Source organism: Gopherus flavomarginatus, chromosome 3 (genome assembly GCF_025201925.1).
Source record: "Gopherus flavomarginatus isolate rGopFla2 chromosome 3, rGopFla2.mat.asm, whole genome shotgun sequence".
NCBI lineage: Eukaryota > Metazoa > Chordata > Testudines > Testudinidae > Gopherus > Gopherus flavomarginatus.
This window is the reverse complement of record NC_066619.1, coordinates 63,516,904-63,661,082: the sequence shown is the minus strand read 5'-3', so window position 1 is coordinate 63,661,082 and position 144,179 is coordinate 63,516,904.

Genomic DNA, 144,179 nt, shown 5'->3' with positions numbered 1-144,179 from the left:
TAAAAGCAAATAATGTGTGTGTTTCATTACAGCCAAATGTAGCATCCTACAGCTAGGAACAAAGAATCCTGGACATACTACAGGACAAGGGGAATGGGGGGAATCCTGAGAAGCAGTGTCTCTGAAGAGGACTTGGGGGAACCCAGGGTTGTGTGGTACCTCGCTACCACCTGCCCTTAGCCTGAGGAAGTTTTGTCTATGCCTGCTGGGGGTCCTCTCTCCTACTCCACCAGCTGTGGGCAACACAAGCATTCCCTGTCTAGGCCTTATAGGCTCTGCTGTTGCTCAACAGCTTAGCAACAGATACAGTCTAACCCCCAAGCCCTGTGAGAATCTCCCTGAAGTCCACTGGACACTTGCTGTATTCACAGATTTCCTGCTTCCAAAGAAATGGTACACCTCAATTTACCAGTTACACTGCAGATCTCCATGCTACTTGACACAGAATTTAGATATGTTTGTAGTAGGAAAAACACACTAAATTTATGTAATAATGCATTGATATTCAAGTAGTCAAGTAGAAATACTGAAAAAAGGGTTACATATAAAACAGAATAATACTTCTTCTAGAGCCTTAAAAGGATAGTCTCATGTTTAGTAGAGCATTGCTCCCCCAAAACCCTTGCAGCACTTCACAGCCAATTTGGCTGTGACCCTTCTTTCATGAGATAACCACACTATTTGTTCCTTACATGAAGGATTCTATGTGTTTCCTTGTACGCCAAGATAGACCAATCCCACCCTTTGTCTTTATTCATAAACAGGACACCCCCTGCTGTTTGTTTCATACTGTATATTTTCTCTTGTAGATTTTGCTTTCGTTCATTCTGCCTCTGGCTTAATATGCAGATGGAATACAATACATGAGTGACCAGACAAGGGGATAGGTGTCTGTTGGCTTGGAAGTGTTCCTTTCAGACAGGATATATGTCACCTCCTGGTGAACTGCCTTAACTCCATGACCTTAAAACATAATTTTAAGATACAGACACAACTCCTTAAATATTATCCATTCATCCATTTCACAATGATTTATGACCATTGGGCTATTGGATCTTGGTAGAGACCTCACATACCATCCTTTGGTAAACTATTATGCAAGTCCAGTAAAACCCCGTGTACTCCTTGTGTCCTCCATAGTTGGCACCAAGTGGTCCCTGGGTCACAACAGATAATCAGCTCAGCATCAGTGAAACAATGGGAGCACAGCTCAGCGTTCACACCACACTCCCCATCAGTACCCAGCCCAAGCTGGAGAAGCTAATGATCCAACCAGCAGGCCAAATTCAGTGATGGATCCTAGTCACATGCCAGCTGAGACATATTGTGCATATGCTAAGAAGAAGTTCAACAATGGGGCCAAAATGGCTAATGAGATCCTTCGAAGTATAAACCAGGGAATAGTGAGTGTGAGTAGGGAGGTTATATATTTCCTCTGTTTTTGGCATTGGTGTGACTGCTGCTAGAATACTGTGTCCAGTTCTGGTGCCCATATGTCAAGAAGGATGTTGAAAAATCAGAGAGGACTCAGAGCAGAGCCATGAGAATGATAAAAGGATTTGAAGACATGCACTGTAGGGGGACACTCAAGGAGCTCAATCTATTTAACTTAGCAGTGAGAAGGTTAGGGGGTGACTAGATTACTGTCTGTAAGTACCTACATGGGAACAGAAATTTCATTAACTAAACCGTACTTCTAGCCTGCAAAGGTATAGCTAGATTAAACGACTAGAAGTTGAAGCTAAACAAATTCAGACTAGAAATAGAGACACACATTTTAACAGTAAGAGTAATTATCTATAGGAACTTGGAGCAAAGATAGTGGTAGATTCTCCATTACTTGACATTTTTAAAGCAAAATTGAATTTCCCCCACAAGATATGATCCAGTTTTAACAGGAATTAGAATTGAAAATCCTATGGTTTGTGTTATTCAAGAGGTCAAACTAAAATGATCACAACAGTCCCCTTTGGATTAACAGTTTATGAAGTCACGGGACCAAGTATTATAAGAGTCGTACTTGAGATCTGCGGGGACTTGCCCAGATCCATTTATGCATGTACCTAGTTGCAGGCACTATTGCAGTAGTTATTATTGGAAGGAAAGCAGTGAGAGAAAAGGAGGAGCAGAGGGGGTGTGACTGCAAACTGATGACATACATTGGAGTTTTACAATAGTTTGGACAGCTGCCAATCTCTCAGACATATCCCCATTTCCAAACCTGTAGGGGTACATTCTCCAATGTGATTGCCAGAACATCTGCTACTAACCACAAGGACAATGGTTGGCTGCTTGCAGCACATAGACAGCAATCCCTAGTGAAAATTTAGTATATATATCAAATACAGTGCTTTTAGTGCACTGAAAAGTACTGCATAATACTAGTTTCTAGTTTGGTCTTTGAAAATGTAAGAGTGTGGTAAAGAGGAGTTAGGCTATATAAGTATATATAGATTAGTACTATCATGAGGGTTCTATTGAAATCAGTTGTTTATATTGCTGACATAGGAGTGCAGAGTGCCAGTTATCAGTTTTTATCTTGGATCAGCTAGATAACAATCCAGTTAACTATGAATGCAGACTGATTTATCTGGGCACACTGTTGCTTATAAAAGCTTTCACAGATATGGTGCAAGGTCTTCCTTTGGCATCAAAATTTAATTAAATGCCATCAATTCGCCTTTGCCTTGACTTTGATTATTTGAATTTCAACTGCCTTTAGGGAGAATAATATAAATGTTTATTGCTCACTATTCCACATCTGTTGTAGTTTAAAAGACTCAGTGGCCAAGAATTTTATGAAGTATCACTTAGTAATTATTCAGGAAATGGTTAGTCAATACATTATATGCCGAGTGTAAGCACACCCTCTGTTGTCCATATCATCATAATATATGTCTTCTGAGAGTTAGATTAATATACAAATTTACACTGTTACCTACCAAAAGGGATGTAGGGGTTTGTCTCTCCAGTGTCTGTTTTTGTGGGAAAAAGCATTCATCAGATATAGCAGAGTATGGAAGAACCTTGGTTCTGTGCTGAAAAACAACAGCTATAAAACCCTTTGAAGAACTTTTTTAGAAACCACAATTAAGGCTTTGACAAAAAAAAAAATAAAAAAAAAGTCATACTCCACCAATCAGTTTGCATTCCATGAAATAGGTATGTGCTATAATAAGACAAGGGAGGGCAGATTTGCTGCCATTCACACAGCTGTAAGTGGCATGCTGTTTTACAAGTATTCTGAAACCAAGTTTAGAAGGATTCCAGTGCTAATCTTGGCATCATAGCCAAATCAATATTTGTGGAATTATATTTCTCCTGTCAAGAAAATCCCCATGTTGTTTCAGTTGTTTCCCATTCTTGTTGTGTTTCTGGGTTTTGCCATGTATCTGCTCTACTCAAAGACTTTAAAGGTCAGAAGGGACCAATATGATCATCTAGTCTGACCTCCTGCACAACACAGCCACAGACTCTCTACCCATCCACTCCCGCAACAACTCCCTAACCCATGTCTGAGCTATTGAAGTCCTCAAATCATGGTTTAAAGACTTCAAGATGCAGAGAATCTTCCAGCAAGTGACCTATGCCCCACGCTGCAGAGGAAAGCTAAAAACCTCCAGGGCCTCTGCCAATCTGCCCTGAAGGAAAATTCCTTCCCAACCCCAAATACGATGATCAGCTAAACCCTGAGCATGTGGACAAGACTCAACAGCCAGACACCTAGGAAATAATTATTTGTAGTAACTCAGTTCCACCCCATCTAACATTCCATCACAGGCCATTGGGCATATTTACTGCGAATAGACAAAAAGATCAATTAATTGCCAAAATTAGGCTATTCCATCATACCATCCCCTCCATAAACTTATCAAGCTTAGTCTTGAAGACAGAGATGTCTTTGCCCCAACTGCTCCCCTTGGAAGGCTGTTCCAGAACTTCACTCCTCTGATGGTTAGAAACCTCCATCTAATTTCAAGTCTAAACTTCCTGATGGACAGTTTATATCCATTTGTTCTTGTGTCCACAATGGTACTGAGCTTAAATAATTCCTCTCCCTCCCTGGTATTTATTTTTGATATATTTATAGAGAGCAATTATATCTCCCCTCAGCCTTTTTTGGTTAGGCTAAACAAGTCAAGCTCTTTGAGTCTCCTTTCATAAGACAGGTTTTTCATTCTTTGGATCATCCTAGTAGCCCTTCTCTGTACCTGTTCCAGTTTGAATTCATCCTTCTTAAACATGGGAGACCAGAAATGCACACAATATTCCAGATGAGATCTCACCAGTGCCTTGTATAACGGTACTAACATCTCCTTATCTCTACTGGAAATACCTTGCCTAATGCATCCCAAGACTGAATTAGGTTTTTTCATGGACATATCACATTGGCGGCTCATAGTCAATCTGTAATCAACCAATACTCCAAGGTCCTTCTCCCCCTCCGTTACTTCCAACTGATGCGTCCCCGGCTTATAACAATAATTCTTGTTATTAATCCCTAACTGTATGACCTTATACTTTTCACTATTAAATTTCATCCTATTACTATTACTCCAGTTTACAAGGTCATGCACATCTTCCTGTATAATATCCCAGTCCTTCTCTGTATTGGCAATACCTCCCAGCTTTGTGTCATCCGCAAACTTTTTTAGCACACTCCCACTTCTTGTGCCAAGGTCAGTAATAAAAAGATCAAATAAGATTGGTCCCAAAACCGATCCCTGAGGAACTGCGCTAGTAACCTCCCTCCAGCCTGACAGTTCACCTTTCAGTATGACCCACTGTAGTCTCCCCTTTAACCAGTTCCTTATCCACCTTTCAATTTTCATATTGATCCCCATCTTTTCCAATTTAACTAATAATTCCCCGTGTGGAACTGTATCAAATGCCTTACTGAAATCGAGATAAATTAGATCCACTGTGTTTCCTTTATCTAAAAAAATCTGTTACCTTCTCAAAGAAGGAAATCAGGTTGGTTTGGCATGATCTACCTTTTGTAAAACCATGTTGTATTTTGTCCCAATTACCATTGACCTTAATGTCCTTAACTATTTTCTCCTTCAAATTTTTTTCCAAGACCTTGCATACTACAGATGTCAAACTGACAGGCATATAGTTACCCGGATCACCTTTTTTCCCTTTCTTAAAAATAGGAACTATGTTAGCAATTCTTCAGTCATACGATACAACCCCTGAGTTTACAAATTCATTAAAAATTCTTGCTAATGGTCTTGCAATTTCATGTGCCAGTTCCTTTAATATTCTTGGATGAAGATTATCTGAGCTCCCCGATTTAGTCCCATTAAGCTGTTCGAGTTTGGTTTCTATCTCGGATGTGGTAGATGTCTACTTCCACATCCTCATTCCCATTTGTCATTCTACCATTATCTCTAAGCTCCTCATTAGCCTAATTAAAGACTGAGACAAAGTATTCGTTTAGATATTGGGCTATACCTAGATTATCCTTAACCTCCACCCCATCCTCCGTGTTTAGCAGTCTCATTTCTTCTTTCTTTGTTTTCTTCTTATTTAACTATTGGTTTAACTAACCTTTAACTATTGGTTTTAATTCCCTTTGCAAGGTCCAACACTACATGGCTTTTGGCCTTTCTCACTTTATCCCTACATGTTCTGACCTCAATAAGGTAGCTTTCCTTGCTGATCCTTCCCATCTTCCACTCCTTGTAGGCTTTCTGCTTTTTCTTAATCACCTCTCTGAGATGCTTGCTCATCCAGATTGGTCTACAACTCCTGCCTATGAATTTTTTCCCCTTTCCTGGGATGCAGGCTTCTGATAATTTCTGCAAATTTGATTTGAACTAATTCTAGGCCTCCTACACCTTTAGATCCACAAGTTCTTCGTCCAATCCACTTCCCTAACTAATCTCCTTAATTTTTTTAAGTTATCCCTTTTGAAATAAAAAACCCTAGTCTCAGATCTATTTTTGTTTATCCTTCCATTTAGTTTGAACTGCATTAGCTCACGATCACTCGAAGCAAAGTTGTCCCCCTACAACCATTTCTTCTATGAGGTCCTCAGTACTCACCAAAACCAAATCTAAAATGACATCTCCTCTTGTTGGTTCAGCATCTACTTGGTGAAGGAATTCATCAGCTATCGCATCTAGGAAAATTTAAGCCTTATTATTATTACTAGTACTTGTCCTCCAGTCTATATCTGGGAAATTAAAGTCTCCCATGATCACACAATTCCCATTAATATTTATTTCATTAAAAACATTAAAGAGATCTCTATCCATATCCAGATCAGATCTCAGTGGTCTATAGCACACCTCAAGAACTATCCCAGCAGAGGCTCAAGCAGCTTTCTTCCCCAATGCATTTCCTTGATGGATGAACCAATTCCAGTCTATAGACTGTGAAGCACATTGGGCTCTTTCTTGAAAGACATCAATCACTACTGTATGTATTCACTGAAGAGCATAATCAAATGTTATCCATTAAGTCAAGGGAGAGAGCTTAATAAAGAGATTTTTAGGAATAGTGATTCACTTTGACAGTAGTTTCCCTTGTTTTTCTCTACAGCTAATACTTCTTGAAAGAAAATCTCTTCCTTATGACCCAGCTTCTCCCCCTGCTTGATCCTACCCTGTGCTTGTTTAGAACATGAGTCTGTTGTTGTACACATGGCTACTATATCCAGACATCAGCATTAGAACTTCACTGCAGGATGAAGCAGGAAGCAACAGTGGGTGAGCAACCTCTCAGCTGCGGTTTAATAGGAGAGTACACTGATTTGTACATATATAGCTGTACATACACCACGTTTACATATTTTTATGTTTTGTAACATATTGCAATTAAAATTAACTTTAAAAAATGGCTTCTCGATCCTTTTTCCATTCCTTCACTCGAGCTCTCTCGAATTATACTCTTATTTTCCACGCTCCCTCCTCCTCCATTTCTTTCCCTATATTGTTCTCTTCCTCCACAGTATTTTAGTATTGCTTTCTCCAGCACTCTTTTGTTCTTCTCCATCCTTAATCTCTCTTCCCAGTCTCCCTTCCTTTGCCTCCACTCTCCCAAATCTCTTGCTTCATATCCATGACCTGTTCCTGGCACCCACACCCACCTTCTTCTTTCCAGGCAACACTTGTCACTCATTGCTCCTGAATAAACTCCCTCCCAAAACAGCCATCATCCAGGCCCCCCAAAATTAATCAGTATTTATCCCACATGGGAATTTGGTCTCTTCTCACTTTTTACTTAGGCTACAGGAAAAGAGCTACAATCCCTCCTCTACCTCTTTCCCCAAGTCACAGGAATAGTAGGGACAGTTTTCTACTCACCTCAGATCATAGAAAAGGAGCCGCTTCTTTCTTTAAGGAAACAGAACTAAAGGAGTCTTTCCATTTCCAAACATTTCTCACATATTCATCTATACATAAGTGGAGGTACCTTTTTTACAGCTTGAAAGCTCAGTCTTAAAGCCTACTAAACTCTTTTCTCCTCATTCTTTTATATTGGAGTGGGCATGGTTAGAGAAGCACAAGAGATTTGGACACATAATTCCCATTCAAATTAAAAAGGGAATTAGCGTTCACATCCCTTAGGCAGCTTTGAAACACACGTACACCGGGGTCCCCACAGAAACAAGCCTACTTTGGGCTACACTTAATGTCCGTTCCTGCTCCCAGTGAACTCAATGGCAGAACACCTGATGACTTCAGTAGGAACAGGACTGGGTTCTATATTTGTAGGATCTAAAAAAAATACCCTATTGATTTAACACAGCCATTTTTGTTCTTAGTATTTTGAGAGGGGCCTGCTAAAGTGCTTTTGCCCATCTACCCCCATCCACTGTGATTAGAGTCCTATGCAAAGGTCTTGTTTAAGGATCTTAGGCTGCCGCAGGAAGCGGATTTTGGGGGCATACACAAACACAAGTGACTCATTTTTTTATATTAGTAGGAGGGAATTGGATAATTTCCAGAAGCCTACTATAGCTGCTCATGATGGGATCAATGCAGAGCAGGCAAGATTTAGAAAATGTATGTATGGGAGAATGGTCTAAAGAACTAGGGAGTCTGAAGAGACACTATTCTTCATTGGCAGATGGGGAGAGGCAGAGGGCTTTGCATGCATTCTTGCAGACTTAAGCACTAGCATTTATATAGCACTTTACAATCATAAGCAAATAATGAAACAATGACAAAACCCCTGAGAGGTAGGTAGCTGTCTCTAGAGGAGAAACTTAAGATAGTGAAAAGTCACTAAACTAAGGACACATGGAGTCATGTCGTCCACTGGTAGCTGATGAGATTTATCGTTCAGTACACTAGAACTCCAATTTGTCAGCCACTGGCGGAAAGGATACTGCAGAACAATTCACCAGTGACTGGGATTCAAAAATGTGGGTCAGTTAGCGCCTGGACAAGGCAAGATCTTCCAAATGAGATTTAATTTTATTTGGGTCTGGGTCTAAGAAAAACTCTGCCTGGTATTTCCCTCTGAAGTGTTACAATATTCACTTTCATAAAGTTTCACACAAGTCAGCATTTTCAACATGAAAAGCTAAGAAAGTAAAAGTGAGTTTTGTACAAGACTAATAATTGGTTTTAACATTTTCGCTTCATTCTATTGACTCCTCTTCACTTTTTATAGCTAGTATAAGTCTTTTTAAAAAGCCAATATTTCTTCACATTCTGTTTTCCTTTCAGTGCCTGCTTCTCAGCTTGGTCCTCCTATAACACAGGATGACCTACAGTGCTGACACTATCATGCTGCTCATAGTTCACAATTTTCTGAAGTGATGAGCACTCAACTCTAAATGGAGTCAATAGGAGCTGCCAACTTCACAGTAGGTGACAACAGTGGCCTACTTTGTCTCCTGTGGTAGAAGCTGTTTGGTAAACATTACTGAGGCGGCCTTCTCACTGCTTTGGCACTTGTAAAGTGGTTCATTAGACCCCCACCTTGAAATCCAAGTGTCCATCTCAGGTACTTCTATATCTCCACACCCCACCTACTGCTGTAGTATGTAAGTGCCTCACAATCATTAGTGCATTTATCGTCACAACACCCCTATGAAGTAGGAAAGTGCTGTCACTCCCAATTTCAGGTGGGAAATTTATGCACAGAAGTTGAGTGATTTGTCCAGAGTCACAAAGAAAATCTGTAACAGAGCAGAGAATTGAACCCAGGTCTCCCAAGTTCTAGGCTAATGCCCTAACACTGGACCATCCTCTTTCTCACAGGTGTGACTGTGATTTAATATGTGCTAATATTCTCAGTGCTGTACATCAAACAGAAGGAAAGACTATGCTCACTCCTTCTCGTGGTCAATGTGGACAAAGATTCTTTCAGAAGGATCTGAATGAAGAAAGGGTAGTGGCTTAGTAAAGATGATGGAAGGCAGTTGAATGGAATATAGATGTCATTCTTTTAATTAAAAAAGGACTCACTGCATGATCAGAACGTTACAAATATAACTTTTAGCTCCCTTCCTTGCTTCTGAGAAGTAATAATTTGAGACGAGAGGACAACTTTGCCATAGGTTTGGAGTTCCAATTTAGTGTTTTGTCAAAGGTGTTTCTGCCCCTCCTGTCTTCTGCCTGCTCTCTCCTCCCCACATAGGCATTGCTAGGTTTTCTCCAACCCTGAAATGTGGGGGAGCTTCCTAAATTTGGTTTTACACACATGAATTAGGAACAGTTGTCCAGGAGAAGGTGAGCTTTTCTTTAAAAAAATAAAGACAAACATGACAGCCTTTACTTCACTGTTCTCTGTTTAGTACTAACCTTCATATAGTACTTAGGAAGATTCTTGCCTATGTTTCTGCTTTTTCTATGTGAAGATATTACTCAAATGTGAGCATGCTGTAAATAAAAGCTCCTTTACACTGGACTTTCCAATGGGTTTTATGGCACTAACTGTATAGACATTCTTGGAAATATGCATCTAGTTTATCTCTTCACTAAGTCAGTGGAGTTTCACCAGGGATGAATTAGTCCTATTAACACTTATCTCTGGTTATACATTTGTTGTGGAAAGTTAGTCAACTTTTTTCTCCTCGCCTCACTCTCTTTTAAATACCCATCTGCCTCTTGGAGTATACATTTATAGTTGAGAATATATTTTTAAAGGGGAAAAAAACTAAAAAGAACAGATATTTTTTCAAACCACTGAAAATGTTCTTTGTATTGTTTGTGAGAGTGCTCTAGGACAGCATAAAAAGAATCTCTATTCTGCTTCAGATGCTGTTTTCTTGGAACTAAAGAAAAATTATATTTCACCTTTTGACACAACTTTTTCCATCTAAAGCCCTAACCCATGCACGCACGGAGACATGAGTAGTCCCGCTGACATTGATGAGAATGCTCATGTACATGAAATTAAACATGTGCCTAAGTGTTTCCTGGATTGGAGCCCCTGAAAATCTTTTCCTTTTGGAAGAGAAGGAAGAAATAGGGTGACATGGATACTAATGTTTCCATTATAGTAACATTCGGGTGTGGCAGAACTGATTTTCCTCTCCTTTGGACTTCTAGGAGCTCACTCCTGCACCTCTTATTCATATGGGTAGTTGCATGATTATGGGGCTGATTATACCTCTGACCCTTTTCCAACCACAGCTCCTCAGGAGTTAGGCCTTGTGTCCTTACCTGACTCAAGGCGGAGCTTTACAATTCTCCCCATCTAAGAATGGGACCAACTCACTCCCTCACCACCAGTTCTATGCCAACTACTTAATTCTCTGCAGATCCAACATTTGTGTTTATTTCCTTCAGGAATAAATGATCAAACAGTAGCAGCAGGAACAAAGCAGTAGATGAAAGGGATTTTAAAGACAGTCTGTATGCATGTCTTTCTTACCTAGAGTTCTACCCATCATCCCATGATGGCAACTCTTTCTCCAGACACCCCACCCCTACCTGGGTCCCTGTCTCAATCCAATTCCTCCTGTGCTCTTAAGACCCTGCCAGAGTTCTTTGTTTTTCTGTATTTGGCAAGTTTTGCCTTTACTGCTCAATAAATATCATAGGCTGGCTAGAGACATAAACAAAGCCAATAGTTTTGATATTGTCCCTCGTCAAGGCTGAATCCCCACTCTGGCACTTTGAGGGAGCCCGCAAGGATTTTAAAAATTAATACCGGCCACTCCAGGCTTGTATTATACTCCCAAGGTTACAACTTCTCTTTGACCTTGGATTGGTAAATGCTGCCACCACCCAAATGTTTCATCCTCCTTCCGAGGAAGGATTCAGAAAGAAAACAAAGGAAATTAGCTGTTGCCACCAGCTAATTAAATAACATATGCACAAACCTCTTCGGACACCAAAAATCCAATCCTGTTCTTAAAAAAGGTAAATTTTATTAAAAACAAAAAAAAGAAAATACATCTGGAACTCAGGCTATTGCTAGATTTTAAAAGAGCAATTCCAAAAATCAAGCACCCAAAATAGCTTTCTTGGGGGTTCAGCTTAAAGGTTACAAGCAAACAAAAGCATCTGGGGTTAGAACAGAGGAGTTCACAAGCCAATAAGAAATAAAAGAAATAACCCTAATCATGTCTTTCTAGGTATTCCCTAATTGACTTACGTATCTGAGGCTTCAGATAAGTAGGTTTGAGGTATGAATTGATAATCTATAATCATACCTGGCTTAAAGCTGCTAAGAGCATTGCTGATCCATGTTCCTGCAGCCCAGAGAAAGCAACACACAAAGGGAAAGTTTCCCAATTTTAAAAAGTTCTACCTTCCCATTGGCTCATTTGGTCGGGTGTCCACTTTCTTTTCTTTAACTGGGGGACTTATAACCCTTTATAGGTAAAGCAAGCAGAGAACAGCAACCACGAGGGATTTTACGCTAACTGTCCATATCATGGGTGTCCATACGACCCTCCAGGGTGACCAGATGTCCCGATTTTATAGGGACAGTCCTGCTTTTGGGTTTTTTTTTCTTATATAGGCACCTATTATCTCCCACCCCCATCCCAATTTTTCACACTTGCTATCTTGTCACCCTACCATTTACCCCTTCATTTATTACATCCCTTAACATGTCTTAAGTGTTTGTCAATTGGCTCAAGATAGCCACTTTTCTCCTCCATCCTGCCCATATTCCAGACATACCTCCCTTGAGTGAGCTAATACAGTCATACAGAAAACATCCTCCCAATTGCCAGGCCAACATACAGTAATTCACACATTATTACAGGGAATCTCCATATCACAGAAGTCCTGTTGAAGTCAGTGGAACCATCCGTAGGAAGGTGAAATTCACTCCTGTGCAGTGGGTTAGTGCAAGGCATATATATCATAAACCTTCAAAATAAGTAGTCTATAGGTCTTGCACTGGCCCCTCCCCAAAGGGGTGAATTTCACATGTGACAGGACTACAAGACAGGATCCTAATCTTATCCTTTTAGGAGTGTACAAAAGATACATTTATAATGTTGTTCATGAAGCAAATCAAGAGTGCTTCAAACAGGATGCAGTGTGGATTTTAGTTTTTAAATCCTTTTTAAATTGAAATTTTTCCCTTTGAAACTGAGGAGTTGGTGGAAGACTCAATGGTGTTTAATGGAAGAGAGTTCATTTAGCCAAGCCAGCTCACTCATTCTCCCAAATATAGCAGTGATTCCCTGATCTGGGTCCTCAGGAGAGAGTTAAGAAGATGGTTCTTTGGACCAGTCAATGCTTTGCTCATTTTATATAAAAAGAGAGGGAAGTCATTGGCTCACTGACGGGGAGGGGCAAAATGCATTTTTTGAAAGTCCTGAAATCACAATGCTTATTTTGATGTAGGTCAAGAGTAAACTGCCTTTTCCCCTAGTGATGCATTGCATTATGAGAGTTATTATCTGGGAGGCTGACGGTCCTATTTTCTCCTATGAGCCAGGCTCCCTGTCTGGACTGTTTCTCACATGTGACTCCCATGATGCAGCATGCAGCTCAGTCAGAGGAAGATCCACACTGATTTATAAGAGATGAAATCTGGGCCCAGGCAATTTACGGAGGCAGTGACTGGGAGCCCCAGGTCCTTTTAAATCACTGGGCAGGCCACAAGACTCCTAGGCATGTGTGGGGTGGTACCAGCAGCGGTAAAGGCAGACAGGCAGGCATGTGGAAGCCCTGGCCATGCCAGAAGACTGTGCCTAGCAGCACAGCTGGCAGCTCGCTGGACACTAGCCATGCAGCCTGCAGCAGCTCACTGAGCACCAGCCATCACAGGCACAGCACTACCCAAATGTCAGTCGAACTGTGTCCACGGCTTGTGTGCGCACGCACCAGCTGCCTCATGTGGTCCAGCTCCGGGCCCATGTGGTGACACAATGCTGGGCCTGGAGGCCCATTGACTGTTCTGCCCAGGGGCCTGGAATTGCTGTTGGTGGGCCTGGCCCCAGTCTCCCACAGCAGGCAGAGAACTTAGGTGCTTGTGCTAGGGGCCAACATTTAGAAACATTTCAGAATAGTCAGCTGTCCACATAAGCAGAGCCTGGATAAAGGTTTTGGGTCAGCTTCAAGCTGCAGGAGAAGTGAAGTCTGGGCACTTGTGCTATGTACCTAGCTGTTGACACTTCTAAAAATGTCCTTTTCTAGTATCCATTTTCTCAATAAGCTAGGGATATTTGACATATGAGGTCCCTGAAACCAGAGTTGTGTGTGCATTCTAGTAACTTTTAGCAGTAGTATTAGTCAAGTGCTTAAATCATCATCAGGACAACACTGACGAGATGCAAGTATTGTCATCCTCTTTCACAGATAGAAACAGTAAGGCAGATATGCTAGGTTAGTGGTTCACAGCCAGGGGTACATGTACCCCTGGAGTATGTAGAAATCTTCCAGGAGGTACATCAACTCATCTAGATATTTACCTAGTTTTACAACAGGCTACATAAAAAGCACTAGCAAAGTCAGTACGAACTAAAATTTCATACAGACAATGACTTGTTTATACTGCTCTCTATATATTATACACTGAAATGTAAATATAATATTTATATTTCAGTTGATTTATTTTATAATTATATGGGGAAAATGAGAAAGTAAGCAATTTTCAGTAACAGTGTGCTGTGACACTTTGGTATTTTTATGTCTGATTTTGTAAGCAAATTGTTTTTAAGTGAGGTGAAACTGGTGGGTACACAAGACAAAAATCAGACTCCTGAATGGGGTACAGTAGTCTGGAAAGGTTGAGATCCATTGTGCTAGGTGACTGGACTAAAGCCCTTGGAGAGTTCAGTGCCAAAGCCAGCCTAGGAAAACATCTGTCCCTCGCTTGCTCTCATTCCCACAATTAATCCACCAGAGCAAGCTGCCTCTGCTATTGAGCTTCCCCCTTATGACCAGATGTTAAAAGAGCAGCCCAATCAATGGCAGGCAACAACCTGGGAAGGACCCTGCAGCTACCCTAGCACCATCAGCAGCAACCTAGATAACATTATCCCTACGCATGTAAACTGATGTGGTATCCGAATGGACAATATTTGGCCTGTGAAACCCAATTCTCAAAGATAAGCCTGGGGTGCTGCAAGGGGCAGGAAACCATGAATAACTAGGAGATCTACAAGAAAAGATATAGTTGTAAACTTTCCCCCCTTGGCATCAATTTACAATGTCATCTTCACACATAAAAAGAACCACAGATTTCATTAGTTAAATATCTAAAAAGGAAAGTGGAGGTTCGCTTTGACATTTGAAATTCCACATCAGTTAGGAAATATCTGGATACAGGTCACAGAGGTCAGTTTTTTGCATGGGGCAATTCTTCTAATATAGAATGTAATTTCTTAGGGTGTTCTTTTACAGCTGCAAGAATTCTATGGGAAGTTCTGACTCTTCAATATTTGTTTTCATGCCAAACAGACAAAAAAGTGAAAATTTTGAGGTTTTTTGCATGCACAGAATGGACATTCCAATAATTTTGATCAAAATGCATTTTTTGAAAGTCCTGAAATCACAATGCTTATTTTGATGTAGGTCAAGAGTAAACTGCCTTTTCCCCTAGTGATGCATTGCATTATGAGAGTTATTATCTGGGAGGCTGACGGTCCTATTTTCTCCTATGAGCCAGGCTCCCTGTCTGGACTGTTTCTCACATGTGACTCCCATGATGCAGCATGCAGCTCAGTCAGAGGAAGATCCACACTGATTTATAAGAGATGAAATCTGGGCCCTTATTCTCTAATATGTGAAAGCTCTCTGGAGGACTACATCTTCCATAATGCAATGCACCATAAGGGAAATGCAGTTCAATTTATTTTGAATTCATTTGAAACAAAATGTTTCAGGGTCAATTCTAACAAAAGAAATTCCAATTTCAGTCAAATAAACCTGAAAGCAAAATAAAATATTTCGTTTTCCTGACGAAAGTTAATAAAAAGAAATTCCCACAGAAAATTTGATTTTGCAAAACCACATTTTTCATCAGAAGGTGATTCTGGTGGAAGATTTCCAAACAGCTCCATTCAGCGGTGATTCTAGCAATAAGACTACACAAAATTTTTCTTCCTGAATGTTGCATTGCAAGGAATATTAGCATGAAAACAGGACCTTGTATTTAAACTGTAGTAACAGGGAACTGTTTATGCTCTACCTGAAGCCAAAGCTGTAGACACTCCAGTACACTTTTCCTTTTCCACGGCAACATTCATAGGAGGCTCTTTTTGTCCTAAATGGGTCAATAGTCTCCTTGTGACTCATTATGAGAGTTCTGTGGCTCTGGCTGCTAGTTGCTTGCTCTCCACCATCCTCACTCACTTTCACTCAGCTGGGGCAGGGGTTCGAGTGTGGGAGGATATGAGGGCTCCAGCTAGGGGTGCAGGTTCCAGGGTAGGGCCATAAATGAGGGGTTCAAGGTGCAGGAGGGGGATCCAGGCTGGGGCAGGGAGTTGGGGTGTGGAAGGAGATAAGGGCTCTGTCTGGGGGTGTGGGCTCTGGGATTGGACTCTGGATGAGGGAGTTGGCATGCAGGAGGGAGCTCAAGGCTGGGGAAGGGAGGAGGTTTGGGGTCCCGGCTCAGAGAGAGTTTGGGTATGGGAGGGGCCTCAGGGCTGGGGCAGGGAGGTGCATGCAGGCTCTGGGAGGGAGTTTGGGTGCAGAAAGGGGTTCCAAACTGGGGCAGGAGGTTGTGGTGCTGGTGGGGGTGCAGGGTCTGTCTGGGAGTTATCATGCAGGAGGGGTATCTGGGTGCAGGCTCTGGGTGGGTGGCATTTACCTCAGGCAGCTCCTGTTTGGTGGTGCAGTGGGACTATGGCAGGCTCCCTGCCTGCTCTGGCTCTGTGCTGCTCCCGGAAGTGGCCACCATGTCAATCACCAATGGGAGCTGCGGGGACGGCACTTGTGGGCGCAGGCAGCATGTGAAGCTTCCCTGATCACCCCTGAACCTAGGACCCAGATTTGATGCGGCTTCTGGGAGCAGTGCTAAGTCAGGGCAGGCAGAGAACATGGCTTAGCCCCGCTGTGCCACCGACCAGAGTTTTAATGGGCCAGTCAGCAGTGCTGACCAGAGCTGCTAGAGTCCCTTTTCGACCAGACATTCAGCTCAAAAACCAGATGCCTGGCAACCCTACTGTTATCTGTTCTCATATATTGTATCTGCAATCATCATCTGGTTTCCACACTAGGAAAATATTCTGTCTGATATATTGGCAACAGAACTGGATACAAGGATTCATATGGAAGATATTAGCAACAATATTAAGCACAATGTTTCCTAACTTCATGATACCTTTCCATGTGTTAGCTGTATCAGAACTGGATTCAAATATTCATTGTATCATGGCCTAGAACTCTCATGAAATATTGACAACATGATTGTCATGACAACATATAAGTGAGGGAGTCTAGGTTTTAGTTTCTATTTTTATCCATTTGATTATTTTTGGCTATGTTAGTGCTCCATAGAGTTAGTAGAAGCTTTGGAATTTTTGTACAGTCACCGTTCTCTTTCCTTTCCATAGAGGGACATGGACCCTAGTCAGAGAGTAAATTATATTTTCAGTTGCTTTTGATCTGAAGCTGAATACCAAATGTTTTCACATTTGGCTGGGAAATTAAAAGAAAAAAATCATCTTCTTTGAATTATAAGGTAAAGTCCTTGACAGCACAAATTACAGAGTAAACAGGCAGAATTTTCATTCTTCCCATGTCTGGCCACTCTTGGCAGTAGGGAATGAGCATAATTGTACCTGAAGCTGCAATTAAGCTTTGAAAAAGAATTAGACAGTACCAGGTCCCAGTGGAGAGAACTCTAAACACAGCAGGATGATCCCGCTTTCTTCAGCTCTAATAAATGCAAAGCAAAACAAAGACACACTCATACTTTTAATGTGTTTCAGCCGGCCCAAGTTCAGCATTGTTTTGTCAAGTGTAATTTTATACTCATGGTCCAAATTCCACTCATGGATATGCACACATGACTTCCCTTGAAGTCAATGGGAAAGTATGGAGCCACGATGACCCAGCAGCAGCTTCAGGAGGCACCATACCATAGGAGTGCACAATGTCATCCAGAGCAACCCTCCATGCAGAAGGGATGTACCCACTGCTACACCCAGTAAGGAGCTGTAGAACCTGTTCTGCTCTATACTAGGCCAGTTCTAGGGGCCTGCATGAAGAAGCGGTGCAGCTATGGCCCCACTCCCTTCCTTTCCCTTTTCGGGAGTAGCCTGGCACACTTCAGTGAGTTCAAGGACTGAACCTTGAAGGGAGGCACAAAGGGTCTTTTCTCCCTCCTCTCCTTGTGAAATTTTACAGAGGTTAGCCACAATCTGACTCAATTATTATGCATATATTTATATCATGAAATTGCTCAGGTGCTCCAGACAGATTGGACCCCTGTGCATTTAGTGCTGTATATAAACATTTGGAGATTGGTCTTCTTTAGGCCGAAATCACTGAGGGGAAAATTAGAAGTGGAAGCTGAGAGAGGGAAGAGGAAATGGAGAGCTACTTTGTATTGTATTCAGGGCCGGCACTTCCATTTAGGCGACCTAGGCAGTCGCCTAGGGTGCCAGGATTTGGGAGGGCGGCAGACTGCTCCGGTGGACCTCCTGCAGGTGTGTCTGCGGACAGTCCGCTGGTCCCGCGGCTCCGGTGGAGCATCCGCAGGGACGCCTGCGGCAGGTCCACCGGAGCCGCAGGACCGGCGAGCTGGCCCTGTGCCTAGGGCGCCAAAAACCCTTGCACCGCTTCTGATTGTATTGTATAATTAAATTAGTGTGAGGGGCTGTATTTTTCCTTGGTGGTAAAGTAAAAAGCAAACAAATTTGCCATCATGACTTATATTATTCAAGGATTTTCTATGACAATATAAGACGTTACTATAATCTCTTTAGGTGGGAACTGTGCTTGGAAAATTCGTTGAATATTTGGGACACTGCAGTAATAACAGTATAGTTTCCCCACCCCCCCTTCTCTCTCTCCCCCCTCTTATGCCAGTTTCTTACAGTTGCCAGAGTGATATTTTCTATGTGAGAGATGCACAGCCACTGGAGTGGACTTTTGCAATTAACAGAGTATTTCATCCAGAGGCCGGGCTGTCTGTGTTTGAACCGAACATAACTACAGCTGAGATTCAAACCAAGATATTTATGGATGATTGGCAGAAGCTCTCTCTAGCTGATCATTTGAGAGTTGTGCTAAGCTTATCTCGGCTGGTCATGTTCTGCATTACTACTAATCCATCATTACAGATAAAACTAGCCAGAATTCTGTTTTCATAAGCACAACAACAAAGTTACAGCATTATTAGTCTTAGCCCACAAGGAAATCAGAGAACTACAAGAGAAGCAATGTAAAGCCCAGTAGGGAGTGGAGGAATACCACTTTGTGTACACAAAATCCTTGCAAAGAAGGTTTTAAGAAAAATATCACTGGGCCCCAAACCTACAAGATCTATATAAACTTGGCCCCATATAATTTTTTCATCAGGTCAAAAGGGCTAGTCATAATTGGGGAAAGCAATTTTGATTTTCATCTACAAAATTGCTGTTGGCTTCTGCAAAATAAGGTGAAAAATGAAACTGGCAGAGAGCCAAACATTTTCTTGGTTTTGCTTTAAGTAAAGTACATTGCCTGATGTTAAGGTCATGTAAGGACATAATGTATTATTACAAGACAAAGTCACACTTAGGATTTCCATTTTACAAAGGGATTTATAGTTCTACAGCAATGATAGCTCAGCTACCCTGGCACATTTGCTATTCTACCTGTGGACTACAGACAAATCCATGGAAGCTCAAACAAAAAACCAAACAAAACAAAAAGCAAAATATGCACCTACAGAGGCAACATGAGATAAAAGAATTTTAAATTGATATTGTGTATCAGTGTTTGTGCGAGTACTTTGCTCTCACATGGAGAAAAATTTTCAAATTGTCTCAACCCAGACCCCAAATTTGATATCACAGTCAATTCCAGGCACAGATGATATTATTTAGATGTTTCAGAACCTGATTTATGGGTACATTAAAATGCATTATTTTTGCTTTGGTGGCACCTAGCTGCCCCAATCAGGATAGGGACCCTATTATACAAGTCGATGTGCAAAAGAATAGAACCAACCAGTCTTTTCTCTAAAGAGCTTGCAATCCAAATAGACTAAATGGTATGAGAAAGGAAGTATTATCAACCCCACTTTATAGCTGGAATAGAGGAAGAGAGAGATTAAATTTGCCCAAAGTGATTGAACTCAAATCTTCTGACTCACAGTCCAGTGCATAAGACTAGGTCTGGAAGGATTAGATTTTTATCAGTAAACATCAATTTCACTGTTCACATACTGAAAAAAGATATTTCCATCATTAATAATTGAAATTTACAGATCAGCAAAGTAAGAAAAAGGCTGTTAGAGAATTCATTAGAGTTTGATTTCAGGATATTTACTTTGTATATTTTGACGTGATATCGACAGTTTGGGTTTTAACAGTTATATCTTTTGAATCTCAACATTTCATGACATTAAATAATTACTGTCTGGCCTAGACTCATAGACTTCCATGTTCTCCTCAGAATTTCTCACAACTGGGAATATTTAGATAAATTGTTATGCTTAAATTAAATGCTTAAATAAATGTATGCTTAGTTGCATGTTTGAAACCTATAATTTTGTGCAACTGTGAAAACTTAAATGTATGCAAGTTTCAAAAATGCTTAAAACATTAACATGATTCATAAAAAAATTATATATATAATCAAATTCTGCCAAGTCTACATAAGGCCATCCTTCTTCTTGTGCTTTTAGCAGTTGGACATCTAATTGCTACCAGTTATGCATGCAATTTTGCAGGCACAAAACTAGAAACATTTCAAAATTTGTCCCTATATATGCTATTTAGTCTCTCTCTCTCTCTCTTGAGAGAGAGAGAGAGTTTTGAACAGCTCTGAGACTACTAGGAGCTAAGAGTAATATATTTCATTTGAAAGGTAATTTCCTTTAGTTTCACCACAGAGGCTCAGATGTGAGCCACAACCCTATCATCACAAGCCCAAATCCTGAGCCTCATGCACTAGCTGAGTTCCACTGGGGTTGATGGAGGATGGAACCCTCCCTCCCTCTAAGGCCTGGTATACACTGGGGGTGGAGGGGGGAAATTGATCTAAGATATGCAACTTCAGCTATGAGAATAATGTAGCTGAAGTTGACATATCTTAGATCGATTTAGATTGATTTACTTCATCTCCTGAGGGCGCAGGATCAATGGCCACCGCTTCCCCGTCGACTCTGCTTCCACCTCTAGCCCTCGTGGAGTTCTGGAGTTGACGGGGAGCATGTTCGGGGATTGATGTATCGCATCTAGACGACACGCGATACATTGAGCACTACCTGCTGATCCGGCGGGTAATGTAGACATACCTTAAGTCACAGATCAGTAAAGGAACTCTCCTGTGAGCATTGCTGCTGCATGAGGGCTACATTAGTCTTCAGAAAGGTGGATCCCCCTCTAGGAAGAAGGGTTTGGTTTATAGGTCATACATGATAGATTTTAAGAGCAGAAGAGATTACTATGCTCACCTAATCTGATCTCCTGCATAATATAAGCCATGGGGTTTTACCCAGTAAATCCTCCAGTGGAGAGAATCATTCTTCCCCATTACATAAGTGAACAATTGGTTGAACTACCATGTATCATTTAGTAATTAACCAGGAATCAAGCAACCACATTTCCATCCCTCCTCTTGTTTGTCCAATCTTCACCCCCAAAACCGCTCTCAGTGGACCAAACCCTCAGAGAGCAGTGTCCTCTGGTGTGCCTTGCCATGTCTGCATCTTGCTCCCTACTCCTCACCTATTGTCTGTAGGTCCCTGCTTAAACATCGTAGGGGAAGGGGGATTGGGTTCACAAACCATTACAGACCTCCATGCAGGTAAAATACAGATTTTTTTTTTAAAGATTTCCTGGAATTTGATTAATAACTCATGAATTTTTACAGTATAATTTATTTACACTGAATATATCCCTTTCTCGGACATGTAATTCTACTGATGATAATTAGTAAACTAGATCAAAACTGTTCTTCTAGCCTAGATCTGCCTCAACTCTTCCTTTAGGAGCCCTGGGCAGCTAAACTTTGAGCTTGAGACTATTATTGCTAGGAATTATTAATGTCTTCCTTCATGAGGGCCCATGGAAAGATGCAGTGATTAGGTCAAAAACAACAAGGAGTCCAGTGGCACCTTAAAGACTAACAGATTTTTTTTGGCATAAGCTTTCATGGGTAAAAAACAAACAAACAAACAAAAAAAAAAAACCAACCCACCAACCTCACTTCTTCAGATGCATGATTAGGTCATTACTCAAGACGACTTCTCTCCATACGAATAGTCTTGCCAGTTTCTGCACAGTTTCAGAATTTTCCGTATTTGGGGAGCGTTATTGAGAAGGAGGTGGAAGAGCAGCTCTAGCAATGGGGAGATACCTCTAACTCCTTGGATCCCTTTCAATCTGGTTTTGGACCCAAGCATCAGATGATGGCTGTATTTTTTTATCTAGGGGACTGTGTCAGATTTTTGAGTTGCAGTATTATCAGTATACTGGTAATACCACATCTCTGTGCCCTCTTTCTGTGGTCTCCTTGCTTTTAACATATTTGGCAGAATTAGTGTCCTGACTGAAACCTACAAAGCTAAGGCTCAACATAGGAAAGATGCTATTGGACAAGGGAAAGTAGTTTTGAGCAGTGATGTGTTGCTAAAAATTTATCCCGAGCCCTACATATGACTTTCCTTGCAAAAATCCCCTCTCTTCTGCCCTCCCCAATTTTTTAATCAGTTCCAAAATCTCTCCTTCCCTGCAAAATCAAACAAAAAATGAATTAATTGCAAATGGTTTCTTTTCTAAATTCATCAACCTTTCCTACCTCTTTGCTGAGGTCTCTCAAAAACGTATATCCCCCTGCCAAGTAACTCACTGGAGTTCTACTCTAAGTGGCTCGCTTACCTGTTGGCTATTCAGATGATCTGGGAAGTCATTTGGGCAATGGGTTCTTTAAGTGAGCAGGTCTCTTCTGAATACAGAGTGAATTTCAAAGGTTCTGTCCTGATATTCAAATGCTACCATGATCTAGTTCGGCGGGAGATTTCCTCCTTCCACAACTACAACAGCTATGGTCAACTGAAACAAGGAAATTGTCAACTAGTAGGAAAGGCTAATGATGAAGTCAGAACTTTCACAGCTGCTGGACCTAGATGTAGAGCTGATTGGAAATTATTTGTGAAAACAGTTTTCCATCTGAAAATGACATTTGGACCATTTTTTGTGTGTGAAATCATATCGATTTTGATAAAATTTCATTTTGGAATAAAAATTGATTTCCCCCCCCTCCCCAAGATATCTAATCTTCCCATTTTAAACAGAAGTTTAGATTAGATTTTATATCAAATTACTTTTCATTTCAAAATTAATTTAATTTATGGATAGATAGTCTAAAAAGGAGTGAAATGACGTTTCAAATTTAGCCAAACCAAATGTTTAGATTGACAACATTTTATTTTCCAGATTGTTTGTTTGAAGAAAATCATTTGAAATTTTGGCTTTTCAAGCTGATTTGGAATGGAAAAAAAAATCAAGTGTTCAAAGTTTTTTGCAGAATTGAAACCCATTTACAAACCAGCTCTAATTAGATGTACCTCACTCCCTCAAGAGACTGAACTATTGCTAACTGTAACACTATCAGAACTAAATCCAAGTCATTTCTTTGACTCCATTTTCCTGCAATTACTTTGTAAACAAACTCACACTCAGTCTCACCTACAATATAAACCAAAATAATCTACAAAAACCAATCAAGCTATTTCTCCTACATGCGATGATGGAAGAGAAGATGGAGGGATTCTTATTGTTATGTCTATTTCGAATTACATGGGAGGGGCTCAGATTCACTTGTGATGAGAGTCATATCAAAACCTGAACTGGCAGAGCTAACTAGTTTCTATTTTACGATTAGTGCGCCACTATATGGAGGTCTGTCCTCAGAATTGTGGGAAGGGTAAGTATGAAGATGCTTTGGGTTGTGCACCAAGCTTAACTGATATAAATATTACATTAGGGGGAGAGAGATGCACCCCCCCCATCAGATGGGAGCTAGCTCAGGTATGTCTCCATGGGCTGCAATCTCACCCTGTGATTGAAGTGTAGACTGAAAACAAAAATCATTCTATCCTGTCATCTCTCAGAACCAAAATGTGGATGTTTTGGGGATGCATTGCAAGACACTGTCAGTACTTGGATTTTGGCTATTGGCCTTTACAAAGGGGTATTATCAATGGGAAGAGCTTATAGAGAGAGAGAGGGGTATTTGATTTAGGCCAGTTATTGACAACAGGTGTTCATCTCTGTAATGCCCCCAGATATCACAGTGATGACTGCAGTATATATAACATACACTAGCAGATTTTATTTGTACTTTAATAATAATGAGTAATAATTGCAATTAAGTGTGACAGTGTGCTCATAGTTCTTGCCATATGTGCACACATCTGACTGACACCTTCAATGTCTACATTTTCATGAGAATCTTTGGATTATTTTTAAATTCTCTTATATTGTACAGTTTGGGGTTGCTTAATGCAGAAAGGCATTTAAATTTCTCTATGTATTTGCTGACAGGGAAATCAAAATACCTTGTTCCCCAAAGTGGTAAATTGATAACAGGAGCTTGAGACGGAATCACATCTCACCTGAGATACCCATGTGAAACAGTCTTGCTCCATTTTATTTAGTTTGGAGTTCTCCAGTTATTACTATTCTCCAGCAGCCTGACAGACTTGTCAAACTTACCTGGAAAGGCTCATTGAGGCAAATGGTCTTTGAGGGTGAGGTACTATTCCAGCTAGAGTTCTAAAGCCACACACAGAAATACAGGAAACTCAGGATCTAGACACTTGTGCTGGGAGATTACTCTGTACGGATTTAGCAACTGACAGGAAAGCAGATGCTCCTTTGGTGGCAAGCTCTATATTTTAAATACCACATTTTTCCAGGAGTGACTAATGATTTTGGTTGCCTCAGTTTTGCTCTGTACAATTTGAGACACCTTAACGGGAACTGATTTTGTCCAACTTGATTCATTTTAAAGGAATCCAATTTTCAAAGAGTGGGTTAGTTATACTTTGTCAAGGTGAACACCCCAGAAATGAGGTACCTCTTATCTCCACTCATATTTTAAAACTTTGGCCAAAATGTTGTAAGCTGCATTTGAAGAAAAGGAAAAGAGCAGGTGTATGGCCACAGCTGGTTGAAAAATGGAGGGAAGGACTTGCCATAAAATGTTTTGATTTTTCCTCAAAACCGAAAACACAAAACCTGATCTTTTCTTTCAGTTTCAGCAGTTTTTTGCACAACAAATATTTTGTTTGTTGGTTGCCAAAAGAAATTTGCATTTGAAGCAATGGAAAAAGAGAGCAGACCTATAGCGCCTTTCAATCAAGAAGACAGGAAAATTAGCTGACAGGTTAGCTTAACAGCAGTCTTTTTAGGCTGACTGTAGCTAAGGAAGAAACCTTTAAATAACTGATAGTAAACTTGAAATGTGACTTATTTTGGCACTATAAATCTGGAAAAGTTTGGTTATTATTTTGGGCATTCCTTAAAAATTCAGAGCAATACAAGAAATGACGAACAAAATGTGTGCATCACACAGAAAACACTTCTTGCTAGAATGATATACACGTTAACAGCTTCTGCTTAGATATTTGAAATTTTTATGAACACTGTGCTCTACGGAAGAGTGTATTTTCCAAATAAAAGTATTATTAGGCATTTTGGTCACATGTTGCAGTTTAAAGAAAGCCCAAAAGCAGAATTTTGATTTACAGTCAACAATTTCAACAAGTGACCCTTGGTGGAAAAGTCTGCTTTTTCAGCTGGCTCTGTTGCTGAAGTTGAGAGAAACAGCTCATCTGTCTCTATTTCAGGCATCTGGCAGATGGAGAACTGCTTCAGCATTCTCCATTCCACTAAATGCTTACAGATGACTTCCATATTCAGGAGCATCTGCCGGTTATCTCATTTGGGGCGATTCCCCCCCCCCCAATTGTGTTTTTTTGTTTATTTTCTTGACACATCCCTTTCTTTGTGAGGTTTCTCCTCTGATTGGGGAAGACACAGGCATATATCAAAACCTTCAAGAAGCAGGCAAAACTTGTGAATGCCTATGAGATTCAGGCGAACTGAAAAGGGTCTTTCATGTGCAAAGGTTGAGTTAAAAGATTGGACAAAAATCACAGCTGTAATGTAACTCAGGAAATTAACCATGAATAGAAGGTGACCATTGTCCCCACAGCATTTTCAAAAAGATTTCTTATGCATGTTTTTTTGCACACACAGTACTGTGTATAATACATTCTCTCTCTCTTTCATCCCCCTCAAACCTCCTCAGATGAGGTTGAGAGGTGTTGTAGCTTTGAAAATTGACATTCTGTGATTGTCATAACAATTTCTCTTAACTGATCACATCTCATTCTAAGGCAATGATTAGCACTGTATGCTAATTTGAGAGTGTCTTACAAAAAGGGAATTATTTCTTTTTGGTAATTTAATAGTATCTGCTGGCATTTCAGGAATTAACATTTACACAGTGCATACACATAGAGCTAAACTGTAGAAAGTGCAGCATGAGTTTGCAAAGGAGGGAGAAGGGTCTCTTGCCCTCTGAGAGGCCAACCATATTCCCAGTCCTATCTGTCTTTAGTGGAGTGGCGAGGGAAGACTGAAACTAGCTTTCCAGAAACTCCAAAGTGAATGAGGAAGGGGGCCATCACCCATACCCCTTCTTCACTGGCCAGCCAGGACACCTGAGTCAACAGGTACATGCTACAAAGCTGCTAAAAAAGTGTAACAGTAGCCACTATTGTGGGTGCTCCTAGAGATACTGTGCTACACAGATACACAATAAGAAATCTTAAGGTTAGTAACAAGGATACTTTTCACTTCTATAGCTTTTCAAATATTACAGTGATTAGTGGATATACAGACAGAGAGCCTATCACTGAAGAATCTCAAAGTATTTTAACATATACTCATGAACTCGACCTCAAAAGTATCACTGCCATTTTAAAAATGGAGCTGGCAAGGCATAGGGAGAGTATGTGACTTTCTCAAAATCACACAGGAAGCTTGCAGTAAAGTTGGGTATAGAACCAAAGTTTCCTAATACCAAGACCTCTGCTTTTGCTGTAAGGGCATCCAGCCAACGTGATGCAGCAATTAGGAACACTCAAATCCTTTTTTGAGGTAGGGTCTTTTTTTTTTTTTTTAATACTGTTTGAATATTAGTACTCTAATCCCTGTAAAGCATCTATTTGCAGTACTATATAAATAATGGTAAGAGTATGATATTGTTTAGATACAGGGTAAAGGACAAGGGGAAGTTGAAGGCCAAAACACACGGATATGTTTTGTCAGGGAAGCTAACACAGCCCTTTTTGTATGCTTGTCAGCTTTAAAAATGAGGAAAAGTGGTTGCCAGTATCAGCCACAGATAAACTTGTACATGTTTTGTTTTCATCAGGGAAACAAGTAGTAATAATTTGGAAAGTGCAGATTTTTGTTAATAAAGATGTCACATTAATCAGAAAAAAAAAGAAGAAGTAGTGATGGAAAAAAGATGGGCTAGAACTGAAACAGATGTATTATCTGACCACTAACAAAATAAACTGATGATTCATTAATGCACCAGGCTATTTCCGCCCCCCCCCCCCTCCATTCTCTCTCTTACAAATTCAGGCCATTTTTGAAGGCCTCTCAGGAATATCACTTATGTTGCCTGATTTTGCAGACTGAATCTACTGAACTGAAAGCAAATGTGTAGCCAATATACCACAGGTGGATGCCCCTCAAGCAGTGGAAAATATCATCAAGAGGGATGTGCTGACACTTGTGTGTCCAGAGTCCATTCATTCAATCTGAAGAAATGTTTCTTATAAAATATAGGTATTTTGTTTTACTATCAGCTGGAAAATTATTTAAGCAGGTGATGATCTACTGATAATACCAAAAAGATCAGGCTAGTTACCAGTATGATGGAAGTGGTGAGGTGTGTATAGCATTATGGTGATTGATTATTGTATTTTTGAAATGATATAAACACACACACACACAGTAATTACCAGTGCATGTAACTAATCACTCACTGACTATTTATTTCAGTGTACCTGTTGAGTTAAAAATCTTAACTTTTGGTCTACTCATTCATAAAACTATCCCAGATATGAAATCTGACTTTACCAAGAGATGTCACTAATAGTTCTCTTTTTTAATTGGATTTCAACCCTTCAAGTGCCCTTACATGTGTGTAAGTGGCATCAATTTACAAATTAATATTTACATATTTATTTCAAGAGCCATTCATATTGGAAACAGTCAGTTTGGGAAAATTAAGTTAATCAGAAGTCACTAGTTTTTTTTAAAAAAAATAAGATCTTAGCCAAGAAAATGTTCATAAATGTAATATTTTAAAAGCACAAGGTGGGTAGAAGTTTTTAATGACATTAATTTCAATGTTACATTATGCTGTCTAAGAGCCTAGTGCTGCAAACATTTCTACCCTCATGGCGCTCCATGTAGAAAGTTCACGGCTCGCTTGCTGACCCACCCCTGACTTCAGTGGGGCTTTCCACAAGTGCAGCAGGCAGATCTTATTGCAGGATCAGGGTGGGACACAGTACTCTTACCTGCTATACAATTCAATAGGATGGTGCAAAAGACATACTGCCAGGCTGACTGTTAAATAATTGTATCTTGAATTATTTCTAAAGGCAAATGCACAATTTGTGTAGCACTACTTTCCCACACAGAAAACTGAGGACTTGAACTTGCACCATTTTAAATTAGGGATTTTAGAAATCTAACACACACATTTCCAGTCTTCTGTCTTCCATACCTGGCCCTTGTGATCCCTAGGAAACAAATAGGTCTTAATGTGTTTTCCCAGCCAGCCGAATGGCCACCCACTCTTATCGACTTATTTACTTTTACATAAAGTGCAGCTGTCTTGGTTTGTGATGCTCTTGGATCATTCCAACATCAAAAATATTTTCTGTTCTATAATATAAACTTTACTGAATCATCATGTTGGCTCAAGGTCTTATAGAGCCTCAAGGATGGCAGTAGAATTAAATGGAAGGATGGCCCATTGACTGATTGAAAGGGCAAAATATAACCTAACAGACAAGGATTACAAGATACTGTGGAAACCATAAGGTGGGGAAAAAAATCATGTTACTGATTTTTTTAAAATATATATTTTTTTTCATTTCATATTTGTTTCCAAATCCTTAAAACTTTGGGTCTTGGAAACAGGATATTATAGCGATACACATTTCAGCGTGGGAACACTGTAATGCTAGGACACATTGGTCTATTTGTTTCCATCTATATTTAGCCTTTCATTTGCTTGGTTCAGCAATTTTTAGCTTTTCACCTGACCTGTAAACTGTGACCTCTCACTTGACCTGTGATCTCATAAATTTTGGAAGCTCATACACAAATAAATAAATCTGCAATAAGTTCTTCTGAATGAAGTTGAGTGGAGCAGTTGTTGAGGAAGAAATACTCAGACTATTTGCCTGTGACAAAATGTCAGCAAACAACTTCATGCTCCATGGACCTATTCTTTCCTCTCGTCATAGAAAAAGAAAAAACAAACAAAAAAAAATTAAGCTGAAATAATTGCAATAATATTTGTTCTTCACCAACAATAAATTCCCTCGTTAATGCCTCTGATAAATTATCACTGTGTCAAAAAATTATGCCCACTGATATATTCTAATATTCAAATGTCCCCAAATAGAGTGTCATGGTATCTGGGTTCTCAGCTGTCATTTGCTTGAGAAAAGCAAGGGGTATTTAAAAATATCTATTTATTACATTGAAAACATAATATTTTCCCCCAGGAAAGTAGGTCACACTACCTATTCAAACACACATATCTCTGGATTGGGTATAGGGAAGTAGGCTGAAAAAAATTCTCTCAGCTATAGTGGGTAAAGTTTTGTACAGATCTTATCCCTCTTCTGAATGCCTATGATTCATTTGTTGAAATTGGAACTTTTTATGGTTTTGGAAAAGAGCACAACCCCCTACCTAGTATCTGCAACTTGTTCCATGATTTGAAATAATACTCACAGCATCACCGAATAACCCCTTTTCAATTCAAGGGACAATAGTTTCCCCTACAACGTAAGTTTACAGGTAGCTATAGAGTTTATTTTACTCTTTAGAAATATCTGCTGGAATATAGTTTACTTAGTGGGAAACTTCCATTTCATCAGGATGTTTTCATCAAATTCCTGGACTTGCACTGTCCAGTTTTGATTATAAAGTCCTCTGATTGCCCAGATGATTCAGGAGAAAATGATCAAGAAATAAACAGTGTATAATGCCACAAGAAAAGAAAAGTTCCAGCATGAAGTATTCTGACTGGAAATCTGTCAAGAGGATTATACTTTTATGGGTTTTCTTTTAATTTTAATAATTTTCAGTGAGGTAATGTAATATTCATTCAGGTCTGAAAGTATTTTTTTTAGTGATTCTCTTTAACTCTTTTGATTCATCTTCCAGGTTGCAAACAAAAGCTGCACTGATATAAGTTGCCACTTACCTTGGCCAGCAGTGTGCACATTTTCTCAAGGCTACCTTGCCATCAGAAACAAATGGGAAATCTGGACTGACAACTTGAGTTGTACTAATAACAGATTAATCATCACAAAGAAAGATCTAACAGATTTCATAATGACAATAAAATCTGTCAAAAGCACATACAAAACATATGCATGTGAGACTCTCTCTCTCTCAAAGGGACTCAGGAAACTGTTGGAATTGGCTTTAGTGCCATTAGATGTCTAAGGAGTGAGTCAGCAGTCTGTAGATAGTCATATGGACAAATTTAGAGATGAACACCGTCCAACTTTTGGAAAAGTTTGGATCTGCATATAAATTTTGAGGTTCAGGTCCATCTCTAGGAGTGGGAGTAAAAACACTGTTCAAAGCTAGTTTTTGATTCAGCCTGCTGACTGGAAACATGGATATAGATCTACAAAAGGTTTACTATTTTATTTAACCCAACATTTGCTTGTATAAATCTCGGCTTCTATAGAAACCAACTTGATCAAATCTATAAATGTAGAATCAAACACAATGACACTAACTGTTTTATCTTTTCCATGAACAAATATTTTTCCAAAGTAACCGTGGAGATAATCATTTTCATTACCAAAGCTTGGGCACATTTATATAGGTCTAGATATGCAACAACATTACTTAGGTGAAACATCCAATTTACTATTTTGGATTCACAGTCAAGTGTAGGCAGGGGTCAGCACCACCATGTTCTGTGACAGACACTTGACAAAATTACTGGACTTAGTAACATACATTGGTGGGGGATGGGAGGGGGTTCCAGGCTGAGGCAGGGGTGTGGGAGGGGGTATGGTCTCTGGGCTGGGGGAGTGGGTTGGAATACAGTGGGTATGAGGGCTCTGGCTGGGGATGCAGACTCTGGGGTGGGGCTTGGGATGACGGGGTTCGGGGTGTAGTAGGGTGCTCTGGGCTGGGACCCAGAGATTTGGAGGGGGACCAGGGCTGGGGCAGCAGGGTGGAGTGTGGTGGAGTGTGTGTGTAGGCTCCATGCAACGCTTACCTCAAACAGCTCCCAGAAGCAGTGGCACATCCACCCTGTGCCTCCTACACAGAGGCGCAGCCAGGCATCTCTGCACACTGCCCTGTCCACCAGCACCACCCCTGCAGCTTTCATTGGCCGCAGTTCCCAGCCAATGGGCTGGGAGCCATGGAGGCAGTGCTCAGGGAAGGGGGATGGAGGCACCATGCAAAGCCACCTGGCTGTATCTCCGTCAGCAACAGCAGGGACAGGGAGCCACTTGCGGGAAGGTTCATCTTGGGAGGCTCACCGCAAGCAGTTCCCCATCCCTGCTGTTGCTGTTGGAGGTGTGTGCGGCCAGGCAGCTCTGCAGGCTGCCTCTGTCCCCCCTCCTGCAGTTCCCAGCCAATGGGCTGGGAGCTGCGGAGTTAGCACTCGGGGAGGGGAGATGGAGGCAGCTTGCCTGCAGAGCTGCCTGGCACCTGGCTGCACCTCCACCAGCAATAGCAGGGATGGGGAGCTGCTTGTGGGGAGCCACCCAAGGTGAGCGCCCCCACAGACCCCAAAATTTACCACAAACACTTGTGTCAGTGTATGGACACGTCGCACCAACACTCAGGGGTTGGCAATGAGTTGTACCAAGTGGCGAGAGTCTTTTGTGCCTATATTGTTGGGATACACATCCATTGATTAGCACACAGAGTGGCATATGTGGTTTAAGCAGTACTCTGACACTGGACAGGTTTCCTATCTGCATAATCTTGCATATTTGAAAATAATGTACTCCATGAAGTTGATTGCCAGCCAATCCCTCGATTTAAGGATGCTCACTCCCATAGATTTACATATGGGTCCTTAGATGACTCAGGAGTCCAACCTGGAAACTGCAAATCTGCCCTTGGTTGGTACAGACATTTTGTGGCAGGACAGCTGCTCGTGGGGAGAAAGTTCTTTTTCCTCCTTCTTTCTCTTTCCAACTTCAAAGGCAAGGCCCTTCTCCTAGAAGCAGGACACTGCTTAATGGAGTATATGGCACCATTTTTTGGGGTGGGGGGGTCAACTGGTGACTTGCTTCTCTCAGCTCATGATGTCCACATCAGTTTTCTTAAGATATATGCTTTCAGTGTGCCTTTGTAGCATTTCTTCTGACCACCATGGGATCTCTGACCATGGGTGAGCTGAGGGCAGAGGATTTGTCTTGGGAGGTGAGAGTCTGGCATCCACACACAATGTCCAGCCCAGCAAAGTTGGTACACGAGGATCATTGCTTCCATGCTTGCAACATTGGCTCCAGTCAAGATGGCGATCTTGCCACTTGATGCAAAGGGTCTTCCAGAGGCATTGTTTGTAGTACCTCTCTAAACTCTTGAGGTGCTGTTGATAGGTCACCCAGGTTTTGAATCCATAAAGGAGTGTAACAACAACAATTGTCTTATAGCCCTGGATCTTGGTGTCCTGCCGTAGGTAATGGTATGTGAAAATGCATCGGAGCAATTTCCCAAAGGAAGCACTTGCACACTGGATCCTGTGTTGGATCTCTCTGTTGATTTTTGCATTTTCAGAAAGTTGGCTACTGAGGTGGCGAAAGTGCTCAACTGTCTCCAAAGTCTGAGCCTTGATGGTGATTTGTGATGGGTCACGTGCAAGGTCTGAAGCAGATTGATAGAGCACTTTAATCTTCTCAATATTGAGTGAGAGTCCTTGACTTCAGTAAGCTTGTGCAAGAAAATCCAGTATGGACTAAAGGTAATTCTCAGTGTGTGTGAGGATTACTGATCATCAGCATACTGATGATCAGTAATGGACGCCATGAAGACTTCAAGCAGAGATGTCAAAGATTAAAGTGCTGTCCATTGATTCTGTACTGAATGTCAACTCCATTGGGGAGGTGATCTTTAACAAGGACCAAAATGACTGCTAAATAGATGGGGAACAGGGTTGGGGCAATAACATATCTTTGCTTAACCCATTTTGATGAAAGGCTCTGTCTCAAGGCCATTACAGAAAACTGTGGCAGTCATCTGATCATGGTGCAGTCTTAGGATCGTAATAAATTTTGGAGGACAGCCAAATCTGGCCAGCACCTTTCCACATGGCTTTGCAATTGGCAGTTCTTTCCGGCCATACATATCTTTGCTGTCTATCAGGATGTGAACATATGTCCACAGGAATGCAATTTGGCAGCTACTATCGTGACTGAGCAGTCCTTCCTCTGTAGGATCCCCTCTGCACACCCTGTAGAGGGAGAGGGCTAGAAAAGGTGCCCTAAACCTAGGTTCTCACATACACTCCTGGCTGGATTACTGTGTCCAGTGGGATCACTCTGCCTGTGGTCAAAGCTATAAAGAGACAGTGACTTTTACTCCTTGAAGAAAAGCCAGTATCTGGGCTTTAGGAAGGAAACTGCTTCCAATCCATAAATTCGAAAAACTTCATGGAGTTCTGCTATATACTTCAATGAGGCCAGGATTTCACCCTTAGTGTTTATGTTGGAACTCTTCTGCTTCACAAATTTCAGCAACAAAGATGGATTTATCCACTCACCCTCTGTTCAGTTCCTTTCCTTTCAGTGTAAGATTTAGAATTTCTTTTCCAACTAATCGTTGAGGAGACAGACAAGAACACCAAGTACTGGCTCTTGAAGCAGCTGTCAGCATTAGTAAAATAGAGTGCCATAGTTCACTTCTGCTTGCTCAGATTTCCACATAGCAATCTAGCAGAGCAAGAGTCAAGGTAACAGATCATAATATTAATTGCACAAGCTGGTACAAGAGGGGAAGTTCATCCTAGCTTAGGGCAAAGTGGTCTTTGTGTGTAGATTTGTTGTCAGGTTCACAGTTACTGAAATCCCCTTTAACTTCAGTTTCAGGGTGAAAAGTGTCTCAAATTAGTTCAGGGCAGCAATAAGCCTTGACTGTCCATCATCAGACATTTTCAATTTAGTAGTAGTTCTTTTGCATTCCAAAGGATCCTCTCTTGAGACCCTTGGGATTCAGTCCTGCATTATGCAGAGGGGGATGTGGAGCAGAGATGCATCTGCTGAAACCTACATATTGCTTGTGGTTGGTGGAGACTCACTACGGTGCATTTGCCATCTTCACTTGTACCCTTTTCCATATGGGTGCTCAGCACCTAAAAGGAGCGTGTTAGTGACTGGTGACTAGGTGTTCCTAGAGCAAGGGTGCTCAGCTCTAATCCATAGCCTACTCTATTCAGCAGCCAGGGAAAGGGCAAAACCAGAACCCTTGCTCTTAGCAGTACAACCTGACTGTGTCTTCTCACCAGTGACTTTCCAGGGTGGTAAGTAAAGTAGCACTGAACAGAGCAGCCTTTTCTTTTCCTGTTGCAAAGCAGGACTGAGCCTCTGGAGAGGAAATTTCAGTACAAACATTGTGCCGCAAGTTTGTTACATTATATTTCTTTAAAAAGCTTAAAGAAACCAGCCATGTAGAACTTTTAAAACACTTGGATTTGATAGAAGTAAAATGGAATTAAATTCTGTTTTGAGACAGTTTTTTTTTTTAAAACTCTGCTCGTTAACAGGCTTTTACAATCGTGACTGTAAGCAGTTTATCAAACATTTGGTTTTAAGCATCCAATTACTGTGGATTTTTGTTGTTTTACTATTCAGTGATAACAATGAGTTCATTTGACTGTCATGTGCATCCCCTTAAGAGTTTCATTTTAGTTCAGCATTCATTACGATTAGCTAATAGACACTTAAAATGAAGTCTTACCCTGAAATAATGCTGAACTACAATGACTACCCACAGAAATGAATACAACTACATGAATTTTAAATTTGCTGTGATCAGTGTTTGCACCCTAAATAGCAATGGATGGGAGTGGGGAGGGAGGAATCAGACACATTTGACATGGACACATATTTGAATGCTTAATTCTGTGACTTTGGCAAAATATGAATAATTAGCCCAGTTTCTGAATTCTCTAAACACAAAGCCAGATACCTTACATTTATGGGACTATTCGATTCCTAGAGCTCCACTTGAACAGCATCTATTGATGGTAGTAAGGCAATTATGATGCATTTTTAGATGTACTTTTCTACAGGCAGTGAGAGGATCTATGCCAGAATGGGAGGCAACATTTAGTTTAAAGACAGATTTGCTTATGTCTCAATTCAAAAAATGATTTTTATCTTTATATTGTTTGGGGACTAATGCATAGAAAAACAACAAGCCCATTAGAATTTGCAGCTTTCAAACCATGCACAAGGATCCACATGTCCTGTGGAACAAAAAATAACATTTCCAAATATTGTGTTTTCCAGAAGAGGCATTGTTACAATATACAGCAAAAATATAATTAAATAGTACAAAATGTTTTTTTCCCCTGCTCCAGTGGCAGTATATCACAAGCCTTGCTCTTATTGGTCTAGTAGTCCTGTGTTTCCTTTCCTTCCTATTTGTTCAATATAATTTATTCAGTCATAAAATGCACCTGGGACAGACTGGAGTGAGGAATGTTCACTGTGAGTAAAACAGTGAAGCCATTCAACTATATTGAAACAATCTTAGAAAGTTCTGCCTTAGTCTCTTACAAATACTAATGTGTGAGAAAAATGCATGTGAAACCACAATGTTGTATATGCAAATCAGGTTCAATAGCACCAAAGGGTCTCCTTTATTAATAATTGTCTGTTTGAACACACACTGATTCAATTTGCATGGAGCAAACAAGGTAACTTCACACACAATTGTAGAAAACATCCAGCTCAAAACATCAAGCTCAAGAAATGGGATTTAAGATTCAATAAAACATTTCTGCTATTTACAGAAGGAAATGACATGGCAGATTGTATTATATCTAGTGAGCATCAAGCTCACTTACAGATCAAAAACTATGAACAATTTTGTATGTAGACGTTTTTACATTTGTGTGTGTGTTACAAGACACATACAGACACCTTCCCTGAGAATGAATTACCTGAAGACAAAAAAGGCTACAACAATTCTCATTTTTAAATACTCATTTAGAAAACAGGTGGTAGTATGCAGCAGGTGGATTAGAAAAAGGTGTTAATCAAATTCACAGAAGCATGCTTTTGTGAAAAAAACAAACAAACAAACAGGGAAATGCTAGTAAGTGTCTGGGATGCTGTGTGTTGTTAGGGGATTTTTAGCTTTAATTATATTTCCAGGGAACATTTTTTAAATCCCATCCAGTAGATCAGAGCTGCAGATCTTGGTGCAGTAGTTTTTAGTTAAGAATGAAACCTGCTTCAGTACCCTGTGTTTAGTGGCAGCTACTATCTAAATTTTTCATGTTTTCCTCTAGTTTTTCCAATACCCACTATGTTCAATAGAACTATTTTTTTTTAACAGCATCCTAATATAGGAATATATTGAAGTGTGACAAAGTTCCTCCTCTACCTTGGTGGGTCCTGTGCTTATTAGCAGATTTGCTCACCTCAGTGATCTTCCCCTCTGGTAGAACTCACAGTCTGGGTCAACTCCTGTTGTGTTGGATCAGGAGTTGGGAGGTTTGTGGGGGAACCTAGGCCTACCCTCTACTCTGGGTTCTAGCCCAGGGCCCTGTGGATCACAGCTGTCTGTAGTGCCTCCTGTAACAGCTGCATGACAGCCACAACTCCCTGGGCTACTTCCCCATGGCCACCTCCAAACACCTTCTTTATCCTCACCACAGGACCTTCCTCCTGGTGTCTGATAATGCTTGTAGTCCTCCAGCAGCTCACTTACACCTCTTGCTCCCAGCTCCTCACATACACACCTCACTGACTAACTGGGAGGCTTTTAAATAGTTCCAGCCAGCCCTTGATTGGCTTCAGGTGTCCTAATCAATGTAGCTATCTCCACTGCCTTCTAGAAAGATCTTAATTGGCCCCAAGTGTCTTGATTAACCTGGAGCAACTGCTATTTGGTTACCATGGTACCAGGGATTTGTTTAGCCTGGGGCTAACATACCTGTTCCTCACTACTTTACTGTAGCCATCTGGCCTTGCCCCATCACAGAAGATTAATATGGGGATTTAAAACCTGAAAATGCCAGTCCCCATCCCATTGCTTTAGTAGCTGTCCCCTATGAAAAGGCATATCTACTGAGATCTGCAGGTTCCCTTAGTAATTACACTATTTGGTTACTGGGCTCACAAACATATTCAAAGGATTAAGTATGTGGCTGCCTTCCTTCTCTTCTTATGTCCCCATTGTGACAGCTGTTTTCTGGTAGAAGGGATAGTACTAATAGTTTTCATTCTTGCTATCCCTGAAGATGAAAAGCATAGTACAGTTAGCCTCACAGATCCTCCTTCAAACACCTGGCTTGAGTTTTCATAGCAAGGGAAAGGAAGACAGAAAGGCTGATCCCATTCTGTTTTCCCAGCAAGGCCTCCAGAACATCAAACTCACAAGCTACATTTCCCATCCCATTACTTCTCCTGACACATTTAATCAGTGACTGACAGAAGATTCTGCCCCTGTCAGCATTAATTCACAACAGCAGGAGACTTGAGAGTTGATGGCTTATAAATCCAGTTGTTTGTCTCCTGAACAAATACAAGATGTGTGTATTCATGTTTGGAGTTCAGGATGTAAGAGGAAAATCAGGGTAGATTGCCTTGTGAATATGAAATACTTGACAGGCTGAAATAAGGTGGAGGCAGGGAAGAAAAGGTGAATGGAAAACAGGTGATCAGAACTTGGCAATGAAAAATAATAATATCAATACTTTGCACTTAAATAGCATACTCAATAAACCTAAAACCTCTTTCCTGCAAGGAGGAGAATAAATATTATTTTTCTCATTTTGCAGATGAGAAAAATGAAGCACAGGAAGTTACTGGTCTAGGATCACACAGTAAAGCAGTAGCTGTATCAGGAATAAAAAACAGAAGCCTTGGTTCCCAGTCCTCTGCTCTAATGACTATACAGCACAGCCTTCCTGGAGTGGTCTAAAGAGAGATGAAAAATGTATGCTTTTCTCTCAGTGCTAGCTGCTCACATATGTTGAGAATCTGTTAACAACTATTCACTGCCTTCCCTTCTTCCTTTCCACCCCCGGTGTGTTCAACAGCCTGTGTCTGATTTTAAAACAACATCAGGGAATTTTCTGTGTTAAGAAAAATGCACATCTTACTCCTATTAAAAACAATGGAACCCAGGAGAGACCAGAACCTAAGTCAGTAAGAGTTTGAACATCACAAATGGTTTGAATAATTAAAATTTGGGTAGGATGACTTTTAGCAGTATATTGACCTAACTGTCATAAATATTTCAAGCCTCTTTTCTCTTCTTCTCTTCCCTTGCCCCCCAGGAAAAGGAAGCACAAATGAAATTATATGACATGTTTATAAGACTAATATTGTAATTTTGTGGGCATGCGTATTTTTACGATGGAAATAACTCTAATAGTGACCATAAATTTAGTTGGTTGTCAATTATCTGTATATAAAGTTGTTTAAAAAAAGCTCATGATATAGTCTCAGTCCAAAAAGCAAAAAACAATAAAAAGTAAAAGTCAAGTCAAAAGGCAAACTAATCACAAATGTATAAAAGGCCTCTCCATTAAAACCAATGCCTATAAAGCAAGGCGAGGTGTTCCTTTCAAGATCTGAATTCCTGCTCTCTGTACAGTGTGCATTATCTTTCTGAGGTTAGCCGAGGAAGCTACTTCTGAAATTTGTCTCCTACCTTATGATTTAAAAGGCATTAAATCCTTGTCCTGAAGCATTTCGCTTAGTTGCTTTTTCTTGACACACATTAATAATCCATCCTCTATTATTTAAATGTGCACACAGGGTACATCTGTACTGGCTTTGTATGTTACCCTGCCCCACCCCCATTATGTGTAAGCTATTGCTACAGCCTCAACTTTTTCAGTTAAGGGAGACTCAAAAAAAAAAAGTCTTCCTCACATTTTTATGAAAATCCAATAAATGCCAGCCTAATAGCATATACACATAAAACCTTTGTATGCAGATCCATTCCATACAGCAGTAAGTTTAGACTTGACTCTTATCTTGGCACCAGATGGAGCAGAGGTGCTTATTATAATTGGCACAGGGTACAATAGTATCACAGTTTAGAAAAGGATCAGGGGGAGGGGGGAATAAGTGGAAGACAAACAATGGTCCCTTCCTAGAAAAATCCATTTCTTTTTTAAGTGATGTTATTGTGGCAGTTCTCCTTTTCTTTAAGGCAGAGATCAGCTTGATGCACCTTCCTATACTCTTCCCTCCCACATCCCCTTGTTTTTCTTACCTTTCTGCCTCCTGCAGTGAAAAGAGCAGTATGGAGCTTTCCTCCAGAGACCTTCCACCTCAAGCTGCCATATGGGTTTAATGTATAATGCATGAGAAGCAGCATGAGCTGCAGCTGATTCAAAGGAGGAGACACAGAGTTTGGGCTCAGGAGGCATTCTTCAATAATAATTAGAAAACCAAACAGCATTTTACGGTTGTTCTAGTCATTTTGTTGCAGTTTAAAAATCCAGCCTCAAACCCTTCCAGGGAGCAATGTATATTTTTTTTATTTTATAACCTTCTCAGTCCAATTCCTGACCAAGTACATTTATTTCTGGCTGTTGTCTACACGTGCATTGTCTTTGCATTCCTCAGTTATATTTTGCCTTTACATTTCTAAGAACAGAGAGTGTTGTAGTCATCTTGTGACAGAAACATCTGTGCAGACTTCAATACACTGAAGCTCAACCCACCCTAGCCCTGTAAGTTTTCAGACAATACAGGATGATTTAGGGCTCAGCTTTTGATACAATTTTTCATGTTCTCCATTATGTATAATGCTATCAATCACTGTAACAAAAGCTACTATTATCCCTGAAGAAATGACATGATATATTCTTCTGTTCCTCATTGTCTTTTCCCATTGCAGTGAAAACAGAAACCTGCAATTAATTAAGATTTCTTTGGACTTGTGTCACCAGTAGGAGTTCACAGTCAGATTCTAAGCTCCCAAGCATGGAATCTCCTACGGCTACCCAAATGTCATGCACTAAAGAGAGTTCACTGCAAGCAATCCTTGGAGGCACTCCTGTTGAGCCGTAGTCCTCATGTAAAGCTCAAGATGGGATTTGTCATTTATTTGCAAATGAAGATGGAGAATTATAGGGCAGTGAGGCTGGGGTGCATACTGACATTCAGGATAACAGTCACAGTAATCCTTTGGCATGACAACATAGCAATGTGTAGTGGCCCCATATGGTTCTGGAGGACTTTGAAGCTTAGCTACTCATAGCTGTTCAGATATTCTCCGACGAGAAATGACACACACACATCAGATTACTGGGAGTGGTTAGGTAACTAAAAATAAAGAACTTGGAGGAAATTAGGGGCTTTACAGAGAAATACTGCGTAAAATTCTGGCTCCTTGAATGGGAAATTTTGCCATAGAATTCAGTGGAGCCAGGATTTCACCCACTAAGAGCTAGTACACAGCTTCATAGCATTGTTGCAAAAAAGAAGAATTCTGTTGTGATGACACTGAGGTTTACTTACCTGATAAGTCTTGGTGATGTTTGGTTCAGCTTATACATAGCAGGAAATGGAAACTACATATTAGGTTGGTAGCTCTTTGGACAGGACCTGTCATTTATTTTATGCTTATAAGGTGCCCAGTCCAGGCTAGCTGAGGCCTCTAGGAACTAGGGCAGTATGAATGAGAAATAATAAACAACAATAACAAGATCCCACTGCTAAAATACGAGCAGGGAAAAGCACCAACAATCAGCAGCAGTTTAGTGATATATTTAGGGAATTTTATGTAAATGCAAAATAAAATAAAATAAAATAAAATAAATGTTCAGAGACTGTAGTGAGTTTTCCATGGGCAATTAGACCATCCTGTTTTAGGCAAAATCTAAGTGGTTCTCAATAGACTGCAGCCTTAGGATCAGTTCTGTCTCAACATTTTGGCAGACTCTTCTTCCCATAGGAACTATCAGTTTATCTTCTGATGGTACTCTCTGTGATACTATTGTACCGTGTGCCAATTATATGTTGCTCATAAGCTTGACTTAATGGAAAATGTTTGCAACAGGGATTTGAACAGTAGGAACTCCTAGTGTAGAGCACCAGAAGGGAGAAACGCATTAGGGGCAGCAATAAAAAAAAAGAGAAAAGGAAATACTTTACAAAACAAACAGAGGAGCAACCCTCATATCCCTGGCATCTCTCCCCCAAATTCTCTGAGTTATTAGAATAGCTATTGTCCTGTTATGGTTTGAACTTACTGCCCTTTCTAGAATATGCTTATATAACCAAAAGCTCTGAGAGCTCTGCCTTACTCCAGATCCTGTGCTGACTCATGGGTGTGGCTGAAAGGTGCAGGCAGTGAACAAGAGGCAGACTCCATTGCTGTAACAGTAAGCTGAGTGCTTCTTACGGAGCTGCAGCACAACACAGAAATCCTACACTTAAATTCAGGGCATGTGAGTCTGGTCTGCTGTAAAAGCCAGCACTCAGGCTGTCCTTCCTCGTGGGGATTCTCTGGACATAACTAAAGAGACTAGTGAAGCAGCATTCCCTGGGGTATCCATATAAAGCTGCCACAATATAGATGTGGATCAATAATACATTTGTCACCTTTTCAAAAACAGGCTTTTCAGAAACAGGCATCCCAAGAACAGGAAGACTGGCAGACCACAAAAGGAGTTCACTTCAATTGCCCACAAAAATAAAAACTGTGCTCTGTGTCTTAGCAGTGAGTCCACCTTTCTCAGCAGAAAGGTAAAGCTGTCATGGACTGAAACAGACTCAAGGCACAGCAGGCAGTTTGTGTTGGGGAACCCACCATACGTTTTGTCTTCTCCTTTGTGCCCTGGCAGGAGACAGAGTGTTGGCTGGAGCTAACTGGATAAGTGCAAGGCAGGGAAAGGGGACAGCGAGAGCTCCCTATGAGTGCTGCCTCTCTGTATTCCCTCCAAAAAACATTCTGTGATGGCCTTCCTTTCATTTGCTGTCTTTTGTCCTGACCCACTCTCCCTTCGGAGTACTTAAGGGGGAGAAGCAACTGGCTACAAGAGTAAAGGTTTCCACTTTAAGGAACACTTTGTTCCAGTGCAGAACCCAACATCCTAGAAGCCTTAGCTATGCAATGCCTTTAACACAAATAAGAGGCCAATGGTCAGTTACCTTCTGCTGCCACCTGCCTCTCTGTTGTGACCTCTGCAGGTCAATCTTACTGATTGTCAGCTCTTAGTATTTTTTGGCTTTTAGCAGGCTAAGCAGAAATGCTGTCTCACCACACATAATTTCAGCTCTCATCTAAGCACACAAAATAACAAAGGCTCCTAATGGAGTCTATTTACTTCTATCTTTGAACACGGGGGAGGAACAGGTTAAACAAGACTGGGGACCCTTAGGAAGAATCTATACCTCTTAGCTAGAACACCTATTCCCCATCTCTCTTACTTTTACAGGGGTCTGGCATTCAAGCCCCTGGCTTAACAAGAGGCTTTCAGCTGAGGGTGACCTCCTCATTTGAGACAGGTTAAGCATAGTTATGCTCCCCTTTATTCATACAATAAAGTCAACAGTACTGATAACATTTCATTACCCCTGCATTCAGTCCTAAAGTGATTTGTAAGCCAGTACCAGCCAAAGTTGATGACTGTAAGCAACACTGCTCTATCTGCTGGATATCTTAGCAGAGTAGGTGTGTTCCTGTAAATACAGTTTGCTCCTGAAGTCTCTCTCCCTCCCAGCTAGCTGTCAGGGAAGAACTCATTCAGACCCTGTTTACATGTAGTTGGAAGTAAATGTGTTCACTGTAAAGTTTTAGTTTAGAACATTTAAGACAGTTCTGTTACATAACACCATTTGGTATGAAAATCTCTATAGGCTGCAGATTCACAACTGATGTTGAGCTCTTTCAATGCAAACAGTATAACATTAAAATAACCAAGAGAAAAGTGTGCAACTCTGAATTTTTCCTGCTTCCCTGTAGTTCTCCTTAAAGGGCAAAAAGAAAGTGGGGCTAGAAGTAGGGTGACCAAACAACAAATACGAAAAATTGGGACAGGGGGTGGGGGTGATAGAAGCCTATATAAGAAAAATACCCCAAAATTGGGACTGTCTCTATAAAATCAGGACATGTGGTCACCCTAGCTAGAAGGGTAAGAGGTGCTTGGAATTTCCACTTTGGACATTGTTTTTGCAGATATTTCTGAAGGGTGAGGGATCCCATAGGTCCTTGTTACAGGTTGAACTAACTGCACTGGTATTCCCCCTCTGTGGTCCCTTTAGAGCACCAATTTAAGGTTTCCAGATCCCAGCTATCACCTGTCTCTGGACAAGGGCCCTTATCTTACTCTCTTCTGACCGGTAAGTTTTAAGGCTGCACAGCTCCCTGCTTTACACTCTGATATCCCCAGCAAGCCAGAACCTGTGCTTTGCTTTCTCTTTGAAGGCTATGAATATTGCATTGCCAGCAGCTACATGTTATAGCACATCTCTTTCTAAGCAAGCTCATTTATTCTTAAAATTAAAGCATTACAGAGAAAACATATAAAACACATACTAAACATACCAGGAGTCAACATTCAGTCTTATGGAGCCCTAGTAGGCCAAAGTCTTTCCAATTGTTCCACAAAGGTTAGGGCCCCCAGTGGATAGAAAATCCTGTCCATTTGCTGGATCAGAAAAAGGGCCACAAGTCAGTTCAAGCTCTATGTTTCACAGGCTTTGGAAATCTTAACTTGAACCAATATATGCAAACCTCTCCAGAGGGTGGATCTTCTCTGGAGTTGCTAACCTTCAGTGACTCACCTAAATCACTCACCACTGTTTTTCATTCCTGGAGGCGCTGTGTGTGATGCTACACCCCATAATCGTCATAGAAATATTGTTATGATATGAATATGGAATAACTAATATATTTTATGCAAGATGGATCATGTAAAGTATCATTGGAAAGGTTATGATTTGCTGAATGTGATTATCCAATTTGTATAAATGTATCTTTTCTATATCTGAAGTTAGAAATATTGACTATGTAACAATTACAACTGTGTGTTTACTTGAGGGAATGGCCACCAGACAATAGGCAATCAGCCTGAATGAGCCATTTAAGAAGGACAATAGAACTTCGAAGATACTAATCTCCCACCTTCCTGAGAGCTTCCTGGGATGTTGCTTTGACACTGAAGGGTCATCTGATGATGGCACCTGGTACCGAGTACCACCTTGGACAGTGCTCGTATTTTTCCACTGGAAACAAAGAATTCCCACCTTATGTAAATCCTACTTAAGGCTGGGGAAGTGAGTCAATCAGGGCACTTCTCCATTGCCTCCCCACCCAAGAAGGAAGACTGATGAAAGCACATGAAGAGATGAAGGAACTAAGCTGGGGAAGGGCAAGAGTTGAGTCCAGGCTGAGACAGAAGGTCTAATCTGTAAAGAGAAATAACTGGAACTCTAAGTTGCAGAAACTCTGCAACCTGCCAAAAACAACATTTAGGGTGAGAAAATACATTTTGTAACCAGTTTCTTTAGTGAATTAAGCTTAGGTTGCGTGTTTTGTTTTATTTGCTCACTAATCTTCTTTGCTCTGTTTGCTATCCCTTATAATCACTTACAATTTACCTTTTGTAGTTAATAAACTTATTTCTTGTTTATTTCAAAACACAGTTTGTGCAATTCATATCGGGGATGGTGGGGGAGAAGCTGTGCATATCTCCCTGCACACTGAAGGATGGTGCAATTTTTATGAGCTTATGCAGTACAGATCTCTCTATACAGTGCAAGACAATATAATTTCAGGTTTATAACCCCAAAGGAGGTGTGCACATGAGTGCTGGGTAAAGTCCTGAGCTGAATCCTCACACACAGATTTCAGTCTGTGTCTGCAGCTGGGTGTGGCCTTACCTGTGTGTGCTAGAGAAGGCTTGAAGGCTTGGCATAGCAAAGACAGGGTAAGGAAGCCCAGGCTGGTGGAACAGGTAGGCTCTGTGGAAGACCCAGCACATCAAGTGGCACCTCAGACGGGGGGGGCTCACACTGTGGTAACCTTTCCATGGAGTAGAACACAATCATACATAAACCATTCATAACTGCAATACAACAGGGTCCCCAAAGATAGGGTATGGGATAGCAATATTGGTCACAGTCCTTATTTTGTAGATTAGGAAGCAGTCTGTCTAGCTCTGGAGAAGTAACTTAAGATAGCACTGGTCAGAATATTTATGACAAAATATAATTTGGTCAAAATATGTTGTTTCATCAAGCTGAAACTTTGTGCAGAGATGTTTCAGTTTCAACTAAGAGGTCACTGAAACATTTGGGACTGAATGAGCAATAATGCGATGTGATGCAGCTAGACCAGGTTCAAATCTCTGCTCTGGCTGAATCAGATGAAAAACTTGGCTCTGAATCAGGCAGACCAGGGACTTACATGTGGGTTTCCTGAATCCCAGGCTACAAAGAGACACCTGTGCTCTGTCTCAGACATTTCAACACCTCTTTCCAAACCAAAATCTTGATGTATTTGTTTAGAAAATGAACATTTCAATATAAATCTGTTTTTTGCGAAAATGTTCAAAAGGTTTTGTTTTTGTTCCAACAGAATGAAAACAAATTTCAAAACCTTGAAAGTTGCCATGAAATGGAATTACCATCTTTCAGTCAGCTCTGCTGTAGAGCCCATCACAGGAAACCATCTAATACATAAACTACAGCAAAGTTTGTGTTAATGCAAAATTAACTGAACATCTTTCCAATCCTGGTTTATATGCTTGATTTTCATTTACTCTAATTTATTTCATAGCTTTTGTCTCTATTTCCTCATCTTTTCTCTTATTACTTATGTACTTATGTAGGCCAGATCTCCAGATGATATTAAAAAGGCAAATTTTCTTTGAAGTGAAATGGAAATTACACTAATTTACACCAGCTGACAATTTGGTCCACTATAGGTGTAACACAAACACACATGTATACAATATATAGTAAATCATATTGTGAAGGTGGGAGTCACCAGTTGGCAATACTACACATCGTTTTACCTTAATGTACAAACACTGTTCATTCTTGGGAGCAATAATGTGTTTTAATTTTGTGATGCTAGTTCTTTGACGGGAAGCTGTTGAAAGCAGCAGGAGAGTTTCTTCTCTACCTTTATCTCTCTAACTAAAGTCAATTCTTGAGGCAGAGTTGCTCACTAGGAACCAGGTACAGTGTTTTAGCAGAGATTCTTGAAAGAGGGGACTTCCCAAGTGCTGTCTGCCCACCTCTGTTCTAGGACTGGTGTTTAAAGTTCTAATAAAATAAGTTACATTAAGAAAGTACCCAGACTCTGCATCCCTGATTTCTTCTCCAATGGGAAACTGATCTGCAAGGCCCCAGTCTCTAATACCACTGGGTAGAGAGATGTCACAATTTTGCCAATAACTTCAGATGTCTAGGCCCAAGAAGCACAGGAATTCTGATTTTGACTATGGGCAAAAGATGCTGAAAACTACAACAGTTCTTTCAAATAAGTTACGCTAATTGCTACCTTATTCCTGCTATCTTTGAATAGGAGAAGATACATTTTCTTGGACACCACTAGTACATAGCACATACTGTAAAAAAGTTTCACTTGAATCATGATTTAATATCACTGTAGTGCCCTAGAAATACAGTTGCATGGTCATTTTGCCTGCTATAGAGTGAGTTTGGGATAGTGATGGTCTGAGGAGTCTGTGCTCATGTCCTGTTTCACCTTGTGTTAGGGTTTGGGGTGGGGTTCAAGGCCAGAATGTGGTTAGGATTCAGGTTCTGACCCTATTGTGCTGAATTCCTGACACCTGTTCTCATGAGATGTTACCCTCAAATAGTAGAGGTATATGAGATCAGTTGAGCTCTGATATTTTTGCTATCTTGAATGGTATAATTATATTTAGATCAGCCATTGTCCTAAATGAAAACTATTCACTGAAAATGTTTAAATTTGTGTCTGAAGTGTAAGTGTTCACTATTCATTACAGTCTAATACCTGTTTTAAAAGTGTAAGTCAGCCAATCAGAGGGCTGAAAAATACCATGTGAGTTAGGTGGTCAACCACATATCATGAATTATGAAGCTCAAAGTGAACAGGTTGTGAAAAAGCAAAAGTGAAATTCATTTGTACAAACTAAAGGTGTCGAATTTGTTCAGCCTGAGAGCCAAACATATTATTGAAAAAACACAACCAATATTTGGAGGGAAATTCTTTTTTCTATTCTAGTCCCTTTGCCTCACTCAAGCAGTGTAAAGGAAGTAGCAACTGGCCACTGTTGAGGAGTTCCTTCAGCATTGAGAGGGAACCAGTGGGTATACACATAGCACAGCTGGCTTTTGAGTCTCCCTTCTTGTAGCCCTTGGAACACCAGTTTTATGCCCATGCAACTTTTTTGACTTCAGTGGAGTTATATTGCCATAAAAACCGGTGTAACATAGTGGAAAATTAGTGATGACTCAGGTATTAGTCCTTTCTCAGGAAAAAAAAACCCTTATTGGAGACAGAAGAATTCAGATTTTGGGTCTTATTTCTGATTTACTCCCATGCAGCTGAGAATAGAATTTGTCTTAATATTTAAAAATGTCACTGTGGTCTCCTCAACCATATATTATTTCAAAAGCTTTGTTTTTAGTGTCTTAAATTAGTTTGATGAAATTTACATCTGTGATGGAAACATCATAAAATGGTAAAGTGAAGTAAGGCACTGCACTAGAGAAACTATAAAATGATAAATCATTGATAGTGCTTTCTACCAAACTAAACCTATAAAGGAAAATTCAGAGCTGAAAGTGCTCAAACTATAGTGTTCCAGCTTTTTCTTCCTTTTCATTATTTATAAAAATCCACTCCTGGCCAAGTCTAAATGGCTTCTTTATCTGTCCACATGCTTCCAGATCTATCTGCTGCCTTTAACATGGTTAATTATTCCATATTCCACACCCTCTTCTTTTTGGTCATCCTTGGCTTTGTGCTCTCTTGGTTCATCTCCTAGTTTCCTGATATTCCTTCTACATTTTTCGCCATGTAATCTACCTCCTCCCCTCTCTTCTGAATTCCTCCAGAGCTCTGCCTTCAGTCCTATTTTTCTTTCATGTTCTCTGCCTGACAATCACATTTATACTCCCATGGGCTCAGCTACCATCTCTACATTGATGAATCAGAAATATACCTCTCCATTCCTACCTTTCACCCTTGATCCAGTCCAGTATTTCCACCTTTCTCTCTAATATTTCTTCTTGAATGTCTTGCCACCACCCCAAACGATATAACAAGACTATACATAAGTTATATAAAACCAAGGCCATCTGAAATTAGGGTGAGATTGAGTTCTGTTAAGATCCACAAACAGCAGGTTTGGTCCATTGATATTTCGTCCACTGCAGCTTTTCTCCAAGACACCCCACCTTCCTTTTCTGCAGTTGGTTGTGAAGAAACAGCAACTGAACTGAATGGCGGATTACGAAGTGTCCAGCAGAGAGACATAGGAGAGGTTTTTTGGATATTTGAGCTCATGTAGAACCTAAAACTCCAAGTGGACCAGCAAGTGTTGGCCCACATGAACTGAAACCTGAGAACTTCATAAGGCCTTTTCAATAGGAGAAATTCTTGCCCCATTAAATGTTTAAAATTGAACTTATTGCTTTTATTCCTAAATTCTCTCTCTTTCACCATTCACAACATCACTGTCCTTTTGATTATCAAAATTTAGAGAATCCTTGACCATTACTGCCTGATTTCATTCAGGAAGTCTCCAAATTATGTCACTTCTTGCTCTAGAGCATCTCCAAAATTTCATCCCTTCCTCTAAATCCATCTTGCTAAGAAAAAATATCTATGCTCTGATCATGCTTATCTGCCTTGCTCTCATCTTTCTTCCTTCCAATAAATCCTAATGGAAAAAAAATACTCATCTACTATAATATTTGTATCTAAATAAGTTTTCTGTAGTACATATAAATGGTAACCATAGAATGAATAGCTCCTTGGTTGCTGCAAATAAATAGTACTATTCATAAATTATTGCAGCTTCATACAGGACTAAATAAACCCCTCAAGGAAGTGCCCATTTTTCTATTTGCCTTTGGACCCACAATAGAGCTGGTGAGAAAAAAAGGGGGAAATGTTTTCAACTTTTTCCTTTCTTAATTTAAAAAAAAAATCACCAATTCTATAGCTGTTCAAAAATGGGAACAAAATAATGAAAATGTTGTTACATTTGTAATGTTTTCTTCCCAAATTTCAATATATTTTTGAGATCAGTTTCAACAAGCTCTACCTCAGTTTATATGTCGAACACTGCCCCATCTCCTTTCACTTTCTAGTCACCATCTCATCCTGTAGCCCTAAATGATGCTGAAGTAACGTTTCTCCTGTCCTCGTCTAGCCTTCCCTCTTGTTCTTTCTCTGATTTCAACCTTACTATTACAGTTGAACTTGGTGAGCTATTTGCAGAAAACTATGCATTCCATAAATGTAAAGACTTTTTTCTAGTTATGGACTATTTGTGAAGACTGATTTTTTACAAATGAGTAATTTTAAATTATTCAGAAAATCTCAAGGAAACACATTTATGAATCCCTATTCCTATAGAGTCTTTGTGTACTATTAACTGAGACTGCTTCTTTTGAATGTTCACTGATTTGGAATTTGCAATTCACGCTGAGTGATTGGTCATATAAGTCACATGATATTGCTTCTACTCCCTGATTGGATGGCTGGAATTTTTTATAAACACAATAACAGTCTGAATAAGTCACTTTTGGTGCAAACATTTGTTTGCATGAGTGTTCACGATACGTTCCCTTTCCATAGGGGTAGACAAAGGGTGACAAGGTTGACAAATGGTTTATTGGGTCACCTGTCTGCAGCCTGTCCTATGATCAAAGGGTGTGCACAGTTCCTTTGATATGGGAGAACTTTTCTTAGCTCCCCTCTGCTAAGGCATTGAGGGACATGTAGCCTGCAGAAGAGCCTAAAGAGGCACTGTTGCTTCTCATCCTGCCTAGCACAAGCCAAGAGAACATGTATTTAATGAACTGAGGGAGCTGTTAAGGGTGAAGAGCCCTGCCACTGTAATGGGGCTGCACTGGTGGGCAGGGGTGAGACTGGAATGGTTGGAAGCTCTGCCTGAATGAGGGGGTGAGAGGATGAAGTCTCTGCTTGGGAATGACAAAGGGAGGAGGAGAGTCCCTGTTACTTAGGGGAAGCAAAAAGGGGAGAAGGTTGAAAAGCTTGATTGATGATGGGCAGGGGAAAATACCCCTCCTGGGGCGGAAGATTGGTAAGGAAAGTGGGGGGCTTAAGGCTATCCCAGAAGGTGGTTTTCCCTGCTACCAGGGTAGGGGGAGGAATTAGAAAGAGATGGGGTCTGCTGAGTGGAGGGGAAAGAGAAGGAACCCAATGCTGTTAGGCTACTGTTGCCGACTCTTGTGATTTTATAATGAACATTGAAATATTTGGTGTTTTTGTCTTAAAGTGCCAGCTCCTGGAATCCTGTGATTACATGAGAATCCCAATGTTTATTTTTAAAAAGTAAAGTTTCTACACCTCATAGTTGTGGAGAAGTTTTTTAAAAAATGAACTATAAAGCCTTTAAAAGCAGGAGGCAAATTAAAAGATCACACATCTGTTATTTTTAAATTTTCATGATTTTCAAGCCAGTGAATAACAAATAAATAGTTCCCAGTAATCAAAGAAGGTGAGGATGGAATAGAAGCCCCTATAGGAAGACAGATGGAAGTGGAAGCCCTGTCACTCCTGAGAGGGGGAGTGGGGAGAAGAGAAAATAAAAAGTAGCCCCCAAATCTCTGAAGAAATAGAGGAAGTGGAAACTGCCATAGACCCCAAGGATAAGAGGGAGGCAGAGGGGTTGAAACTATGCTAACTCCCCAAGGGGAAGACAGAAAAGAAGTTTCAGGCAGTGGAGGTTACAGCAGAGGAGAATAGTCAGAATGACTGCAGAAGTGACAATCAATATGGGAAGAACTGGGGAAAGGAAAGGCAAAAAAATTGATTTTCCACACCCCAGATTGATATTTTCACCTTGGATCCCTGAGCCAATGAAATGGCAGGTTTCAAAATGTTTGATGATATTCCAGAGATGTGCTTCATTGTTCACAAAAACCAGTGAACTCCAGATCGAAGCAACTTCATCCACTTATCACATTATTGCTGGAAATGAGCCAGCAGTGTGCTAGCTGCCATATTCCATTTGTTTGCAAATACCACAACAACAGCTGGTTCTCCAGATTATCCAGCAACACTGCTAAAATTTAGGCCAGGTGTTTGTTACATGAAATGACAACTAGCAGACAGGAAAATGTGAAGAAGGCTTTTACTGCTCAGTAGTTGAGGGGCTTTCCCCTCTATGTACTGGGCTTGGATCAAAACACTGGCTCCCTTCACCCTCTGAAGGAATTTGAACCAGAATTTTACAGCTTTCCTCCATGTCTATAATAGATCCAAACAAACTCCCATATTAGAATGCTTCCAGATTGGGGGGAGTGGGGTTGTAGATCTGGATTTAAATTTTGTGTCTCAGGAGTCTCACTACTGCTTTCAATGGGAGCAGGATCAGACTCTAAGTCCTGTTAAGGAATTTTCAGTGAAGTTCGCCCTGGGTAATCTGCAATCATTATGTAATATCTCTGTGCCAAACTACTGGAGAGAGATAACAAAAAGACACAGCAAGGAAACAATATGATTAGTGGAGCTGGAACAATTTTTATATTGTGAGTGCTGATGGCGGAAACCATGCCTATGGGTTCTTTTTACTACTTGAAGCCGAGGGTGCTGCAGCACCCTTAGTTCCAGCACGTATGCAACTGGTGAGTGTGAATAATGCACTGGAGTCTAGCACACATTTGTTAAGGCAACTGATTTTAGCTTCAAGCTTCTAAAGAAGTACTGCACACAGGGAGACAATATAACATCATGAATGATGAAAAATATTTTAGCAGTGCTGTTATTTTCTCAAATAAATATCACTAGATAGAATTCTGGGATGGAATCAGCCAACCCAGAATGAGCAGCTTTTAAGGGAGCTGTAGAAATACGGTGGAAATCCCAACTCAATTACATCAATGTATATGAAGAAGTCTATCAGACTGGAGGGTTCAGCTAAGAAGTCTTTGAAGGAAATCACATCAGATACAGAAATGGGGACTTCAAAGGATAGACAATTACTTATAAAAACATTCAGCATGAAAGATGACCTAAAGATCTGGATTAAACTTATTCTGAAGAGAGCAATAAGGCTCAGCAATAATTCACAGCTTTATAATCGAAGTGGACTCATCTGGTCTTAGTAATAATATATAATGTCACAGTCTATCTGGATTCATAATTTCTTTTTCAATGTTATTATCTGGAAATAACAAATATAAAGGTAGAAAAGAAAACAACATTAATTGTATTTCACTGTACAGACAAGTCCAGAGAGTAATCAAATCTGGACGTTTACATGAAATTGAGAAGCAATATAAAAGAGTAGGCGTGTCTAGGTTACAAGAGACAATGGATTCAATTTCCTAAACTGTAGGCAAAGAGTAGAAAGATAATACCTCCAATTACATTTTGTTTAAAGAAGGTGACTACCTTAGCTCCTGGAACAAACCAAGGGCCCAATCCTTCACACATGTGTCCTGCCTACACAAGTAGTCCCACCGAATTACACTGATACATACAGATGGAAGATTAACTACAGGACTGAGTGTTTTTATTGCCTACACCACTGTGAAATCCAGTGTTTGCAGGGTTGTGCTTAAAAATAAACCCCAAGCTGTAAAGCAGGTAAGTAAAGCAGTATTAATTCATGAGTCCCGTGCAATATGGCAAATGTTCCTGGTATCCAAAGTTCTGGCACTCAGTTTTGAGGGAGAGAGGGTTCGTCTTCTGAAAAAATACATTTTCATAGCATTAGTAAAATTATCTGCATTTGAAGTTTTCATGCAGTTTTTCACCTAGGCTGTGAAGTTCCTATTTCTGTACTTATTGACACCAGATAAAGACTTACCATTTGCAAGTCTATTCAAGAGATAAAGAAAAATATGACCTAACTTTCCATCATTTGTGATTTTAGCAGATTCTTTTCAAACTCAACAGATATTCTGTTGTTGAAATGTAGAGTTAATAAAACTAATGATCTAAGCCCACGTCCAGACTAACCCGCGGCATCGGCGGGTTAAAATCGATTGCTCAGGGATCGATATATCGCGTCTAGTCTGGACGCGATGTATCGATCCCCGAGCGCGCTTACATCGATTCCAGAATTCCATCAACCCGAACGGAGTTCCAGAATCGACACGGAGAGCCGCAGACATCGATGCCGCGCCGTCTAGATGGGTGAGTACCTCGATTTTAGAAATTCGACTTCAGCTACGTTATTCACGTAGCTGAAGTTGCGTATCTAAAATCGATTTTAATACCCTAGCCTGGACGTGGCCTAAGGTTATTCTTGTTCATCATTCCAGTTTCTCTCTGTCATGAAGTATGTTCTATACAGCCAATCTGTTTGTCAGCTTGCCAAAGTACACCAGGAAAAATTTGAGAAAATATCTTTTTATGGAGCACAACATATACACACACCAAGTATTTTTCTCTGAACTGCCCTCATCCAAACGTTTAGTGAGTCAATTTATTCTGCCACTATGAAATGCAGAGGTAATGAAATCATAGGGATACTTATTTTTTTGATCAATATACTAAGATAGTCTTTGGGCCAAATTCTGAGAGGTACTGAACACCAGAGGCCCTATGTTTATCTCAGTGGGAATCTTACCATGGACATCAGTGGATGAAATTCTTTCTTTGCATCTGCAACTCCCATTGAAGCCAAAGGAAGTTGCAGATGCTCAGCACATTACAGGATTTGGCCCACAAATTCTATCTTGTATAAAAGAACCTCATTAAAAGACTCTCTCAACCATAGTTCCTTCAGCTCCTGAAGAAGTCAGGTCAGTCTAACTACTCTTGAAGGGCATCATTACTTTGATAAGACACTTATTGATTAATGCCTCCCAACACATATAATTATTATAATAGACTCATAGACTCAGACTCTAGGACTGGAAGGGACCTCAAGAGGTCATTGAGTCCAGTCCCCTGCCCTCATGGCAGGACCAAATACTGTCTAGACCATCCCTGATAGACATTTATCTAACCTACTCTTAAATATCTCCAGAGATGGAGATTCCACAACTTCCCTAGGCAGTCTATTCCAGTGTTTAACTACCCTGACAGTTAGGAACTTTTTCCTAATGTCCAACCTAAATCTCCCTTGCTGCAGTTTAAGCCCATTGCTTCTTGTTCTATCATTGGAGGCTAAGGTGAACAAGTTTTCTCACTCCTCCTGATGACACCCTTTTAGATACCTGAAAACTGCTATCATGTCCCCTCTCAGTCTTCTCTTTTCCAAACTAAACAAACCCAATTCCTTCAGCCTTCCTTCATAGGTCATGTTCTCAAGACCTTTAATCATTCTTGTTGCTCTTCTCTGGACCCTCTCCAATTTCTCCACATCTTTCTTGAAATGCGGTGCCCAGAACTGGACACAATACTCCAGCTGAGGTCTGACCAGCGCAGAGTAAAGCGGAAGAATGACTTCTCGTGTCTTGTTTACAACACACCTGTTAATGCATCCCAGAATCATGTTTGCTTTTTTTGCAACAGTATCACACTGTTGACTCATATTAAGCTTGTGGTCCACTATGACCCCTAGATCTCTTTCTGCCATACTCCTTCCTAGACAGTCTCTTCCCATTCTATATGTGTGAAACTGATTGTTCCTTCCTAAGTGGAACACTTTGGATTTATCTTTATTGAACTTCATCCTGTTTACCTCAGACCATATCTCCAACTTGTCCAGATCATTTTGAATTTTGACCCTTTCCTCCAAAGCAGTTGCAATCCCTCCCAGTTTGGTATCATCCGCAAACTTAATAAGCGTACTTTCTATGCCAACATCTAAATCGTTGATGAAGATATTGAACAGAACCGGTCCCAAAACAGACCCCTGCGGAACCCCACTTGTTATACCTTTCCAGCAGGATTGGGAGCCATTAACAACTACTCTCTGAGTACGGTTATCCAGCCAGTTATGCACCCACCTTATAGTAGCCCCATCTAAATTGTACTTTCCTAGTTTATCTATAAGAATATCATGCGACACCGTATCAAATGCCTTACTAAAGTCTAGGTATATCACATCCACCGCTTCTCCCTTATCCACAAGGCTCGTTATCCTATCAAAGAACGCTATCAGATTAGTTTGACATGATTTGTTCTTTACAAATCCATGCTGGCTATTCCCTATCACCTTACCACCTTCCAAGTGTTTGCAGATGATTTCTTTGATCTTTTTAATAGATACTTGCAAACGCATTACAGGCAACTGCTGTGCACGCTTCTTCAAAGAGCTTTGCTACTGCATTTCATTCTTAGCATACTTTAATTGTTCCTTCAGCAGAGAATGTCAATTGTGACAAAATATCTGATGGCTTGTGATGAGCATAAATGGAGACTAAAATAAGGCCCATTATTTAAAAAATAAAACATACAAATAAAAAAAGAAAATCCTTTTTAAATCTCACTCTCACACACACACGGAAGATTTTCTGTTTATGCACAGTGAATACTGTTGCCCAGATTTTGCTTGCACATAATATGATGTCTAAACTGCTTATTTGATGCCCTGCTGCTTAGTTATTACTAGCTTTTCAGCACACCACTTGTGGTGATACAAAGTCACCTATGGACAAACTCGTGCCTACTCTTAGTAGGTGCAAATACCTTGGTATGTATGCAGTAACTCTTCTGTATTTGGTCTCTGGGCTGCCTAAAATTTTCAGCAAGGCCCCAGGAACTTTGACCAACAGATCTGGGTAAATGTCATTACCACAGGACCATCACTTTCCACACAGAACAGATACAGCCTCGATTGTTTAGGTCATCTCTCTTCTAATAGTTGCTCTGTTTTTCCTCTACCACACTTGGTTTTGTACTCATTTATTATAACGCTATTCTTCAAAGAGCACTCAGCTTTGTGTACATCAGAACCATACACTCCATTAATCTTCTTAAAGCTCTTTTCTTCTACAAATGATTCTTGTCCTGGTGTCCCTCTGGGTATGCTTACACTGGAGCTGGAAGGTGTATTTTTCAGCTCAGGTAGCCAGACCCACACTAGCTCTAAATGAGCTAGCGTGCTAAAAATAAAAACATAGCAGTGATGACACAAGTGATGGAAAGGGCTAGGTGCCCTGAGTATGATCCCGTCCAAAACCCTAGGTACATACCTGGGCATCCTTGCCCTTCCTGATACTCACACCACCACAGCTACGCTTCTTTTTTACCATGCCTGCAATGCAGTATCTCTACTAGAACTGGAAATTACTCCTTCCAACTCGAGCGTAAACCTACCCTTTGCTGTCTAACCCTCTTGCATTTTGACTGTTTTTCAATGTTGTTTATTTCTCTGAACAAGCTTCTTACAGCAGGGCATTTGCCTTCCTGTAGAGTGTCATGTACACATTATAGCAGAGTGTAAAGAAAGAAAGAAAGAAAGACATAAAGTAGTATAACACAGCCTCTGGTGGCATAGGGCTCTCAATCACATTTGGAGAGGTTTTTAAAAGCAGGACACTACCACTCCTTTTCTTCTACACTCTTTAAACTTGCTCCAGAATAAGACCACCTATAAATCTGGACAAAAATGTTGTCCATGAGTAAGCTAATTTCAATTGATAAGACTTGAATGTTATCACCAATTGCACACATTCCATGTAGGCCAATTTCCCATATACTCTCGGCATAAAATGGAGGACACAATACCTGTCTTCCTGAATCGAACACAAAGCAGAGAAGAATATTTTAAAATAATACAGTATTATAATATCAACATTTCCCTCCATAATAAGTAGGTTCTCTTGTGGATTTGTATTGATATTATCTCTTAAATAAAAGGACACAGTCAGATTTACCAGTACATTTTGTCTGCTGTTCCAATGATTATATAAATGCCATAAACTCAACCATATAGTTAAGCTGGGTCTAGGGATGCTTTGCACGCCAGAGCAACAAATGCACTTGACGCATACCAGTGTATCTAGCCTGGAGACCATAGTCCCTAGCTCCACCATACTGGCCAACATACAAAGCCAATAAAAAGGGATTTTTGGAAAGAAAAGAAAAAACTTATATGGTCTGAAATTCTGGCTCCATTGAAGTCAATAGAAGTTTTCCCATTGACTTCAATGGGGCCAACATCTCACAGATGATGTTCCAAAGTTTTTTGCTGGGGCAGAGGTGAAAAATGGCAAATATTTTGCTCAAAAAATAGGCCTAACACCCTAAGTAGAGACAGTTAGCCTGGATGTGTATTTGGATGAATTATGGAAACCGGGGGGTGATTTTACTTTTTTACCTAGAGGTGTTTGGGGTAGAAGGCAGGTGTTAGAAACATGCAGTTTGCAGGAAATAACTTTTATAGCCTATAAACTCCCAGGGGAGTTTCAGAGTAATAGCATTTATTGCGCAAAGGAATAAGAAACTTTTACAGCCCCAGAAACATCCCTATTTTTCTCTCCTTTCCCAGTGGCATATAAGCCTTCTTTGTAGCACCAGAAAACTGATACTTCTTTTCCTCGCAGATAACAGAAATTTATGTTTTAAGTCCTTGTGTACACAAGTAAAATTAAAGTAAAATTTGGTGCGGCAAGAAACTTTCTAGGAACTGCAAAACATGACAAGGTATCTCCTTCTCAGAATTGTGGATATATATTTATTTCTTACACTCCACAGTCCATAGATGAGTTTGCAAGGTGGCAGAGAAGGGTCAAAGAGTTGTATATGTCTACAGTAATTTAAAGGTTATCCTTTTTTGTCACAACCACTGTTTAATACTTCTGGTGCTTTATTTCCCATAAAACTTAGATGGTTTTACAAGTATACTAGAAAACAGAAATGGAAATGACCTATGAGATCATCTTGTGAAGGCTTGTTCTCTTCAGAACATTTGGAAGTGCTTTGCCCAATCTAGTTTTAAATGTCCAAGGCAATGTGACTTCTGCCACCTCCCCTGGGAGACTATTCCAAAAATCAAAGCAATCTTACAGTCAAGATTTCTTCTGATATTCATCTTAAATTCTCTGTTTCTTAATTTAACCCCGTTTACTCAAAAAACATCCTACTCCCTGTACTACCTTAAATAATAATTCTCTACTCTTTGCATTTATAGATTCATGTACTTGTAGATGGTTATCATGTCTCCTCATGAATTGTCACTTAGCTAAGCTGTACACATTTAGTGGTGTTAATTTATTGTTATAAGACAGTCTCTCCTGCCCCTTAATCGTTTTTGCTGCTCTTCTCCCTCCCTTCTAAGTCCTATCATTAAAGACTAATGAAATCCATATTTTAACAAGAGATTGTGAATTAATGCAGTTCCCTCTTCTGCAAGCAGTATAGCTACAGTCAATGGAAAAGACTTGCTGAGATTTTCCAAGTAAGTAGTCTTTATGAACTGTCTTGAGTGTTAACATAGAAACATTTGTGCTAAATAAAAAGGGGATTTTGTTAAAATTCAAACATGAAAGGGAAGAAAATGGTCTATAGAAAAGGAGAAGAATGACAGACGTAAGATGGAGGTTCTATTCCTAGCTCTGCAACAGACTCTCCCTGTGATCTCGTGCAAGTCACTGAGCCAAAATTTTAAACTTGGCTACTGATAGGTATGCAGCTTGATTAAAGTGACCTGATGCTCAGAAATGTGGAGCACACATGGCCCTTCTTTGCTCACATTCATCTTCAGACTAATTCATTCTTTTCTTAGGATAATATTATTTTCAGATAGTGGAGATCATTTGAGCAAAAAAGAGTTAAAGGACAGATTTTCAAAGGTATTTAGGTGTGTCAAACTGCAAATAGGTGTGTAGTAGGATTTTTTAAAGTACCTAAAAATTAGGCATCTAACACCCTTTGATTTCAGTGGGAGTTAGGCACCTAACCTGCTTAGTTGCTTTTGAGTATTCCACTAAGTGCCTATTTGTATGTTTGGCACTAAATACCTTTGAAAATCTGGTCATAAATCCCTTGTCAAAGTCTGTCTGCATTCAATTTAGCTCATTTTAGGCCTGTCTACACAGGCATTTTATAGCACTGCAACTTTTTCGCTCAGGGGTGTGAAAAAACACCCCCCTGAGTGCTGCAAGTTTCAGCGCTGTAAAGTGGCAGTGTAGACAAGGTCTAAGGGTATGTCTACATTGCCCCACAGTTTGGGCTATGGGGTGCTGAATAACAATGCATACCAAAGTGCTGTGCTGTAATTCCTCTGTGTGGATGCTGCAGGCGTGAACCTAAAGGTTCCTAGATGTAGTCATCTTCAAACAGGACTACATTAATGTGAACTAGGAACCTTTTTTAGTTCACTCCCACAGTGTCCTCACCCCCGTAGTCTGAACTCTGGGGAAGTGTAGATATGCCTAGCGCTTAATACTACAATTTGCTAAGCCCTCTGGCCATTGAGCAAAGAACTGAAGCATGCAGTTCTGGTAAAGTTAAGCACACTGACTTTAAAGGGGCTTGGGCTAGGCACAAGGGCTTTTTCGGATGGAGTCTATTGCAGAGTTAGGGGTTAATTAATTATCCTGCTCCTCCACTAGTCCTGTGTTTTAAATGTCTTTGATTAATATGGCTGCAACATGAGAGGCAAGATCATTCACTTTGTGTTGTAACAGGATTTGTAAAATTGTATTTGTCATGGCTTTTTTTATTGAAGGTGAGAATGAGAGAGTTGCCCTGGCTTGAAGGCTGAATCTGAGAGGACATCAGCAGGTGTTCAGCTGTAAGCCACTGAGAGCTCATACTGTTCCATGAATGCAAGAGACACACTGAGAATGACAAAGGAAAATAATTGTTGTTAAAATAATTGAATATGAGGCAACAGGGTTCAAACAAAAGTTTATTGCCTAATTCAAAAACCCATTGGACCATGAGTAAATACCCTAGATATACACTGGGGTAACAGCAGAATTTGGTTCCCTAGAAAAAAGGAAGGGGGAAATCATGACACTACAAGCAGCACTAGACACCCCAAAGAAGGCATGATACAGCATAGACTTTTTCCTTCAGCTTGTCCACACTTGCAGTCTGTCTTAGGGCATTACTGGGTGAAGTGCTGGGAAAACCATGTTATGGGTTAAGTTAAACCCTCATTGAAATTGACAGATGTGAACATACCTTTCAACTAGCATAACTAAGGATAAGTTAACCACAATCCCCCACCTAAAACAAAAGGGTTATGGGAACTCACCCAGGAGTTTTGGCCTGTGTGGATGAAGGAGTTTCTTTTGTTTTGCTGAGTATTGTTTTGAGCAAGGGCACCAGTGTGTGGGGAAAGGCAAAACAGGGATCCAACAGTTCTGAGTTTTGCAGGACTGTCCTGCTTTGACCCACAAATCCCCTGTCCTGGCTGAAGTGGCTCTTGACCCATGGGACTATCTGGGCTCAGCTCCCCGCGGCAGGCATTGTGACCTGGCCTCTGGCACACAGGACTGTAGTGCCACTCAGGTTAGGCCTTGCCACCCTGATAGGCGGTTGGTCAGATCGAATATGAATGATCTTACAATCTAAATATAATACAAGAGACAACAGATGGATACAGACTGAATTAACATGCTGTTTGCTGCCATCCAGTTGCTCACTTTGCTTGTGTGTTATTCCCCTTTCCTCCACCATGTGACTGTCTTGTCTAGTCAGATAAGATATTCAGGCTAGAGACTGTCTGCTACTCTATGTTTATACAATACCTAGAGCAATGGGTCACCATTCTATCATCATAAATATGATTAATAATAATAATAATAATCCATATAATTAAAATAGATAGTTTGAGGATCTCATTGGTTGCTAAAGCTTGTTGACTGCCATGCCATTCAAATATTTCTTAACTGTACAGGATTCATTTTTTATTAGTCACAGAAAAACCGACAAATAATACTTCCACGGATAATTGAAATTTACTGATGGTGAACTTATTAAAATTTGATTTAAGGATATTTACTTTGTATATTTTGACATGACATGTTAACAGTTTTAATGGTTAAAAATCTTAACTTTTTGAATCTCAACATCTGCTGTTATATAATTAATTATTGTCTGACCCCACTCCCATAATTTCCTGCAACTATGAAAATTTAAATTGATAAAAATTGGGGAAAATGCTTAAAATAAGCATTTATATTATCTATCAAAATTATAAAACAATTAAAATTCTGCCAAGCGTAAGTATGAGGAAAATGTCATACACCTAAATGTAAGTAGAATGCTTAAGAAACAAGCAATTTGGGTGTTCTTTTGTTCAGACTGGCTGTTTACATCAGGTGATTTCACACAGCACTTAAGGAAACAATTGTATAATCTGATACAAATCAAACTGCCTGCAAGTGTTCATTTGCAGACAAAATTATAGACTTCTCATCTATTACTGCTCAATGGTGATGAATGTGAAAGCAGACTGAATCCTGATGTGTCACAGCCAACAACACTGATTCATTTCCAGTTAAGGGAAAAGAAGAAAAGGCAACACATTTCCTTTCAGTGGACTGGGCTGGTAACCATCAGCAGGATTATCTGTTTTACATTTAGATTAAATGATGTTTGTCTTGCAGAGTAATACTCTTGTGATTAAAATGGATGGAATTTAGATCAGTTCAGTATGTACTGTGATCCCATTTCCTCTTCCTTTTTTTTCTTTCTATTCCTGCCTCCTTTTCCAGATATACAAAGAGCAACTTCCAGCTGAGACAAACTTCCTTCTAACGGGCTCAGCCAGAGGCAATCTCCTTTTTCACAGTAGAGTTGAAGCTTTCGGGCTCTGCAGGTGCTATTTTGAGTGTCAGTTGTGGTAAAATGTAGGTCCTAAACAGCAAACCCTGCCTTGTTCTGGTTACCACTATCACCTATAGGGTGACCAGACAGCAAATATGAAAAATCAGGACGGGGGTGGGGGACAATAGGAGCCTATATAAGAAAAGGACCCAAAAATCAGGACTGTCCCTATAAAATCAGGACATCTGGTCATCCTAATCACCTAGCACATCCAACAGTGGTGCCAGAATCGGGGGGCGGGAGGGCCATAGCCCTCCCACTTTTTGAAAGTGGACAGGCCTGTCCTGTCCACTTTTCTCGGGAGTGGACCCTGCCCCCGAGACCCCACCCCCCACCAGGCCAGCATGAAGCCTGGCCAGGGAGCCTGGGCAGTTGAGGGAGCCACATGGACCCTCTACCTGCCTGCAGGGCGAGGGGGCTGAGAGCAGCCTCCAGCCCATGACCCTGTACCTCCCACCCAGCCCAGGGCAGGTGGAGGTTGAGGAACTGTGACTTCGCACCAGCTCACCACAGCTGCCCGCGTCTCTCTCCTTGACCCAGCTCTGTCCATGGGGTGAGGAGGTCAGGGCCACAGCCTAGCCATGGTAAGTGCTACATGGGCAGCTGTGGGGAACCATGAACCCTCCATCTACCCTGGGCTGCGGGTTCAGGATCCCTGAGCCAGGATCAGCTTCTAGTCCCGGCTGGGCTGGAGGCAGGAGAGGATGGGACTTCCTCGTCCCATGCAATGAGTGTTTGGGGCTGTGTCAAACCCACCCCCAGAAACCTCCCCCAGCTGCAGGAAGCTCAGCATCCTCCCCTGTTTCCTGCCCCCATCACTCCCGAGCTGCAGGGGGAAGGGGTCACTGTATGGGGAGATGCTTCCCCATTCTCCCAAGACCCACACATCCAGACCTTCCATACCCAGACACCCTTGTCAAGCCTCACCCTGTACACTCATAAGCTCCCTAGCACTCCATACCCAACCCTCACGCCACTGAACCTCAACTCCTGCAACTGAGTCCTCCTGCACCAGACCCTCTGCCTCCAGACCCCCACCCCTGCACCCCACTTATTGTGCTGTGCCAGTTTGTATCCAAGGTTCTGACTCTATTTATAATATGGAAATGGGGAACTAAAAGGCCAAGCCTACCTATCCATGAGAAGATGACTTTTACATATGAAGGAGCAGTCAAATGCAGTTATTATCCAGCCACATATGATCTTAAATAACAGATGTAAATGGGTAGGTCAGGCTAAACCATAGCCACCATATTTTAGCTCTGGGCTTTGTTATTGGTTGGGGATTCATGGTCCAGAGGAATATGGTTCATTTTGTATTTTCCACATTTTCCCTTTGCATTTGTGATTCCCAAACAAAAATATTCTCATTTCCTCTTTTAGTAAATCTTATCCTTCTCATAGAATTATAAGAAAAATAAAACAAAACAGAAATGCTAACCTCAGCCTTAATATAGCAAAACTACATATAAAAATGCAGTAAATTTGATTCATCATAGAAAAACTTCTCATAAAATTCCACAGCAAGCCACCTTCACCCTTGTGAAACTATATATAAATCATAAAAATAATCAGCCTCACCAGTGAAAAGATAAATATAAAATTAATGATGGGGAAGCCACAAAGGATTTGTTCCCATATGCATCTTATGTCAGAAGCCCAGCATCCTCCTATGAGGCCTCTTTGTCATATGTCAGAGCTAGTGTATTTTCAGGGGTTATATCTGATCATATCCTATCCCATCCCTGCCTCTCCTCTCAGGACCATCTCTCCCTCCCAGGCCTGAGATAAATCAAAATACTGCTGATGTAAATAGACCCATAGACTTTAAGGTCAGAAGGGACCATTATGATCATTTAGTCTGACCTCCTGCACAATGCAGGCCACAGAATCTCACCCACTCACTCCTGTAACAAACCCCACATGACTTACCTCCATCCCACAGTGACCAACTTAGCTTGAAACTTGAAGCCAACTGGGAAGTCTACCTTGATGTTTTTTGCAGATATCAAGTAGTGCAATGAAATTTTGGCCCAATCTTGCAATTTGTCATTCAAGCTTTGCACAAGCAGAGGGGTCTGCTCTTAAGGAACAGCATACAGAATCAAGCCTGTGTCCCCAGCTTCAATACTCAATGCATAACATTTTATATGAAGCAATACCTGCTTCTTGGACGTGCTATAAACTTGAAAACAGTGTTTTTCACTTGTCTTTCAAATGTTTTGTACAGATCTGGGCCACTAGCTTTTCAATAATATTCTACTCTGCTCTTTCTACTTCTTCTCTGGTATCTGACTATATCTGCAAACATAGATAGCGGTTGATATTTGTACGAGTGTGCATGATTATAGTTGAGTATTGCGCTGAACAGACAAATAAAGGACATGGTCTAGGTAAGACTGAGAACTCCACTGAGGACTATCATGAACATAGTAGAAAGGGAAGGGAATACAGCTATCTGAAGAGCATCACTTCACAAGCACTTGACGTGGCTTTGGTGATTGTTTTTTTTTAAAACAGTTCTTGTTTGTTGCAATGGCTTTTGTTTACTTTTTTATAAACAGATTGTTTGGCTCACAAAATCAAGGTGGCCTCTTGGGGATGAAACTAGCATCTTCCATTATGTGCAACAGATTACATGCTTCCTGTGGTGGGTTGGATCACAGAACTCCACCTTGGGGACTGCCGCTTGATGTGCCGAGACTACCCCAAGCCTGTTTTCCTTGGCAGCTTGGGATTCCAGAAACTTACCTTGGTTGAGCCAGACACGTTAGCCTGCTGCAAACCCAGGTCCAAGTCTGAACCACGTCCCCCAAAAGCTGAAGGCTTAACTGAAAACAGCTTAAGAAGTGTTCCTGTCTCTAACACTCAGATACCCAGATCCCAATGGGGTCCAAACCCAGATAAATCTGTTTACTCTGAATAAAGCTTATTCAGGGTAAACTCATAAATTGTTTGCCATTTATAACACTGATAGAGAGATATGCACAGCTATTTGCCCCCCCCCCATATTAATACATACTCTGGATTAATTAATAAGTGAAAAGTGATTTTATTAAATACAAAAAGTAGGATTTAAGTGGTTCCAAGTAATAACAGACAGAACAAATTGAATTACCAAGCAAAATAAAATAGAACACTCAAGTCTAAGTCTAGTACAGTGAGAAAACTGAATACAGATAAACGCTCACCCTCAGATGTTTCAATAAGCATCTATCAAAGACTGGACACCTTCCAGTCTGGGCCCAATCCTTTCCCATGGTACAGCCCTTGTTCCAGCTCAGGTGGTAGCTAGGGGACTTCTCATGATTTCAGCCCCGTATATATCCTTTGCACAAGGCAGGAATCCTTTGTCCCGCTCTGTGTTCCCACCCCTCCTTCTAATGGTTAGGTTAAAGCCTAATTCCAGTTCAGATGACACATGTCACTGTAAGACTTCACTACCCACTTGCCAGCACACAGGTATACAGGAAGCTTACAAGTAAACAAAGCCATCTACAGACAATTGTCCTGGTTAATGAGAGTCATCAAGATTCCAAACCACCATTAATGGTCCATACTTTGCATAATTACAATAGACCCTTAGAGTTATATTTCTAGTTTCTGATACAAGAGTGATATATTTATACAAATAGGATGACCACACTCAGAAGATTATAAACTTTGTAATTATACCTTACAAGAGACCTCTTGTAGGAAGCATATTGCAGTTACATTATATTCACACTCATTAGCATATTTTCATAAATGATATCAAGTGCAACGTCACACTTCCCATAAACTTTTTCTTGTGGAGGCCTCTGTCCAAGCAATGATCAGGCCTGTCACATTTTAGGGTATTATACCTGACAAGATCATTCCTATAGGGATATGGCTGCAGGCAAATTTTTGTTGAAGATAGAGATTGAAATACCAGGTGAAGGACTCAAAACTCATGATGGGTCCCTTCTGACTGTAAAGTCTATGAGTATCCCACACATCATTTCAGAGCGCTTTCACCAGGTCACCAGAGAAGAGATCAAAAATGTAAAAGCTTTTCACATAAAATGTAATCATACCCAAACTCAGATTACTTTGTAATCTAGTCAAGAACAACACTAATTCTGACCAGTAGATAATCTGCAACCTATTCAATTACCTCTTCCTATGACTCCTGTAATTTCTTCATCACAAAAAGCATTTATACATTTGCAACATTATTTGTTACTTGAGATGAAATATTAAGCACTATTAATGTGGAGAAAAGAGCATCAGCTGAGCCATGGTCCCCCAGGTCAGCCTATAATCACCATAGATATCACAGTAAGAAGTGCTGAGACACAGTAGTATCCTGGATGTGACTTCACCAAAGAAAATCTAGCTGCTGCAGAAAGGAGTAGTGAATGTGATTCAGTAGCTAGCATGCTTCCTTTGAGTCAGCACTACACGCATGAGAAATTTAAAGTTTTAAAAGAAAACTAATTAAAATTATCTGAGTGCAAAAATAGCCTCAGCAAATTTTTTTGGCCAAGTCAAACACATTTATTTCACTTTCAGATTAATCAGCAATGGCTGAATGGCTCTTTCCCCAATCATCATATTGTTGCATAATTGCTCTAATAGAGTTAGGAGGGAGGGGAACACATTTCTCTGGAGGCTCTGGCATTAGCCACAGTGCGAGACAAGAAATCAGACTAGCTGCATCATTGGTCTGACTCAGAACATCACTTGCTGTATTACAAAACTTTCCAACAAATTCACACCTGATTGAGACCATGAATGAGAAGATTCAGCTCAAGAGTGCTGGTGTTGATGTGTGCTGTGGGTTTTTTTGTGCCCAGAAAAGTTAGTTGTGGTTCAATACAAAATATACTTATGCGTACATACCTCCATACATGTCACTTCTCTGGGAGGATTTACTCTTCTCACTCTCTGTGGAATCATGTCCAAACCCTCTGTAGGTCACACCTGCTACTTAAAGTTTGGAGAAAAAAGTGGCAATTTCATAGTCCCCATCAAACTCCTCTTAAGTTTTTGCAGCATCAGTCTGCAACAAATTCTAGTCCTCTTCTTCTTTCCAATGGGGTGAGCAAGCCTGCAGCTTAACTCCAACAACTGAATTCTTCAGGCTGGCTGGCTTCCACTCATTCTATTTCTAAACTCCTCCCCATCCTCTTGAGCTCCCATTGGTTCCACTCTCATGGACTGACTCTGTGTGTGTCCTTCCAGACTGCTTGTTCACAATGGAAATCACCTAAATATTTTCAAACAGCTAATAACAGGCCTAGTGCTGCTCCACCTCCCTCCCTCACATCACCCTCCCTTTTCCCTCACAATATCCAGGTGATTCTGACCCAGCCACTGGAATCTCCCCATCTGGCTGCAGGCACACAAAGTACTCCAGAAAGAAAAACTGGAGCTATGTATCTTACCCACTGTTTCTTCCCTTATTAACACCACTAAATGGCGTAATGCAAGCATCTTGGTTATGCTGTGTGAAAATAGGCTTAGAACTGGGAGCAAAAAAAACCCCAAAACAAGAAACTGTCTCCTGCTGTTTTCTTCCTATTGTTGTCAGGAAAACAGGAATTCATATATAATCTTTTATTTAAAAGATACTGCATCAAAGAAACACCCAACTCCATCAATTTCTCCTCCTAATGGAAACAACTTGCAAGACCTCAAATATTGACTAACTGGTAGGGTCAAAAGGGGTAATACTTGATTAATATTGAGTTCAGACAATGGCTAGTTAGCTGAGTCATACTCAATAGGCTTCTCTAATGCTAAAGGGAGATGGGTGGTTTCTACTGTGGACATGACTCAAATCATTTAGTGCTTCACAGGTCAAAACCAACATCTTAAATTTCATTCCCAAATCATCTAACCCAGTATTCTTCCATCCTAAATAGACCTTACAGAGGCTTTCTTGGAAAAAACCTGATAAGTTCTTTCTCAGTAACACTCTTAAGTGTATCTACTGATCAAGTAGCAAGACATTGAAAGCACAGCACTTGTGAAACATAAGGGTTTATCTCGATTGCTCTTTCTCAAGATGGAACCAGTTCAAATGAATATGAATGTCTGTCTTAGAAAATTGCACATGCACAAAATACCCACCGACACTTTAAATTCAGGAGTTGTTGCATACAAATCTCAAGCCATGCTGAGATGAATGCTCACAGAAATTAAATGCACAAGGTCAATGAATTAGAACATTTGCTACATCTGCTGAGTGGCAGGCTGCAGGGAAATGGAGAGCCTTTTCACATTTTTCTGTACCCAGTACCGCCATAATCCTTTTAAAGCAAAAAATACAGAAAGTAAGAATTTAAGAACTTAAGAACTGCCGTACCGGGTCAGACCAAAGGTCCATCTAGCCCAGTATCTGTCTACCGACAGTGGCCAATGCCAGGTGCCCCAGAGGGAGTGAACCTAACAGGCAATGATCAAGTGATCTCTCTCCTGCCATCCATCTCCATCCTCTGATGAACAGAGGCTAGGGACACCTTTCTTTACCCTTCCTGGCTAATAGCCATTTATGGACTTAGCCACTATGAATTTATCCAGTTCCCTTTTAAACATTGTTATAGTCCCAGCCTTCACAACCTCCTCAGGTAAGGAGTTCCACAAGTTGACTGTGCGCTGTGTGAAGAAAAACTTCCTTTTATTTGTTTTAAACCTGCTACCTATTAATTTCATTTGGTGACCCTTACTTCTTGTATTATGGGAATTAGTAAATAACTTCTCCTTATCCACTTTCTCCACATCACTCATGATTTTATATACTGCTATCATATCTCCTCTTAGTCTCCTCTTTTCCAAGCTGAAGAGGCCTAGCCTCTTTAATCTTTCCTCATATGGGACCCTCTCCAAACCCCTAATCATTTTAGTTGCCTTTTTCTGAACCTTTTCTAGTGCTAGAATATCTTTTTTGAGGTGAGGAGACCACACTTGTACACAGTATTCAAGATGTAGGCGTTCCATAGATTTATATAAGGGCAATAATATATTCTCAGTCTTATTCTCTATCCCCTTTTTAATGATTCCTAACATCCTGTTTGCTTTTTTGACTGCCTCTGCGCACTGTGTGGACATCTTCAGAGAACTATCCACAATGACGCCAAGATCTTTTTCCTGACTTGTTGTAGCTAAATTAGCCCCCATCATATTGTATATATAGTTGGGGTTATTTTTTCGAATGTGCATTACTTTACATTTATCCACATAAAATTTCATTTGCTATTTTGTTGTCCAATCACTTAATTTTGTGAGATCTTTTTGAAGTTCTTCACAATCTGCTTTTGTCTTAACTATCTTGTGTAGTTTAGTATCATCTGCAGACTTTGCCACCTCACTGTTTACCCCTTTCTCCAGATCATTTATGAATAAATTGAATAGGATCGGTCCTAGGACTGACCCTTGGGGGAACACCACTAGTTACCCCTCTCCATTCTGAGAATTTACCATTAATTCCTACCCCTTGTTCCCTGTCTTTTAACCAGTTCTCAATCCATGAAAGGACCTTCCCTTTTATCCCATGACAGCTTAATTTACATAAGAGCCTTTGGTGAGGGACCTCGTCCAAGGCTTTCTGGAAATCTAAGTACACTATGTCCACTGGATCCCCCTTGTCTACATGTTTGTTGACCCCTTCAAAGAATTCTAATAGATTAGTAAGACACGATTTCCCTTTACAGAAACCATGTTGACTATTGCTCAATCATCTATGTTTTTCTATGTGTCTGATAATTTTATTCTTAACTATTGTTTCGACTAATTTGCCCGGTACTGACGTTAGACTTACCGGTTTGTAATTGCCGGGATCACCTCTAGAGCCTTTTTTAAATATTGGCGTTACATTAGCTAACTTCCAGTCATTGGGTACCGAAGCCGATTTAAAGGACAGATTACAAATCTTAGTTAATAGTTCCGCAACTTCACATTTGAGTTCTTTCAGAACTCTTGGGTGAATGCCATCTGGTCCCGGTGACTTGTTAATGCTGAGTTTATCAATTAATTCCAAAACCTCCTCTAGTGACATTTCAGTCTGTGACAGTTCCTCAGATTTGTCACCTACAAAAGCTGGCTCAGGTTTGGGAATCTCCCTAACATCCTCAGCCATGGAGACTGAAGCAAAGAATCCATTTAGTTTCTCCGCAATGACTTTATCGTCTTTAAGTGCTCCTTTTGTATTTCAATCGTCAAGGGGCCCCACTGGTTGTTTAGCAGGCTTCCTGCTTCTGATGTACTTAAAAAACATTTTGTTATTACCTTTGGAGTTTTTGGCTAGCCATTCTTCAAACTCCTCTTTGGCTTTTCTTATTACACTCTTGCACTTAAACTGGCAGTGTTTGTGCTCTTTTCTATTTGCCTCACTAGGATTTGACTAATTTAAATTTTAAAGGAACATAACTGATCTCAGAAAGGCATGGGGATTGAGGTCTTGGCAAACACAAGCATTATAGCGTACTTTGTTCTAATGAATACATTTTAGAGCTGATACAGCAGCTGCTTGATGTGCAGTTGAAGTCAATGGGAAGTCCATACACTGAGAAACTATTCTACTAAGCAGGTCTCAGTGTTAGCAATGTTCAATTACAAGTAACAAACTATTGTTGATTTCAAGTGATGTATAGGTCACATGAGATTAGATGTGCTTAACCATCTTAGTTCAGCTAACCAGCTGGCATAAAGCTATAAGGGAGGATGGTCCAGTGGTTAGGGCACTAGCCTGGAATTCAATACACTGAGATTCAATTCCCGGTTCCTTCACAGACTTCCTGTGTGACCTTGGGCAAGTCACTTAGGACCAGGTATTCAGGTGCCTAAAGATGCGTAAAGGTGCTTAGTAGGATTTAAAAAAGCATCTAGGTGCCTAACGCATACTGATTTCAATGGATGTTAGGCACTTCTGATACATCTCACTAGGGTCCCTACCTGCATCTCTAGGCACCTTTACAAATCTGGCTCTTAGGAAACTGACACCCCAAGAGACTATCTGTAAAGTGGGGATGATACTACTTCCCCACCTCACAGAAGTGTTTTAAGGATAAATACATTAAAGACTGTGAGACGCTCACAAGCCATATAAGTACCACAGAGAGTAAAACGTTATGATTGAGTTTGTACTCAGTTCCCAAACAGGTCAAACTCATGGAAGTCTCTAGGACTTCGCTTTTGTAAGGACTGTATCTAAACTGAAAGCTAGTTTGTGCCTAGCATTGGGGTGATCCAAATCTAGACATTGTTCCTAATGTGGGCTCTGCTTTCAAGGCACAATTTGACTGTGAATTAGAAACTCAGGATTTGGTTCTGGGATATTGAAATATAATAAATGATGTCAGACATGTTGTGCCTTCTCCTCCTATCAGCACAACTTAAAGTTGGGGCTTTCAATTCTGTGTTTATGTTGCATCATTTCTTAACCTTAAGTTTATTTAAGCAGATTTAGGCATTCAATTAAGCAATAAGGATATTTGGCAGTAAATACATTGAATTTTTATGCCTTGGAAAAGGTTTGGTAAAAGGGGCTGGATTTATGCTCCTGAATACTGAAATCCTGTTTGGGCCTGATCCAGTGAATTTAATGAGATATTTCCACCTGAGTTCAATAGTTCAGGATCACAGCATATATACACAAAATAAAAGCAACATGGGTAGCTTCCATGTGCAAGCTTCCTTGTGCTGCCCCTTCCATGTGTCTCAGACCACTCTGGGCAATCATTCCTAAAAGTCAGAAGGCAGTTCTTTCCCCACTCCAGTTCAGTCTTTAGCCTACAGGTCCCACAGGGCAAAAATAACTTTAGTGGCTTTTGAGACATGGTAACATATCCATCAGAAATTAGACTGAGACCACCAACTCATTTTACAAGTTCCACCAAACAGCCAGAAGATGGTAACTACTTTTAAGCTTCTAAAGATGTAGAAAACACCATGAAATAACACAATTCATGTTAAGAACAGTCCTAGATCACAAGTATACTTCCTCTCTAGAAATAGGCTCTGGTTCAGCAAAGCAGGTGAGCACATAATTAGCTCTGAGCATCTAACTCCATCTCTATTCAGCAAAGCAGTTAAGTAAATGAGACCATCCTTGTGCTTAAAATTAAGCACAAACTTGTTGATGATGCATGAAAATATTCTTGTTGTCTTAAAACTCCAGGATAAAGAATTGCAGGCACTACACATATGTGTTATTGTTGAACACTGAAATTAGCTCATCTTCAGCATCACTGAAGAAACCATGAACCAGATTGCCAGACAATGCTTTAATTTATTACCATCACTCTTCAAAGATCTCAGGCTTGATTCAGAACAAATCAAGTCCTAGACAATGTTATGATAAGCTGTCTTTGCAATACCAGAAAAATGTATAAAGCATAAGCATTTTCTGGATTAATTTCCTATATTACTTGCAGGGTTCATTTGTCTAATGGTAAATAAACAAAATCCTACTTGAAAAATTATGGCTGCCTTACTGAATGTAAAACAAATACAGTAGGATCAGTTATGTGACTATGAATACCAATTGAAATCATGAGAGAAAGTTATTCAAAGAGGCTATTTTAATATATTCATTTCTATAGTCTTGTCACAGAAGTATCTGTGATGAGTGATAGGAACTAACCCCTCTTGAGGTATTAGGCAACACACACCATGTAGCTGGGGGAAGGATCTGAAATTAGGGCTCACTCCTGGCCTTCTCCTAGTTTTAACTTAGTCAATTTATGGTGAATGGGTCAAATAAAGTAGCTTAGTGACACCTTTCTGCTTCCCTGATCCGGACCAATGGAAACAGTTCCCAATGTCTCAGAGAAAAGTTGCAAGGCTGATCTGAGTTGTGCTGCTTACAACCAGAGGGTCTGGTGGTGGAAGATCTGGCAAAAAGCAATGCACATCCTAACTCCTGGCATGCCTCCTTCCCTGCAAAACACCAAGGGTGCAGGAGCCTCTAAGGATTGCCTAGGTCAGAGGTGAAGGAATCCTCTTTCTGGCTACTTTTGTGCAGCCTTAGCTCTGCAAAGCAGCCTGAGCCGAGGTGTAGGCTCAAATCTTAGACCTTTAAGGTCAGATTTCTTACAGGGTCGTGTGGGTATTGGCAGGGGGATGGAAAAAGATAAGTTGAACTCTTATTTTTCACCTCCAACTCCAGACATTCTATTCAGCAGAGCAATCACTGAGAAGTATGTTATTTGAGGGATTTGGGAAATTTTAAAGAGTTATCAGAAAGAAGGGGAGACCAATTCTATTTAGAGGTGAAAGGTTCTAGCACATTTTAAAAGAGAATGAATCACTTGTGAGATGAGAGACAAAGGGCTTGGCTACACTGGAGAGTTGCAGTGCTGGTGGTGGCTTTACAGCGCTGCAATTCACACACTGTCCACACTTGCAAGGCACATCCAGCTCTGTATCTCCTTGGATACAGCGCTGGCTGTACTCTACCTCTGCCTGGGGAATAACGACTGCAGCGCTGGTGATGCAGCTGTGCTCTGCCAATGTGGCCACCAAAAGTGCTGTTATTAGCCTCCAGAGGTATTCAGAAGTATCCCAGAGTGCCTGTTCAGCCACTCTGCTCATCAGTTCAAACTCTACTGCCCTTTAAATGCCCCGGGAATTTTAAAAATCCCCTTCCTGTTTGCTCAGCCAGGTGTGGAGTGCAATCAGTGAATCTTTCCAGATGACCATGCCTCCACGCGCCAAACGAGCCCCAGCGTGGAGCAATGGTGAGTTGCTGGACCTCATCAGTGTTCAGGGGGAGGAATCTGTGCAGTCCCAGCTGCGCTCCAGCCATAGGAATTACAATACTTATGGGCAGATATCAAGGGCCATGCTGGAAAGGGGCCATGACCGGGACGCTCTGCAGTGCAGGGTTAAAGTGAAGGAGCTGCAGAGTGCCTATTGCAAAGCCCATGAGGGAAACCGCCACTCTGGTTCTGCCCCCATGACCTGCCGTTTTTACAAAGAGCTGGACGTGATACTTGGGGGTGACCCTACAGCCAATCCGAGGACCACGATGGACACTTCAGAGCGGAGGAGAAGAAGGAAGTGGGGGAGGAGGAAACAGAAAATGAGGGTACTGGAGTTGGGGGAGACACCCCGGAGTCCCAGGAAGCATGCAGCCAGGAGCTCTTCTCAAGCCAGGAGGAAGGTAGCCAGTCGCAGCAGCTGGTACTTGGTGAAGGACAAGCAGAGGAGCGAGTTCCCGGTAAGCGGCTTGTATTTTCAGGATGGAAATGTTTCGAAAGAGGAGGGAGGGTTAGGGCTGCATGCATGCATGCCTAGATGTGGAATAGCCCATTGATGTTCCGGTAATTGGCCTCGGTAATCTCTTCAAAAGTTTCAGCCAGAGCGTGGGCAATGCACTTGCGCAAGTTTATTGGGAGAGCTACTGTGGTCCTTGTCCCAGGCAGGCTAACACGTCCATGCCACTGTGCCGCAAGGGGTGGGGGGAACCATTGCAAGACTCAGGCAAGCTGCATAGGGGCCAGGGTGGAACCTGCATTGCTGTAGAAGGCCCTCCCGCTCTTCCCAGGTGACCCGCAGCAGCGAGATATCTTGCAGGATCAACTCCTGTGGAAAATGTTGGGAGACTGTTCAATGTAGGTGCCAGTGATTTCCCTAGACCCACCCCTGGGGGGGTATACACCCCCCCCTGAATTTCCCCAACACCCCCCCCCCTAGTTTTGTGAGCTAATTGCATACCAATTTAGTGACTGTTTGGAAATCTGAATTTAAACTGAAACATTAATACACACTTAAAAGCTTATACAGTGTATGATAAAATATGTGTATCTGAAAAAGTATACTAGATTTGAAAAATACGAACGTAGACTAGCTTCCTTGCTTCCTTATACAGCTGTTGTTTTGTTTTTGATGTCAGTGCATTCATGATGTTGACCAACCTAATAGTATCAAATGATGATTTGTAAGCAAAGTCTAAATGAGCTCTCCCTGACAGCTAGTGATGAGCTGGGGCTGTGGGGCCAGATTATATTTACATTCACACCTAATCTACCTAGGTATCCAGCAAACAGAGCTGTGTTGTCCAAGTGATAGATTTCGGCTGGGGTTGGGTTACAAACCACTTTGTAATGTGGGGGCGGGGGGGGGGATGAAATGTTGTTCTTATTGTATGAGTAAAGGGCAGTAGAACTGTACTTAGCCTGTGATGATTTGAAGGCATCAAGAGAGAGGGTGGGGACCTGTCCCTCTCCACTGTTTAAAAACAGAGCTGATTAGGCTCCATAGATAGTCTTTTGTTCTGATAAGTGACCACTGCAGCTGAAATCACTGACAAGCAGGTCTAAGTGCTTAGTCCTGTTGTGGGGACAGTGTTCCTGTGGGGCAGTGTTTTTGTGAAAGAGACAACCCAGACTGCACTAGCAGTGAGCGAGGTTCCCCCACTGAGAGCTCAGCTGAAATGACTGAGAGCTGGTGGAACCTCAAGAGACCAACTCGCAGAGGTCACAGGGGCAGGTGGCAGCAGAAGGTGACTGCGCAGGGCCATTGGCAATAGAGCAGTGGAGTGAACAGTGGCACAAGGAACAGCCGTGGCCAGAGCAAACAGTGAGCAGCTGGAGGAATGAGCAAGGTGCCTTCTTGTCCCTCACCTGGAAGGTGTACTCACGTGAAAGCACCTCTGAACCCTGAGTGTACTCTCCACTGACCAAGGACAACACCAGTGAGTGGGGTGCGGGGGAGGGAAAAGTTAAATAAACATTTGTTTGTTGGACTATATTTTAGCCACTTTGCTCCAGAATGCTAGATTTGTGACTGGGAATGGAAAAACTTATATAAATATGTTTCCTAGTAGGCCAAGATTTTTAAAATGCATTATTTGCCAAGGTTGTTATCTCACATTGTTGCTATCTTGGGAGATCATTATGTTGAGGAGTTTCTGTACTAAACATTTTTATTATTATAAATAATTTTTACATAAGAATGGTCATACTGGATCAGACCAATGGTCCATATAGCCCAGTACCCTGTCTTACAACAGTGGTCAAGGCCAGGTGCCGCAGAGGGAATGAACAGAACAGGTAATCAAGTGACCATCTCCTGTTGCCCATTCCCAGCTTCTGGCAAACAGGGTAGGGACACTCAGAGCATGGTGTTGCATCTGTCCCCATCTTGGCTAATAGCCACAGATGGACCTATTCTCCAGGAATTTATCTAGTTCTTTTTATAATCCTGTTATAGTTTTGGTCTTCACAGCATCCTCTGGCAAAGAGTTCCCTGGGTTGACTTTATATTGTGTGAAGAAGTACTTCCTTTTGTTTTTAAAAAACCTGCTGCCTATTAATTTCATTGGGTGACTGCTAGTTCTTGTGTTATGTGAAAGATTAAATAAAATTTCCTTATTCACTTTCTTTGCACCAGTCAAGATTTTGTAGACCTCTATCATCTCCCCATTAGTCATCTCTTCTCTAAGATGAAAATTCCCAGTCATTTTAATCTCTCCTCCTGTTTCATACCCCTGATCATTTTAGTTGCCCATCTCTGTACCTTTTCCAATTCCAATACATATTTTTTAGGATGGGTGACCAGATCTGCACACACTATTCAAGGTGTGGGCGTATCATGGATTTATATAAAGGCAATATGATAGTTTCTGTCTTATTATCTATCCCTTTCTTAATGATTCCCAACATTGTTTGCTTTTGTGACTGCTGCTGCACATTGAGTGGATGTTCTTAGAGAACTATCCACAATGACTCCAAGATCTCTTTCATGAGTGTTAACAGCTAATTCAGATGCCATCATTTTGTACGTATAGTTGAGATTGCTTTCCAATGTGCATTACTTTGCATTTATCAACATTGAATTTCATTTGCCATTTTGTTGCCCAATCACCCAGTTTTGTGAGATCCCTTTGTAGCTCTTCGCAGTCTGCCTGGGACTTAACTATTTTGAATAGTTCTGTATCATGTGCAAATTTTGCCACCTCACTGTTTACCCATTTTTCCAGATGAATATGTTGAACAGTACTGGTCCCAGTACTGACCCCTCAAGGATACCACTATTTATCTCTCTCCATTCTGAACACCTATAATTTATTCCTAACCTTTGTTTCCCATCTTTTAACCAGTTACTGATCCATGAGAGGACTGCCCTCTTACCCCATGATGGCTTACTTTTCAAATTCAATTTAAATTAAATACTTTTTTTTAAAATGTATGTTTATATGTATATGCCAGGAACCAGAGTAATTACCTTACCAGATTTTCTGCACTGAACATCAAGAGATGAAAAGATTACAGATGCCAACTGAGCTGTAGACTCCCTGAAGAGGTTATGCAGCATCTATTAGTCTTTAAACCAGGCAATCTGGTTTAATGTCTGTATTATAAATGGAGCAGTGCTTATGCCAGCAAGCAGATCACAGAGCTGAAAGCATTGAAACAAGAAATATTATTAACTCAGCCCAGTGGTGTTAAATTATGTGGCTACAGAATTCTTCACAGGAGTTCCTACTCTGATCCCTTTCTCCCCATTCCTTTTTCCTTTTCCAGTCAGATAGTCTAGAACAGAAATGTAGATGACTTTAACCTTCGCTTTTTAAATTCCACAGGTTTTATTCTTAGGGAAAGACAGAAGAAGAGACTGTATGAAGGGCCCTTTAACATGCAGCCAAGAAGACTTTGCACAAAAATACGTATTTAATTGTACAGCTCTGAAATTTACTACGCATTCATTAAACATCAGTGATCCATGTGTTTTAGGAATGTCTGGGTGGTCGTCTGTTGGACACTGGAAACTACTACTTTTTAACCATCAAAGTGCGCAGTGCACTATATCGTTTGGAAGGAACCTGCCTGACCTTATTTTCAAACAGTGAACACTCTTGAGAGCTCAGGGTGAGGGTGAGCCAAAGCACACAAATATACTGCACGCTATGCTTCCTCAACAGCAACACTTGGAAAATGAAATTAGGCTAAATTAATCCAAAGTGTAAAAAAAACTGATTGTGTACAGGGAGTTAACTGCATCCCTTTCCCAGGTAAACACTAACTCCCTTTATTAGGTCTATAGAGCAAAAATAAATAAAATTGAGTTATAATTATAGTTATATAAGCTGAAGAGAGCCATTGGCTAAAAACAATTCCCAGAAGTAGACTAATTTTCCAGCCAACAGCCTGCTGATGCACTACTCAGCACCCTATGACTAAAAACCAGACTAGATGATCAACTCAACATTCCCTGCTCAGCTGTGTCTGCAACCAGCTGTCCAGACACTAATATGGCTTTAATCAGTTTGCAGAGTTCCTGTATCCCTACAGCACTAAGCACCCTGAAGAAATAGTAAATCATCATCACCACCCAACAGCAGGACTCATAGCATGCATCCAGCCCATTACTGAAGACAAGGCTTGAATCAGGCTCTTCATACTCCACTGGGAGCATCTCCTGCAGGCAAGCCAAAAGGACATCTCCCTGCTGACTTAAATTGGTGCTAAACTGATTTCAGGGAGAAATTATCTTTACAAACTTCACATGTGCTTTGTCCTCTTACCCAGTGGAAATATAGGATGTATTTTGCCCTAATTTCATTTTTATCATATATTTAGGATTAAAAAAAATAAAGCTATTCTAACAAAATCAATGTTGTATGATTGATATCTGGACTGTGCTTCTCTGTCTCTCAACAAAACAGACCTCATGGGAGCATCTGAATGAACTGGATATGATCATATCAGCTGTATTTTCATGGGTGATGTGTATGTTCCTTTTCTTCAAGAGCTGGCATATGACAGCAGGCTTTAGCTAGTCTGTGCTTATCATAGAACCCCTTGTGGACAATCTGATGAAAACGTAAAAAGGACAACAGCAGCCAAGCATAGAGCTGTATTGGTGACACACGCTGTGAAGCTCTCACCCAGGGGAATACTGCACCTCCATGTTTATTACAGACACCTCTGTGGTGGGTCTATGCAATGCACAGCAGAAAGAAGAAATGTGGGCATGCCAGGAATGTGGTCAGCAGGCCCACACACAGTGAGGATCTGTATGGCCTCAGTTCAGCATAGGAGGGGAATAGCGGGCCATGCCATATCTAACAGCAGCCAGTGTCTTGGTGTTTCCTTTCACTTTGACCCAAAGGGCTTTGGATTCTAGCTCTCAGAACTCCATCAGCACTGAATTCTGGCACAGCTCTCTGACTTGGGATGTGCTCATTTTCTCAGAACTGGGACTATTGAAAGCATTTTTCTGTGAGGGCTGAGGGAGAGGTGGAACTGTCAATCAGAATACAGCACAGCAACGACTTGAACAGCATACCTATGTCAAAAGCACATAAATGAAAATACCTGAGAATACATTTGATGTGGCCATTGATATTGATGTTTTTACATGTGATAGTTTGTGCTTAGACAGGTCTGCACAAGATACTGTTACAATTTGCATATTGATGTTCCACAGCACAACGTAACAATGTCTTGTGCTAGTTCCCTTCCTTCCCTTTCTTTCATGCTATGAGAACAGGAGTACTTGTGGCACCTTAGAGACTAACAAATTTATTTCAGCATAAGCTTTTGTGAGCTACAGCTCACTTCTTCGGATGCATAGAATGGAACACACAGACAGAACCTTTCATGCTATGGTGTCACTTCTCAGTAAGTCTCAGAGCAGCACCTATGACTTGGGCCAAGACATGTCAAACATGCCATTGGATGGAGGTTTAAGAGGTGTAGCCTGTCTCCTTTCCCACTGCTTTCTTTCTTCCAGCCACTCCTTTTGCATCTTTTGAATTTTTCAGCCCCCTTTTGAATTTTCTGCATATTCTAAGCAGTTGTGGCACAGAGGGTGTGGCTGACAGACAGAAGCCAAAGGATCTTTTCTTCTTCTGAGGAAAACAATAGGCTTCCTGACACAAGCAGTAATTTAGCACTGATGCGTCATTTCTCACCACCACTGGCTGACTTAGCCCTCCTTTCTTGCTTGTACTTACATCTAGGTTCCCTGCTGCTTTTTTCCTGTGTGTTGAAAAGCAGCAGCAGGCAGTCAAGCCTGAGCCTTGAACAAGTAATAACTTTCTCTTCTGGTGGAGGCCCATTATTATCTGTCTAGTTTAACGCCCAGTCCTATTAGGTACTGAACACCCTCACCTCCCATTAATGTCAAAGAGAGCTGAAGGTGTTCAAGAAATTGGTCATTTAGGACCTCTAGGTTGCGAACTCCTCAGGTAAGGGATTTTCCTGTAAAATACAGTTCACATCTATACCTATGGTATAAACAACACAGATTTTTTCTCTTTACTTTTATTCTTACTTTTTACCTTATTATAAAGCCATGCAAAGATCAAGAGCCAAATCCATGCCAGGTAGAACTCTACTTAAAGAAAACACAAGTTTAAACTTCAGGGAAAAGTCTTCTGAATGCAAATTACACTGGTCTACAATTTTTGAGAAGTCATCTGCTTCAGAGATAAAATGTGATATTTATTATGTATTTTGATGTGCTGAATTCAAATATGACAATTAAAACAACTGATTGGCTACTGTTTCTAAGATATTTAAGTTTTTACATTTTATGTATATGTATATTGTGTAGATAGCGTTTTAATCAAAAATTGTAAACCTAGGTCTTTTCATGTGTTTATGGTTGCTTTACATGATAATATTTCACTTGTTCTGTTTATGTAACACTTTTAAAATCAGCAAAAGGGTTATATAAATAAAATTTATTATGAAACAAAAGGCAAAAAACTATTATGTACATAGTTTAGTCCTATTCAGTGTCTACTCAGCGCTTCTTGGCTTGTCTCTTGTATTCATGAAATGGAGCATCTCTTGTCACTGTCCAGCAATAGTCTGCAAGCATTGATGGGCTCCATTTGCCCTGATAGCCTGCCAGGAGATTCCACTGCTGTAGTCTGGAGCCCAAACAGCTCTGCCTTACTTTTGAGTAGTTCCAAATCCCTGACAAGGTCATTCAGTTCACCTTGTGTTAGGAGGTGTGGTTCAGAGGAGGAGGATGGGAGAAAATGTGGGTCCTGTGACACTGATGGTTCAGGACCAGAAGTTTCATCCTCTTCCTCTTCCTCGTCTGACTCAAGTGAGAACGATTCTGGTGCATCAGGAACCGGCAGTCCTTCTCCATGGAGTACTGGGCGTATAGCTGATGGAATGTTTGGATAATGCACAGTCCACTTTTTCTTCTTTGACACACCTTTACCGACTGGAGGCACCATGCAGAAGTAACAATTGCTGGTATGATCTGTTGGCTCTCTCCAAATCATTGGCACTGCAAAAGGCATAGATTTCCTTTTCCTATTAAACCACTGGCGAAGATTTGTTGCAAAAGTGTTGCAGCATATGTGTGGGGCCCACCTCTTGTCCTGATCTCCAATTTTGCAGCCAAAAGAAAGGTGATAGGCTTTCTTAACCATAGTGGTTATACTGCGCTTTTGTGATGCAAAAGTCACTTCACCACAAACATAGCAGAAGTTATCTGCACTGTTCACACAAATACGAGGCATCTCTGCTCACTTTAGCTAAACAGAAATGGGTCCCTTTGCAAAATCAAACACTGACAAATAAGAGAGCACCACACTGTATGATTTCTAGAGCTGATATAGGGCAATTTGTTCAGCAGAGTGATGTAAGCTTCCTTATGATTGCATCATCCATGACTTCTAGGAATAACATGATGCAATTCATATCATGTATGACGCAATACCAGCTTCAGATTGCATCATTCATTGTTTTGCCTAAAAAGCAAATACTGTCCAAACCCAGTCATAGATTTATTCATAGATCCAGTCAAAGATGTATTTTAGTCATTTCTGGTTTAAATTGAGATCCCTTCCCTTTATAACTCACTTATCCTCCGCCATTCCCAAGTCAAGAGTCGTATATACTGACCCAATAGCATATCTTGAAAACTAGAGTCAATCAACAATTTTAAGCATCATTTTCATTCTCAGTGACCCAGAATTAGTAAAGTTGGACTACATTTATTTCAGAAGCATTTTGGCTGTAGAGCAGTGTTATTTTTAACTAGTATTATCTGTTGGCAAGACCTCTGAGTGTGCATAGAGATTACAGACAAGTAAAAGACCGTAGGCAAGATCCTCAGCTAGAGTAAATGGGTGTAGCTCCATGGATACCAATGGAAGTACAGCAGTATACACCAACTGTGGAGGCTGAGGAGCTGACCTAATGGCCTGGACTACGCTTAAAAGTTTTGCTAGTATAGTGATACTGGCAAAATCCTTCTAGCACAGAAGCAGCTTCTTCTGGTGAGGAAAATAAGCTTTACCAGCAACACCTCTTTTGTCTTGATATAACTGCATCTGCACCAGGACTTTTGCCAGCCTAGAGATGTGCCAAAAATCACATCCTTAACCAACATTGCTATGTCTGCAAAACTTTCTACCATTCACCTGGCCAAAGTGTCTGCCCCAAAGAGTTTACAATCAAAGTATCCTGCAAACTGTCTGGGGGAAATCTCCCTTACCCATCATGAGAGTTCCACTCAGTCCAGCAGGTCTAAGTAGTTCCCACTAACACATCATTTTGCAGGATCAGGGCCTAAGTATTAAAACAAGACAGAGGGCCGGCTCCATAGCCCATTGGAGTCAATGGAAAGATGAATTTGTAATAAAGGATGGTGAAAAACACTGGGAGGTGAGAAGATGAGAGGACATAAGCTACAAGCAATAAGATTACCTGGTGGCTGAATTTAGCCATGCACTTTTGTTTTTTTAGATTTATACAATTTAATTTGGATTTTTTTCCTTTTCTTTTTGCAAACTAGTTTTGAGAACCACATGAGCCTCTCAAAATAAATAATGCAAAACATCTAACCTAAGGAGGTTCAAACTGGGAATGATGTGCTGTGTAGATAAATTTGCATAGTACCTTACCAGCATTTTGCCTGATTCTAGCCTCATGTTCCCTCATGAAGATTCCCGCCTATACTCCCCAAAATGTAAATAGAAAAGTCATTAGATCCTTATCAGATATAAAAATGTTCATAGGTGCTTTCTTAGGGGAAACTGAATGTGTTTCAGTCAGAATTTTCTGCTCCAATCCTTGCTGTGAATTGTAGGAAGATGCTTGCTCTCAGAGCCGGCTCCAGGCACCAGCTTATTAAGCAGCTGCTTGGGGCAGCCACTCCAGAGGGGCGGCACTTTTAGGTATTCAGCAGCAATTTGGTGGAGGGTCCCTCACTCCCACTCTGCGTGAAGGACCTCCCGCTGAATTGCCACAGATTGCGATAGCGTCTTTTTTTTTTTTGGCTGCTTGGGGAGGCAAAACCCCTGAAGCCAGCCCCGCTTGCTCTCCACAGTAGCCAATACAAAGAAAAGGCTAATGACAACGCTCATTTTGAAGGAGTAGGAATTTAGTACATCCCTGCAATTTCCTGTATTTTTTGTTTGCTTGTTTATTTCTTTGTTCAGTATTTTTACAGGGGAGGTAGTGTTAACATCAGTAGTTCTTTTTGGCATAAAAGTGCTTGCACTACTTCTGTTTGTTTGTTTAAGATGCAAAGTCACATTTTAGGATTCAGCAAATGCTTTCCCCCCATGCTTGCTGGTTTATGCACCTACTTGTGTGGGAGAAGTGATTTCTAAGTGGTTATATTTTTACCATCTTGCCTAACTTTTGACTTACACATTTCACAAGCATATTGAAAGCTGAAGAACAACCTACACATATACAGAATGGGAAGAGACTGTCTAGGAAAGAGTATGGCAGAAAGAGATCTAGGGGTCATAGTGGACCACAAGCTAAATATGAGTCAACAGTGTGATACTGTTGCAAAAAAAGCAAACGTGATTCTGGGATGCATTAACAGGTGTGTTGTAAACAAGACACGAGAAGTCATTCTTCTGCTCTACTCTGCGCTGGTTAGGCCTCAACTGGAGTATTGTGTCCAGTTCTGGGCACCGCATTTCAAGAAAGATGTGGAGAAATTGGAGAGGGTCCAGAGAAGAGCAACAAGAATGATTAAAGGTCTTGAGAACATGACCTATGAAGGAAGGCTGTAGGAATTGGGTTTGTTTAGTTTGGAAAAGAGAAGACTGAGAGGGGACATGATAGCAGTTTTCAGGTATCTAAAAGGGTGTCATCAGGAGGAGTGAGAAAACTTGTTCACCTTAGCCTCTAATGATAGAACAAGAATCAATGGGCTTAAACTGCAGCAAGGGAGATTTAGGTTGGACATGAGGAAAATGTTCCTAACTGTCAGGGTGGTTAAACACTGGAATAAATTGCCTAGGGAGGTTGTGGAATCTCCATCTCTGGAGGTATTTAAGAGTAGGTTAGATAAAGGTCTATCAGGGATGGTCTAGACAGTATTTGGTCCTGCCATGAGGGCAGGGGACTGGACTCGATGACCTCTCAATGTCCCTTCCAGTCCTAGAGTCTATGAATCCATCAAGGGAAGTTTTCCATTTTGTAACTTTATATACTGACAGAATTTAGAACACATTATTTCTTAGTCATTTAATATTGTTATTAAAGCACTGAACTTGGAAACACACACATGATTATTTTTACTCTACATGAGTAGAACCATTGACTACACATATGAGTAAAACTGAGCATGTGTATGTATTCAGGATTGGTGCCTTTTATTAGAAGTATTATTAGTAATAATTATTTGCAGTAGTAGCTAGAGGGCCCAGTGGATATTGCTATGCTAGGTATTGTTCAGACACACTGTAGAGAGACAAATCCATATCATTCAGAAAGGTTTGAAAGAAAGAAAACATTAGTATCCCTATTTCACAGATGGGGAAATGAGGCACAGAGAGTTTAAGACCTAGTCTTAAAGGGAAGGGAAAGAGATATTTTAACATGTTAGCTAATATGTCAAAATCCTAGTATAGACAAGGCAATTGTGTTATTTGGTCAAACTAAATTCAAAGGTTTTCTTCAGTTAGCTAGTACATTTAAACTACAGCTTACTTTGTCTACACTAGGATTTTATACCTTTTTTCCTAGTGTGTATAATGGCCTGTTTGACTTAGCCAAGGTCACACAGGAAATTTGTGGTAGCAGCAGGAATTGAACCAACAGCTCTCAAGTCCCACTCCAGTGTATTAACCACAAGAATATCCTTCCTTTTCCTCTTATTAAAAGTAAGATGACAGTCAGCAGTACAATATTGGCTGCTGCCTTCTGTCAAAAGCAATAAAAGAGAATTCTGATTTGAATTTAAACATTTGAATGTTATGTTAATTCATTTAACATAAAAGAAAGCTCTCAATACCAAAAATGTTTACAGATCAGTTTAGGAAACAGTTCATTTAAACCTATTATTCCATGAGCATTTTATTCAACAGGCTTTAGATGTTTCTCTTTCCCTGTTCATAAGTTTTTGGCTGATCCAGGGAAAAATTGTTTTATTAGCCACCCTCAACTCTTTGTGGAAAGTCTTTTAAGATGGTTAAATTAAGAGCTAATTTAACAAACAATAACTCTAGTCCTATGTCATTCTCCCCAACAATGAATAACAGCATGGTTCATTGCCCGCTAAATGTTTAATTCATCCTTGGAATAAAAGCATCTGATTAAAGAATGTGCAAGAAAAAGTAAGTGAATAGTTAACATAAAGTGTCTTCGGGTCCTCTTCTTGCTCATCAGAGGTCAAGGATTTGCAACAACTACCCTTACCTTGAATTAAGTGAGTCCTTCTACAACAAAAGCTGTCTGAAATAACTGTATTTCCTTAGGGTTTCTTTACATGTTGTAGTAGCATACTAAAATGTGCAAAATCTCAAAGTTGCAAATACAAAAGGTACTAGCTGTTGGATCTTTATAGTTTCATTATATATTTGACCGGAACTGATGAGCAGCAGATGACAAACAATTCATAAAAACATCTTCCACAATAATGTTTAATAGAAAAACAAGATGATTAATTCCCATTTTTAACTCCTGTTTTCATTTGCATTGCAGCTTCCTCACCTATGGCTTAATCTCTTACCAAGAGTGTAGTAGTTCCATAAAAGAATATCAAGATCCTTTATAGATCAGAAACAACCCAGTTATATTGCTGCAAGGCTTGTGTGCATCACAGGATTTCACCTTTTCATTTGTCTTGACTCATCAGCTTATGAATGTTATGATTTAAAAAACTGATGTTGACCTTCAAACGTGCTCATTTGTTTTAGTATTGTTCTTATTTAGTTCAGATAAGCAACAATGACAGAAAGTGAACTTTAGCATAATTTCTTGATCAGAAAATTGGATTCTTAATAAATGGAGAATCAACATGGCTATGAAATTTTGACTCGAGTACCCAGTACTGTAACTTAGAGGAACCAGTTCTGTCAAGCTCCCATTTGCTTCAATAGAGCTATGCATGGGTAATCAAATGGTATGCTGGTGTAATCTGATTGTTCACAGGGATATATCAGGAAGGAATTTTTCAGAACAGATTGAACACTGCACAACTGATTAGAGGCATTATGGGGTTTGTGTTACTCTCTGAAGTATCAAGTAACTGGCCACTACTAGAAATAAGACCCTTAGTGAAATGAACAAAATGATTTGGCTAGAATAGCAGGGATTTTTATTATTAATTACAGATTATTATGAGCTTGATTGTGAGCAGCCCTTGCATAGGCCCATAGGGGTTGGGCACCATGTAATAAGTCTGACCCTTTATGTGACGTTTGAACAGAGGCTGCTGCCACTGAAGAATATAATCTCCCTCCCTCCTCAGAGAAAACTGCAAGAAAGGGAACAGGAAGGAGGTGGGGTTCTGACAGAGCAGAGTCAGTATATCAGCAGGAGCAGAAACAACACCACCTAGCATTTATATTAGTGTTTTTCATCAGCAGTTCTCAATGCAGTTCACAATCTTTAATGTATTTCGCCTCACAACACGCCCCTCCCCCAGCCCCAAACCCGAGAGGTAGGGAAATATGGTTATCCCCATTTTACAGATGGAGAACTAAGGCACAGAGTGGCTGAGTGAATTGCCCAAGGTCACACAGTAAGTCTGTGGTGAAACAACCTGCATAAATCCAAAAGATGGTGCAAAGTGCGCCTCGCCTGTGCACTCTGGTGAGGTTTGAGAGAGAGATTGTGCTGCTTAAGGTACAGCTCTTTCCCAGTGTTCTCCCTGATGGTCACATGGCCCCACACTACCCTCCTGCACCTGAATCTGTGCCAGATGCACAATCCAGCCCCAATTGCAGTATCTGTACAGTCAATTCTGTCATTTTAATGATGATGAGATAGTCTTGGGAAATTCTGGGTCAGATACCCTGGTGCGGTCAAACTGCACAGAACACAAATCAGGGAGGAGTGTGCAAATGTAAGCCACCTCACCTCTGTGCTGCCCATGAGCCTGTTCTGTGCTGGCCATTCCCTCTGCTCCAAGTTACAGCAGCCCTAAGGCTTTCACTGGGTTGCAACTCTTCTACCCTGGGATCTGCCCCCCTGCTGTCCCATTCACATTCCTCTGGCTTAGAAATGTGACACTTAGATCAACTTCTGATTTTGGACTTAGTATAATGTAGTATTTAAAAAAGATCACAAGTTGGAAAAAAGAAACAAATGAGTATTCAAAGAATATAGATATCAAACAAAAGACAGTAAATTCCAGCAAGCATCAATATTCCCACATAGAGTTCATTTTCTGCTGCATCCCTTATCAGATTTGATGTGTGGAAATGGTGTATGGGGTATTAATAGAATTAGCTCTATGGCCAGAAGCTCCAGAAGGGAAAGGATCTCTAGTCAGTCTGTTGGTGAAAAAGGAAAAGTGATGCCATAGGGAGCCTCATTTGTATAGACTACCTACCAACAATTCTCATAGTGATGCTTGAGGAGTCACCACAATTAGGCATGAACTTGGATGGGGGGGGGGGAACGGGCTCCTCAAGAAGTTTGGAGAGTGAGAAGAGCTCTTCCCTTGTGGCAGAGGGCTCAATTCCAAGAAGCCAGGACCCTGCCCAAAGGTCTTCCCCTCTTGCTAGGATTTTGTGGCCAGACACAGCTCAAACTGAGGATTTCATGGCGAGAGCTTTTATGGAGGAGTCTGTTGTGATGCAGGGGACCAGAGCAGAGCTGAGTGGACTCTGGTGAAGCCTCACTTATGCAGCACCCTAATAAAGCAGAATCACTAAACTGGGGACACCTCCAGGCAGGATCAGGAAGCAGCTCCCTTGCTGTAATACTGGAGACAGTCCTGTGAGGAGACACATGGATTTTGAGGACCCATGTCCTACCCTTAGAACCTATCAATACCTCTCCTTGTCTGACAAGACTTTTACAGATTCTCTTTTGTAGAAAATTGAATATAGGCCCAAGAAATAAAAATCAGGTGGATTTGTACTTTCTTAAAGCATAGGGAAGTTCAGATTTTGAGTTTTTGTTTTGTAGCATACAAGGAATGGGTAGTATCCTTTTAAAGAGTTTTTGAGCCCTCTAGTGACCTTCTCTCTCTTCTGTGTTTCAAAAGCCATCAGAATCCTATCAAAGCAGCCTGAGAGAGAGAGAGAGACACCTTTTATGTCATGTACAGCTAATGAACAGAGTTATTCAGACCTCACTGAGCCTAGGTGATCCCTTCATATTATGTTTGTTATCCAAAAAGCAAAAGACACAACAATACATTGAACTACTAATAATACGTTAGAGTGCCAGTGGCATTAAAGTAATCATTTCAGCCAGGCAGATCCACTGAAATATCTTTACACGCTTAACCATTGTGGAAAGCATACCCTAACCCCTCTCCAAAAACCCTACAAAAAAGATGTTTTCCAGTGTGCCACCAAACTTGAATTATTCTGGACTCAGGTGAGGAGCAAGTTCCAGCAGCTTATTCATGCTTGACGTTGCACAGAGCAACATTTATACATTATAGCAAGGTCTGCAAGGCAGGAATTATCTCTGTTATGTTTGTACAGTGTCATCCACAATGGGGCTCTGTCCTTTAGGTGATGTCTTATTATAAATAAATAAAAATACACTGGGACACTTCACCACTGCTTTAATCTGCTGGATTATTTTAAGTGGGAACCAAGGGCATGATTAAATGCTATGGGTTGGTCCTCTGTAAACATCAAACTGGTACATAAAAAGGCAGGGAATGTGGTGGAGGAATCATTTTCCTTCTTTTTTCAAATTTTGAAAATGTTTTCCCCTTTCAAAGCTTAATATTTGAAACATTTCTGTACAGCTGATGGAAAACAGAAAAAAAGTGGGAAATTCACAAATTTTGTCACCTTTTTCCCCATTAGTTTTTCAAATTTTGATATTTGAAATTTAATCAAAATGTCAAAATTCACAAAACTTTGACTAGCTCTGCATGCATTACCTAGTCCTACAAAAGCCCCACATGTGAAACTTCCATTTGTTTTAAAGGAGCTTAGTACTTGGAGTGTTTATAAAGTTGGGCCTTGCCAAAGGCCATTATTGTTGGATCTAGCCTATTGAAAATTTGAAAAACAGAGTGTAAATTACTTCCACTCCTTGAAGGAAAAAAAAAAAGAAAAGAAAAGCATGGAAGGTGTATCACAAGAGGAGTTTATCCTATTGTCCACTGGGGCAGAATCCTGCAGCTCTTACTCCTGTGAGTAATCCCACTGATTTCAGTGAATGTCCCAAGACCTCACTACTCCAAAAAATTTCACACAAATATTTGGTGAAATAAAACAAACAGAGTCTGTTTATCTGCATTCACACCCCTTATGCATTTGTTTTCCATTCCATCCTCAGTCTTGAAAAGTGCCAGTGGTTAGAACTGGTTGAGTGTTGGAAAAAAAATACCCATCAATAATACATTTGATGAATATAATTATATTCAGCTGAATAACATATTCAATGAATAGCATCCAACCATCACCATTAATAACTCACTATAACTGTTTTAAAATAAAAATATTTTCCCAGAAAAATGTGTTCCTGGTTCATTGACTCTCTCTCTCTAAGGCAGTGTGTCCTGAAAAGTTACATTATATAATGCTTCCTATTCCTAGGCCCTTACACAAGAGTTCTGAATTACAGCTCACAAAGATGAATACAAAACTGGATCACAAATCCAGGAATGACCTGACAAGTCACTGAATAATACAGCTTGATAAAGCTTCTTCTATAATTCTATAAATGCAAGAACAAAGATTCAATCATACTAGGGTTTTTGTTTAAAAAAATAGCTTATTTAATTAGAGTACTTGCCAGGCACATCAGATACTACACACTTTTCTGTATTTCACCTCTTAATTAAAGTCTATTCTTTCTGCAAAGATCTGTGTATTTAAATTAGCCACCTAGATGACAAGGGGAGAGGAGTGAATGTATGAAGATGAGAGACTATTGCTGTCTCTTTCTTTGGATCAAAAAGGGCAAAACTCCTCATGTTTTTAGAAGATTGATGCTCACCATAGTGCCAGCATGGAATTATTGTATGATCTAGTGGCAAACGCCGTGGTTGTCATCTTGTGTTTCAAATTGTGAAGTTATACCATGCTTACCAATGCATTTTGACAACCACTGATTTTGGTGTTTGAATACAATTATCTCTCTAGGGGCAGTCATACTCAGACCCCCCTAACCATCCCTGACACACAGGTCAGGTGACCAGTGGCTCCTGTCCCACTCCTTTTGTTCTTTCTGCATGTTTCATATTCCACTTTGCAAGGCCAGCTCCTTTTCCCAGTGTGGAAAACTACATAAAATATATTTTGAAAAACAAGTGAATGTTTACTTTAATCCTTCTCCTATCACCTATCACAAATAAATATTCTATTTATGAATAGTTCATTTCCTAGCAGTGTGGCATCAGTATTTTGATCAAGAGAGAAACTATACAACACACACACGTGGCAGTGCTCTCCTTGTTCATAAATACTGTAAAAGAGAAACTTTGAGACTTAACTTAATGAACTGGGAAAGATTAGGCACGTCAGAATATTTTATCAACTAGATTGCCAAACTCTAAGCACAGTTTGTTATTGTGACCTGATAGCTATTGTACACATCAAGCACATTTTCAACATATTTGTTGGGCTGTTAGAGCAAATAGATAGAATGATTTCCCCAATTTGTCAGTCAGACTCCATTTCAGAAAAGCATTTAAAAGTGCTTAAGTCCCATTGACTTTAATGGGAATTATGTACAAGTTTACTTAAGCAAATGCATAAGTGCTGTCATGAATAGGGATCAAGTATCAGAGGGGTAGCCGTGTTAGTCTGGATCTGTAAAAACAGCAAAGAAGCCGGTGGCACCTTATAGACTAACAGACGTTTTGGAGCATGAGCTTTCGTGGGTGAATACCCACTTTGTCAGATGCATGTAGTGGAAATTTCCAGGGGCAGGTATATATATATATATGCATATATATATATACATATATATACACTCTAGCTTGCTTGCATATATATACCTGCCCCTGGAAGTTTCCACTACATGCATCTGACGAAGTGGGTATTCACCCACGAAAGCTCATGCTCCAAAACGTCTGTTAGTCTATAAGGTGCCAAAGGATTCTTTGCTGTTTTTACATGAATAGGGATGTTTTTCCCAAATCAGGACTAATTCTATGGCATTGTATAGAATTACAGGTAAAGTCAGATTGTAGGGACCTCAAATGTCCATATTAGCTAGACATGGAGTAACCCAAAGCAATTAGATTATAATACCTTTCTCTTTCTGGGCATTTGTTTGGCACTAGCATGGAATATATTTGTTCTTTCTTACAGCTTGACTGAAAATTCCTCTTTAGTAAATAAGGCGATTACTGATAAAAATAATTAAGTATAACTAAACAAATCATTTTGTGAACCATGTTATAAAAACTCATTGTCCACTTCTTTTGTGAGGTACTTCCTTGAGGGAGTAAGTGATCAAAAGGAAAATGTTCTATCAACAAAGTATTTCAGGATTCTAAATAATGAAAACCACAAAGACATAAGGAAAATAGAACCATCTTTTCTAATTTTTGTCAGCTTTATGAGATTAGGTTGAAAGCTGAAAAAGCTGCAATATGGGACCAAAGCTCAGAAACTCAATGAGGTGAACCTTGCAGACTTTCCTTTAGTTTGTGAACCAACTAAGAGATGAGGCCAGCAATCCCAATCTCATGGACATGGGAAGAAAGTTCCAGCACTGCAGAGAAACTCCTTCCATTCTGGCTCCCTTATCCACTGACTAGCTTTGCTGCCATGGGCAGGCCTTATCATACATTCACTTTAATTCACTCGACAAAAATGGGGAAAAGTTTCAAAATATTTTTGTAAATATTTGCCCCCTTCTTATCTACCTGCTCTATCAAACATTCCTTTTGTGTTCTGTGCAGCCCTGCCCATGTAGAGCTGCATCTCAGCTCTCAGCTCATCCTTGGGATGATAGGAACATGTTACATTTGCTCTGTCCCCCACTTCAGCTTCCTGTGAGACTTTTTGACTCTTTCTTCCTAGACTTACAATGGCAGGCAACACTGAGCACTCAGGCCAACATTTAAAAGATTGATTCCAAAAGCTGAAGTCATTAAGTGTTGTGGGTGCACTTAGGTCACTTATGTAGGTGTCAATCTATTGATATCAGTATCTTCCTCCAAGTATCCAGCTCTGAGCCTTTTCAGTCTCATTGACTTCAGTGGGAGTTTTGCCTGGATAAGCAGTATGTGATTTTTTTCCTTTTACAAATAAAGGAACAATTGAATAATTTGTTTTGATTTAAAAACATACAAGGAATGACATGAATTTTGCAGTTTTGGTACCAATCTTGACATCATCTATTTGCACACATTCTCATTGCTAAGTAACAAATATTCAAATGAGCATACAGTTTTAAGATACAGTAATGTAAAACTGCATAAAGGTTTGTTCTTATACAAAAGGCAGAGATAAGTTCATCATTCTGTATATATTTATTTGCTCTCTATCCACTCTTGGATCTGAAGTGCCTGATATAACTCTGCAGCAGCTGTTGTGCATGTGGGATATATAGCACAATCAGCTTTCTCAGTCAGGGTTTAAAATCCCTTCTAAGGCAGAGTTATTCAGTTCCTTGCCAATGTAATTTATATTTCTCTGGTTTATTTTGATGGAAATTGCTGCTGTCTCTCCAGGACACTTTTGTTCACTAAGAAATACTTTCAGTGAAGCGGCTTTTTTGTAACATAATTATATCCCAGAAGTCCTTTGATTACTCCAAAGCCTCTTTTTTAAAAAATATCAGTGTAGATCACTCATAACAAATATTTTTCCTAATATAAGATAGGAATTTTTCAGCTGTAATTCAACAACTTTTTGCTGAAAATGTGCAGATCAAAATATTACTTATTTTTTTCCAAGAGCAAAAGTCTATTTTAACTGCAAAACATTGACTTTTGAAGGTTATAACCCAGTAAGTCTTAGGTTGTTGGAGTGAGATTTCCAGCATTTTGTACAAAATCCTATGTCTATTACCTCTGACTGCGTAGCGCTGAAGGCTAGTTCATTTGAGCAATACTAGTGCCACATTTATTTTACATTAGCAGAGATATACCAGAATATGAGACTAAATCATGTGTCTCCTAATCCTGGGGAACACTGATATTTTTCTTGTTCAACCTGCTTCCTATTCACACAAAAGCTTGGATACTGAATACACTGTCTAATTAACAGAACTATTCCCCCCCCCCCCAAAATGTATACTGCTCATAGTTTACATTAAATTTTAATATATGAATTAAAATAGATACACAATGTGGACCCAATATTTAGCAGCTTCAGTCTGGCTTATAGATTTGCATCACAGTTCTTCATGCACAAAATGTCATTCAGAAGACATATTCCTTGCCCTCTCCACACCAGGCTAGCATTCCCTTCTCCAGAGAAGGGAGAACAGATCAGAAACTATGCATTAAATCTCACCGGGGTCCCTCCCCCACATTTTTCTACTTATCTTTGTGCAGGAAGTGTTCATTTGGGCTGAAGTGTACTCATTAACGCTGTAACTGAGCTGCAAACTGTTGAAACTATTTTTTCAATCAACTTGCTTTTTAAGAGTTCCTTTCCACTTTTGTAAACAGGATTCTAAAATTGATCATTTGACAGCTCTACCCTTTGGTATTTGTGTGTGTGTGTAGACACACGTTTTTTTGAGTTGACATTGCCATAATCAGAAATAACCTGTCAACTGTAGAACAACTGCTCAGTTTATCACAGCCAGTGTGAAACAGGTGTATTTTCTTTCTTAATGTCAACTCGCTATTTGTTGACTTTGCTGCCACTGTAGCTCAAAGCATTTACACTAACAGATTTGCATCAGTGAGGCTCCACTGGGAACACTGCACTCATTAGAAAAAAAGAAAGTCAGGCTCTTTCGAAGAAAATAAGCTTGGACTTTTTTCAGCTGCTGACAGATATCTGTAAGTTGCTATATTCAACACTCCCTTTACAACCACCTGCAATCCAACATTGGAATTCACCTCACAGAAGTTGTAACACTTATAAAAGAGGTAAATGATGGCAAAAACATTTTATTAAATTGATTGCCATATTTTAATGAAATAAATTATCCCTTAATTACTGAATGTCAATGTCCTGCCTCTATTTACTTTTATGAGTCAAACTCCCACAATCATTACATTCATAGAGCTAGCATCTGAAACGTTTGACTAGTGTGTGCACTGCAGCCACCAGTGTTTGCATATGAAAAATTGCACATTTTAAAGGAAAAGTTGTGGATTGGTGATAGAATACTTGTGAATATGTATGCACAAATGTGAACAACCAGCATTACTTGTAATTAGGTGCTTCCTGTCTAATTTTTCAGGGAAACTTGAAAGATTTTCAGTGAGTAGTTTTAATCAGGAATTATCTGAGCTCTTAGTCAAATGTCCTTGTAGTCATTAGTCAAAGCTACAGGCTCACTATAGATACACACGCACATACACACACACAGTGTGTACTCAGGGTACTGAAGTACTTTATAAGCATGAATACTCTAAACTGACCTTAAATATGAAACAATAAGTATGAATACTCAACAATGTGTGAACATGTAAACTAGATGCTTATGAATTATTCTGAGTCTGTCTGGTCTATGCAAACACATGCAAGCAGTTAGTTTACCTTCAAGGGAATATTTGAATATGACTATATACAAACAAATAGTTGGGGGCCTCATTTTTAAAGAGTCTAACAAGCATCTAATTGGCTATGTGTAAGCACAAATATCAGATTTGCAAACAGAGTTCCAATAGTTATATATACAAATGAGATGCACTGTGAAACTGAAAATCTGTATTTATATTACAAATCCTGGAGGCATCATTATCCAATAGACAGAGCAGAGGTTGGACTAGGAATTAAGTGACCTGTTTTCCAGCACTGACTTGCTCAGTAAAGTTGGATATATCATGCAGAGATGGTTTTAAAAAACAGTATCTAGGTGACTTGGGAGCAAAAGCCCACTGATTTTCACTGGGACTTGTGCACCCAAATGTTTTGGTACATTTGAAAATCCGATCCTTAACTTGTCTGGAACTCAGTTTCCCTACCTGTAAAATATAGATAATGAAGTTTATTTAGACTCAGACTCATAGGTCAGAAGGGACCAATATGATCATCTAGTCTGACCTCCTGCACAAGGCAGGCCACAGAACCCTACCCATCCACTTTTATAACAACCCCTAACCCAGGACTGAGTTATTGAAATCCTCAAAATTGGTTTGAAGACCTCAAGCTGCAGAGAATCCACCAGCAAGCGACCCATGCCCCACGCTGCAGGGGAAGGTGAAAAACTTCCAGGGCCCCTGCCAATCCGCCCTGGAGGAAAATTCCTTCCCAACCCCAAATATGGCGATCAGCTAAACCCTGAGCATGTGGGCAAGACTCACCAGCCAGCACCCAAGAAGGAATTCTCTGCAGTAACTCAGTTCCCATCCCATCCAACATCTCCCCGCAGACCATTGAGCAGACTTATCTGGTGATAATCCAAGATCAATTGCCCAAATTAAACTATCCTATCATAACATCCCCTCCATATACTTATCAAGCTTAGTCTTAAAGCCAGATAAGTCTTTTGCCCCCACTACTTCCCTCGGAAGGCTGTTCCAGAACTTCACGCCCCTAATGGTTAGAAACTTTCATCTAATTTCAAGTCTAAACTTCCTAATATCCAGTTTGTACCCATTCGTCCTCGTGCCTACATTAGTACTAAACTTAAATAATTCCTCTCCCTCTCTAACGTTAACCCCCCTGATATATTTGTATAGAGCAAGCATATCCCCCCGCAGCCTTCTTTTGGCCAGGCTAAACAAGCCAAGCTCTTTGAGTTTCCTTTCATAAGGCAGGTTTTCCATTCCTCGGATCATCCTAGTAGCCCGTCTCTGGACCTGTTCCAGTTTGAATTCATCCTTCTTGAACATGGGACACCAGAACTGCACACAATATTCCAGATGGGGTCTCATCAGCGCTTTATATAACGGTACTAACACCTCCTTATCCTTGCTGGAAATACCTCGCCTGATGCATCCTAAAATCGCATTTGCTTTTTTAACAGCCGTATCACATTGGCGGCTCATAGTCATCCTGCTATCAACCAATACCCCAAGGTCCTTCTCCTCCTCTGTCGCTTCCAACTGATGCGTCCCCAACGTATATCTAAAATTCTTATTATTAATCCCTAAGTGCATGACCTTGCACTTTTCACTATTGTATTTCATCCTATTACTATTACTCCAGTTTACAAGGTGGTCCAGATCTTCCTGAATAGTATCCCTGTCCTTCTCCGTGTTAGCAATACTCCCCAGCTTTGTGTCATCCGCAAACTTTATTAGCACATTCCCGCTCTTTGTGCCAAGGTCAGTAATAAAAAGGTTAAATAAGATCGGTCCCAAAACCGATCCTTGAGGGACTCCACTAGTGACCTCCTTCCAGCCTGACAGTTCACCCTTCAATACGACCCGCTGGAGTCTCCCCTTTAACCAGTTCCTTATCCACCTTACAACTTTCATATTCATCTCCATCTTCTCCAATTTAACTAACAGTTCCCCATGTGGAACCATGTCAAACGCCTTACTGAAATCGAGGTAAATTATATCTACCGCATTTCCTTTATCTAAGTAATCCGTCACCTTCTCAAAGAAGGAGATCAGATTTGTTTGGCACGATCTACCTTTAGTAAATCCATGTTGCAATTCGTCCCAATTACCATTGACCTCTATGTCCTTAACTACTTTCTCCCTTAAAATTTTTTCCAAGACCTTACATACTACAGATGTCAAGCTAACAGGTCTATAATTACCCGGATCACTTTTATTCCCTTTCTTAAAAATAGGAACTACGTTAGCAATCCTCCAGTCGTACGGCACAACCCCCGAGTTTATCGATTGCTTAAAAATTCTCTCTAACGGGCTCGCAATTTCACGCGCCAGTTCCTTTAATATCCTCGGATGGAGATTGTCCGGGCCCTCCGATTTTGTCCCATTAAGCTGTTCAAGTTTGGCCTCTACCTCAGTTGCGGTAATATCCACCTCCATATCCACATTCCCGTTTATCATCCCTCCATCATCCCTAAACTCCTCACTAGTCTTATTAAAAACTGAGGCAAAGTACTTGTTTAGATATTGGGCCATGCCTACGTTATCCTTAACCTCCATTCCATCATCAGTGTATAGTGGCCCCACTTCTTCTTTCTTTGTTTTCTTCTTATTTATGTGGCTGTAGAACCTTTTACTATTGGTTTTGATTCCCTTTGCAAGGTCCAGTTCAAAGCAGCTTTTAGCCTTCCTCACTTTATCCCTACATGTTCTGACCTCACCAAGGTAGCTTCCCTTGCTAATCCTGCCTTTCTTCCACTCCCTGTAAGCTTTCTGCTTTTTCCTAATCCCCTCTCTGAGTTGCTTGCTCATCCAGCTTGGCCTACAACTCCTGCCCATGGTTTTTTTCCCCTTTCTTGGGATGCAGGCTTCCGACAATTTCCGTAGCTGCAACTTAAAGTAATTCCAGGCCTCCTCCGCATTTAAATCCACAAGTTCCTCCCTCCAATCCACTTCCCTAACTAATTTCCTTAACTCTTTAAAATTAGCACTCAAGAAGTCGAAAACCCTAATCCCAGATCTACATTTGTTTATCCTTCCATCTAGTTTGAACTGAATCAGCTCATGATCACTCGAACCAAGGTTGTCCCCTACCACCATTTCTTCTAAGAGGTCTTCACTGCTCACCAAAACCAAATCTAAAATGGCATCCCCTCTCGTAGGTACTTCAACTACTTGATGAAGAAATCCATCCGCTATCACATCCAGAAAAATCTGACCCCTATTATTCTTGCAAGCACTCGTCCTCCAGTCTATATCCGGGAAGTTGAAGTCTCCCATAATCACACATTTCCCCTTTGTGTTTACTTCATTAAAGACATTAAAGAGGTCTCTATCCATATCCAAATCAGATCCCGGTGGTCTATAGCACACCCCAAGCACTATCTCAGGGGAAGCGCTAGTTGCTTTTTTACCCAATGTGATTTTTGCCCAGACAGACTCTGTCTTATCCATTCCATCGCTTCTTATTTCATTACAGTTACTAATAGAGGCCTTCCTGCATGATCTTCTGTCCTCCCATGCCTACATCCTGCCCCAGTAGACATTCTCCATACCCCTAAGGAACTCTTACCATAGTTTTTTCAATGGCTGGGGAGGTTGGGGGATCGGGAGAAGACATTTGGGACTGTCAGTCTTTTTCAAAACAGCTATTGCCTGCTAAATAATGCATATGCTCAGTTCCTGAAACCATAGTTATGGCCAACTATGTTAACCGATTAACTGCAAAAAATGTAACTACCGCACTCCATTGTTATCAAGCTTTAGTTCAGTTTTAATTGTCACCTTTCATCATGAAATCTAATAAGTGTCTTATTGAATCAAAGGTTTTGGTGTAGGTATTTTATAGGCAAATGCAAAGCAGGATGCATTTCCAGAAGGAAACATACAGAAATGTCACACACAGTGGAAGGAAACTGCAAATATATATAAACAAATTGGGGAAAGAAGCAAGTAAATTCTTTGTAGTCAAAATCTTTTTTTTAATATTGGCTCATCAACCTTTCATTAGGCCAAGGGACTGGGACCCTGGTCCCCGAATGGGACTTCTAGGCATTACTAGAATACAAATAATATATATTAAAATAATAAATAATAATAAGAAGAATGTGATGTTACAATCTCTAGGTCACCTAGTGGCTTGATTCCATGCACACCACTTCCATCAGTAGCAGTTAGGCTTGTTCCATGAAGGGCTTAAAAGTGTAACTGTATACATTGCATAAGGTGAAATAACTGGAAGATGGCAGTAATATAATTCAAAAGTAAAGGCTTTGGGAGCCCAAACTATATTCATATTTCTCAGCTCTGTGACTTTGACACATTAATAGCAATTCTCTTTCAAATAGCATTGTACCCTGGTTGCACAATAGGCTCCAGGCCTAAACAAGAGTCACTACCTCACCCTCCCATTAGTCACAATCACATGGTCTGCCCTACTCTGTAGCTGGGGCTGGAAAATTGTTTTGGCTGGGAGCAGACAGTCACAAGCACTTTGCTGGCCAGTACATCTATTATTTTTGTAACACCTTCAAGTTCTCTGGATTATGTCTTTTGTAGAATAGGTTGTCCTTTGCACTGTTTGTTTAGTGGAGGTAGAAGACAGAGAGAGTTTTTTGTCTTGCAGTTGTTCAGTATCACTGGATTTCCCAGCGTGGCAACAGACAATGACATGCTGATGCTCTACAGAATGTTATTTTGCTCAACAGCTCCACAATGACACAGCAGCAAAAATGACAGAAATAGTAGAAGCAGTAGCCAAAGGGCCTCTCTAAAGAAGCTGTACTTGATGTTACAGAATCTTCTCAATGGGAATGGAGTTCAAGCCAATAAATGAACTACTGAGCTTTCTCTTTTGAGACTATTTTTTTCATTATTATAACAAGTGCTTTTCCCACACATTCACATACTTGTTTAACTGTCTCCCTTTTTTCCTCTGAAAAAAGGGGAATAATTTACAAAGGGAGAGAAAGCCGAGGGGGAGGGGAGGGAGAAAGCATCCAAAAATGGAAGACTGAATTTTTCCAGTTTCCAAAACCTGAAAAAAACAACATTTTAAGAAAAAGAAGCTAAGTTTTGACCTTTCAAAGAGAAAATGTATCCTTTTGAAATGTCATCTTGAATTGAAACCACATGAAAGCTTTTAATTTTGAAGTGAAACTTCCCATGGAAAACCCCAAAACTTTTAGTCAACATTTTTTGAAAGGGAATTTTTCCCCACAAAATTGTTTACAGGAAATATGTGAGTTTTCTAACCTACTGTATTGTTCACATATTTCTGTGCACACCGAATTGTGCGTGTCTGACTGAAGAGCACAAAACCCAGGCCGTGACTGAGCATGCAGCGTTGAGTATTTGCATGCACACATGACCAGTCAAGTGCTAACCAGCCATACACCTGCAGGTATTTGATGTATTAATATATTAACTTTGGCAACACTGGTTTCCATTACAATGCCAGTAAAGATATTGAAACTGATATTGCTGTTGAATAGATATAGGCAACCACCCCACTCAGTTCCCACATCCAAGTCCCCAACTATCTCTTTGTTATTTTAATGCAATAGCAGTGGAAGTTCTTGAAAGTACCGAAAGCCTAGTATAGTTTAATCCATGTTCCCACAATAAATAATGAATGCTGTATCAAAACATGCTTACTGAAAGAGATAAATATAGATGTGTTTTTATAGCTTAAGACCTACATTTTTTGTCCATGCTGCATTTTTAAACTTCTATATTTAGTATTTTGATAATAACAATAATGAAATGTTTAAATCCTCTGTATAGAATGAAATAGAAAATAGGCTTGATACAGTTCTATTGGATCAAGGCAATTACAAATCAGTTTAATATTCAGGATCTGTATTTCTGACATCCCAGAATAATGCATTCTGAGGCATCTCTAGCAAATTTCTTCTTTTAAGTTGATTTTAACATATTTTCTGCTGATTGCTGTCACAAGCTAATTAGATGGTGATATATTCGGCACAGTTATGTGATTACAGCAATTTTTAGGTTGTAGTTCCAGGTTACTTTTCAGCTTCCTCAGTCCATCCTTCTCTTTTCTATTCATCTCTTTAAACTCACAGACTCATAGACTTTAAGGTCAGAAGGGACCATTATGATCATCTAGTCTGATCTCCTGCACAACGCAGGCCACAGAATCTCACTCACCCACTCCTGAAACAATCCCCTAACCTATGTCTGAGTTATTGAAGTCCTCAAATCGCGGTTTAAAGACTTCAAGGTGCAGAGAATCGTCCAGCAAGTGACCCATGCCGCATGCTGCAGAGGAAGGCGAACAACCTCCAGGGCCTCTGCCAATCTGCCGTGGAGGAAAATTTCTTCCCAGCCCCAAACATGGCGATCAGCTAAACCCTGAACATGTGGGCAAGACTCACCAGCCAACACCCTGGAAAGAATTCTCTGTAGTAACTCAGATACCACCCCATCTAACATCCCATCACAGGCCATTGAGCATATTTACCACTAATAATCAAAGATCAATTAATTGCCAAAATTAGGCTATCCCATCATACCATCCCCTCCATAAACTTATCAAGCTTAGTCTTGAAGCCAGATATGTCTTTTAACCCCACCACTCCCCTTGGAAGGCTGTTCCAGAATTTCTTTGTTTCTCCTTTCTCCACTTTCTGTAAAACTCTCCTTCATGCTCTTTATTCACTCATACCTTCTCTCCTCGTTCATTCTTACTCCATTCCCCATTCTATCTACTTTACATACTTATGCTCATCACCATGGTATCCAAGCATCAGATTTATGCCTCACCTTTTCAGAATCTCTGTCCCCGCCTGTCACTTCCTTTTTGACGCTCTGCTACCACCTCCACTTAACTTTAGGCCAGCAAGTTTTCTTCTGCCTGGATGTGCTCAAAACACAAAGTAGGAAAAGTAGCAAAGCACATGTTTCCAGCTTCTGACATTACCTTGAGCCCAACATAGCTCAGAATTGGGTACCTTCAGGGCATGCTGCAAGGCTCATCCATTTTCCCAGGCCCTAGGGAAATGCTATGAGGAAGGGCATCAGATGGTCAGATTTATGCAAATCAACAGCAGTGTATATTAAATAAATTAATGGAGATATACCTATCTCCTAGAGCTGAAAGGGACCCTAAAGGGTCATTGAGTCCAGCCCTTTGCCTTCACTAGCAGGACCAAGTACTGAATTTTGCCCCAGATCCCTAGATGGCCCCCTCAAGGATTGAACTCACAACACTAAGTTTAGCAGGCCAATACTCAAACCACTGAGCTATCCCCCACCCTTATTAGCCATGATTTTCCTTCAAGCCCATTAGCTTAGCTGGTGCATTTAAGATGGTTTCATCTGAGACTAACGAACTGTTAATACTTTGGTTGTTTTAGGTCATTTGCAGAATATTCATTTTAATTATTTAAAGATATTTAAAGGACCCTTATTATAAAATCTCCATTCTCTCACCCTTGGAACTATGCGGAAACCTTTATAATCAGCTGCATTTCCTGTCCAAAAATTACACTAGTTTAAGATCAAGTGTCATAGGAGATCAGAGCAAAAGTCAAGTCACAACACGCCTGGTTTTTGAGTTTTACTATTTGCATTAAAGATTCCCCCATGTGTTCTTACACTCTCTCTTCAGCAAGATTATACCATAAGGAAATATTCATTTGTATGCATTGTCTGTATTATTATTTGCTCCCACAGTCACTGCCTACTTAGGTGACTGCAAAGGCTGGAATGCAAGCAAAATAGACTGTGTTAAGTGCATGCCAGTGAAGGGTGGAAGACTTATTTTCTCTTGTGTAAACAGAATATGCTCATAGACTCATAGACTCTAGGACTGGAAGGGACCTCGAGAGGTCATCGAGTCCAGTCCCCTGCCCTCATGGCAGGACCAAATACTGTCTAGACCATCCCTAACAGACATTTATCTAACCTACTCTTAAATATCTCCAGAGATGGAGATTCCACAACTTCCCTAGGCAATCTATTCCAGTGTTTAACTACCCTGACAGTTAGGAACTTTTTCCTAATGTCCAATCTAAATCTCCCTTGCTGCAGTTTAAGCCCATTGCTTCTTGTTCTATCATTGGAGGCTAAGGTGAACAAGTTTTCTCACTCCTCCTGATGACACCCTTTTAGATACCTGAAAACTGCTATCATGTCCCCTCTCAGTCTTCTCTTTTCCAAACTAAACAAACCCAATTCCTACAGCCTTCCTTCATAGGTCATGTTCTCAAGACCTTTAATCATTCTTGTTGCTCTTCTCTGGACCCTCTCCAGTTTCTCCACATCTTTCTTGAAATGCGGTGCCCAGAACTGGACACAATACTCCAGTTGAGGCCTAACCAGCGCAGAGTAAAGCGGAAGAATGACTTCTCGTGTCTTGTTTACAACACACCTGTTAATGCATCCCAGAATCACATTTGCTTTTTTTGCAACAGTATCACACTGTTGACTCATATTAAGCTTGTGGTCCACTATGACCCCTAGATCTCTTTCTGCCATACTCCTTCCTAGACAGTCTCCTCCCATTCTGTATGTGTGAAACTGATTGTTCCTTCCTAAGTGGAGCACTTTGCATTTATCTTTATTGAACTTCATCCTGTTTACCTCAGACCATTTCTCCAATTTGTCCAGATCGTTTTGAATTTTGACCCTGTCCTCCAAAGCAGTTGCAATGCCTCCCAGTTTGGTATCGTCCGCAAACTTAATAAGCGTACTTTCTATGCCAACATCTAAATCGTTGATGAAGATATTGAACAGAACCGGTCCCAAAACAGACCCCTGCGGAACCCCACTTGTTATACCTTTCCAGCAGGATTGGGAGCCATTAATAACTACTCTCTGAGTACGGTTATCCGGCCAGTTATGCACCCACCTTATAGTAGCCCCATCTAAATTGTACTTTCCTAGTTTATCTATAAGAATATCATGTGAGACCGTATCAAATGCCTTACTAAAGTCTAGGTATATCACATCCACTGCTTCTCCCTTATCCACAAGGCTCGTTATCCTATCAAAGAATGCTATCAGATTAGTTTGACACGATTTGTTCTTTACAAATCCACGCTGGCTATTCCCTATCACCTTACCACCTTCCAAGTGTTTGCAGATCATTTCTTTAATTATCTGCTCCATTATCTTCCCTGACACAGAAGTTAAACTAACTGGTCTGTAGTTTCCTGGGTTGTTTTTATTTCCCTTTTTATAGATGGGCACTATATTTGCCCCCTTCCAGTCTTCTGGAATCTCCCCCGTCTCCCATGATTTCCCAAAGATAATAGCTAGAGGCTCAGATACCTCCTCTATTAACTCCTTGAGTATTCTAGGATGCATTTCATCAAGCCCTGGTGACTTGCAGGCATCTAACTTTTCTAAGTGATTTTTTACTTGCTCTTTTTTTATTTTATATTCTAAACCTACCCTCTTCCCGTAAGCATTCACTATATTAGACATTCCTTGAGACTTCTCAGTGAAGACCGAAACAAAGAAGTCATTAAGCATCTCTGCCATTTCCAAGTCTCCCGTTACTGTTTCTCCCTCCTCACTGAGCAGTGGGCCTACCCTGTCCTTGGTCTTCCTCTTGCTTCTAATGTATTGATAAAAAGTCTTCTTGTTTCTCTTTATTCCCATAGCTAGTTTGAGCTCATTTTGTGCCTTTGCCTTTCTAATCTTGCCTCTGCATTCCTGTGTTATTTGCCTATATTCGTCCTTTGTGATCTGACCTAGTTTCCATTTTTTATATGACGCCTTTTTATTTTGTAGGTCACGCAAGATCTCGTGGTTAAGCCAAGGTGGTCTTTTGCCACATTTTCTATCTTTCCTAACCATCGGAATAGCTTGCTTTTGGGTCCTTAATAGCTTCCCTTTGAAAAACTGCCAACTCTCCTCAGTTGTTTTTCCCCTCAGTCTTGATTCCCATGGGACCTTACCTATCAGCTCTCTGAGCTTACCAAAATCCGCCTTCCTGAAATCCATTGTCTCTATTTTTCTGTACTCCCTTCTACCCTTCCTTAGAATTGCAAACTCTATTATTTCATGATCACTTTCACCCAAGCTTCCTTCTACTTTCAAATTCTCAACGAGTTCTTCCCTATTTGTTAAAATCAAGTCTAGAACAGCTTCCCCCCTAGTAGCTTTTTCAACTTTCTGAAATAAAAAGTTGTCTGCAATGCAGTCCAGGAACTTATTGGATAGCCTGTGCCTCGCGGTGTTATTTTCCCAACATATATCTGGATAGTTGAAGTCCCCCATCACCACCAAAACTTGGGCTTTGGATGATTTTGTTAGTTGTTTGAAAAAAGCCTCATCCACCTCTTCCACCTGATTAGGTGGCCTGTAGTAGACTCCCAGCACGACATCACCCGTGTTTTTTACCCCTTTTAGCCTAACCCAGAGACTCTCAACACTCCCATCTCCTATGTCCATCTCTACCTCAGTCCAAGTGTGTACATTTTTAATATATAAGGCAACACCTCCTCCCTTTTTCCCCTGTCTATCCTTCCTGAGCAAACTATACCCATCCACACCAACATTCCAGTCGTGTGTATTATCCCACCAAGTTTCAGTAATGCCAACAATGTCATAGTTATATTTATTTATTAGCACTTCCAGTTCTTCCTGCTTATTACCCATACTTCTTGCATTTGTATATAGGCATCTAAGATACTGGTTTGATCTTGCCTCCCAGCTTTGCCCTGACCCTCCTTTCTCTCTGCCATTATAGCCCGTGCTCCCTTCTCTTTCCAACCCATCTCCCAGGTCTTGTTCCCCACTTACCTGTGGGCTTTGCTCACCTGTCCCCGTCGAACCTAGTTTAAAGCCCTCCTTACTAGGTTAGCCAGTCTGTGCGCAAATAAGGCCTTTCCCCTCCTCGAAAGGTGAACACCATCTGTGCCTAGCAGTCCTTCCTCGAATAGCATCCCGTGGTCGAGGAAGCCAAAGCCCTCCTGGCGACACCATCTTCGCAGCCAGGCATTCACCTCCACGATGCATCTGTCTCTGCCCGGGCCCCTACCTTCAACAGGAAGAATCGAAGAGAATACCACCTGCTCTCCAAACTCCTTAGCCCGTACTCCCAGAGCCCTGTAGTCACTCTTGATCTGCTCAGTGTCACACCTCACAGTATCATTTGTGCCCACATGGATGAGTAGCATGGGGTAGTAGTCAGAAGGCTGGATAATCTTCGACAATGCCTCTGTAACATCTCGGATACGGGCCCCCGGCAGGCAGCATACCTCCCGGGATGAACGGTCAGGGCGACAGATGGGTGTCTCTGTCCCTCTCAGCAGAGAGTCTCCAACCACCACTACCCTACGTTTCTTATTATCAGTGGTGGCAGCAGACCTCCCAGCCTTAGGGGTATGAGGCTTCGCCTCCTTAACTGTTGGGGGTGATTCCTTCTCTCCTGTATCAAGAAGAGCATAACGGTTATCTATTACCACAGCAGGAGGGTTCGCAGCAGGGGTGGAGCACTGCCTGCTGCCAGAAGTAACCAGCTGGCTGTGTCCACCCTGAGCCATCTCCTCCTCCATTGGTGTGTCAGATACACCCTGAGCCATCTCCTCCTTCACTGGTGTGTCAGTAGTCCTGTGATCTGGGACAGCTACGTCAGCTGTCTCCACATGGATACTGTCCAGGAATTGCTCATGGATACGGATGTTCCTCAGCCTAGCCGCCTCTTCCTGTAGCTCTCCCAACTGCTGCCTGAGAGATTCCACCAGTAGGCACCTTTCACATTGGATGCCACCCCCAGCCTGGATATCAGTAAGTGGAAATTGCAAATTACAGTCTTTGCAAGCCCACACCAGAATCTGGGTAAAAGCATCCATGCTTTGGTGCTCTGTCTGGCTACAGGTGCAGGTGGAGGAGACAGAAGCAGTGCTGGCACAGGTGTTGCGGGTCCTCCTCACCATTGTAAGCCTCCCTCTGTCAAACTCTCTCAAATTCCCGTCTGCAGCTCCCGGTCCGCTCTGCTCTGCTTTAAACAGAAAGGTTTAGGATGGGGCTTGGTTTATAGGTTCAGAGGACCAATGGGTCACGGATGAGACCGACAAGGGACCCCCACTCCCTTCCTACTCCCCTTCCACACTCCCTTGCGAAACTCCCTGTTAGCAGCTCCTGTTCGCTAAGCTCCCTGGTCGCTTGTGCGCAGCTTTATACAGCCCTGGCCTGAGTGAATGCCCCGCCCACTGGTTAAGGCTCAGAGGCTTCTAGCTTTCAAACCTTCCTTGGTAGCTCCGCCTCCAACTGCCAGCTACAGCACACGGTCCTTCAAACAAACAAACCAAACAGACTGACAAACACAAGCTCAACTTGCTGCATATTTTTAAATGGGAAATAGAGATATGGAGGTAAGAGACATACCTAGTATTCACAAATACATCTGGCCCTTCTATCTGCTGGAGCCACCATGCTAATATATCTATAGTCACTGAGGCATCATTTCTGAATGTCCACATCAAAGGAGGAAACATATCTTCATTGCTTGTGACCAAGGAAAACATCTCCTCTGAGCAGGACCCAACTATTCTTGTGTTTAAAAATACAGAGGAAATAAGAACTGATAAAAACCATTCTCCCAGAACTTGAATTGAACCTAAAAGTTATTGAAGATCAAAAAAGGTGGCAAATTTAACTTTAATTATTTTTTGTATGTTCCTCTGTACATCTGATTTCCAACTAGGACCATTTCTGAAAAAAACTGCCCTTGTAAGACGAAAGAGGTTTGGACCTTTCAGATAAATTTAGATAAGCATCCAGATTTTGGTATCTGAGCTGAATAATTTCTGGTTCATCCATCACTGCTGATTATCATATCAAAACACCTGGCACAGCACTTTGTCTCGCTCAGCCAGACACTGTATTTACTCTTCAGAACTGAGTTGTTACATTTAACTGATCCTTCTTGAAGTAGTGACAGCTTCTACCAGATATTAAATGTATCCTATCACCATCCCTGGAAATCAGCAAAACAAATTCACCAGCATCTCTCTCCCCCTAAACTGCCCTCCATATATTGATTCCTCCCCCAACTTTGATAGTAAGAGAGATGTTTTTCACTTATATACATATCTTCCACTCTGTACATATACACGTCACCTTAAATCAGATCACATAACTGTTTGTAATTACTAAAGTAATAAATTGTTGTTCTAATACCATGAGGTCTTCTGAGCCATTAAACGGGGAAAGAGAGCTTCATATATTAATAGTATCACATCAAATGAGATGTACACTTTGGTGTAAAACATACCAGTCTTGTGGGATTCATGTGTTATGGTATTTGGATTATGTTTTATATGCTTATAATCAGACTGCGGCATACATTGGGAAGAACATGTACATTTACTTCAAGCTCATGGATTCAGAGTAACAGCTAACCCAGGAATAGCTCTAATATTTTATTCAAGCTCTTGGAATGAAATATGTGTGATGTTTTACATTGTTGGGCTCTGTTGTGGCTTTATTGGCGTTGACGTCATTTACAGAATGACACAAGTCGATATATCAAGGGCTGATTTGAGTCCCCATCCTAATAAGTTTAGTGCATGGTGATAAAACTGTATTTTTCCATCTTTACTGCATATTTGTATCATTAAATATTTATAACACATACTTAATTGCTGCTGCCATAAAAATGATAAAGCATTGGTAATGTGATACTAATTACAGTTGATGATTAGCATGTTTAGTAAAAGTGTATTAAAATCATTTTAATAGTGTTGGTAGATGGCAGAAAAGTACACAAAATTATCAAGCTTAACCACCATGTTGTGCCTTTGCTGGTCACATTATAAAAATCACCACCATTATTAGCAACAGTTGGCAACTTTGTTGGCAGCAGGAACTGAGTGGTCATAAAACCAATGGCTCTCAGATGCCCAAGAGGTGATCCTTGTACATTAGAGTTGAAGGCCTGATTGTTATTCATAAGGCCCCTTTGTACACCTGTGGCACAGTTAAAGGCTGTAAAATGGTAGTAAATGATACTTACACCCACCTTTACACTGCCAGGCAAGTGGAAAGAGGCATCAGTATAAATAAGAATCAGGCCTTGCAGGAGCAGTATGGGAGAGTTTGCAGTGTTGCTGCTCACATCCTACTTGCCTTCCAAGTAAACATGAGAATATCGATCCCACTGCTAATCTGGAAAGTCTGCAAAGTGCTAAATTCATTAGAATATACAAAGCTGTCTTTGCCGTGATCTACACAACACTACATTAAACTTATGTCAGTATAGCTATGCGGGTTTTCCACACCCCTGAGGAAGTATGTTATACAGACCTCACTCCCAATGTGGACAGCATTATGTCGCCTGTAGGGCTTCTCTCATCAGCGTAGCTACCGCGCCTCGAGGAGGCACCATACCTATGCCGACAGGAGATGCTCTCCCATTGGTATAGATAGCGTCATCACTAAGCACTACAGCAGCGCTGCTTTAAGTGTACACTAGCCCTTTGTTATCTTCCATTGTAGCCATTTGTTCTCGTATGTTATATTTCAAAGTCCTCTGCCCTGCTATGGTTATTAGCCAGTGTGCAGCAGTACTGACCGGGAGGGATTGTGCCTCAACAAGGCATACTCCCCGCTGGAGCTCCCCAGGGTGCAGAGGGAGTGCTAAAACCCTTCAAAAATGCAAGGTGAGTCTGGGTCCCCTCCTTCCTCCACTCTTGTCAGATGCCTCCTTCCCAGAGGTCTCTCAGCAAGAGCAATCCAAGTGTCAGGAGTGCGGTTATGCCATCCACTGCTCAGAAAGACAAGAGCATAGAGTCTTCTTGCACACTCACCCCTTGCAGTAAAGCACAGTCTGCAGATGGGAGGGGCCAAAGAATGCTTATATAGGGGACAAAGATTTATGCATGTCCTTAACTTGATATGCTATGAGTGAAATCCTGGCCCTATTGAGGTCAATGGAACTTTTGCCATCAACTGTAAAGGAGCTAGGATTTCACTCTGTGAGTAGTCCCACTGATACCAATGGGAGGGACTGTGTGTATAATGTGCAAGGCTTGGCAGGACTGTGGTATTAGTCATCAATGATTTTTGTTAGGGATCGGTCACTTTCTCATGATTAATTAAGCAAAAAAGAATGTTTTCTGTACTTCTTTGAGAAGCAGAGGATTATAGCAAGTTGATAATCTTATTACAAAAAAGGCTTTCATTGCTAGATTGCCAGCCATGTCTAAAGAAAAATCCTTTGATAATGACAGTACAGTTAATATTTTAGCCAGTTTTAATGAGCTCATATTCATACAGTAATGGGCTTATAAATATGCTTGCTATTAACTGGTAACGGGATTTAGGTTAATAAATACAGCTTTTGCTGCTTTGCATCAATAGCAAAGCTCCTTCAGCACGAAATGTTTGGGAAGATGAGGAACTGGGTAATTGTCTCACTGGAGATTTCTAATTGCGTTTCAGTAGACTTGGCAGAATATTTGTGTAAATAAGCCTATTTTTTAAGAAAAAAAGTCAATTTATCTCTAGAAATTTTTAATCCACTGGAGATGTTTGAATGAGTTGATTGCATTTATTTTATCAGTGACCAAGCAACGGTTGGAGAGTTGGTAGAATGGTACAAAAAACAAACAAAAAATGAGAATGTCTGATATTGAGAGGTCACTGCCATCAAAGTTAGTATGAATTAATACTAGTTTTTGGATAAAAAAGAGAGTGTGGTATTCTTGGAAAAGGGGAACCAGAGAGGGTGGGTGCAGTCAAGGGTGGCAGGTTTGTAGAAATTTTGGTGGTGCCTAGAACCTGCCCCCCCAAACTCCACCCCCACATCTGCCTAAGGCTCTGGGAGGAAATTTGGGTGGCGAGAGGAGGTCTGGGGTGCAGGCCCAGGCTGCGGTAGGGGATTGGGGTGCAGGCAGGGTGCAGGCTCTGAGAGGGAGCTTGGATGGCAGGAGGAGGTCTGGAGTGCAGGCCCTGGGCTGGGGATTAGGGTGCAGGAGAGTGTGCAGGATGCAGGCTTTGAGAGGAAGTTTGGGGATTTGGGGTGTTGGAGAGGCTCAGGGCTAGGGCAGAGGGTTTGGATGTATGGGGGTGAGGGCTCTGGCTGGGGGTGTGGGCTCTGGGGTGGGGCAGGGCTGGGGATGTGTTTGGGGTGTAGGAAGGCTGCCCCGGGGGTGGGGCCAGAGAGGAAGACTTCCCCAGCCCTCTTCCCGCTGGCAGCAGTGAGCTCTGGGGGAGCCCCCACGCACACAGCAGCATACTCCCTCACACCACTGTCACTGCATGTGCTTCTAGGGCCCCCCTCAGGTCCAGGAAAACCCCTTGCCTCCCCTGTGGCGGGTGCCAGGGGGAGGCTGCCATCACATGTGTACCTCTTCCCCTGTTGCTGCCCCTCACTGTAGCCTCACTGAGGGTGGGAGATGGGGCTGCCCCTTGCTCAGCATGGGGCAGGAGCAGTGACTGCGGGCAGGGGACCCCTTATGCTGGTGATAGGTCCCGCCAGAAAAGGGAAGGGTCCAAGGCAGAAGAGTAGCCTGCCCTGCTACTAGTGGGTGGGGGAACTAGGACCCTGTGGCGGCAGTTGATGCTGGAAGCCAGCAGAGCAGAGTCAGTGTGGAGTTGCAGGGGAGAGGCAGGGACACTCTGGGGACAGGGAAGGTGCACGGGGGCAGCAAGTAGAGCAGGGGGACACTTGGGAGAGGAGTGTGGGGGCAGCAGGCGGGGCCAGGAGGAGAGACCCAGCCCCAAACATTGGTAGAGCTGGGCACCCTGGGCCTGAATATTGCTGGAGCCCGGGCACCAGGGGCCCAAACAACTTGCCACCCATGGGTGCAGTAAAGGCAAGGCCAGGAAGTAAAAATAAAATGAAGTCAAGAGATCTAAGCAGCAAACCATGAGGAAAGAGAACTGTTTAGCTTCTCACCAAAGCTAATGAGTATTATAGAACAATCAAATACTGGCAGATCCATGTTTCAGTTCCTTTGTTTATAAATTAGAGTAGACTTCATTCAAAATTAGGTTTTGATTATGAGTAATTTTCCTTAAAAGCAATGAGCAAGCTCCTCAGCTGGTATAAACTGGCATAGCTGCACTGAAATCAATGGAATTACTCTGATTGATTCCAGTTGGGTTTCCAGCCCAAAGACAATTCTATGTGTTTCATTATTTATCTTGAATATTTTCTTAAATGTCTCAAGCTGTAATGTCCTCCTCTCTCTACTTGTGTAAAGCACAGTCCTAATATATGGTACCAGACGTCATCCCACATGTAGTAGTACCCAAAGGTCAAGAAATGTGGAGTATGTTTTCATATAGATGCATTATTCTTGAATACATATATTGTAGGAAAAAAGGTAACTTTGCATACAGGTATTAAACATGTAAAGATTAAGAGCATTAGCTTCATTGAGTAACTCAGCATCTGACTCATACTATGAATTCCACATGAACTGCTGGATTCCATCATGGTTTTAGCTCTGAAAAGTAGACTTCTTAACAGTGCAAATCAAACTATTGGGTGCACAGTCATGATATTATCTACTGGTGATCTTGCCAAAGCTGCTAAGGTGTAAGTCCTGATACTGTGTAGCCTCATGACAGACAAAGAGTGACGAGCACAAGTAAGTAGCTGTGACTTATAGGTTCAAAGGTGTGGTTTGGATAAGCAGACAAAAGTTTAGTTGCTTGTTTAAAACTTTTGTGTTTTCAGAACTAAGCTGGCAATCCCAAGGTAACAGGTTCTTTTCTTACGGGCCCATATTTTCAGGATGGGAGTAGAGCTGGACAGGAATTTTATGTTTGAACATTTTTTTCAATGGAAAATGTTGTTTCTCCAAATCTGAAATGTCAATTTTGCCAAAAAATGTTGTTTGATCCAAACTGAAACATTTAGTTTAACCCTTGCTTGTCTGAGCTACTGTGCCTCATGACAGCTGTTATTCAAATGCCTCAGCCCTCAATCTCTGAAATGTGCTAGGATTCTTGGCAAGACTACATTTCCCATGATGCACCTTGATCTCTCCTTTGACTGACTTGTTGCAGTGCATCCTGGAAATCCCATGACTGCAGTGTATCCTGGATGATATAGTCTGGCCTGGGAATTTACTTAGCCAATAGGAGAAACTTAGGGCACCAGGCACTCAAACTACAACTCTCAGAAGGCAATATGGCAGCGTGACACAAATTAATGTCAAACCAACCCATATCTAAATGTTTCAATTTTGTATGAAATACAAAATATTTTGTTTCCAGAATGTCAAGGTTTCATTTCAGTAGAAAATGTCCAAAGTAAACTTTTAGAGATTCTGAAATGAATTTTTTCAGAATTTTTTTGTTCTGGGAAAAGGGGCTTCAATATTTTGACATTTCATTCTGATTAGGGACAAAAACATATAGCAAAACATTGGGATTTCCCACAAATACAGAAATTCCATTTGCTGATCAGCTCTAGGTGACAGACACAGGAGGTTAACTGCTATACCTGTCCTCCCCATCAACCCCACCTGAGATTAAAAATAGAATAAATGGAGACAAAGCAAAGGATGGAGGAAGGGAGGGAAGGAATAAAAAGAGAAAAGAAGAGAGAAATATACAAGAAAAGAATAAGGGGAATTGGAAGAGAATATTTCTGTGAACACAACTGAAAGTAGCATGGTTTCTGAGTGGTATATTTAAATACATTTCCACACAAACTATAATTATGCTGATTGCCTTTACCGTTATGATGGTTGAGTGGATGGTTAGAACTGCTGCATAATATGGCTTTACTCACATATTTCCTATATTCCACTGAATTTGTAGTAGAGTTCATAAACCCTCAATGCTATTTCCAAGATCATCATCCTGCATTCACTCCCCCTTCTCTTATCAGATCATTAGGCAATAACACACAGTTCGTTCATTATGGTAACCTCAATATGTATATGTAAGTCAGACATGGAGGCATCACATATTATGCTATGGCCAGATTCTTTGAGCTGTACAGGGTGATACAATAACCAGCATACACAGGTGTTTAAAAAAGCAGTACCTGAAGACCATGCAGACAGAGCACGTACAGTCTCCTGGAAGCTTTGCTGGCAGCTTCAATAAACAAATGCACTGAGAGTTCACTCTGCAACAGGAAGGTCATCAGCCACTTCTGAGTTCACAGAATTTTATCCATTCCTGTAACAAATTAAGATTAATATTACTTTAACACCCAGAACATTCTAGAAAGTTTGTAAGTTTGAATGGTGCTTCTTTGAAGGGGACTGCATTAGAAATTGGAAAGCAACTGTGTAAAGCATATATATTTCACCAATTATGAATGGGTCTCCCTGTTTCTGGTCAGCCCCCAAAATATTATAAGGCAGCCTTTCTAATTTTGACCCTGATGGACCGTAGTCGAAAGAGGCATACAAATAAATGGGGAAAGAAGATGGAAAATAATGTTGTTTCAGGTTTAAGTTATTTTATCCAAAGCAATTCACCTACTCCTAAAGATATCACTTATCACTTCCTAACTAAGGGACAGATACTGCCACTCTTCAAATAATCCATCTGTTAAGTAAGTATGCAACATCAGAAAATTACCTGGCCCTAAGAATCTGTTCTCTTTAGGTTTAGAAACTACCACCCCTTTGAACCAATTAATTCCCTTTAATTAAATTCTCTGGTTGCCAGCTATTCCACGTCTTGTGTGCTATTTTATATTATCCTTGGCATACATACATTAAAGGTTAGAGCTGTGTGAAGTTTCACCATGCAGCAAAACCAGCATCCTTTTAGCCAGTTTTATGAAAAGATGACACAGTAAGTCATTATTTTGCAGTGCAGTTCTGCTCATTTTCACCACACTGGAAGGCCAAGTTTCATCAGGAAAAATTGTTTTGCCCTCGGCAAAGTCAAAACTTGTGAAGCTGCAGGTCAAAGGTAACATCCACTTACTGCAAGATATTTCTGCAGGCTGAATTGCACCAAGGTGATCAATCAGCTGAGACTCATAGCACACAGAGACTGGAGCAGAAGAAACTCTCATAGACATCTTGTACTTGGAAGGAAAATACATTATAAAATCTACACCTGATATTGCAGTCCACAGCTACTTAAATTAATTTTAGAAAGGAATATAGGGCCACGTTCTGTCACCCTTGCCCATGCTGAGTAATGTTCTCACTGCTTTCAGTGGGACAGTTATTACAGCAGCCTCTAACTGCACATGTTCCTTGTATGTTACTGTAATGGGCTGGGTTAAACCATGTCATGGGTTCAGTAAAACCCCATCAGATTGCTTGTGTGAACTCACCGTTCAATTAACATAACTGTAAGCATAGGCCCATCCTCTGACAAAAGGTGTGTGTTAGTCCATCTAGGTGTTTTTGGATAAGTATTATTTTGGGAATGCGGGACGAGAGGTCACGCAGGACTGAGGCCAAACAAGAACAGACAGAGGGAGAGAGACACTGAAGGAGAAGCTGAAAGCCTGGTGGCACTCTTTTAGCCTGCACCCCGGAAGAGGCTTCTGGGTCAGGGGTCCAAGCTCTTGGTGCTATGAGCAAAAGGAGCTGTTTCCTGCTATTTGATTCCCTCTGTGTTCAGAGACACAGGAATGCATTCTTTGTAAATAAAAAAAAACTGCATCAAAGAAATAACTGTAAGCAGAGTCAGGATAAGCTCTACCGTGACATCTGGTGGAAAGAATTTCAGAGAGTGTATTTGCATAGGCACGCCTACCCTATCCCAGACTGCTGAGTTGTGGGACTGCTTGGTGACAAATGACTCACCCTCAGGTGGGTGGTACTTGCTAGACAAGGGACATGGGTTCCAAAACCCAGTGAATTGAGAGATGCTGGGGACAGGTATCTGTGCCTGGTGGTGCAGTCTCCTTGTGGAGCCAGGAGCACCAGTTCCACCCCCTCCTCTCTCCACTGTGGAATGTCAGAGTTGATTTTTTTTTTTATTCCTTCAAGAATCTAAATACAGGTTACTGAGCTGAAATCACTTTGGGCTAATGGTGCACTAGCACTGGGGCTTCCCCACTAAGAGCTGAGATCACTAAGAGTTGAAATCACTAAAGAGCTGAAATAACTGAGCTGAGAGCACTGAGTACTGTGCTAACTAGTGGGGGAGCCTGAAGTTATACTGTGGAACAGAGCAGCTGGTGGAGTGGAGCAGTTGCGGGGACGGTTGGAGTGGACCACGGGACAGCTGGTGGCAGCAGAGCGGCTGGCAGAGCGGAGTAGCTGTGGGACGGGTGGAGCGGCCCACAGAGCGAGTGGAGCCGAGCAGTTTGCAGAGCAGCTCATGGAGCAGAGCAGCTGCTGGAGCGGAGCAGTTTCTGAGGATGGCTGGAGGAGCAGAGTGGAGCAGCTGGTAAAGCGGAGCAGTTCGTGGAGAAGGCAGAAGCAGAACCCACAGAGAGGCAGGGCAGTTGGCCCCGGACCACGTAAGGTGCCCCTTTCTACCCAGGCTGGGGGGAGGGACCTCTACAGATAAACTCTCGAACTCTGGGGTGGCATTGACCAGAGACTTTTGGGTTGTTGGACTTTGGGGTGATTGGACTTAAAACCCTAAGGGGAAAAAGGACAGTGCCAAACGTACTTGGAGGTGAGTTTTTGTTTATGGTTTGTGTTATAACCCTGTTTGTGGTGTTTCTCCAATGGGATGCCGCATTGATTCCTTCCTTTATTAAAAAGATTTTGCTACACTCAGACTCCGTGCTTGCGAGAGGGGAAGTATTGCCTCCTAGAGGCGCCCAGGGGGGTGTGGTATGTGAGTGTCCCAGGTTACTGGGTGGGGGCTCGAGCCGGTTATGCATTGTGTTACTGAAACGGAACCCCTGGATACTGAACCCGGCCCTTGTTGCTGCCAACTCAGAGGGGCAGAAGGCTTACATAACTATCACTAATTTCTGCTCCCAACTGAAATATCCACAGGGCTTCAAATTTTGACTAGCTGCTTGGGTCAAAAAGAGGCAATATTACTGTACGTTAAGTGGATGCTTCTAGACCAGGGGTCGGCAACCTTTCAGAAGAGGTGTGCCGAGTCTTCATTTATTCACTCTAATTTAAGGTTTCGCGTGCCAGTAATACATTTTAATATTTATAGCAGTTCTCTTACTCTAAGTCTATAATATATAACTAAACTATTATTGTATGTAAAATAAATAAGTTTTTTAAAATGTTTAGAAAGCTTCATTTAAAATTAAATTAAAATGCAAAGCCTCCCAGACCAGTAGCCAGGACCTGGGCAGTGAGAGTGCCGCTGAAAATCAGCCTATATCCTAGTGGTTAGGGCACTCACCTAAGTGGTGAGAGACTTGTGCTCAAGTCCCTGCTCTGACTCAAAGTAAATGAGTGCTCTGAACACCTGTTGGTGAGGAACAAGGAATCCACCTCCTCCTTATTCCCATTTTTTTTTTTTTTGTGAGAAATGTTTGGCTTAGGTAGCTCCTCACTTCTGCCTTGTGTGAATCCTGTTCTTAGATGCCTAACTTTCCCCATGTATTGTATAAAGAGCTTGGTTGCCTAACTTGGGGCTGTGGGTGCCACTAAGCAGCAAGGTGCCTAAAGTTAGGCATTGCAACACTGATTCTAAATCCCCTTTGTGACTCTAGCTCAATGGATATTTCTAACTTGGAACATTGCTATCCAAAAGACACATGTTCTCTCTGGCTCTTTTTTACATCTGAAGTACACATCTGTCTGTACACATGATTTGAAAACAAAGTCTCCTCTTTCAAAGCAGCATAATTACACAGGATTCATTTCACTGCTCAATGGGGGTGCAATGCGTAATTAGAATATCAAATTTAAAACCCTGGCTCCATCCAATGTGTGGAAATACTACTCAAGTAAAAAGTATTAGTTTTTCCAAATCCCGTTAAATGATGTTATGTTGGTAGCTTGCTCATTTGTTGGTAGATGCTGTCCACTGAATAGCTTGTTTTAGCAAATTCATTTTCTCTTTTTCTTCCAGTTTGAGTTTGAAACAGTCTGAACTAAATGTCTTAATAAGAAATAAGTTCCTTTTTCTATTGCTGGAAACAGTGTCCAATCTTATCTCAGATGTCAGATTTATAGAATCTTCTCTGAGAATTTCCAGGTCAATTACTGTAAATGAACCATAATTTGCATACCAAACATTCATGTTATTTATTACTAGATCATTTTAAACCAAATGATTCATGATGTCAAAATCATGTTTTTTCTGTTAGAGCTGACGAGGTTAGATGGCACACAGATAATGTTTGGCTTCTTCTATGATCACCATATTTTACTGATGATTGTTTTTCACCATGTCTCCAGGCATGTGCAGAAAATGGATATACTGCTCAAACTGTAATAGACTGTTCTGCATAAAACGATAATAATATTGCCTACACAAATTGATAGGTTCTATTTAAGGCAATTCTACTGAATTGAAACATAACTGGATCAACAAGGGATTGTCAGTGCCACATGATGGATTTAGCCCAGTTTTAAATAGCATCACCAGAAGAATAGATACAAGGTTCCTAGAAAACACTTTTTAAATGTTTTCTTTTTGCTTCATGTAAACAGAGAAGTTGTCATAGCAATACAGATTTAGGAACATTGAGATATATACAAAAATATGTGAGGCATGAACAACTGTTCATATCTTAACTTCTTGGGAGGTTATAACAAGCTGTGCTGTAATTTATTAGTGAAATGAAGACCTGGGTCTTGTAACAGACTGCACTGTCTGCCTGTCTTCGTTTAACCTTAATTTTTGTCTCTCTTGCAGCTTGATTGAAACCAGGCAATAGTATACAGAATGTACAATGCACTTTAATATTTGTGGTGCTCTGCCATGCTACAATGAAGCAAACATGACAGAGGGGAGCAAATGCAGGAGGAAAAACAAACAAACAAAAATACAAATGCCAAAAACCATACAGAATGTTGTTTTTAATTCTGTGTGTGTTCTTATTAGGGAAGGGATGTCCTACCTTAAGGCAAAATGGCTGAATTCAGATGTAGATGGTCTTTGGATACCAGACATGTAGACAGAAGAGCATAGCAATAGCGTTTTTCTTCATTCATGGTGTAAGGATTTTCCCCCCCATTTCACCTTCATCAACTGGACATATACAGTTTTGGCTGCTAATGTCAGAAAACGAGTTATACTATTGAAGTGTTAAACTAATTGACACAATTATGATCCTCTGCCATTGAAATATATTTGATCAGCACTTTCTCTGGTTCATCAAATTATCATCATGAAAACTAGGAGAAGCCCAAGATTATTGCAAAGATGAAGAGATGAGAGTAAAAGCTGCATGTAGTATATGCACTGGAAGACTATTTAGGTACACTATTCAGCTACACCTAAATCTGCTGTCTTATACAAAGTCTGTGTGTGGCATCATTTTATTAACAAATATATTGTTTAGGGAAGTGTTACCAAAGTAAACTATGCAGAGGTGCCTTTATCCATAAGAGGGGACTTACACGTGGTATGTAACTCCCATCTCTGGAGAAAAGACTATTCATCTTTGTTTATCATTATTAGAACTGGTTGAAAATAGGTCAAAATTTTCATGAAAAAACTGCCAACATTTGAAATTTTTGTACCATTACTACAGGTTATAAAAATCAGGATTTTTTTTCCTGAAAATGTGACCTCCCATGCCCCATAAAAAACCCTCAAAACATTGAAGAAATTTGTCAAAATTTCAGTTTGGAATTTTCCCACCAGCTCTCTCATTTATAAGATTAAGTAGCCCAGTCACCTCCTAATGAGCTGTGTGAACATTTTTGCACCCAAAATGTTCATATCTCAACATAGCCTAGCAAAGTTTTGCCTTTGTTTTTGACAGTTCTGCTTAGCATGCATAATTTCTGACAATTTGTCCACAAACCACTTTACTGCTACCTCCTCATCTATCCCTATGAGCTACACAAGGAGCAGGCACTCCTAGGGTGACCAGACAACAAATGTGAAAAATCAGGACACAGGGTGGGGGTAATAGGAACCTATATAAGAAAAAGACCCAAAAATCAGGGCTGTCCCTATAAAATCAGGACATCTGGTCACCCTAGGCACTCCTGGCCTCACACTGCCAACCTAGAAGCCATTTTTCTGAGCCTTGTGCCCCGCTCATCCCTATCTTACTTTTTGATAGTTCCCTAGCACACTGATGGATTATAGTGGCCCTCTGGGTGGTTGTCTGCTTGGGATACAGCCATTTGTGTGGAGCCTCTATAAACTCTATTTAAACAAGTGTTTAAGAATATTTTAGTTTTCTGAAGTTTCACCACACTAACATACTGGATTTCAACCAGTTCTATCCCTATTTACCACAGATGTCAACATCTACTAATGCCGCCAGACAAGCCTGTTCTGCTCCAGGACCATCCATCTTTGAAGTGGGTTGGACAGTGCTAGGCCTTTCCTTTTCAGTTAGTATTTCAATATTTTAGACTCCTGGGAATAAGTTTAAAAGAAACAATATTTCCCAAGTCTTTATTAAAACATTTTTTTTGTAAACACTAGAACAAACGATCACAGTCTCATTAGTCTGAGACATAAGATAGTTTATAGAGAGAAACTATGTTAATCTAAAACCACAGGGATCTCAAACTTTTTGACTCTGTAGCATGGGTGACATTTTCAAACAGAGATTGTCTCATGGATCACCTGTCCTTTTACTTCTGCACATACTAGGAAGAGCAAGGAGTGGAAAAGCAGATCTCCACCCTGCCAAGACTCACCTGGCATATAGCCCTTAGGGACAGTAGGTTGCCACTGTAGGCTAATTAGAGAAGTTCCTTATTTGCTCTAACTCATGCTGGGGCTAGAGGAACTGTCCCATAGAATCAGGATGTCATAACTGACTCAGTGACAGCCTCTTACCAAAGTCTGGGCAAAACGGATTCTGGACACGGAGAGGATCTAGCCTTAGGCCACATGTCCTGGTTTAAGTGCCCCAAAGGTGGCATAAAACCCTAAATAGAATAAACCCCCTGCTGCCACAACAGCCTCCTGGGCAGAGACGGGGGAGGGGGCAAAGCAGCAGCCCCTCCCTGAAGCCCCCAGGGCCCCCCAGGGTGGGCTTAAGCCCCCCCCAATCCGTCTTCAGCCACAGGACTCCAGGAGTGGACATCAGCCCCTTTCCCCTGCTTCAGCCAGAGACTCCGGGCAGCAGGTTTCACCCTTCTCCCCCCGTCTTCAAACGCGGGGCTTTGAGGGTGGACTTATCCTCCCTCTCCTCCTTTAGCGTTGGGGCTCTGGTGGTGGGCTCCATGCTTCAGCCCCCCTCCTCAGCTTCCGCTATGGGGCTCTGGGCTTCAGCTCAAGTCAGCGGAGCTTCAGCTGGGCCAGCCTTACTGGGTACCATGGTAAAGAGACAAGGAGCAGGGTCAACCTGGGGTGCAAGGCTACGGAAGGGAGCTTGGGGTAATGGGGGAGGAAGGCATCAGGCCCCAGGGGCACCATGGGGAGCCTGGAAGGGGCAGGGAGAGTGGCCAGGGGAGGCAGTGGAGGCCCAGGGCACCAAAATACAACTTTGCAGACTCAAAAATAACAATGTACAAAAAACCCTAAATAAATTTGGACATATATATTTGCATATTTATTTATTTTTCTAAGGTTAATTAAGTATTTTAGGAAAATTTGTCAAGAGTGGCCACCAGCAAGAGTTGGTGGCTGCACTCTGAGGCCACCAAATTTTTGTTGTGAGAACCCCTGTGTCCTAAGGAGCACTATCAAGCCGAAGTGTTTATAATGGATAGAGACTGAACAGCCTAGTTTGATTAAATTAGATATGCATATGTCCAGAAATTACAAGGTCTGGTGTCAGTATTTTTTCCTCTGACATTCTCCATTTATATATTTGCTGTTGGTTTATGTGAACAATTTTCTTGTTGTGCCAGTGACTTTGTAAATTACTAATGAGACAATATTGAGTTGATCCTCAGATAACTTTTCAAATAATTTCTTTCATCTCTGAACATGGAATCCAAACCACGGTATTTGGGAAGATCACCTTACTTACCTGATTATTTTGTTTTTACCTTTCTTTGGATATCTAGACTAGTTTTTGCATTTGGATCTTGTCCTGCCAAGATGAACAAACAATCCCACTATCATTTCCTTGAGAAATGATGCATGGATTATCCTCCACTGTGGGGTATACAATAAAAAGAATTTCCCAGAGGGACAATTTTTCCTCATGAACACAAGTCAACATTTTTACTAGCCAATGTGAAATAATACTTGGGTTTGATTTCTTGGAAGGACCCTGTGGGAAACATTTTCAGCAGGTGAAGGAGACAACTTCAGTTCTGGGCTTTAAGTTAATCTGTTTCATCTGTTGAGAGTTAGAAAATGTTTTGCTGCCATATATTACATCTAGTGTATAATTTAAAAGTATATTAAATGCTAAGCTTGGAAACCACAATACGAAATTCATTTCTCTCTAAAAAATAAAAATTGTTACTGCAGAAAAATATTCAGATATCAAAAGGCCTTTTATGTGAAGACAATTTAAAGCCCCCTTCCTTTCAGCCTCCATAAAACAACACCCTGAAAGTTAATCCTTTTTCAAAACTCTCCATTTTCTTCCATGGAAAAAAATAAAACTTTGGGGACAATAACCACAACACCTTTGCACAGAGAAACTATCACAGTAAAGTGGATTGTAGGAAAAGGCCACTTGTAATTCTGTTACAACCAAGGAATGTATCTATACAAAATGTAATCTGTTAGGGATCTGTAGTGCATATTTTTATTTGAAGAAATATATGTGACCTGCATCCAAAAGAAATTAATTCCAGAAATTTGGATCATTTGGTGATTGCCTGTTCTGTTTATTCTCTCTGGAGCACCTGGCATTAGCCACTGTTGGAAGACAAAATACCGGGCTAGATGGACCTTTGGTCTGACACAGTATGACAATTTTTATGTTCTTAGAAAACCAATATCAGGCTGAATTTAAAAAAAAACACAAATACAGAGACGATGAAATGAAAGAGTCCTATCTTTTTAAAAAAGTTGTTATTTTCAGCAACATTCTCTGTATAAAGGGGAATTTTGCTAGAAATGATAGATTATTATAAAAACAGTAATATTTTTTAAGGATGTTAACTTTTCATTCCTCTGTCTCACCTACACATTATATATACTCATGCATGATTGATCTTTTAAAGTATAGTCCATCTCCCTTTTCATGGCACATTGCCCGCCACCTCCTCGTCAAAAATGGAGGGTACACTGAAATGTTGGGTTAATGTGTGTGACGCACACATATATACACAACCTGCCTAAAGAGACAGAGACAGAATAAGAAAGGATGCATTCTCTCAAGAAATTCCAAACCTCTGATATTTAATTCTGCGATATTAAATCTTGCTATCCCATCCTATGGAGGATGTGTGATCTCTAAAGGCACTGTAAAATTATACAGTTTACAAGCAAGATGAGTTTCATATTTGTACCTGATATACAGAATAATGTTTATATTCTGGCAGGTTTTCGTTAATCTCATTTACTTTTGGAAAGATTTTTAAATGAAAATATAGTTCAGAACACACTCAGATGTATGCATGGCAAAAGAGGTGATATCCCTCCATAGAACCATCATAAAAATGCATAGTGTAGACCTCATTATTACATGGAAACCTTGATTCAAAAACTAAGTCCAGTTGCTACTAAGACTTTGCTAACAGGGGTATGATAGGTAGGAGGATGATAAATAAAAACAATTTAAGGCTGGCAAAAGCATAGACTCCAAGTAGATTTTGGCATTTTTTTAACTCAGAAAGTTCCTTGTATACATGAATACAGGCATTCAATGAAGGAACCATGAAAAATGTTGAAGGAATGTCTACCTAGAGTCAACTTTAATAAAAACAAGCTTGACATATTCCAAACAGGAAGCAAGTTTGATCAGTAAGTAATAGATCATAAAAAGTAAAAGGAGAATGGGCCATACCTTGACTCCAGCTTGCACCCGAGTGGCTGAATTGTGTGCTGAGAATCTCCTTGGAGAATGGGAGAGGAATAAATTCTCCTTCCTCCTCTAGGCCATAAACCAAAAGTGCAGAACCACTCTCACTACCTGACGTTAGTATCAGCCTCAGTTGGTGAATCCTCCCTCGTCATTCTCAGCAGAGGTAGTGGATCTAAAAGGCCCTGACTCACTTCCGTCCAATACCCCAAATCACTGCATGCAGGGATCCTACAAAGAGCAGAACTCAGCAGCATGCTCAGGGTATGAATTTCAAAATTCTGCCCCCAACCTCTTTTGTTTTCCCAGAAGATTAATCAATAACTTCATACTGGGCCAGCATTGCATATAGCCACAGAACAGATGGTAATATTTGAGTAGGATGTACATAACTCCAGCTCATTCAAAAGAATGATTACTACGGCTGTCAATTAAAATATATAATCACGATTAATCGCAACATTAAAAAAATAGTTGCAATTAATACCAGTTTTAATCAGACTGTTAAACAATGATTAAAAAATACCAATTTAAATTCAGGGTGGAAGCATGTCCTCTGGAATGGTGGTCAGAGTACAAAGGGGCAAACAAATGTTTAGCATATCTGGCACATAAATGTCTTGCAATGCCAGCTGCAACAATGCCATGCAAATGCCTGTTCTCACTTTCAGGTGACATAAATAAGAAGTGAGCAGCAGTATCAACCATAAATGTAAACAAACTTGTTTGTCTTAGCAATTGGCTGAACAAGAAGTAGGACTGAGTGTACTTGCAGACTCTAAATTTTTATACTGTTTTATTTTTGAGTGCAGCTATGTAAAAAAATAAATACATTTGTAAATTGCACTTTTACAATAAAGAGAGTGCACTACAGTACTTGTATGAGGTGAATTGAAAACTACTATCTCATTTGTTTATCTTTTTACAGTGCAAATATTTGTAATTAAAATAATAATATAAAGTGAGCACTGCACACTTTGTATTCTGTGTTGTAATTGAAATTGACATATTTGGAAACGTAGAAAAATATGCAAAATTATTTATAATACATTTACATTGGTATTCTATTAATGTTTAACAGTGCAATTAAAACTGATTAATCACAACCATTTTTTAATCTAGTTAATTTGTTTTGTGTTCATCAGTTGAATTAACTGCCACTAATTGAAAGCCCTAATGATTACAGTTGTAGACTCTGCCCCCTTACTCACATTAAATAGTCCTTAATCATACAAATGATTTTGTATTCTTACCACTGCTATTCCTAATATCTGACATGTAAGAGGTAGAGAATAGTAAAAGGAGTAACTAGTCACAGAAGAGAGTACTGATGTGTACAGCTGTAGACTATACATGCATTTTCTCCTAATGAGATTTGCATGTCTTCTGATCTCCAAGATGTGATTGATTTAACACAGGGGACTTTGCCAAAGAAAGGCCAGTCACAGCTAGCAGCTGGGTTTTGCCAGGAAGATGACATCATATATTTCCAGCAAAGGCACAACCACACACAAAAGATTCCACGCTGCATCATTTAGAAACAAAAGCCAGGATTGCATGTGATGCTTTTTCAGATTTGACCCAACAATATTTACTTTACTATACTTATTAAAAATCTCAAGGCATGTTATTTTCTGTGTCATTTTTAAAACATGGCTTTAGATACTGAGTGTTTGAAGGGAATTGAAGATTTTATCCAGAGCTAAAACAGTGGGAACTAACATGATAGATTTGAAGACATTTTTACATCTAATTTAATTTATATGGGGAAAGCACAAGGTCCTTCTTTCCTGCTCTGGAAAGCAGCTTATCATTCGAGTTTGATCTGAGGACTTTTTCCTCACCTCATTATGGAAGCCTGGGTCCTTCTCCCCACTGTACATACAGTAGGTCAGTGCTTCTAAATCTTTCCAGACTCCTGTACCCCTTTAAGGTGTCAGATTTGTTTTATGTACCCCAAATTTCACCTCACTTAAAAACTACCTGCTTACAAAAGCAGACATAAAAATACAAAAGTATCACAGGACACTATTACGGCAAAAATGCCTGCTTTCCAATGTTGTGTGTATGAAATTTTAGTTTGCACTGACATTATTAGTTCTTTTCACGTAGCCTGCTGCAAAACTAGACAAATATCTTGATGACTTGATGTACCCTCTGAAAGACCTCTGTGTACTGTCAGGGGCATGCGTACCCCTAGGTGAGAATCACTGCAGTAGGTTATCTGCAGAAGGAAACTGAATAGCTATCATCCCTAATTACAGGAGCCATAGGGACTAACAGCTATCACATCTTCTCTTTTGGGCTCCATTGCTGCTGAATTAATACGGCATCTTTGGATGAATTTCTCAAAATATACTGCACCCATCATAGCATGTGCTATTTTCGTTCAGCTTGAAATCTAGTCATAGGTGCAACCACATCAGAAGAAAGTTGGAGAGACATAACATGAGGATACATGAAACAACTGTGTTGGGGGAGAAACAGCAGGATAGTAAATATTTAGAATGGAACAAGTCCTTCTTCTCCCCTCTACCCCCTCAATTCTGCCTATTGATTCAGCCTTCTCTACCAGAAGTTAGGTAACTGATAAATAAGAGACATTACTGAAGGATCATGGAGGTGGTGGGGAAAATTATTAATATGCTTGTTGGACCCTCCCTAATCTCTTTCCATCTAACTGGCTAGATACTGGGGAGAAGGTAGGAGATGGTGTAGGGAAAGTGTCCTTGCTAGCAACGAATGACTGAAGAATTTTTCATTCCGTTTAGAGGTCATCCAAAACACTGGATGTTTAAGCTGATCTGGATTTCTCTGGTCTCAAAGATGGGCTACAACTCTTGGGAAACAGTTTCTTCCATTAGGTTTACTGTATTCCCTACTTCTAGCCAAATCAGAAAGATCCTTCTAACAGCCTTTATCTTCCTCACTGTAACTCAGTACTTCTGTTTCCAGGCCCAGATGAAACAAAGATGAGAGCCATATGAAAAGTTAATATAACAATAACCAAACATTTTCAGACTGCAAAAAACATTTGATTTTGATTTGAGTTTTGACAAAAATTGGGTTAATTTCTACTTTAAATGAATAAGTACACACACCTCTAATTTAAACTCTACCAGAACTGTGAGCCAAGATGACTTGTATGTCATGAAATAATTAACGTAGTGCAATCTTTAGACAACAGTTAATTATTTCATGACAAACAAGTCTTTCATTTACTTACTAACGTGTAGTAATTTGATGCACATAATGTTTATTTTATTATTTGCTTGATTTCTAGAGTACTTCTCAATGTATCAGGATGGTAAAATAGTGCTGTGTACACTGGCATGCAGAAAGCTTCTTTGTCAAGAGGCAGCCTGAAGTTAACCTAAACTTTTTCTGAATGGTTTAAAATGTATTATGGACCTATCACATATGAGGTACCTTCAAAACCTACAGAATGGACAATTTAATTGTTCTTTAAACATACTGCCTGTGTCTGCAAGCCAAGAAAAGAAATACCTGCATGCCCCTTGTCAATATGCTGCATATATTTTGGCTTCCTTTCCTTCACAATAGAGCCACCGTATGAGGTGTGGCCCAAGGCATGCTGTTGGAGATTGCACTAAAAGTTATTGTTTTTTAAAATTTGGGCTTTACTAAAAATATTTTATGGATTTTGCAGGATATCTTTTATACATGATTCAGAGTGCACAATGGACCTGAATCGCTACTCACTTACCTGGTGTAAATAAGGAATTATGAAGTTATTCAATCAGTTTAAATGAGAGGAGAACCAGGCCCAACATGTCAATATATGCAGGAAAACATGTTGCAGAACTCTGAGTCACAAAGCAACAGATCAAAAAATGCTAGAGGCCATGACTTACCTCATCTTTGACTCTTGTTTATTTAGAACAGACCTCCCTAGTTGTATAAGTCGAAAAAAAATAGGATGTTGTTATTACCAACAAAGTGAGGTAGTATGAAGACATGCCATCCTGTGCCACCAGAAGCCAATTAAGAATCTTGCACTTTTAATTTCTAAGGAATCCAAGTAAAATATTACTACCAAGGATTTCTAGATACCAATTAACATAATAGAGTGAGTAGAAATAGCGGTTAATTCAGGATGTCTCATTATTATTGAAATAACAATGAGGAAAAAAGAAATATTAAGAAGATGACTCATCTGAAAGAAAAGCACATATGCCTTGAATGGCACAGGAAGAATAATGAAAACAATTATTCAGGGAATAATTCATTTTAAAATCATTGCAAATTCATCAAATCAATTATTTGACAAATATTATTTGAAGAGCTCTAGGCCTTGGATTTAATTACAGGTATCAATTAATCGAAAATGGAGTATAAATATATTCATTGTGTAAGCACAGAAGAAGAGAGCCTTCACTTTCATTTGACTCTTCTATTCTTTTTATACACTTTAGAAAGGAAAATGTGACATTATCATTACTAATAATATTATGTGGCTATACCTCTTTCTCACATAATAGTATGTAGCCAATGAGGGAAATAAAACGGGTTCCTGAAAAATGTCACTGCAACTTCTGCTTAGTTGCTTTTTTGTGATTATTTAAGTTGTGCATTATTGTAGTGCCTGGGAGCTCTAGTTATGGACCAGGACCCCACTGTGCTAGGTGCTAGAGAAACACAGAATAAAAGACATTCTCTGCCCCAAAGAACTTACAATCTAAGTAATGCTGCATCTTTTCCATCATCACAGGTAGAGTTATAAAATATATCATAACAAAGGTTAAACCAGACTAATAAAATAAATAATTGAGATGACATGGCGATAAAGTCATGAAAGAAAAGCCAAGAGTGCCAGGGACTAGGGGAAAGAAAGCTGGGAGGCTGGGGATGGGAAGTTTGTATATCTTCTGTGTATCTTATGGATTATTTCAAATGAAAAGATGGAATACATTTCCATAAATGAGAGAAAAAGAATCTTGTTTGTGATTGTGAGGAGGTAATAACTGCTCACTAAAGAAGAAAGGAGGAAGATCCTTAAGAAGATCATTAGTTTTGAATAGCAAAGTAACTACTCTAATATTTTGACCTATGAGGTCAATTAAGGTTGTATTAGCCAAATCACTTCACTTGAAAAAAATGCTCCTTAATGACAACATTGTGCATTTGAAAAATCAGACATAATATTTAAACAGGTTAAAATAATATAATAAAAGGCTGGCAGGTTTCTCTTTTCTCAGTGGAGTTGGTAATGCAAGGCTTGTGCACATGCAACATGGGTGCAATATTCCTTATGTTGAACTGACCTAAAGACAGTGTGCAAACACATGCAGTACCTATGGGTCCGTGGTGGGACTTTATATCCATCACAGTTGCAGTGAGGAAGGAACACAACCTTGTGCTATGGACACACCAGCTCTTGTAAGCTAAGCAGCCACTAGTATGCTTCAGTGTCGGCTGTACAAGCCCGCCCGCCCAGTACCCAGGGGCATGTACTCGAGTTGTTAGTCTGTGCGGGGTCCATGCGGCCGCATCTTCACTGCTATTTTTACCCACGATAGCTAGGTTAGAGCTAACACCGACTTTCCTACCTGAGCTGCAATCACATCTTCAACTGTAGTGTAGACATGAGGGAAATGTCAGGGCTGCAGGAAATGTGATGGGTGATTCAATAAATGGCATTCTACACTCTGGGTAATTACTGAGCAAATGGTCTATCATGATGCTCGGAGTTCGTATACTTCTGAAAATGCAATCTTCTACATAAATGCAAAATAATTATCCCTATAGTTATTAAAGATAACATGGCACTTTTAGCAGTGAATAATTGCAATGTACTGCACAAACTCTGAAAGGCATAATAATTATATCTTACTTATTAAGTTATTTTTATTATGTTGGTGCATAGTGCCTGCTCCAGTCCATCCCGGTGGTGGTTGCTCTCTATAATAAATGTACGACTAGGATAAGAAGATTCAATTTTATTAGTGAAATAGCTCACAAGACAGAATTTACACAGACTGCCAAGACCACACAGTTGAGGAAGTAGCATGGTTGCTCCTTTGGCATTTTGGGTAGAATAAATATACTTGTTATAGAAGCCTGTTTCTCTGCTAGTATTTCCACTTTGAACATCAGTTTTCAGAGTCTAATGTTATGGCCTGTATAAATTCACATTAGGATGAAATATGATTTAATATATTCAGTCCATTTTTAGTTCTCAGCTCCAAAATCCACAATTTTCATAGAGTTCTGCACACCTTTTTTGCCAGACTCCAAACCAGAAATATCTTTATTTTTAAAAAAAGTTCACATTTGAAGACAACTGCTCTTTAAAACAAATAAACAACAATACTGATATTTTATTTGGAAAACAATTCACAGAGATAATTACATTTGAAAATTAGCTACCAAGCCTGTACAGTAATTCTAATAAGATCACATTTCCTGATCTTGTTATGATGGTAAGTCCCAAATAAATGACACAATCCTTTCATTTTAAAATCTTTGCACCAAATTTTAATGCTCCCTTAAGGTGCCACATTGACAGATCTGGAAACCCAGTCCTTTATTAAGCCATAGAACAGGTACAGTACTAACTAAGCATGACAAGCATCCAACACTGGTCCATAATGGTTCCTCACTCCAGCTTTGGGGAGGCTGGACCATTCAGTTTTTATATCACTTCAGAGCATGGCATCTTCTCTAAGACTAGCAACATAAGTGCCCATTTGTATGAAAAATATGATGAGGCATTCTCCAATGCACGTCACACAGGCCACCAAATGGCCTTCAGACTGTAATGAATAATGCAGTCTTAGATACAATGAAGGTGAGTTGAAGAAGACATTGGAAATTTAACTCAGGAAGTTATTATTATGTTTGCAGACCTGAAGAAGAGCTCTGTGTAAGCTTGAAAGCTTGTATCTGTTACAAGCAGAAGCTAGTCCCATAAACGATATTACCTCACTCACCTTGTCTCTCTAACAAAGAATGAGACACTTTATGTTGTTAAAATCAAGACATATTATTGGTTCAGAAATTATTCACAATAATATAAACATGGTATTTTTAAACAAAACTTTTTGCTTTCCACCTTATGAAAATAAAAATTAATTAATGGCCAAGTAAAGCAAGGTCTTATACTCAACTCTGTGTCATTACTTTGTCTTCCTGTCTGTAATGTCATAACTTTTGAATGTCACATCCACTTAACTCCAACATTGCAGAGAATCTTCTAGGCATCAATGGGCAGGTCCCTATTGACTGGGGTTGAAAATCAGAAAACTGGAAGGGGTAAAATGGGGGGCACAAGGAGTCCCTGCCATCCAGCAGCTTCTAAATAGAACTATAATTGACATAGAACCAGCTGGTGACAGCCATTAATACCTTCCAGCATAACAATAGCTCTATCTCAGTTCTGCCCTTCTTCCCAACAGTTAACATTTTTCAACACCCTGAACAAATATGCCCCAGACAGCTAAATAAGAATGGTGGGGAGGGATAAGGGGGAAGGGGAATAAGGGTAACACATAGACCCTGTCACAAGGAGGAGAATGGAGGAAGCTAGAGTGGGGAAGAGCATCAGGAGCTCCTGCCACATTGGGGAAAGAAGGATACACAGAGAATGGGGGTCAATGGTATGGGAGAAGGGGAATATGGGGGAAACACATGATCCTGGCATGTGTCAGAGTGGGAATGGGGGCATACAAAGAGTCTTGGGCATAGGGAAAAAGAATGGAGGACCCTGGTATAGAAGGAGGGGGCAAAGAGAGCCCCTGGAATGACAGTGAGGGTGGGCAAGGTTGCTGGAAGTCAGCAAAATAGAGGAGGATGGGAGAGTGGCAGACATGGAGGTTGGGGGGAGAGAATGGAGGTATGCAAAGGAGTCCTTGGTATGTTCAATACAGAGCTTACAGAAGCCACAAAGCGTGCGACCACCTAGTTATCCTTTAAGCATCACTATGCTTCATGTATGCAAAACAAAACAAAATGAGAAAAACCAAAATCCTCAACCAACAGTTCCCTGCTTCAAGGAGCTTGGAATTTAAATATCTCAGGCTTAGACTTATCAGAATCAGATTCTTTCTTACAATGATCCATTGCTTTGGCAGGCAGAACAAAAGCCAAAGTGAACAACATTTGCTTTGGGAGTATTTTCATAAGGAAAACAATGGTAACATGCGCATTGATCCTTTGAGAAATGCTGCATTTTTGCTGGCAAACACAGTGTTTTGTGACATTTCTATCCCTGCTCAAAAGCATGCTTTTGAAGCTGGTGACATATTAAATATTTTTGCAGCCAATAAGAGTTTTGTAGCAAAACAGTTTGTACCTCCTGAGACTATTTTTCATCTCAACAAACAAAAAGTAAGTCAAACATTAACAGGTTTAGCACTTTGCAATTTAGGGAAAAACACATTCTCTCAGTGTTGCTGGAAATGAGAGTATTTTCACACATCTCCAAGCAGGTACACAGTTCTATCTTTGCTTGCCCATCAATGCCCCCGAGTACCACCCAAACAGGGTTTGCTTGAGAGCAATATGATCAACAGCACTTTCGTCCTTATAGGCTAATTGGCTGGGAGATGTGAAACCTGTTTGTTTCAATTCTCACTATTTCAGTACATTTTACTGGTAGTTTTATAGTGAGCACAGTTTCAAGATCCCAGGAACTTTATGACAAATGTAACCAAAAAAGCCCAGGGAATTTTGACAAAACCTATTAAGTGATCCTGAATTCACCATTCTTATGGAAAAGTTTTATCAAATTTAATAGAGAATGATAACCTTTCTGTAGATCTTTAAAACCATGCTATAAAATTCAATAGCAAAGCACATAGTTCTCTAGACAGGATATCACTCTCTATTACATTCTCTATATTTTTAGAGTAATTACTATAAAAGTCTATTGGTTTCATAGCTATTAAATTCTATATGACTTTAACATAAGGACCTGATCCCTCACATGCCTTCAAAAAGGCTCAAGCTTTCCACCTCTTTTTGACCCTTTCCTTCTTTTCTTCTTGCATTTTCAGGGACTTCTGACTAGCTCACTTGCACCACTTGCTCCTCAGAGTAGGAGAGATGTGTTAGAAAACTAGTAAGGATCTGGAAGAGGAATGAGGACACAGCAGCCTGTACATCCATCCTGTCCTGCAGGAAATACGGCTTTTCTCACTGCTGCTGCAGTGCTCCACAGACCTTCTCTTTGTTCTGGGGCTGAAAAATACCCCAGAGTGCACCATGATAATTTACAACAATTATTTGAAGGGGAATGTTCAACATTATCATTACTATCATGCTTTTGTGTTTCAGTCATCACATTTGCACCTAGCTTCAAAATGTGCTGTATAGAATCAACTCTCGCTCCTCTTTCTGGGGTTTATCTTCATCAACAAAATAATTCAGAGTGACATCACATCAACACCAGCCCCAACCTTTCCCCCAAGCATGGTTTCCTTTCTAGCCTAAGCCTTCTCCCTAGGATTGAATACCCAGAGGTCCTCTCTATCTATGGTTCCAACACCAGCTAACAGAGATGATTAACCGAAGAACTCTACCACTTTCCTATGGTGGTGACAAGCATTACAATTAAATTGACTGGTAAAATATTGTAGACTGAGGATGAGTCTTCCTTGGAAATCTGCATATTTATATTGTTTTTCACACTGTGCAGTTGTGGCCTAAATCCCTTCTCATCCTGGTTTCACATCAGTATAACTCCATTGGGTAGAACCTGCCATCAAGCACACCCGACCTAAGGGAGGGCGTGAGACTGGACTGTCCTGGTGTAACTCACACCAAGGAATGGGAGAGATGCTGGGGCATCCATGGGAACGTTGGTGGGTTCGAACTTCCCCAGGTCACTGGCTGGAGTGACCTCGCTCAGTTCGGTCTCGAAGGGGGGAGAGATGTGACGAACTGGGAAAGTTCTTAATGTTTTCTCTGAATACTGTGTTGGTGCCTCAGTGTCCCCATGGCAGTTCTTAAGTATCTGGCAGAGCAAAGGGCCAGTGCACCTAAATGCCTGGCACTCTGTCTCCTAGCAACTGATGGCCTGGGCCCCTCCTCTGCAAAGGTGCCAGCTGAAGGTGTTGAAAACAAAAGGATCAGGTGACCTCCTGGCCTGGGAAAGGGGCTGAGCAGAAAGAAGAGGGGGGGGCTGTTAGTCTGGAGCTGGCTGACAGCAACACCCCCACTGACTTCAGTGGGTCAGCATTTTGCCCACTGACTCCAATTTATTTATGCCTGATTTACAATAGCATAAGTGAAAGGAGAAATAGGCCCTTTGTATTTAATTTGGATGTGGTGGAAAAGCAGGCACCAGCAGACACATGGACTACGTAATCCGAATCACTCGTTTCCATCTGTTACAAAATGAAAAAAAAAAATCAGTGTACTGCCTTGTGGTGGGTGCCATATTGTCAAGTTTTCCCTCTCCGTAGTATCACTGATCAGGCATTGAACTCTGCTAGTGGTCTTGTGATTTGGCCCTCTGGCCAGCTCACTTTCTAGCTCACTTTCTAGTCTCACCCCTTTTGGATTGTCAGACTACTCCAGCCCACTAAGCCTTATGACCCTTCTCCAGAGCCTTCACCAGGCCTTTCTTTGCTGGTCTGCAGGGGAACCCAGTGCCTCCCTCTACCCCAGGTTCCAGCACAGAGCCCCTGGAGCAGGCAATTAAGGTCTGATTCTTCAGACCTCCTACTTATTCCTATCAAGGTTTGCCTCTAGGCCTTCTTCTCCAGGCCTCTTCAGGCCTCAGAGGAAAGGTAACAAAGCAAAGGCACAACACAAAAATAGTCCCAATGTGTCCCTGGCCTCCCTCCTGTCAGGGGATATCTAATGAGCATAGTGTCTTCAGTGCTATAACACAATGTTTGCAAGAGCCCTCTGCCAGCCCCGTTTCATCCTCTGCAGTACTCCTTCATGAACCCTGTCCACCTCCCAGGGCTTGGTCCTTCTGAACTGGGCTTCTTCCTTTTCAGGCTTTTCCTCCATGACTCACATGTCTCACAGGTGTGACAGGGTGAAACTATCTGAGCCCAAAGCTGCTCTTTAACTCCTTATTTCGTGGTGTAGGATTTGTACACTGTCACACCAGCTGTCATGCCTAAGATTTCATTGTAGTTAAAGAAACATTGTCAAATATCAGAGGGCTAGCCATGTTAGTCTGGATCTGTAAAAGCAGTAAAGAATCCTGCGGCACCTTATAGACTAACAGACGGTTTGGAGCATGAGCTTTCGTGAGTGAATACCCACTTCATCAGATGCATGTAGTGGAAATTTCCAGGGGCAGGTATATATATGCAGGCAAGCTAGAGATAATGAGGTTAGTTCAGTCAGGGAGGATGAGGCCCTGTTCTAGCAGTTGAGGTGTGACAACCAAGGGAGGAGAAACTGGTTTTGTAGTTGGCAAGCCATTCACAGTCTTTGTTTAATCCTGAGCTGATGGTGTCAAATTTGCAGATGAACTGAAACTCAGCAGTTTCTCTTTGGAGTCTGGTCCTGAAGTTTTTTTGCTGCAGGATGGCCACCTTAAGGTCTGCTATAGTGTGGCCAGGGAAGCTGAAGTGTTCTCCTACAGGTTTTTGTATATTGCCATTCCTAATATCTGATTTGTGTCTGTTTATCCTTTTCCGTAGCGACTGTCCAGTTTGGCCAATGTACATAGCAGAGGGGCATTGCTGGCATATGACGGCATATATTACATTGGTGGACGTGCAGGTGAATGAACCGGTGATGGTATGGCTGATCTGGTTAGGTCCTGTGATGGTGTCACTGGTGTAGATATGTGGGCAGAGTCGGCATCGAGGTTTGTTGCATGGATTGGTTCCCGAGCTAGAGTTACTATGGTGCGGTGTGCAGTTACTGGTGAGAATATGTTTCAGGTTGGCAGGTTGCCTGTGGGCGAGGACTGGCTTGCCACCCAAGGCCTGTGAAAGTGTGGGATCGTTGTCCAGGATGGGTTGTAGATCCCTGATGATGCGTTGGAGGGGTTTTAGCTGGGGACTGTATGTGATGGCCAATGGAGTCCTGTTGGTTTCTTTCTTGGGTTTGTCTTGCAGTAGGAGGCTTCTGGGTACCCGTCTGGCTTTGTTGATCTGTTTCCTTATTTCCTCGTGCGGGTATTGTATTGTAGTTTTGAGAATGCTTGGAGATTTTGAAGGTGTTGGTCTCTGTCTGAGGGGTTAGAGCAGATGCGATTGTACCGCAGTGCTTGGCTGTAGACAATGGATCGTGTGATGTGCCCGGGATGGAAGCTGGAGGCATGAAGGTAGGCATAGCGGTCAGTAGGATTTCGGTATAGGGTGGTGTTAATGTGACCATCACTTATTTGCACCGTGGTGTCTAGGAAGTGGACCTCCCATGTAGATTGGTCCAGGCTGAGGTTGATGGTGGGGTGGAAGCTGTTGAAATCATGGTGGAATTTTTCCAGAGTCTCCTTCCCATGGGTCCAGTTGATGAAGATGTCATCAGTGTAGCACAGGTAGAGAAGGGGTGAGAGTGGACGAGAGCCGAGGCAGCGGTGTTCCAGGTCGGCCATAAAAATATTGGCATATTGTGGGGCCATGCGGGTGCCCATAGCGGTGCCACTGATCTGGAGATACATATTGTCATCAAGTTTGAAATAGTTGTGTGTGAGGATAAAGGCACAGAGCTCAGCAGCCAGTTGTGCTGTGGCATCATCAGGGATACTGTTCCTGACCACTTGTATTCCATCAGTGTGGGGGATGTTCGTGTAGAGAGCCTCTACGTCCATGGTGGCTAGGATGGTGTTTTCTGGAAGGTCACCAATGCATTGTAGTTTCCTCAGGAAATCAGTGGTGTCACGGAGATAGCTGGGAGTGCTGATGGCATAGGGTCTGAGTAGAGAGTCCACATATCCAGACAGTCCTTCAGTGAGAGTGCCAATGCCCGAGATGATGGGGCGTCCAGGATTTCCGGGTTTCCGGGTACCCAGAAGCCTCCTACTGCAAGACAAACCCAAGAAAGAAACCAACAGGACTCCATTGGCCATCACATGCAGTCCCCAGCTAAAACCCCTCCAACGCATCATCAGGGATCTACAACTCATCCTGGACAATGATCCCACACCTTCACAGGCCTTGGGTGGCAGGCCAGTCCTCGCCCACAGGCAACCTGCCAACCTGAAACATATTCTCACCAGTAACTGCACACCGCACCATAGTAACTTTAGCTCGGGAACCAATCCATGCAACAAACCTCGATGCCAACTCTGCCCACATATCTACACCAGCGACACCATCACAGGACCTAACAAGATCAGCCATACCATCACTGGTTCATTCACCTGCACGTCCACCAATGTAATATATGCCATCCTATGCCAGCAATGCCCTTCTGCTATGCACATCGGCCAAACTGGACAGTCGCTACGGAAAAGGATAAACAGACACAAATCAGATATTAGGAATGGCAATATACAAAAACCTGTAGGAGAACACTTCAGCCTCCCTGGCCACACTATAGCAGACCTTAAGGTGGCCATCCTGCAGCAAAAAAACTTCAGGACCAGACTCCAAAGAGAAACTGCTGAGTTTCAGTTCATCTGCAAATTTGACACCATCAGCTCAGGATTAAACAAAGACTGTGAATGGCTTGCCAACCACAAAACCAGTTTCTCCTCCCTTGGTTTTCACACCTCAACTGCTAGAACAGGGCCTCATCCTCCCTGACTGAACTAACCTCATTAACTCTAGCTTGCCTGCATATATATACCTGTCCCTGGAAATTTCCACTACATGCATCTGACAAAGTGGGTATTCACCCACGAAAGCTCATGCTCCAAACCATCTGTTAATCTATAAGGTGCCACAGGATTCTTTACTATTGTCAAATATGTTTACACATAAATCTTAGATTTTTTTTAAAAAATATGTTTTCTTCTCCCAGTGCTTAATGTTAACAGAAGTGTTCATAATGATAAAGAAATCATTGAATTACTGTTTTACCACACCTTTTCCCTGGGAGATTTCTGAATCCAAACTCTGCACTATGGTGTACCTTATGAGAACCAGAAAATGGATACCAACATGACTCTAAATAGTCTATTTTCTCTGGCAAGCTGTGAGAAATGCAGATAGCAAATAACTGAAAAGTATATTATATTTGAAAAGATTTGTTCATTTTGTAAACAAGTGTTATAAGTAACACAGAATGGAGGTAATAGGTGAGTTTTATGTTGACAGTGTACTATACCTTCAAAAATTATGCCCATTCTGAAAATCACCTTTGGGGTATGTCCACACATGGAGCTAGGGGTATGATCCCCAGCTCACATAGGTAAACTCACAGTAGCTGTCATCAAGCGAGCATGCTAAAAATAGTAGTGTACACATGGATAGCAGCAGCACAGGCTAGCCACCCCAAGTATATACCCATAGGGTCCAGGTGGGTTTGTACTCGGGGCAGCTGGTCCTTCCTGCACTTTCCTCTACCTGTGCCACCATGGCTAATTATTCCCACTGCCTGTGCCACCATAGCTACAAATTTTAGCCTGGAAGCTCAATGACAGCTAGTGTTAATTTGACTACTTAAGCTGGGAATCACACCCCCAGCTCCAAGGCTAGATGTAGCATTAAACAGAGCTCTGGGGGATGTGATGGAGCTACAAGGATTGTTGAATAAGGCTGACATGATGTGACAAGTTTACACAACGGACCCAAAGTCTTCAATCAGCCCTGATTTCAGGCACATTTTCTACTTTAATTACCAAAAAAACAAAACAAAAAAAAAACGCAAAAAAAACCCTCAAAAAAATTTCTGCAAATGAGTAGGGTAGACAAATGAAAGACACCAGCAGATCAGCAGGACTTCACTTTCCAAGGACAGCTATTCCAAAACCACCTTCACAAAACAGCACTGTCCAAAAATTCCTGTGGCAAGAAGTTCATTATGTTGTAATTGGGCTAGCATCCTAATGTTTCAAATGAAGTGATGAATTATACCACCCCAAGCTTTCAGAATACTTTAAACAAGGTTAAACCTTGGGCAATTTGAAGTGGTTCAATTCTGTATGTGTTACTTGGAGACTCCTACTGTGTTTTCAGAATGTCAAGGGGAAAAAATACTGCTATTCCAATGATAAATCATTATAATATTATTTTATCCCTGAAATCACATTTGCAAAGCCAGATGGATAATTCTCTGTTTTTGAAAAGTACATAAACTTGACTGCAAAATATGCCTTTTTTTAAACATAGTCTTGTAAAAAATATTAGAGCTGCAGCAAGCTGCTCTCTGCACAGGGTTGGTCTCTGGTGGAAAAAACCCTTTCAAAGGATCTCAGCCTTATCTCCCACAGAGAGACCAATATTGCTGCCACTAAGTGCTACTCCCATGCTGAAGGAAGCCAACTCCAGTCTCAAACAGATACCAGTGAGAAGCAGAAAAGTTCAGTAGAAACATTTGGAGATGTTTGTTGAAGGAAAATATTAAGATTTTTTTTTAACGAGTCAATATTTGTGCAAACTGTCAGGGCAAAAGGGGAACTGGTTTTAAGAGTGCAGCTGGGAGGGAGAAAACAATATTATTATTTGAAGTACTTTTTAACCAAGGCTTATTAAAACAGGGGATCATACAGCTGAGAGAAGGGAGAATTCACAAAGAAGCGGAATCTCATGATTTGTACTTACATTTAAATCACATCAATTGAACATTATGATGGAATCTTGAAACTTAGAACAAAAAGGCAAACATTGAATAGTCTAGTGTTCTTGAACGCCTTTGACAGTCTCTGAGCCTGATTCTGATTTTATTTACACCAATGAAAATGAGGACCAGCATCAGGCCCTCTCACTGTAAAGTTAATGTTGATTAATTGGAGAGGGTTTAGAGTAGAGCCATGAGAATGATTAAAGGACTGGAAAACATGCCTTATAGCAGGGGTGGCCAACCTGAGCCTGAGAAGGAGCCAGAATTTACCAATGTACATTGCCAAAGAGCCACAGTAATATGTCAGCAGCCCCCCATCAGCTCCCGCATCCCGCTCCCAGCACCTCCCACCCACCAGCAGTCCCGCCCATCAGCGTCTTCCTCCTCCCTCCCAGCACCTCCCGATCAGCTGTTTTGTGGCATGCAAGAGGCTAGGGTAGGGGGTGGAACAAGGGCATGGCAGGCTCAGGGGAGGGGGTCAGAAGGGGTGGAGTGGGGGCAGGGCCTGTGGCAGAGCCTGGGGTTGAGCAGTGAGCATCCCCCGGCACACTGGAAAGTTGGCGCCCACAGCTCCAGCCCCTAATCGGTGCCTATGCAAGGAGCCGCATATTAACGTCTGAAGAGCCGCATGTGGCTCCGGGGCCACAGGTTGGCCACCCTTGCCTTATAGTGATAGACTCATAGAGACCCATCTATATACCTTAACAAAGAAAAGATTAAGCGGTGACTTGATTACAGTCTAAAAATACCTACCTGGGGAACAAATATTTAATAAAGAACTCTTCAGTCTAGCAGAGAAAAATAGAACATGATCCAATGGCTGGAAGTTGAAGCTAGACAAATTCAGACTGGAAATAAGAAGAAAATTTTTAACAGTGAGAATAATTAACCAGTGGAACAATTTACCAAGCGTCATGGTAGATTCTTCATCTATGATAACTTTTAAATCAAGAGTGAATGTTTTTCTAAGAGATCTGCTCTAGAAATTATTTTGTGCAAGTTCTACGGCCTGTGTTATACAGGAAGTCAGACCAGATGATCAAAATGGTCCCTTCTGGCCATGGGATCTTAGAATCAATGAAAAATATGAGTGTTTCCTCTTTGACACAGCCTTAAAGGATAGACACCATTCATATTTTAATATAGGCAGCACTTTTAGATGTCCTTAAGCTGCTAAGTGCTTCAGCAGCCTCGAGCATCTTTACCATGCAAACACCTGCCCCTGGCATTTCCCTGCTGCATGCTTCAGTAAGAAGAGTTTAGGTACACAGTTTATTCTGCTGCTGAGAAGTGCTCCCACTTGGCCCATCATCGCATCAGCTTAACTAGCCTCTAGGATCTATCAAAATATTATAGTATGCTCAGGGGAAACTTTGGCTGTCTAAAAATGAAGCAGAGAAACTCTCCAAAAATGATGAATCATCTTTATAATTACACATCTGCTAGGAAAGATGTGTTCAAAGATTGGAAATACTACAAAAAGTCTGAACGTGCATAGAACAATTCACAGTTGTTCTGTTTCAACTACCCTCTGACCACCCTGAGTTTAGGGGTACATTTTTCTGCAGTTTTAAGGTCTTAGTGCCACTATTTCAAGTAGGAAAACTACCTACAGTAACTCCTCACTTAAAGTTGTCCCGGTTAACATTGTTTCCTTGTTACGTTGCTGATCAATTAGGGAACTTGCTTGTTTAAAGTTGTGTAATGCTCCTTTCTAAAGTTGTTTGGCAGCTGCCTGCTTTATCTACTGCTTGCAGGAAGAACAGCCCCTTGCAGCTAGCTGGTGGGGGCTTGGAACCAGGGTGGACTGGTAGCCCCCTATCAGCTCCCCGCTCCCCTAAGTTCCCTGTGCAGCAGCTGCCTGCAGTTCAGCTGTGTCCCTGCCACCACTGCCATGAGCTACTCCCGCCTTCTGCCTTGGAGCTGCTCCCCAAGACTCCTGCTTGCTGTGCCGGGAGGTGGGAAGGAAGAGGGGGGCTAATGTCAGGGTGTCCCCCTCCCCCCTGCTCCTGCACCCCACTTACACCATCTTCCATACAGCAGGGTTTAGGACAGAGGGAGCTGGCAGCAGCTGTGGTCTCAGCAAGCTGATTTAATTAACAAGGCAATGTACTTAAGGGAAATGTGCATATCTCCCTCCATTCCTGCTGCCTTTTAGAGTGAGAGAGTTAACCCTTGAGGGCTCAGCCAATTGCTAGTTCATCATTTAACAGTAAGGGAAATATCCCACCCTCTGACTCCTCCACCTCAACCAAGCTTCACAATCATCATCACTTTGTACCAGTATTAAACTGTTTGTTTAAAACTTATACTGTGTGTGTGTATATATATATATATATAATATAGTCTTTGTCTGGTGAAAAAAAATTCCCTGGAACCTAACCCCCTCATTTACATTAATTCTTATGGGGAAATTGGATTTGCTTAACATTATTTCACTTAAAGTTGCATTTTTCAGGAACAGCCGCTGACCTCCTGCAAGCAGGGTTCTGGATCTCCAGCCTTGCTCAGCCTGCTTTCTGGCCTGGAGTCCCAGCAGGCCAGACTCCTGGGATCTTCTCCTGGCCTTGAATCACTGCTCTGCAGCCTCCCCGCTGTGGCCCACTGTCCCCAGCCTGGGACAGTGAGGGTTGCACACCAGACAAAAGGGGGTCCAGTTCAGCACCCCCATCTTAAAATTGCTTATCTCAGACCACACTGTGTTTGACCTTGTGCCTGCCTTCTATCACCATTTCCCCCCCCCCCCCCGAGAGTTGAAGGGAACATTTGACAAAATGGCAGCTCCAAAGAAAGCGAAGCTAGATGTCCAATCATTTCAGCCTGCTTGGACAGACGCATTTGGATTTATTGAAAAGAAGAACCGTGCTATTTGTGCTTTCTGTTATGAAAGTGTTGTTTGTCGCATGTCAAGTGTTCGATGACATTTTGAAACGAAGCATGAGAAAACCTTTCTTGACGAAGCAGACAAGACTGAATCAATCAAAAAGACAGTAGAAGCCTATGAGAAGCAAAACAGTGTTTTTAAAAGCTTAAGTGTAAGTAAAACTCAAGTTACAAAATTGCACAGTGCATTGCAAAAAACGGAAAGCCGTTTACAGATGGGGAATATATAAAATAAGTTTTTCTCAGCAGTTCAGAGATTTTGTTCAGTGATTTGACAAATAAAGATATGATTGTATCTAGAATAAAAGAACTGCCCATCTCTGCCAGAACAGTTGAGAGATGCATAAGTGAAATGGCAGAAAACATTAAGGAACAGCAGACGACTGCATTCAAAGACACAGCAGTGTTTAGTGTTGCAGTTGATGAGAGTGTGGATATAAACGACATTCCATGTTTGGCAGTTGTTGGAAGATACTGTGCTTCCGATGAAATCCAAGAGGAACTTTGTTGCCTAAAACCCCAATGTAAGGGTCCAGTGCTGGGGCTCGTCCCTCTCAGGGGCAGCGGGGAGCCAGGGCGCCTCTCTACCGGCAGCAGTCCGTGCAGAGTCCAGACCCTTCAGCAGGGGTTAGGCTGATACAGGGTCTATAGGCCCGGCCCTGGAGCAGGGACAGGGCAACAAACAGTTCAGGCTCAGGGCCCTTCCGCAAGGGCTGAGCAAGTACAGAGTCTATAAGCAGTTCAGGCTCAGACCTTTCAGCAGGGCTGAACAACACAGTACATAAGCCCGGCCCTTGGGTGGGGCAGGGCAATAAGCAGCTCACAGCTCAGACCTCCCAGCAGGGCGGAGCGAATACAAAGTCTATAGCCCAGGCCCTTGGATAGGGCGGGGCAACAAGCAGTTAGGCTCAGGCCTCTCAGCAGGGGCTGAGCAACAAGTCAACAGTATATAAGCCCAGGACCTTGGGCAGGGCGAGGCAGCACGCAGTTCAAGCTCAGGCCTTTCAGCAAAGGGCTGAGCAACAAGTGAACAGTAGCAGTCTGTAAAGCCCAAGCCCTGGCTCAAGGCAGGCAACAAACACAGGTAAGGGTCAGACCCTCAAGCAGGGACTGAACAGTGAGTTAAACAGCACAAGAGGCCTCCTCAGGCCAGGGGCAGGGGGAGTCTGACATCCTTGGAAGGGTGGCAGGGGGGACGCAGGCCCTTCCACTCCACTGCGTCCCAGCCCGGGGCCCTAGCAGCAGCAAGGGTTCGCTGCAGTCAGTGGGGAATCCTGGCCGCGACACACTGACATTGGTTCAGGGTCCCCTGGAGCTAGACTGGGGTCGGCTTCCCCTGGGCCACTTCCAATCTCCCCCTCTCTAGGTACCTGTCCTTCGCCAGCATCATCTGGTGGATCCCATACCATGGGTTCCTTAGGATACCGGGCGTAGGGAAGCTCAGGCAGCTCCTCTGGATACCGGGCACGGGGAAGCTCTGGCAGCTCCTCTGGATACCGGGCACGGGGAAGCTCCGGCAGCTCCTCTGGATACTGGGCACAGGGGAACTCAGGCCAGCGTTCCTCCGGGTACCGGGCACGAGGCAGGTCAGGCCAGCGCTCCTCCAGTTAGTGAGCACGGGGCAGGCTGGGCCCGGCGGGAGCTCGGGCACCAGCGTCTGTCCTCTCCGGCAGTCTGCAGCCAACTGAGCGCTGAGGCCGGGCTCTTATACTTCCTGTCCCACCCCTTGACTTCCGGGGGGCGGGGACAGTGGCGATGGCTCCGCCCACTGAGGCACCTGTTCTGGCTTGTCCCTCTCAGGTGCAGCGGGGAGCCAGGGCGCCT